This window comes from Adiantum capillus-veneris, chromosome 14, assembly GCF_014529385.1.
Source record: "Adiantum capillus-veneris isolate H3 chromosome 14, ASM1452938v2, whole genome shotgun sequence".
NCBI lineage: Eukaryota > Viridiplantae > Streptophyta > Polypodiopsida > Polypodiales > Pteridaceae > Adiantum > Adiantum capillus-veneris.
The window spans coordinates 63,941,065-64,085,243 of record NC_140944.1 but is presented as its reverse complement, the minus strand read 5'-3'; the positions used below and the strand labels follow the sequence as shown (position 1 = coordinate 64,085,243).

Below are 144,179 nucleotides of genomic sequence, written 5' to 3'. Positions count from 1 at the left end.
TGCACAAAATGACGAAATAGCCTGTGCAGTACTGTCTGTAGTGGAAACGGAGGCCGAAATGAGCCCAAATCAAAATTATGAGCAGACCAAACTCTTTGAGCTCACCCAAAATTTTTGTCGACCTACGAACGCTTGCCAAATCTCACTGAAATCGGAGACAGTGAGCAGGCGATTGCTAGAGCAACTGGCGACTAAGCCCGGGAGGACGTGACCTGCTATGATACCAATTGTTGGAATTAAGGTTGCAGAGAAACACACACAGCTTGGAGAAGACGAAGGAAGCTCAAGGCACACAATAGAGAGTGTGTTACTTAGTGTGCAATGGAAAGATAGATAGCCCTAGAGTGATGGACGTATATACAATGCACGGGGGGAAAAACCTCCTAAAGAGGGAAAAAATGCCCCGGCGGTCCTAGTGTGTTTACACACATCACTACCACATGTATATGGTAACATTTTGGATTGTCTTGCAAGATGTGGTAGCTTGGCAACGGAGGGCAAGAGTCTACAACGACAATGCGTCAACATTGAGAGAGATTACAAATTGTTTTTCTCACGTGTTCAACCGTAGCAGCGACTTTCTAGTAGTCTAGGGTTGACTCTTCATGTGGGTGAGGTATCACGTTCAACACAATCACAGCCATCTTCATTGCCTTTACCATGTCACCAGGAGTCGATTATAATGTCTTCTCCACCCTCAAGTAGACCTCCAGCTATAGTTCTAGGTTGGCCAAGCCATGATCAATCTTTCTACAGGCCACTATTTTCCACACTACCATGTGACCCCCACCTGCACACGCCCCAGTAGCACAATTGCCACAAGAATTGCATCCACCAGGAACCATTAGGGAAATTTTGGACTCTCAAATGGGCCCTATAAGGACTTTAGCTTTCTCCCTCTTGTCCAAAACGGGCGCACGGTAAAATTTTTACAAATGAGATCAAAACTTGTCAAAACTTCTAGATTTATAATGTTTGAGATCTATCCATTGATATATAGCATGCCATTAGAATCCTTATATTCTAAAAGATTCCATTTTTTAATGTGACAACTCCGTCTTATAAATGGAATCTCTCCCCACATTTCAGCTTCAATGGGGAGGCCATAACTTCTACAAATCAACTCCAAATTTGTCAGAGTTTGGGAATTTAGAACCTACTTTCTAAGATCTTTGCAATGATATGTTGGTTGATAGGGTTTTGACAAAGAGCTTATGTACTTCACCAGGTTGCCCACTTTGGACAAGAGAGGTGCAGTCAAACCTCCTTATAGGGCCCCTTTGAGAGTCCAAATTTTCCCTAATGTTAAATCCCAATTTGTAATGTTTACTTCATATGAACTTATTCTCTATGTAATGGCACATCAAAACTTGGTATTGGTTGTTCATACTATGTTTTATTTTTTTATGAGTATCGTGTACTATGTGCTTGCCACTATGTTTTAATTTTTGAAGGCAAGTTAATCAAAGGTGTTTAATCTTTTAGTGAGATTTATTTAAAATGTTTTTTGAAGGCAAGTTAATTGAAGGTGTTTAATCTTTTAGTGAGATTTATTTTAAATGTTTTATTTTATTTCAAAATCTTATGGAGGACATGGTGTGGATGATCTTGGAAGTAAAGTCACTCGGGGTTCTTTATAAATAGCCAAAAAATCACTAGCTTCATTCATTCATTCACTAGCAAGTTTCTCCAAGTTTTTTTCCCACAAGATTCTCTTTTAATATTCTCTCATTCACATATTTACCATGTCAAGGGAAAACTGCGAATAACGTAATCAATGTGGGCCACCCACACAACACGGGCATGGCCCTGAACGTGGTCCCCCCCTCCCCATGTGACCCCATCACATTCAGAACAATGTGTATGCAATGAATAATTTATGCACATCACAAAGTGCACGCAACTACACGGAGGCTTTCCATGCAGTCAATGATGCCACAAAATCCCTATTCAATGCAATGTATGCCCTTGATGTAAATGCACATCCAATTGAAGGGGATATTGATCAAGTTGCAGCTATTGCCAACAATGAAATCATGATTTGGGAGGAACATGGTTCTTGCACCTCACAAGAGTGTATAGCCTTTGAGCGACATTTGGATGCTGGGGTAGAAGTGTGGATGGCATACATTGCTACACAAGGATAAGCCAATGGAGCCAACAATGACACTAGCGATGAGGACAACTAGATTTCACCTTTGTTCACCAGTGTTAGAGAAATAAGCCCATGAAACCATATGAGTATATTGTAGTGTTTGTTTTGCTCAATATCTATCTTATTGTAGTTGTTGTTTTAAGATGTGTACTTTCAATCCTTTTAAGAGTCAAACTGGATTATTATGGGCTATAAACCATTGAAATTGGCTTGTTATTGCAAACGATTCGTGTGCATGTATCATTGTCCGATTGATAGCTAACCTTGTTGCACGGTGTATATCATGATGTTTGAAAAGAGTGTGTGTGCTCTGATCTAGGTATATTTTAGTGTTTATATACGAGTGTGAATGTGTATGAGTGCACACAGGTGGGACAAAATAGAGAGAGACTTATCACGACAAAAGTTGTTTTGCATTATTTTGAATTGTAAACCCTTAAAATTGAATTGTTGTGAATGAGTCGGATGTAAGCCTTAAAGCAAAAAAAAAGACAAAGATTTGTATGAGTGTACATGAAAGAGGCCAAAAAAGAGAGAGAGATTTGTAAATGATGGATGTTTGACCGAGGTGTGTTCACCAAGAGATAAATACAATGTGTGTGTGTGAGAGAGAGAGAGAGAGAGAGAGAGAGGGGGGGGGGGGGAGAGGGGAGAGAGAGAGAGAGAGAGAGAGAAAGAGAAGAAGAAGAGAGAGGATAATTTTAATGTCGTAAGAAACTATCACAAGAGACGTTAAGACGAGGAGAGTTGAACTCTAGAATGGTTATTCAAGAGGGAAATGGCGTAGCCAATCTACCACACTTGGGTGATATAAAGGTTATACCATTTTCCTCTTTTTTTTAGAACACATACATCCACTGGCACAACACACACACACACACCTGAGAGGAACACACACAGAGAGAGAGAGAGTATATATATATATATATATTATATATATATATATATATATATATATATATATATATATAGAGAGAGAGAGAGAGAGAGAGAGAGAGAGACAGGGAATATTTTTGAAATGTGCTCGCCAGATTCCAAAAAAGGGTTCGTTGAAAAATGCTCACCAAAAAATTACGTCCAACTTCAGCTAATTGTATTCAAATGTGCACCAAAATCTACTAGCACATGAATAGGTAACATGTTGCCTCCTAACTCTGTTGAGATGTAAGGACATAAACCATCTTTGTCCTCCTTGATGCTCGTTAGTTGGTAAATCCAAATAGCTTTTTGCTTTTTGAAGTCCTCCAGTATTTGTTTTCTCTTTGCAGCTTATTCTTTGGCTTCTTGCTATGCCTATTGAATGACTTTGTTATGCTTGTTGTTCTTAGCTGCATGTGCCCTTTCAAGCATTTTTTGAGTCAATGGCAAGTAATATTTTTTAAATCCACAACCACTAATCCAATCGGGCATTTCTTCTCCATCCAATGTAGCAAGTTTTATGGCCCCACGTAGTGATATAGAATGAATAAAAAATGGTCCCATACATCGCTTTCTCAAATTTCTTGGCTTTTGTTTAAGAGTATCTAACTCTCGTGTTACATCATCATCCATTTTCCCTTCATGATCGTCGGCTTATTCTTGAATCCCGTTTATCATGCAAAATGGAATCAAGTCCAAACCATTTTCGTACAAAATTTTGTTAGGGTAATGTCATTGACACACACATCTAAGGTGGCCAAAATTTGAATCCACTCCAAGGGTTCCATACTTTATTTTGGGAAAGGTTCAGGTATATAATCACAATCTTCAAATGACCTATCCCCTTTACACTCCTCTTTTACAAGGCTATCGTAGTCAAAAGCTCCACACATCCATAAGTGAGCTTTAGAATTTAGTCATGCTGGTATTTTAGATTCCGCAGCTGTAGCCAAATCAAATTCTTTTAGCGGAGTCTTACGTACATCTGTGCAGTTATGGTCCCTCAAGTTGATCCGTGTAGTGGTCTCCATGTGGTACAAGTAGATATAGTCATAGCCCCAGTCTTGAACCATTTTAATTGGTGCATGAATGGTCTTTCTAAAATAACATCTTAGTTATTCTCAATACCAAAATCTACTATTGCAAATGTATGTTCATACTCAATTCCACAAGAAGCCATTACCACCTACTCCAAAACTCCAATAGGCTTTGCAATGCTAATGGTAATTTCATCCGTGTTTGTCTAAGGGCAGGTTTTTCTCATTCTTTCCAAATGCATTTAGTTGTTATGGCAACACCTACACCACTCTTTAGACTAGCTATGGTTTTGTTTCCTTGGTATTCTAGGTTGGTGTTTCCATCTTCCCCTTCGCAATAATCACCAACTTTGTTTATGGGAATTGGCTCAATATCCTTTTTGAGTTTGTTGCACTTATCCAATCCACCGGTGAGTTCTCTCATTTGAATTGTAGGGGGGGATTTGTGTATCCCACCTTGTATTTGGGGTATTTTGTGTTCCGAACCCTACTTTATTCCAGGGAAGGTTTGTGTGCCTACACCCTATGTGGTGTCAAGGGAAGGGAAAATTGGAAATCTACCCCCTTGTGTGTTTTGAGGGGAGGAATGTGTGTGATCAATGCAACAAAACCCACACGGGGAGGGTTGTTGAGGTGTGGGGTTTGTTGCACTATAAGAACTCACCCTATCCATGTAGGATGCCATGTGTGTAGAACCATGTGACAACCCATGTGTTGACATGTGATGTCTCAAGAGTCATGTGAAGAGCCAAGTGGCATCTTTCCCTTTCAAGGAGAGTCAAGTGACCTTTAATGAGGTGTAAACATTATACGATATGCCTATATAATAAGCTTTGTAATTTATTAGTAGAATAATCAAGTTACTTTTGCCTATACTCTAGTTTATTGTGCATTGAGTTAATCTCTCTCTCTCTCTCTCTCTCTCTCTCTCTCTCTCTCTCTTACTTATCACATGTATTATCAATGAATGCTACATTACTCTATCCACCATAACCTTTTATTGTGCCTGATATTTATAGGCGAGTGGTTGTATGGGACCATAAAAGTCCATCGTCGAGCTGCACAATGATAATCATTTGCTCCCCATCAGTTGGTCCTGACCCCTCGGCAAATGGGCGTCGGCCCAGTAAACATCCATGGATATCACACTGTTTTGAGACAGGGATCGGGTTTGTCTGTCCTATAGGTACTTGGGTGATTGCCGATGAGAGGCGCATCACATATCTCATTTGATACTCTTTTTACTTTAACCAACCATTGTGGGCGCCCATGTGTGAATGGGTTACACTCTTATAAAAGGTCTATTTTGACCTAAAATCCTTATTCGGTAATGTGTAAGCTAAGAAGTGCTCTTGCTCCATCCCTGTCTCCTTCTCCCTCATCTGCTCATGGGTGTGTGTGTGTGTGCATGCACACGCTTGAGAGAGAGAGAGAGAGAGAGAGAGATAGAGAGAGAGAGAGAGAGAGAGAGAGTGAGTGATCGAGCATTGGGGTGGCATCGGCGGCTGTGAGGCGGTAGAGCGCGGGATTGGCGACAGCCCTTCTTCTTCGCAGCACAGGATCCTTCACGATGGAAGCATTGAGAGGTGAGTGACACACCATTGTTTCTTTGAGCTTGCTAGGACTCTTTAGTTGTGTGTTTGCAGCCTTTTGAGGCTTGCACATGGTGCACAGGCAAGTTCCCAGCCTTCGACACGTACGACAAAGCGTACATTTTTGGTGACGTTGCCGGGGAAGCCTTGCATTAAGCTTGAGGAGCACTCAGTGCTACCTCGGGAAGCCTCTCTTCCATCTGTTTCCTGTGTTTTGCTCTGTTGTGTTGACTGTCTATGAGTGTGCAGAGTACCGTGTTTGACAGAGTGTTAGCAAAGGTAGTTAGTGTTAATTAGTTGTATTTCGTTGTGTTAGTTGAAAAGAGGCTAGACAGAGTTCGTAGGAGGTGTTGTGTGCATGTGGGAGCTCGACGCCCACGCAGCCATATTATCCTCACAAAAGTTTTTTATGTTTAAAAAAAAAATAAATAAATAAATTCTTGGGATATTTGGGACTAAAAAGATATTCTCCATTGAGGAAAGTCGAAGAGCTAAGAATAGCTCGGGGTCTCCATATAGTTTGGACATGATGGTGGTTCTAACTTCTGAAGCCATGAAATCCATCAATTTGGAAATATTTAACGGCACCTTTTGGCTTCAGTCCCTTTACGTGGGGAAGATGGGATCTCCATTTCTTCAATAGGGTCAAGTAGTTCCTCTGTAAACATTCTTTCCAACGAGAAGGGAGTACACCCACTTTCCCATGACTTAAAGTCGCTTTCCTCTTGGATGACACTAGGTATGGCTAGTGGCTATGGACGTTGTGAGGTTGTTGTTGCGTAGGGAACATTGTGTCTGTAATCTGGATCTGCCTAGGTGATGGCTCTAGATCCCTTTGGGTATCTTCTATCAAACTCCTTAATTGCTTGACTCGCTCGATCTCCTGTGTAGGGTTTGGGTAAGTTCCTATCTTCTTCTTGGGTCCTGGCCATTGTGGCTCATGACGATCTTCCTTGTCGTTTGTTTCTTTTCTAATGGTCGTTTTGGTCTCCACGGTTTCACCTGAATCAGAATCCTCTTCAGCGTCGTTCATATATACAGGGTCATCACCAGTCCCTATGTTGGTCTTTGAACTGGGGTCTGACTTCGCTGCTTTCTACGATCTCTTCCTTCGTGTTTTCTTCTTTTTCTGAGATTGGGCAATTGATATCGTGTCTCTTTCTTCAAGAATATAATTTTGTTTTTGGAGCATTGATCGTGTGAGTACATTTATTGGTACCACATGTGTACTTTGTGATGGCTCCTTGGTAACCTCAATCAAGTTTAATGGCGTGATCTTCGGTGCATTTGGATTATTCGAACATTGGGCAATCAAATGATCTATGCCACATCGGTTACACATGAGTATCGGCATTGTAGATGTGCTTACTTGATTGGTTTGCATTAGTGTAGCATTCTTTTGTGGCCTAATAGGACACTCGGCTACACGATGTGGACCTCCACACTCATAGCATTGAAGAGGTGGTCTCTTGGCAATGTAATTGATCTTTTGGCCTCTTGTAGCAAGAGCAGCTACTTGATAGACAGGTTTGACTTGTCCCCAATAGTCCTCCATGTAATATTGTGGACTTTCTTCAAGTGCATCAATTCCATAGGCAATATTAGGGTCTATATCTTCCTAACAGCCTTCCAAACAAGCAATAGATTATTCACAACCCACTTGATTCATAGAAGTGATTCTCGGACGTAGTGGTTGTGGTCCTAGCACTAGAGGTGGTAAGGGTAATGTTTGAACAACATTTTGGGCCCTAGGGACCATGTGTTGTGACGTTTGTTCAAGAGGTGGGACTGGCATCAATGTAGGCACTCGAGATGTGTCTATCCATGCTAAGGTTGGTCTATTGGCCATCGCGCGCTTAAATACTATGCAATCCTTAGCTTGATGACCATACCTCCCACATACATTGCAATTCCCATTGAATTTTACTCTAAAAGTAGGGTATTCACCGGTACTATGCGGACCATACCATACTGAGCACCATTGTTGATCCCTTCTTGGATACATATGATTGTTTTGCGGAGCACAATTGTCTCTAAGACTCTCTTGAATGGCCTTGGTGAGATCTGCTAAAGTTATCTCATATATCTTTGGCTCCTTAGCAATAGGCTTTAGGGTCATTGGCTGATGCCCCAATGCTTGCGGGCTAGTAGATTTAGGCTCAACCGACACTCTTTCTCCTTGAATCATTAAATTATCCTCCAATTGGATCGCATTGGTGGTGACTGCTTTCCAAGTGGTGATATCTCTAATGACTAGGCCATTGTAGATATCCTCATGTCGTAATCCCCTAATGAATCTATCAAGCAATTGGTTATTATTGAAACACTCATTATTTGGATTACAACAAGAATTCAAATTCTTCAAGCGACTAATAAAGTCTTTCACTGACTCTCCTTCCTCTCGTTGGGCTTTCTGGAGTTGAGATGCTACACCCCAAAGTACTCCCTCTCATATGTATTCTTTCAAGAACAGTCTCCTAAGAGTATGGTAAATCATTTTTTTCCACCCTTAGGGTTCTATACCAATCCCAAGCCTTCCCACTTAAGGTTAGGCTTAAAGCATTACTCTTATGCAGGTCATTGTGTTCTCCTAGAGAATCGCATATTTGTTCAAACACTTCGATATACTTTCTCACATCCCTGTCTCCACTAAATTTTTGTGTGAGCTTGGCTATTTGTACTGCCTTACTTCTAGGCTCTCTATCCGGCGTGTTACGCATATTCTCAACAATAGATCGATCGATAGCTTGACAAATGTTGCCAAGTCACCTAAGTGAGCAGGCACCGTGGGTGAAGGCACTCCAGAGACTACGTGTGGAGTAGGTATTGGCATTGGGCTTGGCGCATAGGAAGCCCTTGGGTTCCAAGTTTGGTACAATGTTGTGCCATGTTGCGGCCCAAAGTTCATATATGTGGCCCTAGGCATAGCAGACGTCGGATGTGACATGCTAATGCTAGTCGGTATGGTCCCATTGAAATAAGAGCTTGGGTGTTGTGGTTGTGGAGCATAGGTTGTTGAAACAATGGGAGGGGTAGGAGCTACATGAGTATGAGGACCCATAGGTGTATACGATTGGTACACACTTGTAGGTACTGTTGCAGGTATTGAGCTACCATGTAGGGATGATTTACTAACAAATGAGGTCCATGGCGTGTTTCTTGGCATGCCCATCATTGGGGTAGGCATGGTAGTCGTGGTTTCATCAAGGGAAAGATGAGCTAGACTTGGAAAAGTAAATCTATCACTTGTGGGCTCAGATTGCATTGAGACCCATAGCAAAACAACATATGGAGGATCCATCTGACTTATCGAGGGAGTCTCCATTTGCAATAAGGTTGGTTGTTTAGCCTTCCTTGTATCCAAGAATCTCATGAGACTCGTTGAAGGCATGTGGATCCCCTTGTTCTCTCTCTGTAACTCAATAACCCTATGGATGACCTCACAAACTCTTTGTTGTTGATCCTCTACACTAGTGGCACCCGTTGTGGATTATAAGATATCTAATCAACCCACGTGATAGGTGTGACCTGTGTATAGGTCGGTTAAAGTCTCCGTTTGTAGTTCATACTCCCAGTTTTTGTTTAGGAACGCTCTATCTAGGATTGAGGTGCTAGGGGTATCCTTTGAACTAGAAGCAATATGACTCTCTATGGGTTGACCCTTAGTGGTCGCTAATTCAGGAGCACTCGATTGATCGCCTGGCATGGATGTTGACATAGGGGCTTTCACTTTTAACTCTCTCCTTTGCTCTGCCCTATGTAAGCTCTCGATTTTCTTTTCCCTAGTTGCAATGATATACTGCTCAACCTCTTGCTCTTCGGCAAGGCTTCTACCATCAGGTAATATAACCTCTGAGGGGAATAGCTTTGAAGAGTCAGGGGGTGCAGTGAAAGGAGTATTCACGTGCACATCCTCTAGGAGCATGAGATCCACGTTGGTCATGAATGGCGAATTTACTTCCCCACCCCCCTTATTTACATTGTTAGCTCCATGTTTGGAGCGAGTGGCTCTACTAAAGGTTTCCTTCAAGCAGCTAAAGCATGCTCGGCCCATACCATGGGCCCATGGCATGCATGTCTTGGCTTGAGCTATCGGGATTCGGCATTGGGTAACCCTCCATGACGTCGTCGTTAGAGGAAGAGTCACTAGACGCAATATGCAGATCCAGAGCGGTAATGCCTAGGGTTCCCGCTGAGGGCCTAGAGCCTATGGTAGAGGAATAATGAGTGCCCACGTAAACGAAAACACTCTCGATGTGCTCGTTCTCTAGCACACAACTAGAGCATAGGTGCATGTGACCTCAATACTCTAGAAGTGTTGGTGAGTGCCCATGAAGGCCACTTACCTAGTTTTTTATGTGTTTACAACCCAACTTTTTAATGGAAGCAATGGAGTATATGATGGTCCAACAATAGTTGAGGAAATAGAGTTAGCAGACCCAGGTGAGGAGTCCAAACCTGTCTTCATTGACCAAGATCTGACAGAGACTGAGGAGGATGTACTTAAAGAACTTCTCAAGGAATTCAGGGATATATTTGCTTGGACATATCATGATATGATTAGTGTTCCACCTTTCGTGGTGCAACACACAATCCCCATGAATAGCATGGCTAAACCAGTTCAGCAACGACCCTACCCAATGAATCCTAAGTATGCAAAGATCGTTCAAGAAGAGATTGAAAATCTTGTGAAATGTAGATTCATATACCCTATTGAGCACTTAGAATGGGTGTCTCCAATAGTGATTGTGCCAAAAAAGAATGGGAAACTCAGAGTGTGCATGGATCTCAAGAAGGTCAATGCCACCACTAGGAGGGATCATTACCCCTTGCCATATTCAGAACATGTGCTGGAAAGAGTTGCAGAAAAGAAAGTTTATAGCTTTTTAGATGGGTACTCTGGATACAATCAAATCACAATTGCACTAGAGGACCAAGCTAAAACGGCTTTTATAACCGAATTTGGAGTGTTCGCATTTCGTGTTATGGCTTTTGGCTTAGCCAATGGTCCCGCTACCTTCCAAAGATTAATAAACACCGCTTAGAGAATATTTGAGGGAGTTTTGTGAAGCTTCTTAGATAATCTTTGTGTTTACTGTTCTTGGAAAGCACATATATCATGCTTACGAAAAGTGTTTGAGAAATGCAGCTTGTATCACATCTCCTTAAACCTTTTCAAATGCCACTTTTGGATTAAACACGGAATCATTTTAGAGCATATAGTGTCCAAAAATGGGATTTCCACAGATTGAAGCCATTGCAAAATTTCCACCACCTAGAATATAAAGGAGTTCAAAGATTCATGGGCCATGTTGATTATTACTGGCAGTTTATTTTAAACTTTGCCGAGATAGCTCGTCCTTTGTACAAGCTTCTTATTGAGTTCCATTGGACCGCGGAGTGTGACCATGCTTATGAGTCATTAAAAAAGACCTTGACAAGCGCTCCCATTTTATGAGTGCCCGATTGGAATATAATTTTTCATGTGCATATTGATGCATCAAACTTTGCTATTGGGTGTGTTCTAGCTCAACCAGGAGAACATAAATTGGACTACCCCATTAGCTTTGCAAGTCATCAATTGAATGATGCTGAGAGAAACTACACCACTACAGAACGGGAAGCTTTAGCTATGATTTACGTAGTGAAGAAATTTCGCTACTACCTTCTTGCCAACAAGTTTGTTTTCTATGTCGATCATCAAGCATTGTTGTATGTAGTAAATAAACCATGTTTCACGGGAAGAATAACACGATGTTTGTTGATTCTTCTTGAGTTTGCTTTTACTATGGTGGTGAGACTTGGTAAAAGACATGTGATGGCGGATCATTTGTCTCGCATGCCCAATGGTGAAGCCCCTACTGGAGTCGATGATGAATTGCCCAATACTTCCTTATTTCTAGTCGAGACCATGCTTGAATGGAGAGAGAAGATTGTGAACTTTCTAGTTAATGGTTTTCTACCCAAAGAGCTTCGTAAGGACATAGCTCGAAAATTGTTAAATGAATGTGAACCTTATTCTCTCATTGTAGGAACTCTCTATGGGACGAGATTCTTAGACGTTGTGCCCATAAGGATGAGTATTTATACATCTGCAAGAAGCCCACATCGGTATAGCTTGAGAACATTTCTTAGGGGAACTATCTGCTAGGAAGGTGTTGCAATCAGGCTATTCTTGGCCTACCTTATTCAAGGATGCATCACTTTTTGCCAAAGGGTGTGATGAATGCCAACGTTACAAGATCACACAACGAAAGGATAAGATGCCCTTACATCCTGTTAAAGTGACTCAACCATTTGAAAAATGGGGTTTAGACTTTGTAGGCCCAATTAGTCCGGCAGCTCAGAGCACTCAATCTCGATATATTATCGTTGCCACTGACTATGTGACAAAGTGGACGGAAGCCAGGGCGACACGTAAGGCTGATGCAAGGTCAACTGTGCCAAGTTTCTCTTTGAGAACATTATTACAAGATTTGGTTGTCCCTTTGAGATTGTGAGTGACAATGGTACTCGTTTTATAAATGGAGTGATAAAGGAACTCATGACAAACTTCATGATAGCCCACTATAAGTCCAGACCTTATTATCCACAAGCAAATGGCCAAGCTGAGAGCACTAACAAGACCTTAATTTCTATCTTGACCAAAACAGTCGAAGCTCATCGCACAGATTGGGATTTGAAGCTGACATCAGCCCTATGGTCTTACTGTACTTCTTACAAAGTTGCTATAATTGTACACCATTCAAAATGGTATATGACCAAGAAGCAGTTATGCCATGGGAATTTGTAATTCCTAGTGTGCGTGTAGCTTCACAAGAAGGTTGGGATGGTAACCCTTTGGTTAAGCGTTTATATATCCTTGAAAGGTTAGACAAGGAAAGGCAATTGGCTATGAAAAACGCACTTGTGGAGCAAGATAGGAGGAAGAAATGGTTTGACCGTCATCTAAAGGACAAAGATATCAATGTTGGTGATAAAGTCCTTATGTATAGAGTGCGAAATGAGAAGAAAAAGTTGAAATATGCAAGAAAAGGACCATATAGAGTATGTGAAATCACCCCACAAGGTACCATTTGTGTGGAGACTCTTGATGGAGTTGAAACCATTGGATTCCTCAATGGGAGCAAATTTAAAAGATACTATGATCCCTTAAGCCAAGCGAAAGTACGTGCCATCCATAAAAAAAAGGCAGCCAAGGCACAAACAAAATTGAAGAAGATACAAGCACAAGCTAAGGCTAAGGAGCAACAACAACGTATAAGATGCCAACGAGAGGCCAACCTGGGAGTTACACATGCATTAAATAGAGGATGATTGGTACTCCGACACACCTCTACGATACCCTATTGAGCTAAATAGCGCCTATGGAAAAGTGCTATATAATGCCTTGTTAGACACGGGTGCTAAATATAATATGTTATCATATGGGGTGTGGTGTCAGTTAGGAAAACCATCTCTATCTGAGAGTATTATCCAAGTCAAGGGTGTCAATAAGAAAAAAACCACGGTTTTTGGAATCTGGCACACTTATGTCAGTTATGACAACGAGGTTGTAGCTCAAGACTTTTTGGTCATGCCTGCTAGAACTATGGAGGGTCATATAAACCTAGGACGCACGTGGATGATAGCGACCAAATGCACTATTGATTGGGGGACTGGGGGTGTCACAACACAGAACCAACTCTTAGCCCTGCCCCTCAAGCCATAGTCCCTGAGCTATTACCTCCCCAGGAAATAAAACCAAAAACATTGCATGTCCAGGAGGTTGAACCATATGTCCCTATAGCCCAACTCTCTAGAGCTTCAACTTTTGTAGTTGAAACAAAGCTTAAGACACACAAGACGCATCCTATATATAGCAAAGAAAACATACAAGTGGGTCCCTAAAGCTTCTTTAGCGACCATGGATGATGCTAAAAAACAGGAGCCTTTTAAGAAATGCCCCACTCGCTCCCGAAAATGTAGGAAAATGTTGCATTGGATTCCTAAACGACTATTGGAAGCCCAAGGCTACTATCAAAGAAATGATCAAATCTGGGTGCCAAAACATAAATTGTGCTCTTACCTATCACCTGACCCATGTGAGCCCAATCCTGTAGCTCCAAAACAAATTGAAGATCACGGAAAGGAAAATATCACGGAATGCTACACACCCGCTCCAGAGCTAGTTTGGGTACCAAAGAAAGAACGATTTGTTCCACCTAGCTCAAGAACAGGGAATTCAAATGAAGCTTCTTTCTCTTTATGTAGTTCTTATACGGAAATAGAAGCTTCGACACACCCTTCACCTACCATTGTACATATCCATACAAGCAAAAAAGAAGTTGTACCTCCCGTTGTAAGTTCACCACCTACAACAACGTTGCAAATAAAATCATGGGAGAGTACCTTACCACCCTTGCAACTAAATGAAACGCATAGGGCGGTCGAAAACTATTGGTTAAAGCTTTCACCCATAACAACTTGGAACAATTGGTTTCAAAGGGTGAAAACATCGTTCCAAAAGGTATGATCTACCCAAGGAAGGGGGGAGTGTTTGTTGACAGTCATCATTCACTCATTCCACTCTCAGCCTTCCTCCTTGACCTCTCAATCTCCCAATCTTAGGGAATGTATATGTAAAGCATTATACTCACAAAAAACAAAAAAAAAAAGTAAAAGGATAAGAGCCACCAAAAAAAAAATCTGGAAACCTACAAGTTCTCTACATAACACAAAATCATAAAAACACATTATGCACAAGGACACGACCTTTTGACACGACCCTTGTAATATTTGCACTCTAACCATCATCTATATGTAGTATAGATATGGCTAATACGATAGAGTCATCCACTCCTACCTTGGGTGAGAGGTACCCTCCTTACTTTGCACAAGTGTTTCACATAGTCTACCCGGTGCTTGCATATGAATGGGATTTGGTAGATACGCTAGCTTGTGAGAGGAATTTCGAGGAGTTAGAATAGCTGATACGTCTCTTAACCATGACTGATTCATACTTAGTAGAGGACGTCTCTCTGATTGCACAAACTTACCCTCTTGACCAAGCTGACTTTAGATGTCTAGTGATGTGGTCAAGATGACTATAGATGTCTAGTGATGTTCTCAGTAAACATTTGTGCCTCTAATGATGAGGAAGAGTTACATGATTACACGGATGGCAGATACGGTCTCACAAATGATGACTTTGTTTTTCTCGATGATGACGAGGATAGGGGTTTAGCCTTAGGGTTACCTCCCAATCTCTACAATATTCTATTCCCTCAACTCTCTAGGGGAGTGTAAATAATTAGATTAGGGTTCCTTATGTTGTTTGATTGTGTTCAATAAGAGTTGGTGCCTCTTCCCACTAATGTGCCTCCTAGAGGTATTCTTTGTGTTTCCTAGTGTGTACAGGAACGTGATGCTATTGTTAGGATTTGGACCTTCATAGAATCTTTCTCTCATTCACTCTTCAATCGAGCGCGATCATCAACATGAACAGGTGTTTCTTGTCCATTAGCATTAGCTCTTATTTGTTTTTGCATCCATGATTGTCTACTTTAAATGTGATTGGTAGCATAATCTTCAACGCATTTGCTTAGCTTAACCATTAGATTCTATATAATTTTTTGTCATAATCCCTTCTCTAGGTTTCAAAATCAAGAAGTATGACTAAGCTAGTTTGACCAAGTTAAGAGTTAGGGATCCTCTCTTAATACCATGGGGAATGCCTTCCTAATAATCAATGGTTACTTTAAGTTCTTAATCCGATTTAGGCAGCATTGTGTGCAATGTACTAGGGCTTTTTAGTGGGTTTAGTCCCTATTGACCTTTAGCTTAAGTATTGTAAAGGGAGTTTACTAGTGTGATGAGCCTGTCGAGGGTAACAATGTTATATGGCCCCCCCAAAGTTACAAAATTAAAATGCTGAAAATGAACAAACAAAAAAAATCAAAAGTGCCACAATGTAAAATCTTAAGCTGGAAGAGAAATCTCAGCTTGGTTTGGTACTTCATTCACATGTATCGTCTATGGTACTAGAGCCCTAAAGGTTCCCAGCTTGGGCGCTTTTCCTTGAAAATAAAAAAACCCAAGGCATACAAAAATAAGCACACACACATCAAAATTATATCAATGTGAAAACACCTTGGGGGGGTCAAAAAAAAAGGAAATAAGTCAGGCGATGATTTCATGCGAAATTCCTTTTATCGTAGCTTAACTACAAGGTCTTCTAGGTATAGCCTCTAGTCAGCCAACATGAAATACTTTGCTCTCGCAATTAAACAACTCAATTGACCAGAGAAAATTGAGAAGCTTGCACATGGTATTAATAGGTGACCTCGAGTGTCTTTCGACCGTTAAATTAGCATCCCCAGACTTGTTTAGTTTTTGACCTTTACAGCTGCTTATGCGTTTGATTATATTACAGTTTAATGTTTTACTGTAAACAAATTGTTTAATATTCTGTTACCAATCAATTTGTGTGCCTACAACTGCATATGCTATTTTTTTTAATATGAGAATGCGATTACTGTGCCAATTTTGGTTGATTTTACAGTGATGCTGAAGGCTAAGGACATTCAATCTCAAATGCTCTTCCACCTCAACGAACGGGCTTCATCTCAATAGCTTTTTTTTTAATACGAGAATGCAATTACTGTGCCAATTTTGGTTGATTTTACAGTGATGCTGAAGGCTAAGCACATTCAATCTCAAATGCTCTTCCACCTCAACAAACGGGCTTCATCTCAATAGCTTCTGAGGACGGAATCTACATCAGGAAGGGGGGCATGGTAACCGACAAGTCAGATAGTGGAGTCAATACTGGGCGAATAGGAAGCTTGGGGACTACCCAACACTCCCTATTGCCTTGACCTTGGTGTTAAATCCATTACAAGCGACAGTAAAAACCTTGGGACAATGGAGTCACTACTGGGCGAATAAGAAGCTTTGGGACTGCCCAACGCTCCGTATCACTTGGTGTTGACCTTGGTGTAACCGGCAATTGAGACCCTTTTGGTGATGAGATTACAAGTCATGTAGTGGAGTCAATATTGGGTGAATAGGAAGCTTGGGGACTACCCAACGCTCCCTATCGCTTGGTGCTGACCTTGGTGATAAAGTCATTACGTGCGACAGTGGAGTCAACACCGAGCAAATAGGTGGCTTGGTGACTACCCAATGCTCCCCATTGTTTGGTGCTTACCTTGGCAAATGGGCGTTGGCCCAGTAAACATCAACGTATATCACATTGTTTTGAGTCAGGGATTGGGCTTGTCGGTCCTATAGGTGCTTGGGTGATCGTCGATGAGAGGCGCACCACATATCTCAATTGATATTTTTTTTACTTTGACCAGCCATTGTGGGCACCCGTGTGTGAATGGGTTAAACTCTTATAAAAGGTCTATTTTGACCTAAAATTCTTATTCTGTAAGGTGCAATCTAAGAAGTGCTCTTGCTCCATCTCTGTCTCCTTCTACGTCGTGTGCTCACAAGAGTGTGTGTGTGTGTGTGTGTGTGTGTGTGTGTGTGTATGCTTGAGAGAGAGAGAGAGAGAGAGAAAGAGAGAGAGAGAGAGAGAGTGATCGAGCATTGCAACGATATCGGCGGCGGTGAGGCGGTTGAGCATGGGATCGGTGGCGGCTCCTTCTTCTTTGCATCACAGGATCCTTCACGATGGAAGCATTGAATGGTGAGTGACACACCATTGTTTCTTTGAGCTTGCTAGGAATCTCTACTTGTGTGCTTGCAGCCATTCGTGGCTCGCACACAATGCACAGGCAAGTCCCCAACCTTCGACACGTACGGCAAAGCGCACATTCAACCATGATAGTTTGTGGTTAATTATACCAATATTCCTCTACTATTACCACACTAGATGAACGAGCTTCATTGCATGGTGTAATTGGTACTATGGCTTGTTATTCCACTTATCCTTCATGATGCATATACTTGACTTCTATTGCATTGTTTCTTGGTAGTGATAGTTGTTACATACCTAAAATGGGTTGTGAGGTCCCCATAGCCACGAGTGGCTTTTGCATTTAGCCCATGTTAGATACATGTACATAGGTTGACCCTGCGGTCTCATTGGCATATAATGAAGATTTTAGTCATACTTTGGTTGATGATAACAATCGCTAGTCTCATGATTTGTCCACTTGTCCTCGATAGCACACCATGTAGATGGCCTCATTGGTCCCACGGGTTTCCCTCACGGTGGACCTTGTCCTGGCCTCACATTGGCATTCTTTGCATGTTGCTCATCATGTCATTCATTCGTTTCAGCATATCCTCTATGGAATTTAAAGGAGATACCATAGTCTCTCCTACTTGTGCTGGCAAAGTAGATGTAGTTCTCTCATCTTACAGTGCTCTCTTAGTTAAAGATTTTCCAATTTTTTCCCAAGTCTATTGCACCAAGAATGCATGCTTCCAAGGTTGTATGTTTCTTGCTATAAAGCATAGCATGCAATTCTTTATTAAGTAGACCTTCTAGAAATAGTTAAACAAGTCTTTCCTTAGGTGGAATTTTCAATTTTTGGCATCTGTTAATGTATTGTCTCATTCTACTCACACAATCTCTCACAAACTCTCCTTGTTTTTTATTAAAGTTATAAACTTATGCTACCGTACTATGCTTGATTCCCATTTTTGAACAAGCAACAACAAATCTCTTGAACAATGTGGTTATCTGTAATCAATCCAGGAGGTATGATTTGAAACCAAGTCAAAGCCTTACCCTCTAAGGTCATTCCAAATCCCTCCTTTTTGCCCTTAACTCTTTCGTCAAGCTTGCTACGTGGTCATATGGATCCCCAAATCCATTATATTTTTTGACCCATTTTTGAAAGTCTATTGATATGACTCTTTGATTATGATCCACACCTACTCTTCTAGACCATGGTCCTCCATCTAAGCCTTTGAAACATTTGCTTGGTAAAGGTGACTCATGCAGCCCTTTAATAGCTCTAGTGTCACCGGATTTTCCATTGTTTAAGGTGGTTTTTGTTCCTCTCACCCAGTTTGCATCCTTGAAGTGAGTTCCATGGCCATATCACCCATTGATTATCCATATTGCCAAAAGATCTTTTCATTGGCTCATTTTTTTAATCAGTTTCAGGCCCCATTCCCATGATCATATCCTTGATCGAATAGCCGTGTTGGCTTATCATAACAAACTTATTGTTAAGAGGTGTACACTAAGGTTTGATGTACCTTTCTCCCTAATCTTGAAAATATACATGATCTTCAAGGGTGTTAAGTGTCTTAATTTGGCATGACCTTTTATAGCAAGTCTCTAGCATTGTTTTCCTCCCAACAATACACTCCTAGTTGTAGGTTATTAGTTGATATACACTTTAGAGTCTTTATATCAAGCTCATCCTAACCTTCCAACTCAAGCATCAATGGTACATTCTTGGTGGTCATGTTTGGAATTAGTGTATCAACTACCAATCCCCATTTTTCTACCACAATGTCAGAATTCACAATTCTCAAGTATTGCATTTTGTTTTCATCTATGTAGAAGGTTTCTTGCTTATTGGCTCTAGTCTCCTCTTTGAGCTCCACGCTATGGTCATCAATTCTCACCACATACTCCTCATTAGGGTCCATATAAATATGAGCTCCATGAGTATTAGTTTTGTAAAAAGTCAATATGTGTTTAAATGGTAGTGAGGTTCCAACACACGAATGAGTGGAACAGGAATACCTATTTGAGGTTGAGTCATAGTAAGTGTCTTGCACTTCTTCAACTTTAATATCTAGTGGTCCCCCTTGGTTGACACTCTCTTCAGTTGACACTATGCACTGTTTCTCGATTAAAACCCTGATTTGCTAGTACACAACTTGATCTAAGCTACATAAAGACCGACAATGCTTAATGAAATTAAATACCTCATCATTTGAACTAGTATCAACTCGATTTAGTTGTCACAATTCTCCCGGTATCAACTACCTCTTAGTTTCATCTTGATTTCACCAAGTCCTATAAAATCAAAAGATCTACTAGTCAATCTATTAGTCGCAAGTATATACAGTGAATGATTGCAAAAAATTTCAATCCCAAATGGAAGAAATGGCCAAAGGAGCAACAATCCACAGCCTTCAATTTCTAAAACTCAGTTTCCAAATGACTCCAAATTTTTGAGTTGTTTGTGGGTTAGCCGCTTTACCCTTGGCAACCAAAAAAATTCAAAAATTCTCTCTCTATCTAACATGAGTTAATAAATCTACTGGTAATAAAAAATATTTATTTGCAATTTTGGTGATACCCATTGGTTAAGGATGTGGTCAAGGAGCTTTGAATCAATTTCAATAAATTTGGACAAGTGTTGCTCAAATTTTCACTAGTTTTAGTAGTTTACGGACTCTAATACCACTCACTCTCAATATTCAACTTTCCCAATCACTTGAAATTTGAAACATGCACTTTATTACCATCATAAATCAAAACCCCTTCGAGAAAAATTCAACAAATTTAGTTTTAGGATAGGAGATAATAAGCGTGATTATCATCTCTGGGTGTGAAATGAAGAATTTACAAGTTATTTATCAAAGTTTCCTGAGCCTTTTGGAACTATTTGAAGTTTCTAGCCCACTTTTTGTAACTACTATTGGACTTCAAAGAAAATCAGGTTTAACTAGAACTGTAAAGCTTCAAATGACTCCAAACTTGAATCATATGCTCAATACACTATGATCTAACTTGTGGTATGCTAAGTAGTTGAAAATTTTGCATTTTTGGGGGTCGGAGATAATAACCGCTATTAATTTCTATGTGCCTAGTTTTGCAAGATATTTGACTTTTGATGTTTCCCACAGTTAGTACATAGTATTTTAAGGCCTATCAAGAACAACAACTTTGGATCGGTTTTGATATACTTAACTTCACTTACCAGTTGATCAGAGATGGAAGTAGATCTCGTATGAATTTTCAAAACAAATGAATTCAAGACTTCGTAGGCCTTCACAAAAGTTCTTTTACGTCACCTTGATAAGACAACTCTTGACTCAAAGTCCATTTTTAGCCTTAGGCCAAAAACACGATTATTATCTATAAGCCTGGAATTGCACTTTTTTAGAATTTTGATGCCAATCGGGTCTTTCACATTGTATTGCAAGCACTATTGGGGGGGGGGGGGGGGGGGGGGGGGGGGAAGATTTGCATACATAAATCACACATGAGATAATAATCTCTTTTTGTTGCAAAACTTTGAAAAATTTCTCTTTTTTTTTTGTGACTTGAGGATCGACTCTAACATAGTTTAACTCATCAACCATTGAAAAACAACTTACTTTATGCCTAAAAGGTTCTCAATAAGTACAACTACTCCCAAGACACCTATACACAGCTGAAGATGATACTCCTCAATTGTGCAATTATTAAGAGATGATGTTTTTTTTCTACGTAAACCTAGAGGAAGTGATGGACAATGATATCCAAGAGTTGAGGTTTTCTCTAATTTAGGTCACTTAGTCCCCAACAACGACGCCAAATGTATGGTTGGACTGCCAAGCCTCACTCTATCTTATTGCAGACATAGCAAGAACCATGCATATAATTGTCAATCCGTGGACGTACCTGCATGACTAGTACATGGAAGCTACAAGAGGTTGACAATCTCTTGGAAAACACACTCAATCCCAAACTACTCAATGCAACACTCAATTGTATGTTAGACAACAAAAGCTAGTCATCACATTGACAAGCAAATCATGACAGTTCACCAAGCTACCGAGCTCCAAATTGTATGAAACTTATAGGACAAGTAGATAGAGCCTAATTGCACATGCCTAAGTCTCAAATCCAGTTTTTGGCCACTTGCAAAAAAACATTTATTATGAGAAAGGCAGATTTAACCTGGTTGATTTCGGTCCATAATGCACCTAAAAACTTAGCTTTGGTGTCCCAATACCCCTCCTATAGCTAAAATGAAGTTTCTATACTTAAATCTTGAGCTATGAGTTTATTAGCAAGAAGATTAGTGATAATAAATTCACAAAACCATTGCAAGAGACTTACATTGTTACGTAGAGCTTTCACATGTGAACACATAGAAGTAGGAGGCACTTCAAACAAACAATCCATGAGGAAGATATGGGCATCAAAAGAGAGAGGGAGAGTACACAATGTTCAAAGGTAGTGATGTACGATTTATTATCCAAAAACTTGAAAGGTTTTTACCTTCCAAGGTTTAAAAGTGACAATCCAACCTAGACTTGGGATAGAATGGGATTGGAGATCACCTTTGGGTAATAATTACTTTCAATCTGGAAGCTCTTGCACCAACTACCAACTATACATTTTCTTATGAATAAAAGAAGGTACAAGGTTTGGACTCAACAAGATTTGCATCCAATGATAGAGGGAAATTACAATCCTTGGGCTCAAAAATTGGTAGCTCTATTAGCTTGGTGTTAACATATGGACGCATGTGAGGGCCCTCCTTCCTTGTTGCTTGGATTTCATTACTGTACAAGGACAAGGTAGAACGGAAAAAAATAACCGTCTTGAAGTCCATTTACTAGAATGAATTTTCATGGTATAATGCAAAATCTACATAACAAAATAGGATTTTGTCCATCTATTTCCTTGTCATGGGTCAACGGTCTCCTAAATGTTAATTCTTTTTGTGATTATGTTAATTTTCTTAGACAACAACACATACAAGTCCCCGTCTATCTCAAACTAGTGTGCCATGATTACTTTGTAGGGAATAGTATGATTTCACACTCATGAAGTAAATCACCATTGAATGTACTCCGATGGAAGCGTAGGTACATACCTATATTTTGGGTCAAAACTTGGTTTCAAAGCACGTGTACACAAGTTATGAATCCTCCAAACCTTGCAAGGATGGAAAATTAGAAGTTAATAGATGTCCATGGCAACAAAAAATTTATAGACCTCGGTTGCAAATACATAAGTATGGTAGGGAGGTGGCATTATCCTCACCCAGTTATTATAAAGCATAGGGAATGTGCCCTTCCCCATTATACTTGTTTCCTCCTGCTATATTGAAGGGTTATGATATGCTTCTCCTCCAGTGTTGAAGGGTCATGTTTACTTCTCCTCTAGTATAGGAGGGTCATCTTTTGTTTGGGATTTGCAATGCATCGGGAGGAATTCATTACCTTCAATTTTTTGGAATGTCAATCGTGATTGCAATCTCCATCATCATCTTCTACCATCGGGTTGATTTTCATGCTCACTTTTGTACCAGCTCTCTACTTTTATACCTTCTTTTATGCCGATCGCGATCTCCACAACTTTCCACATGTAACAATCTCATTTATATTGACCCCTATATACGGGATTCTCCATTGTAAAAGCTACCTTTTTGCCAACATATCCCTTCTTTAATGTCGATCATTTTTTATAGGAATTCCATCATCATCTCTTTTGCAAATTTTTCCATCGTACCCATTGTTGCATATCCCTAAGTCTACCATCTCCATCATCATGTCAATCGTCTACTGTGTTCTTCATCATCATCTCTTCTACAATTTTTTCCATCGTGCCCGTTGTCGTGTATCCCTATGAATACCATCATCATGTTGATAATGTCTATTGCAATCTCCATCAACATCTCTTATGCGACTTTTGTCATTATGTCGACTATCGTGTATCCTTGTGGCTATCATCCCTTATATATTCCTCCTCTCTATTGTGGTCTCTTTGTACTTTATACCTTCTCTCATGTCAATCATGTTTACCATGATTGTGCAATGGTCTCTTTGTCTATCATAGCTTCTTTCATGTCAATCATGTCTATTGCAATCTCCATCATCACATCGATCATGTCTACCATGATCTACATTATCATTGCTTCTGCGACTTCTACCAGCATGCCAATTATCACATTCACTTCGGCTGTCATGTCTACCATTACCACTACTTTTGTGTTGTTCCTTACTACTTGGATCTACATCATCTTGTCATGGTATGTTTGTTTTTCATACCTTCTCTCATGTCAATCATGTCTACAATGATCTCCATAATCGTGTTGATCGTGTCTATTGTGATGTCATCATTGTTGCTTCTGCGACTTCTACCATTGTACTGGTTGTCTCCTCATTCACTTCGGCTATCATTTCTACCATCACCATTGCTTCTGTGTTGTTCCTCTTCTTTCGACTTAATTCATCTTGTCATCTCTTTTGCAACTTTTGCCATCGTGCCGGTTGTCGTGTATCCCAGTGGATACCATCTCCATCATTGTGTCAATAATCTTTACTGCGACCTCCATCAATTTCTCTTCTATAACTTCTGCCATCGTGTTGATTTCCATGTATCCCTATGGCTATGATCCCTTCTATATGCATCGTCTTTGTCATGGTATCTATGCCTTTTATACCCCCTCTCATATTGATCATGTCTACCACAATCTCCATCATTGTGTGATGGTCTCTTTGTCTTTCATACCTTCTCTTATGTCGATCATGTCTCTCAATCTCCCATCGTCATGTTGATCATGTCTATATGATCTCCATTATCATTACTTCTACAACTTTTGTGATTGTGCTAATTATTGAGTTCTCTTCGGCTATCATGTCTACCATTACCACTGCTTTTGTGTTGTTCCTCTCTATTGCTATCTCCATCATTTTGTCATGGTCTCTTCTTCTTTCATGCCTTCTCTCATGTCGTATCTACAACAGTGCCGCATGAAGCTTGATATTTTCCTTTTTTCAATATTTAAAGTACTCTCTGCAAGCACAAATTTCTCGCATGCATGTTGGTCAGAGTAGTGGACCTAAGGTCTTCATGCAGGCTGCATGAGCTCGAAACCTACAGGAACTCAAGTTTTACTCCTCCAGCAAGGCCTAAGAGGTGGAGGAATCCCCATAGATTCTAGGCAATAAAATTTGAACCTGCTAGTAGGTGGAATTGTTGTCCGTGCATGAGGACTTACCAAGAAGGAACTGTGTGTGTGTGTGTGTGTGTGTGTGTGTGTGTGAGAGAGAGAGAGAGAGAGAGAGAGGAACTGTGTGTGTGTGTGTGTGTGTGTGTGTGTGTGTGAGAGAGAGAGAGAGAGAGAGTCATAAAATCTAATATCTAACCACCCCAAATGATTTTCTCATATTAAACTGATCATTTAATGTGGGAGAATAAACGGTAACAAGGGTTAGGATACAGACATGTGCTTATAGATCTATCTCAACATGAGGCCAATGGTAAAGAGGCCCAAATGAGAGATGATCTACCAAAGAGCAAGTTAACTAATGGAGCTTAAAAACCTTAGGGTTAGCCTCATTAAAGACCTCCAAAGGTTAGTGTAAAAGTCCTTTGACCTTAGGTAAGCTAGGGTTCAGCTTGAGGTGGGAACCCAGCCTAAGCTTAAGGTGCTTGAGGCGCTTGATGACTAAGGTGCTTGAGGTGCTTGCCGTGCTTGCTGACTAAGGTGCTTGAGGTGCTTGTCATGCTTGCCGACTAGGGAGCTTGAGGTGCTTGTGGGAACACCACCCAAGCTTGAGGTGCTTTGTCATGCTTGTTGACTAAGGTGCTCGAGGGTAAGGAGGTGTTCAAAAGTCAACATCAATCCCTACAAGGAGGGGGCGAGCCCTGCAAGAGGGGGGATGAGAGAGAACACACACTCACACAAAGCATGCTTAGTACAAAAAGAAAGCAAAAGGGACACTTGTCAAGTTCCTCCTCATGCTACCCTCATGGTGTGCTTAAAGCCTATTGGTTGGCCTCCCAAGGGGTCCAATGATAAATTAGTTAATTTGATTAATTTTTTTAGCATTTATCAAGTCCTCTCTCTCAAAGGGGAAAGGGGGACACTTGTCCCAAGACTAGTATGCCTGCTTGGTATGACTCTTGCTTATGATTGGCTAGGCCAAAGGGGTCCAATGAGCTTCAAGCATGAGCTACAAGGAGGGGTCGACCAAAGCAAGCAGGTGACATGCTTGAGGGGTATACTCTCCCACACACACACATTCTCATTGTGTGAAGTGCAAAGTGCAAGAGCTCCCTCTCCTTCTCCAAGAAAATAGAGAGGTTGAGAACCTACACCAACACTCTTGGCTATGGAGTGCAAATCCAACCAAGAGCCATGCTTCAATGCTTAAGCTTGTCATCTCCTCCATCTTCATTACTATGCTATTATGTATGCTAGAAAGAAGAGTGATGATCAGTGAGGAACTAATTCTTTCTCCTATGAAATGTTTCTTCTTCCTCTTCCCTACCCTCATTCCTTGCTAGCTCTCTCCACCTTCGGAGGTGTTTGAGGTCTTGGGATAGTCATGCTTTCCACAAAGTTTACGTTATGATCGTGATGCATGAAGCTTTCCATATTCATTGCATCACCTAGGTCATAAGGAACACAAAGATTCTATTGTAACAAGTCTCTCTTGATGGGGAAAACTATAATACAAATGCTTATTGGAAGGGGGACTGGCTCCACATAAATCCGGTCCTCAACTGTTGTCACGTTCTCTAAATTCCCTCTCTTGCAAAAGTATTGTTCATGCCAAGTTAACTAATGCTATGTTTATGTTGCTACCATCAATTATGTTCACCCGCTATGCTCACAAAGTAATTTCACAAAAGTACTCTCTCTAATTTTCGCTACTCTCAAAGTTAATAGGCCAATTCCATTACATTGGTATCAGAGCATTTGTTTTCTATTTTCTTGCTTAAGAAGAGAGGTCTTTAAGTAGACTATAAATGGTTGATTTTGTTAATTATATTAGGGTTAGTGGGACTAGGATCTATTATCGGTTTTGTTGAGCCCAGTATGTGGGATATGGTGTACACCTCGAGAGATTTGGACTTAATAATGGGGTCTTTTCAGACTTGTGTATGGCTTTACCATTATTGAGCCATAAGAAGTCTAAAAGGAGCTAGCTCTTGGCAATTCTACAATATTAGACCCACTCTACTACTCTCTATAATTAATCACTTCGAGCTGTGGGTGTAGATACTTAAGAGCCGATTTTCAAAGGCTAAGAGGAGTGGCAACTAAGGTTTTGAATTCCCAAAGCATACACTAAGTACGTACACAAATTTTGTTAACATGGATGACAATAACCAAGAGAGTAGAATGAACATTGATAGCTTTGATTTTGCACATGAAGGTGCTAATGATGATGCCCCCATGTTTGTCAATTATCTCGTTACTAGGTTGCAGCAAGCTATGGTCAACCCTACTTTGCAGGCCAAAGTTACTCAACAACTTCGTGCTTATGGGATTTCCCTTCCGCTCCAAGAGGAGAGAGAGCTTAGGAGGCCTCTTGAAGAGACCTTTAAAAGAAGACTCTCTCTCTCATACGAGACGAGGAATCCAAAGAGCAAGAACAACAATGAAACTTTAAGTTCCTCTAAAGATGTGGCTCCACAAAGACGACGGTCTAGACGATCACCAACTCCTCCCAAGAGGAAAAGATCAACACATAGTCCTCCTCCTCGCCATTTCAAAAGGGAAGAGAGGAAACAAAGGAAGAAAAGGGCAAGAAAGTGGTCACCCTTTTCTCCTTCTTCTTCACCTTCCTCCTCTTTCGACGAAAGCTATGGCTACAAGAGGGGAGGACATCATAAATCATACCCTGCATGGCGAAGGTCACAAAAGCTCAAGAAGTTCAAGGAGAGAGGAAAGAGTATCTCTTTTCTCACCTATGATGGCACCTTTGGTGCTACTGACAAAGTGTTGGCCTTCATCCAGCAATTTGATGCGGCCTTTGGACATGAGGGATTCACATAGTCCTCCAAGCTATGCCATGTAGCTATGCACTTCCATAAATCGACTCGTCAATGGTGGGCTAGCCTTCGTGGCAACGATGAAGCCCCAAAGACATGGAAAACTCTATGAGTTTCCATCATGAAGCAATTCCTTACAAGCAATGCAAAGGACAAAGTGCTCACTGAATGACGCAGTTTGAAGCTTCTCTCTCATGAGTCTATCCACAAATATGAAGAAAAGTTTCGGGATTTACATCTCAGGGCTACTGTCTTCCAAAAGATAGACTTTGCCGAGCAAAAGCAACAATTCTGTTCTGGATTACTTGAAGAGATAGCTGAATATGTCAACTCTCAATGGCCTACTTCTATCACCAAAGTAATCCATCACACCATGGTTACTTCACGCATCAATTTCCAACAGGGGGATAGATGGAATGTCAAGCCCATGGAAAACAAAGATAAAAATGATGCAAAGGGAAAAACCAATACCCAAAATTCTTCCCAAGGCACTTCCAACAACAACAATCGGTCCAAGGAGAAGGGAGTTTACAAAGGCAGAAGCAAACTCTCTACTAAAGAGCTTGAAGCTTTTCGCAAGGACCATAAGTGTTTTAAGTGTGGGGAGCAAGGACATGGCTATCGTTCTTGCCCCAAGAAAAATGTTCGCAATGAGACTCCTAGGGCTTCTACTATAGAATCTCTAAAAGAGGATGCTCATTGCAAAGGATCATCACTCTCCTATGCTTAGGGAGGTATGGGAGCATGATGCCTTTATCATGTTTGACCCTGGCTCTACTCACAACTTCATATCAACGGAGTTGGCCACCAAGTTGGGCATTCAAGATTTCGAGATGGGAGATATTGTAACGGCTGACATAGCTTTCAAGGGACAGCAATCCTACGTTACTCCCTTGATTGGGAAGTTGAGGCTTCATGTCCAAAGCTATGTCGACTAAGAAGACTTTTTCAGCTCTCCTCTCCAACATGAGGATGCTATCCTAGGGGCGCCATGGTTTGATCGCATGGCTACCAACATGAAGTTCCCTGAAAGGAGAATCTACTTCACCTACTACATGGGAAAGAACATGTATATAGAGGCTGGTACATATCGTATGTGTGTGGACTATTGAGCACTAAACCATATCACTATCAAAAACTGATTTCTCATGCCTCGGGTAGAAGATCTGCTTGATAAGCTACAAGGCTCTATCTACTTCAGTAGGATTAACCTTAAAAGTCGATATCATCAAATAAGGATAGTGGATGAAGATATCCTAAAGACCGCGTTTCGCACAACGTTTGGTCTTTATGAATATCTAGTCATGCCTTTTGGCTTGACTAATGCACCAGCCACGTTCAATCGTCTAATGGAGAAAAAATTTAGACCCTACTGTAAATTCACTGGAGTGTTCTTTGATGATATCATCATCTACTCCAAGTCTTTGGAGGAACATAAGCAAGAGTGCTTTATTTTTGGGAGCTTCTAATTTAGAGCTTTTGTAAAAAGATTTTGGTCTTTTCAAGTTGTGGGTAGGATTTTGCAAAATCTTGTAGTTGTACAAAGTCCTTCGACTTCCCAATGTCATGAGACTTTTCATTTGTTACTGTCAACATTAAGTTACTCATGTTCAACCTTCCAATTTTCCTATAAGCTTCCAATTTTCAATTTCCCATCCCACCTCTCAATGTTTTAGCCTAAAGTAACAAATACTTTTTTCCTTTTACAAATTGTGGAGACTTATTGAACTCTTGGAAACAAACAATCTACTCCCCTTATTTCATATGATAGATTTTCAAGTCAAGGGAAACCAATGATAAGTGCAACATGCTTAAAATCTACATAAAAGATTTCAGTCAAGGGGTCCACCTTTTAGAAATACCTAGTGTGTGCATTCAAGAGGTACTTATAAAGCCCCTCTACACACACACTTCAACATGAATTAAAACACTTCTCTTCTTCATAAATCTGTAACTTTCTTTAAGTTTTCTATTTTTAAACGCCTCTTGTAAATATAACTTTGTAACTACTTAATATATTAAAACCCCCTTCAAGGTGACTCCCATGCTACGCTTACATATATTGAATATGCACTAAAGTTGGTAGTGGGACTTTGAATACAAATGTCCAAAGAATCCATGATTTGATAATAACTTTGATTACAAAGCATAAAAATGTGAGGAATATATTGAGTACATGGATGTTGACCTTCATCTACTAACACAACCATATTCTTAGGCACTCCTTGTTTAAAGGGGAAACATAATCACTAAGGTTAGAGTCATCATGATTAATTTATTTAGTCTTTTGGCAATAATATATAACATAAGGTGGTTACAGAGTAGTTTTGTCACCTCCGAAGGCACCAAATTTTGGTTGCTAAAGGGATAAATTCTTTGTATAAGTAAGCAAATCATCTTAAATGGATATATAGTGTGTGAAGGTTGCAAACAAGGGGTAAGAAATTTCCAGAGAATTCCACAAAAATCCATTTGAAAAGATAGATATGGTGCAAAATTTGCATGCATGCTATTTTCAAAATTTACCACCTAATTAGATCACTATGGGATGGATGCCAACATGAGTTTGATCTCTTAGAGATACAAACATTTTGAGATTTTCAAATCTGCTTTAGATAGACATATCTGGCTATTTGAGTGCATAAAATAACTACTTGGTGTTGAAAATTTCTCCCTCCTTGAACCATGTCATTCCTTAGGAAGAATATCTTCCACATCCTCACTAACCATTTGTAAATATTGACAATCAGAACCCATAAGAAGGGGTAGTCTTACATATGCAAGGGATCCTCCAAAGTTGCCTTGCACCCAAAGCAGGTGTTTGTGCCAACCATTTGGCATATATACTATTCTAAGTAAAGATAGGTCGCCGCCACACCTTTCAAGTGATTCTCTTCATTGAGATTGGCCATTTCGCTTCCCAAGTGTCTTTTATATTTTTTAGCCACACTTATTTCATAATTTGATGAGCATAGTGAGGCTATGTGCCTTGTAAATTCTACAAGACTTCAAAGAATGTACTGGTTAATAGTGCACCTTTTATTTAGATTCAAACTATGTTGCACCACCAACGAGTCCACATCCTTCCAACAACAATTGTCATCATCAAAGAAGTGTGCCAACTTGGAGATTACTTTGTTATTCACCTAGAAATGTTCCAACTTGGAGATTTCTTCATAAGTCAGAGTACCACTTTGTTGCTCTTCCTTACTTGCAAAACAATGTTTGTGTCAAGATCCCAATGCGGCCTAGGTCCTTTGGTATCACCACCCATTCTCATTTCCCCCACTACCATGTGTTATTTTTTTGTAGGAATCCTTTGATGGAATTTAGAAATTCTTTCCAATTGCATGTTGCCATTTTCAATGTACGGAGTGATTAAGAAGTTAATCATATACACTTTTCTACGGAAGGGGAGCAATATATATTCCACTAGTGCTACATTGAGGTATCTCAACACTTAAAATTTTGAAATAATTCCCCTCCACCATTTGGCAAAGTCAAACGAGTCAGTTTCAATGAATGAAATCAATCTTGATTTTTTGATGTTGCACTTACGGGCTGATGCAATTGCAACCATTTGGAGGATCATGTGTGTTCTTCTTAACATGTGGGAGTTAGATTTTTTGAAGAGTAGAGAATTGGCAGTAACAATTTCACTAGCAATTGTTTGCCCCCTATAGTGAGAGTCCACTAATCTCCCCTTTTGTAGCATTGTCCTTGAGCCAACAACTTAAACATGTAGGTACCAAGAGCAAATCAACTTGTGAGAAAGTAGTTTTATCAAACAAGAAAAAAATAGTTCTCGTGCATATGAGACAATCTCATCCTCATTGCAAGGAAAAAGGGTTGTTGACCTACCTTTTTACTTGGATCAAAGCTTATCCTTTATCATGCATGTGCATGTAATCTTGTTTGATTCGCTTGGTGGGTTTCATCTCTCTCTCTCTCTCTCTCTCTCTCTCTCTCTCTCTATATATATATATATATATATATATATATATATATATATATATATATATATATATATATATATATATATATATATATATATATATATATATATATATATATTATATACACACACACACCATAGAAAAACTGATGTGTGGTGTTTCTGTGTGCCACAATCCCCAAGTGGATGATCTTGAGCGTCATGTTGTATCTCATCCATCCAATGGTTTGTGCCACCTATAACTCCCTGCCAATGGTCTCAATTGTGTAAAAAACATAAATTTTTTTGTACAATCACTTATTGTGCAAGGCACATAAAGCATTTTCTACAATCACTAGAAGAAAAAATTAGGACAGTGAGCACGCAGTTTGCCTGTGCATGCATTGACGCAAATTTCCTCTTGCCGGATTTTGCAAGAAAATAGTACGAATATGATGAAATGTAGTTTATATTCAAGAAATAGAAAGCTTTTTTAAGAGATAAAAATAGCCACGTTGGCAAATGAGCACACAGTTCGTCCGCGTACGCGCGGACGGACAGTGTGCTCATTCGCCAATGTTTTTTTTTGTGTCTTGAAACTATACTACATTTCTAGCACATTCGTACTATATTTCTTGTGATATCCAAGAGGAAATTTGCATTTGGCTTCCCTCTCAACTGATTCTCGTGAATTTCCAACCGGCTCAAGGTGAGAGCATTTTCCCCACCCCATGTGAATCTACGCTAAGATCGTTAGAGTGCTTCCATCTTGAAGATTGCCCATTGTTAACTACTGCCACGATTAAACGTGTTAATCCTGAGCATGAGCTCACTAACCGTCCGCGCGCGCAAGCGAATAGCGTGCTCATAACTCCTCGTATGCCCAGGCATGGTGCCGTTGTTTGGTTTTGCTGCAAGGCTTTTTATCAAGTTGAGCACAACACTCCTCGTGCGTGCTACACCTCCACGGCCCTGGCCTACCTCTTCCCTAACTGCAACTCCCGACACTTCTATACCATATGCGCATGCATGGTGCCTGGGGAATTTTCTTGGCATTTTGAGCAAATGTTGGCGAGCTCATTAGTGCTCTTCCCGTTGCAACCCATGAATGCCGCTACTACCAACAGATGATCGACCACTGTGCTCTCAGCCAATCGGTGCGTCCAGCTCCTGGTGACTGCGTGCTCTTGAAACCCTTGCTTAACCCTAGGAGACCGTCAACAGCATGCCTTGAGGGCTCATGTGTGATGATTAGGTTTGCTTCATGGAGAGGGAGCGGCTGGCTGAGAGAGAGAGAGAGAGAGAGAGAGAGAGAGAGAGAGAGAGAGAGAGAGAGAGAGAGAGAGAGAGAGAGAGAGAGAGAGAGAACTCTTATTCGATTTCACCAACATAGCTAACACCGGATTGTCATATGGCATGAGAAAACATAGCACATAAGACTTGAATTTTGGACGCTATGGGGCACGTTAATAGACACAATATGCAGAAAAAGGAGAACGGTTGTAGCTAAATAAACATTAATTTCTAAAATGCCTTGTCAGCATCGTTTAGCAGAGATGTCAACACAGTTTTTGCAATCTCCTGCATCAACAAAACTGGGAGCTCATGGGACATCACTATGTGGTGCCATTGTTGGTCTCAGGATATATGTGGATACTTTGCTAGACTGCATTTTTGTGGTTGGAGCTGGATGCAGAACATAACAAGATTGTCATATACTGAGGTACATGAGGCACATCAGTGCATGGAGCACCATAGTTAGAAAAACAATTCATGGTAGTGTTTCTATAGAGGCTTAATAAAGGTGCAGCCTTAAGCAAAAGCATATTGAAATTGTTTTATTTGGGTTTTGGGTGCCTATCATGCAATGCCTTGCAAGCATGAGCAGAAACATCTAGCGAATTGACTACATTACTAGGCACTTGCCTTAGTAATGCATTACATATCTGGTATTGGTAGTAGAATTGACCTGTTTAATTCTGTTACAAACTTTGAACCTGTCAAGTTCGTAACTTTGATTTACAGGTATGAGCTTTACAAGTTTACTGCCACTTGCACTAAGTGATGATGAGAGTGTATCATAGTACCTTAGTAAGAGCCTCGATATGTGGCCTTTTTCCCAGAAAGGAGCTTGGAAATTTGAAGGCCACGACTGATCAAGGCCTGATTGAAGAGGATGCGGGTTTGCATGTTTTGAAAGCCAGGCAACCAAGATAGGACAACAACAGGAGCAAGCACAATGAGCCCAATAATCAACTCACACCACAAGAAGTTTTGGACAAATTCTCACAATAATTCCCACATTGTGACTTACCTCAACATCATGAGCTTCTGTGAGGGAGGCACCGCATACCTAGCTAGGTATGATCGGGGGCAGGGGACTGGCGGTCCCCTGCCCCCGATCGTACCTAGCTAGGTATGCGGTGCCTCTCGAACAGAAGCTCATGATGTTATTCATTGTATGGAAACACTGGAAAAGACTCCGTTTTCCTACATGAGAAAATTTCTAAATCTTCTTATAATACAGGCGGGCTACCTCTACGACCACCTCCCACACAGGAGTTTCTTCCAAAATGAACTTAAATGCAGCTGCCATGCAGAGTAGTCCCCACCCTGTAGGTAAAAACCCAACATGCTAACAAACAAATCCGCGAATTGGAAATCTGTTAGTTCTACACACCATGATGGCCACCACCACACACGTCCATGACACCAAATACACCAGTATGCAATCTTGAGCCTGTACACCATTCCATACTGTATCAAAAAGAACCTAACACTCATTAGAATCTCAGTAATTCTCGCCCAAAATCCTGTGTCGTTCAAGTGGTCCTACTGCTCATTCCACCAAACTTCCCAGCTTTCCTCTGCCCTTGTTGAAACCCCTTGTCTCCGCCATAGCCACTCTTGGAAGTGCTTGTAGTCATACACTGTTTGCAACCAATCGAACCCTGATGGATTGAATAGAAATGGTGCCAGTAGCCATGCAAGTGCCAAGAACCAGTATGACACTGTCATCAGCGTGTATACTTTGCTATTTTGAGCAATTTCGCTGTATTTTGCATAGATAAGGAGGAGGAATTTTTACCAGGGAGTAATTGAAGCAATGGAAGGGGACGGTCCAGGAAAGCTGTTTTCGAATCAGCAAGGTTGGAGGGATCTCTTAAACTTCTACTAATGGGATTTTGTGGAGTTCTTGCAGATAGTCCTCAGACGGAGAAAGATCTTATCTTGGAATCTATAGATTTGAAGAGCTTCTTTGTGTAGAGCTCTAAGGTATTTAATAGTGGAGTTTGGTGCAATGTCTGCTACCTGAGGTGAGACACTCCACTTGCCATAACAGATTGCCATACGTGCACGCACACACACACACACACCTTAGCCGTTTCTTAAATAGCACATCTTGAGTTAAAAACTCATAAAGAGCTTCTTTTTGTGTGTAAGTGCGCTAGAGAGAGAAATCCTAAGTCCATTGTACTTCACTAGCAGATGAATGGGAAGGGAGAGCCTGGGGGGCCGCGCAAGGGGTGGGGGGGCTAGTCAATACTCCAGTTGGCATGCTTCTACACTTTTTGAGAGAGAGTGGGAGGGAGAGCGAGGGTGAGAGAAAATTGTTGTGATTCACGATTATAAAATTTATTTTCTACCATCCAAAAATTACAGTGTCTACCACCTTTCTCAATCCTCTAACAAGGCCACCTCTCCATTATATATGTATACACAAATGGAAAGGTTAAGCTCAACTTGTATGCACTTGTAGTGTACATAATGCATAGTAGGAAGATGATCGTTTCTTGTGTGGTCATTAAAAATATATGAGCATGCAAGGAGTTACAAACATAGGGGCTAGAGCACTTACAAGCTCTAGTTTTTTTCTACAAAATTAGAACAAGTGCTTCTCTCCCAATATGGCCATCCATGCTTGCATATGAAGACATGGCATTGTGTAAGTTACCCATGTTGGAAAAACAAATTCATGATGAGAGACTTGGAGCTATTGAAATAAGTATTGTCCTTCGTAGTGTTCTGGCTGACATGGATGTCAACTCTAGTATGGGATTGGATGGTAGAAGGATATGTCAACAAGGGTTGGCAAAGAAATCTTTGGAATCTATTTGGAGCTACGAAAAATTATAAATAAGCATCTCCCCAAGTATAGTTATATTTGTCAATGTGCTCAAAGCATGCAATCCATGCTAGCATAATATATCATTCTCCTAATGTGGTTCAATACTACACTCCATGAGCTGTGTCTACCCCATTTCAGTAGCTACTTTAGCATCATCTATGAGAAAGGTAGAACAACTGGGATGATGATCAATTTTCTATGCAAGATACAGATAAACAATAATTTTTTAGAAACAGTTTTCATTATGTAGTGCATTAAATCTAGCATTGATACACATTCAAATACCCTTTGACACTACAAATTGGCTTGATCTAGATTAGTGGAGCAATAAAGTCTCACCTTTCTTTTGTGAGGAGAAAGGATACATTGTGTCATTAGTAACCTTAAAGTTAACCATTATCAAGCAAGAGAAAAGACGCACATCTTTGTAGAAGAAGTATGTGAACACTGTTTTTGTGGGGTAGAATGGGTATGAATTTCTCATATGTGTTATGTATTAGCTTAAAGAATCCAAAAAATATTCTTGTTGTATATAACTTTGTACAAAACATAATATTTAAATATGAACTCTTAAATAAATAGCTATAAAATTATGTCAGAAAGTTTTACGTTTGGGAGCATTCTCATTTGATTGTCTATTTGAGATCATAATTAAAAAAGATCCAAATTTATGCCAAAAGCTCTAAGTTAAAAGTTTGCAAAATTATTATCCCCCATAAGCAACATCTCCAAGTGATTTTTCAAGCATTAAGGGAGAACAAGCTTTCCTCAACCAAAAGGAAAGCGAATTTTTCCTTCAAGAGATTCAATACTTAGGTCATATTATCTCTCAAGATGGTATCCGTATGGATCCATCAAAGTTAGAGGTAATAAAAGCATTGCCTAATCCAAGGAATCTAAGAAGCTTTATTGGTATGTGTGCATAATATAGACGCTTCATAGAAATATTCTCTCAAATAGCAAGACCATTACATGACTTAACAAAGAAGAACGTTAAGTATTTATGGATTGCTAAGGAGAAAAATGCTTTTGACAAGCTCAAAGAGAAGCTTACCTCCCAACCAGTCCTCATGCTTCCAGATCTCTCAAAGCCATTTGAGGTCCAATGTGATGCTTGTGGTGATTGCCTTGGAGCAGTTTTGCTTCAAGAAGGGAATGCCATAGCATATGACAGGCCGAAGGCTCAATACGGATAAACGCGTCTTGGGCATTTATGAGAAAGAGCTTTTAGCTGCTCTACATGTCCTAGACACATGGAAGCACTATTTATTGGGGACTCCATTTATTCTACGAACCTGCCACCAAAGTCTCAAGTACTTCATGACGCAAACCAAGCTTTCCGACAAACAAATGAGGTGGGCAAATTTTCTTTGGTAATTTAATTTCCATATTGCTCACATTGCTGGTAAGCACAATCAAGTGGCTGATGCACTTTGATGACAACCAAAAGTTAATGCGGTGTCTATAGCTGCTCACAATGATCTATCTTCTATGATAGATGAGTATGCTACTGACCTTGACTATAGAGACATAATGTTTGTCCTTGCTTTGGGAAAGAAAGAGAAACCGTTCACCTTGCAGGATGGTTATTTTCTCCACGGAAATAGGCTATGTGTTACCCACTCCCTTCGTGAGAAAGTCATGTATGAATCCCATGCTCCTCCCTATGCGGAGCATACCTACTCTCCAAGGAGTAGAAACGTACTTCTATTGGCCTACCATGAAAGTGGACATACAAGAGTATGTTTCAAAATGTGTAGTATGCCAAAAAACCAAGTATGACAGAGGGAAGCAACCTGGATTACTCCAGCCATTTCCTATCCCAAATTCACCATGGGAGAGTATATCCATGGATTTTATCTTTGGATAACCCAAGTCTATCCATGGAAATACGGAAATATGGACAATAGTCGACAGGTTTAACAAGCAAGCACACTTCATTCCTGTCAAAAAGACTATTAAGGCACACCAAATGGAAACTCTCTTCATATCACAGATTTTCAAACACCATGGATTGCCAACATCCATCGTGTCTGATAGAGATCTTAGAATGACCAGTAATTTCTGGAAAGGTCTCTTTGAAAATCTAAGCACAAGATTGAATTTCTCTTCGGCCTATCACCCACAAACGGATGGCCAAAGTGAGATAGCCAATCTTACGATACTCGATTTACTAAAGACTTATGTTACCGAAGTAGATCAACCCTGACAATGGGAAAAGTACTTACCTCTTGTAGAGTATGCCTACAATAATATTGTACATACTTTTACGAGAAAAGCACCTTTTGAGATCATTGAGGGAAGACCTAAAAGTCCCTTGCTACTCAAAGTACATGGGAAGATCTTCGCTGCCGATGAGTATAGCCGTGACCTACAAGAATATTTTCAAAGGATTAAGGAGGCTATATCCATCTCTCAACAAGGGCAAAAATTTGTTGCTGACAAGCACAAAAGGGCTGTAACCTTCAAAGAAAATGATTGGGTCTTACTTAAGTTTCCTAAGCCTCGATTGAGGCAAACAACGGGCAAAAATCCTACGGGCCATCAAAAGTATTATGCTAAGCTAGCAAAAAGATACTATGGTCCTTTCCAGATCTTGAAGCCCATCAATGAGATGGCTTACCAACTCAAGTTGCCCAACCATTGGCTCATACACAATGCTTTTCATGTGAGCCTACTTAAGCCCTACAAAGGAGAGCTACCAAGTGAACCAATCATCGAAGACCCTCCCGAAGTTGAAGACCAAGAAGAGGTGCCACAACCCGAAGCTATCCTTAAGCATGAAGACAAGGTACTATGACATGGTAAGATTATCCGACGGTATCTTATTAAGTTTAAAAATTATTCTTTTGAAGATGCTAAATGGATGCAAGGAATACAACTTAAGGGATAGTATGAGTCTTGTCAATGCTTACAATGCTACATTAGAGTAAGCAAATGTACAAATTTCTTTTAAATGACCAATTTTTTTGTCTTATAAGACTAGTTCTCTTTTTATTGTGCAGAAATTTAAATAGTTTGCATGCTTAGAACCATGTTTGTGATGACAACGTCTCTCAAACACCAAGTAGAATTTGTCACTCTACTTGGGAGAATGAAATGGACTAAAGAGCAGACATGCTTGCGGCAACTATGTCTCCCAAGCACCAAATGGATTAGTCATCCATCTTGGAAAGATGTCGTAGGGTAAAAAGGGATCCTCTACCCGCTATAGGAAAGATTGACTAATGACTAAGGCTTTATCTCTTCTACCTCATAGTCGAGGACGACTATGATTTCAAGAGAGAGGTAATGTCGTAAAATCTAATATCTAACCACCGCAAATGATTTTCTCATATTAAACTGATCATTTAATGTGGGAGAATAAACGGGAACAAGGGTTAGGATACAGCCATGTGCTTATAGATCTATCTCAACACGGGGCCAATGGTAAAGGGGCCCAAATGAGAGATGATCTGTCAAAGAGCAAGCTAACTAATGGAGCTTAAAGACCTTAGGGTTAGCTTCATTAAAGACCTCCAAAGGTTAGTGTAAAAGTCCTTTGACCTTAGGTAAGCTAGGGTAGAGCTTGAGGTGGGAACCCGGCCCAAGCTTAAGGTGCTTGTCCTGCTTGATGGCTAAGGTGCTTGTCGTGCTTGCTGACTAAGGTGCTTGAGGTGCTTGCCAACTAGGGAGCTTGAGGTGCTTGTGGGAACACCACCCAAGCTTGAGGCACTTTGTCATGCTTGCTGACTAAGGTGCTTGAGGGTAAGGAGGTGTTCAAAAGTGAACATCAATCCCTACAAGGAGGCGGCGAGCCCTACAAGAGGGGGGATGAGAGAGAACACACACACACACACTCACACAAGGCATGTTTAGTACAAAGAAAGCAAAAGGGACACTTGTCAAGTTCCTCCTCATGCTGCCCTCATGGTGTGCCTAAAGCCTATTGGTTGGCCTCCCAAGGGGTCCAATGATAAATTAGTAATTTGATTAATTGTTTTAGCATTTATCAAGTCCTTTCTCTCAAAGGGGAAAGGGGGACACTTGTCCCAAGACTAGTATGCCTGCTTGGTATGACTCTGGCTTATGATTGGCTAGGCCAGCGGGGTCCAATGAGCTTCAAGCATGAGCTACAAGGAGGGGTCGACCAAAGCAAGCAGGTGACATGCTTGAGGGGTATACTCTCCCACACACGCACATTCTCATTGTGTGAAGTGCGAAGTGCAAGAGCTCCCTCTCCTTCTCCAAGCAAGTAGAGAGGTTGAGAGCCTACACCAAGACTCTTGGCTATGGAGTGCAAATCCAACCAAGAGCCATGCTTCAATGCTTAAGCTTGTCATCTCCTCCATCTTCATTACTATGCTATTATGTATGCTAGCAAGAAGAATGATGATCAGTGAGGAACTAATTCTTTCTCCTATGAAATGTTTCTTCTTCCTCTTCCCTACCCTCATTCCTTGCTAGCTCTCTCCACCTTCGAAGGTGTTTGAGGTCTTGGGATTGAGGCTTGGGATAGTCATGCTTTCCACAAAGTTTATGTTATGCTCGTGATGTATGAAGCTTTCCATCTTCATTTCATCACCTAGGTCACAAGGAACACAAAGATTATATTGTAACAAGTCTCTCTTGATGGGAGAAACTATAATACAAATGTCGATTGGAGGGCAGACCCGACTCCACATAAATCCGGTCCTCAACTGTTGTCACATTCTTTAAATTCCCTCTCTTGCAAAAGAATTGTTCATGCCAAGTTAACTAAATGCTATGTTTATGTTACTACCATAAATTATGTTCACCCACTATGGTCACAAAGTAATTTCACAAAAGTACTTTCTCTAATTTTCGCTACTCTCAAAGTTAATAGGCCAATTCCATTACAGAGGGAGAGAGAGAGAGAGAGAGAGAGAGAGATCGTATTTGCTATGTAGAAGAGGTGATACCGTTTTTGAAAATGAATTTGTTAGCAATTTTTTGGAAGATACAATTTACGTTTTTGTTTAGCATGCACAATGTGCCATGTGTGTGTGTGTGTGTGGGGGGGGGGGGGGGGGGGGGGGGCATGCTTGCATGTAGCTCGCGACTCTGTCTCTCTCTCTCTCATCTTTTACCATACTGTGTTTGGCATGCATGACACCAAGTCAGTTGTAAGGCCAAGGGTAACCTAGGGGGTGACCGACCTAGGCCAAGGGCCTGAACGGCTTAGATGTGGAATGGGTATCCGTACTAGGCTAGGGCTAAGAGCCACAGAGCCTATATGTATATATGTGTGTGTGTGTGTGTGTGGAAAATGAAGATGCTCTTCTTGATTTCATTGAACCTCATAATGAACCGTGCTCCAGTCCAAAGGATAACTGCACCCATGAGGGATGCCACTACCCAAAACACTAGTGTTCTTTATGACGCTATCACCACTTTTGTTTTCGAGGACAAAAACACTTCTCCAAGGGGGGAGTAATGTAAGGCCAAGGGCAACTCAGGGGTTCATGTACCTAGGCCAAGGGCTTGGACGGCTTAGATGTGGACTGGGGATCCGTACTAGGCTAGGACTAAGAGCCACAAAGCCTATATATATATATATGGAAAGTCAAGATGCTCTTCTTGATTTCATTGAACGTCCTACTGAATCGTGCTCCAGTCCAAAGGAGAGTTGCATCCATGAGGGATGCCACTGCTAAAAACATTAGTGTTCTTTATGTCGCTATCACCACTTTTGTTTTCGAGGATGAAAACGCTTCTCCAAGGGGGGAGTAATGTAAGGCCAAGGGCAACTCAGGGGGGCACGAACCTAGGCCAAGGGCTTGGACGGCTTAGATGTGGACTAGGGAGTTGTACTAGGCTAGGGCTAAGATCCACATAGCCTATATATATGGTGGTAGGGAGGTGGATCTCTCAAGCCAGTCTCCTGGGTCCTTTCACAGCCCACCACCCCATCTTTCAGTGGTGTTGGGTTTACCCCTTCCCGAGATCACACCTTCTTCATCTCTAGCACTATCTAGTTTGCCTTGTTGCCCTCTTATGACACACAAGACAAAGTGCACATGGGGGACAACCGGCTTGTGAGCTATTGAACAAACATACCCAACGTAGCCTTCACAAAAGCATAGAAAGGGGGACCTGATTGGGAGAGAGGGCAGGCGGGATATACCTAGGTGGAGGGAAGGGCAGAAGGTAGAGGGGTAGAGGAGGGTTTTTTGTAGAGAAGGGAAGCAAGATAAGTGGTGGTTCGAGCTAGGAAGGGCGCTTGCAAGCAAAGCCAAGAAGGCATATGCAAAATTTTTGGGGGCGGCACTTGCAGGCATAGATGAGAATATTCAATAGAAATGATTTTTTACAAAGTAGAGCTATTATGTGAAACATCTGTAGATGCGATTTCTAGATTGAATAGGAAAGGGGAAAGGTGGTGGGACAGGGAGGTTGGAAACACAAGTTTGACGAGGGAGGTTGGAAACATTGGATGGAAATGTGGGCGAACTGGTTTGATGAGGGGAAGTGCTTGGGAATACTGGAATATATGAATGCTAATTTTCTTATTGTAAAGGTGTCGTGCTCGACCAACTTGTAGCGCTTGCTGGTTGGCATATGCGTCTTATCTATACTCTTGCACACCAAGGTTCAAGTCCCTTGACATCATGGCAATTTTTGGTTTATGGGTTTGATGTTGGGAGAATGTGTAGAGGAATCCGCGAAGACTCCAGCATTGACAGGTGCAATACTGAGGCGCAGGTGGCAACCAGTTAATGCTGGAGGGGCAGTGAGGCGAGGGAGCAGATGTTATGTGTTGGGCGAGGAAGGGAGCAGAGCTCGGACGAGCAGCAAGGGAGGGGAGAATCAAAATATCTTTTTATGTAGAGAGAGAGAGTCGTAAGGTTTGCAACTAGTTGTGCATGGTTGAGTGGTTAGCACAACAACTACCTCTTGCCACACGCGGTTGTATGCTCGATTCACACACCTGACTACAAGTTTTTGGAGTGCATCGAAGCCTCAAACTTCACCTTTTGAGGAATCTGAGGAGATTCGAAGCAATATGAACTGGAAGCTAATATGTCTGCACGATTTGCGAAAAGTTCCCATTAAGGGGAATCTTGCAAGATCCCGTGGGTAGTAGGTGCCCATTGGGGTTTAAGACTAACTCTTTTCTGGAGAGCTAGAAAATTTTAAATTTGACATCAGAGTGATGGTGCCTTCATAAACCATCTAGTTGGAAAAGCGCTTGCCACGGAGCTCAAACGCTTGGAAAGGAGTTCACTGAGTCACTGCTATCATTTAGAAAGCTAATGTCGGGCATGGCTACATTCAAAGCGAGAAGCGCGCAGGTGGGCTATCATTCGTCTCTCAATCCTTTTCGCATTATCAGAACAAATGCTCGTTTGCATCTATATTACGTCAAAGTACCATGCAAGCCACACACCCCTGACAGACATCTTCTCTTTTCGTTCTCCATCATTGACGGCAGCTCTTCAACTTTCGTCAGAGATGATCTTTAAGTGGGTTTTGCCTGTGCCAGTCGAAGTTTCATGCATGTCAGTTCAATTGCATAAAAGCTGGAAACCTCCTTAACAGCATCTTCATCATCCTCTCCAGCATTGAATGCATCTTTAGAATTCATGAAGTGATCTTTAAGGGTTCTTTTGTAGTGGCCCCTCCATTTTTGAGGACACTCAGCTGCCCTTCACATTTGTAGCAGCTTCTCAGCTATGGCTATCCATGTTAACATTGACCTGTTCTCACTTTTCATCCTTTTTGTATTCTTTGGCTCTTCGTTGACATGTGAAGGGAGAAGCACTGCCTTGTTTGTATTTGGGGACTCACTATTGGACCCTGGAAATGATGAGAAACTCATCACATTGGCACGAGCTGATAGGCCACCCTATGGAAGGGATCTCATAGACCATCATCCCTCCGGAAGGTTCTGCAATGGATTGCTCAGCTCAGATATTCTCGGTGAGTATGTTGACATCTTATATCAGAAATTTATCCGAATACATAATGTATCATGGAAGTATAAGCCTTACCTCACCTATTGTACTTGTGGGTCACCGAAGACGCATGTAAACAATTCACTAAGCAGAGGCTTGGTTTTTAAGATCAACTCATTTCAATTTATGATCGTTATATGCCCATTTGCTTGCTAGCATTCACTGTGTTCCTTGGGTTTTGCATAGGTTTTTGGTCACCACCCACTTATATACGAGTCACTATCCACTTATATATGTTTGGTGATTACTTTTGTTGATGATTGCTGATTGGTTTCCATTAGAAAAAAGGAAGAATAACAAAGTCAGATGGAATGTATCTCAACTTGTATGCTTACTGTATTGTTGAGTATCTTAACGAAGGCCCTAGCTTGATGGGGATGGAAAGAAAAATCCCCGGAATGGCTGTTATGTCTAGCTGCACCTAAAGTACATCTATCACTGGTTGCCATGTATTTTCTTTTTGCAATCAGACCTTACTTTTCTTTTTGGTTTTTGTTTTGCATGTAGCGTCCTTAGCAGGTTTGCCGTACCCACCTGCCTACCTGCTTGATAAGGAGAACATAATGAGTGGGACTAGCTTTGCATCTTCAGGTGCAGGGATTATGAACCTCACAGGCTATCAACTGGTAATGCTTGTACTTAAAGTGGGGTCCTTGTCAAATAGAATATTAAACTCTGAGTGGTTCAAAAAATGCAATGTTTTGGCTTAGAAAAAGAGATCTAGTCAGGAACATGAGTGAACGGTCATTGGAGTATGCAAAAAGAAACTGATTGAAGTTATAAATCTTGTTTCAAAGTGTAGTGTATGAATGCCATCTTTTGGTTGTTGATGGCCACCATTCTTTGGACTCCCGGCTATTTTCTCCTCTGGCTTTCTTGCTTGTGTAGCAATGTTTGAACAAGCTACATTTGTAATGCGGAAAAGGCTTGTGCCTGTGTTCAGTCAAGAAAGCAAGCAATCAATCAATCTTGGTGACGAAAGTTGGTGAACATAGTGAGGAGAGTCCAAACCTCTGATCTATTGCAATGGATAGGTCGTCTCTGAGGTTTAATCTGCTCTTTCCAGCCCTGTCCATGTCATCATGGGCTGCAAACAGAGGTAAAACAGCAAGTCTATGGATGGGAAAAACAGTAGGTCTACAATGGATAGGTATTAGGTTGTCTCTAAGGTCTATTCTGTTCTATACAGCCTCATCCATGTCATCTGTGGAATGTAAACACAGAAAGACAACAAGTCTACGGATGGAAATGATCCAAACTTGCAGTGATTTGTGATGGAGTGTTTCTTTGCAGTGCTCCTTGGGTGGTGCTCCCACATCCATGAGCTCTATTGGGAATTCCGGTCGCTGACTACTTGTGGATCAATAATACATATTTTTGGCTCCAACCAAGCACTATAATTATGAGAGAAAATTGCTATGTTGATGAAAAGTCAACTAAAATTCAGGGGCCATTATGGAAATCAAACCACCATAACCTGCAAATTATGCACTGCCAAAACTGACAAAACAGCTTCATCATCCCTGACCATCATCTAATAGCTAGACTGCTCACCATGATAAAGTGAAATCCAATAAATAGAACCGCGGCTTGAATTTGAACAATGCAAATAATTACATATTTGGAGTTGTCAACCTGAAGTGCCAACGATTGATATACAAACAACCAGGTCGACTGGTCTATGCAATGGCCTGGTTGACATGCATTGAACGTCTCATTCTTTTGCAAAATTACTTGAGAGAAAAATGTTGATCACCTGATGACAGTTGTTCCCTTTCAGCACTAGAAATACTATAGAAAGGCTCTTCAATCTGTCATAAGCCAAGGGTGGTCATCCTGACATCAAAGGATGTTAATGGGAGGCTCTCTTCGTATAATGCTAGCATCCTCGGTCTGCCTAGCTCCATTGTTCTTTTGGTACTTATATGGCACTTACCTGTCTTGCATACTTGCAAGTTATTTGGCGTATTGTATGTGTATGATATGATGAAGCATACTTACCATGATTAATGTACATGGAAAATTGAAGAATCAGCTATGTTTGACTTTGATCAATAGCTAGTGGCATGAATAAGTTTTTTAAGCAGTGGCTATTAAGGTTTGGAAATGCAAAGTACGTATAGTTGGCACATGTAGCATGTTTTGTTTAGTTCAGTACGGTGTGCCATGTATAGACTTTCTTTGGAACCAGAACCACACTTTTTTAATAGTTCCTTACCCGTAGGTGTTTGCCATATGGAAGTACTATGCCTGGCTTTTCTTAGCTTCCCTCCACCTTGTCTTCTATACCTCTTTCCTTCGCTTGCCTGAGGCCGTGTATAGATTCTCTCTGAGTTCTCTTGCACTTCTGCCTCTGTAACCGGCTTGGCACTGAGAAGGTGGTAATCTTACAGCAACACACGAACATAACTGAACAATTTCACACTTGAACTTGAAAACTGGCAGTAGTCGCGAAACAAAGTGGCGGAGTTCCACTCCTAGATGCCCTGGCCCCAAAGTCTGGTGCCCCTTTGGGACTCTTTTAATATTGATGATTCACAGAGTACAATTGCTGGGGAGTCACTCTACGATCTTGCATCCTAGCTGATCTGACAAAAGTGACCCCCTAGGCACCCTTATAAAAGCCCGAGGCCTAAAAGCATTAGATACAAAAAGCTGTTGCTAGTCAAAAGCAAGTGCTAATGATAATGGGCGCCCAAAAGCCCTGTTCACACTGCCTAGGACATGCTGCCCTAAAAATTTTGACGTAAAACGTGGGTGCCATTTGAGCCCTAAAAATTCACTATAATTCACAAATACCACCACATCAGCAGTCCGTATGGGTTGGCCACGTCATCACTCTCTCCTCTCTTCTGCCAGCATGTGATTGCCACGTCATCACTTTGTGACATATCCTCCCCCCCCCCCGTCAGAGTTCAGGCATCTCTGTGGATTCGTCCGGTTGGTCCTAGTTTCTCTCATGGACAGGTTAGGGAGTGAGGGCTGTTTTGTGGTTGTGCCTGCCAGTGTGCGGTAGGTTTCTCATGTCGGGTTGTGCCTAGCCATGTTTAGCCTTGGGGTTTAGGCGTGGTTCCATGTCCACTTGGCTTCTAGAGGCCTGGTATATTTTATTCCAGTCTCCCCCTATTTTTCCCCAGGCATCTGGTGCCCCTCCCCTATTTCTCTCCCTATTTTCTAGGTCGTGGAGCTTGGAGGCTGGGTCGGGCAGCGAGAGGCAGGGAGTATATATGCTGTATGGGGGGTCACCTCCTGTGGCATGCGCCCTCTCATGGGCACCCCGGGGGCAGCACGTGGAGGTCAACTGCAGATAGCACTAGCGTTTTCCTGAGCATGCAGGCCCAGCGTTTTCACCAGCGGCCGAGTGTTTTTTGCCTGGCAGCCCTCAGAGCGTTTTTGGTGGGCAGCCAGGGCGGGGTTTGCTGACAATGACGGGCTTCTTGTGGAGGCAATCCCTTGCTAGGAGAGATGGGCAGCAGACCTTCCCCTTTGAGTTATTCTCTCAGGGCAGCCCATCCCGTGGGCATTTCAGTCAGAGGCTTAGCACTATTCTTGTGTGCCGGCCTAGGAGAGCAGAGATCCAGTTCTCTCTCTCTCTCTCTCTCTCTCTCTCTCTCTCTCTCTCTCTCTCTCTCTCTCGCTCCAGTTCTTCCTTGATGCAAGGAGGTGGATCAATGTTGGGGTCGTCGCCCATGTTGTCATCATGTCAGTGGTCTCATGTGCAAGAGTAGTTGGCAGTGTCAGTAGCAGTCGCAATTGTGTGCACCTCGGCGCTCACCAGATCAGTCTCCTTCATAAACCGCACATGGGAGACAGATATGCTCGCATTGCACTTGAGTCCTCTCGACAGTTAGCCAATCAAGGAGATACAACATGCTGGTATGGGGAGATGGCATCATGGTTTCAGGCGCATGGGGTCAGCATAGACAGGCTGCCACCATTCCAGTACTCATTGGATGCACCCATCTCTCACTCTTACACAGTCAGATCACCAAGCTCATCCGCCAAGACCTGACCCAACTAGACACCAGGAGGATATGGATACAGCCAGCACAGGAATTGGGCACGAAGATGGCTTTCTACAGAGACCACCTTCTCCAGCTTACGGAGGATGGTTTTGTGACGAGACCCAGATACATGGACACCCACTTGTCTCATGGGATACAATGTGCTATTGGCCAGTTACGCACATCTTCTCACCAGCTGCGGATTGAGACTGGGAGATACAGCGGAATACCAGCAGAGTCCAGGACATGCCCCTTGTGTGACATGGAGCCTGAGACAGAGTTGAATTATACATGCCGCTGCCCCGCCTACTACGAGATACGAGGCCGCTTCCATTGCTTGTTCAGAGAGGGTTTTGGACCACTCTCACGAGTCATGGGATACGAGGATCAGAGATGCCTGGGTTTGTTCTTGCTCGAGCTGCGCAGACACAGAGATAGCCTGATGAGTGGCGAGGCTAGCCAGTCTCAAAGACGGATCACAGACTTCTTCAGAGTAGACACGGGACAGCCGCAAGAGCCACTCCCACAGCAGAGCTCCCCTCGTCTCACACCAGAGGCACACTGATCGACCGAGTGACTGAACTGGGGAAATCCAGGCGCCCACGATTGCGGAGGACTACACAACATCGACGGAGGCTACGTCAGAAGATTCGGGGCACTTTGGCTAGGCATACACGACGCCCGGTCAGACTACTAACCATGGAGGAGATTGATGAGATCCGCCAACGACCGATGCTAGATCTCCTGTGATTCAACTATCCCAGCAATCCGCCCATTTTTGCTTAGTTCACATCGACCAGTCTAGGATCCCATAGTATATATCTTTGTTTTGTATTGTTGTTATTTTGTTACTCCGACCTTGTATCAGATCCACCACCTTGTAACTTTCTGGTCTCATAGGTCACTATGACCTTTTGAAGACGTTAATATAACATTTCATTTCATTCCATTTCTCTCTCTCTCTCTCTCTCTCTCTCTCAGATGTCCCGTCTCTTTCTACCTTAGTTATCTCTCTTCTCCACAGGTGTGCCTTGTTCATGTGTTTGGCGTTGCAGGTGTTCTAGATCGAAGTTGAGGTGCCCACCGGATCACGAGCCAGTTCTTGTCTTCATTGCATCTTCCATTGCCACCTTTGACATGGTATCAGAGCCTTAGGTGTCACGACCACCATGGAGGCTCATATATGGCTATCCGGTACCGTTTTGGACATGATTGAGAGAAGAAGCTTGTTATTTTTTTCCTGTTTTTCTCGAAGTTTGGGGTAGATTTTGGTATGTGGAGGCCTTGGATCCTCGTCTACGACTTCCCCTCTTTATCCTTGATTACCCCGACCTCTCTTCACCTGACACGTGTATGAAAAGATGGAAGAACTTCTCCAGAGACCCGAAAGTTGCGAAACACCTGAAGAATGATCCGATTGATGAGATTCACTTGAGATGGCGTGAGGCCATTGATTCTCCTCTCAGGTCGAGAAGAAAACTGAAAGGACAGAGGAGTGCAGAAAAGAAAAATGTACTCGCAGAAAGAGCTAGGTAGAGCTCTTGATAAGAAGATGACCAGATAATGAAAGGCTCGAAGCACTCTCGGAAGAAGAGAAAATTGGTGGATTTCCTCGATTAATTGGGCCGGAAGTTGAGTTTTGAGGTGGAAAGCAGATCCAAGAAGCGTGCTCGTTTCGAGGACGACTCAAATTTTTCTTCATCTTCAGAGAGTTCCGACAGTTCGTTGTCCTCTAGTTCCACAGAGGATGAGAAAAGATGGAAGAAGCAAGAAAAGTAGATTTCAAGAAAAGTCTAGAAGGCATGGGAGGCTATCTAGCAATTCAAAGGAGGAGAGCTCGTCCTCTTCTGATAGTCAACATATGAGCAAGAAGACCAAGGAGTTCAAGGAAGGGGAGTCAGGCCGTCAGGTTTGAGACGTCTTCAGGTTATGAGGACACCCATCGAGCCCTTAAGTTTGTGCAGCAGTTTGGCGTCGCCTTCTCTGAAGGTTGGTTCACAGAACACTCCAAGGTGCGAAGGGCAGCAGTCTACTTGAAAGGAATTGCACATGCATGGTGGTCTACTTTGTTGTTACGGAGAGAAGCACCTGCAACGTTAAAATTCAAGAAAATTTTCACGTCAACTTGGATATCAGAGGAATATGAAAGAGATTTCATCACGGTTTGGCATCACTTGAAGAATGACTAAGAAAGATACATTGGATGACTATTGCCAGAGGTTGTGGGATGCTAATTTGCCATTGTCTTCCTTTCGGAAGATTACTTTGAGAAACCAGATTGAGCGGTTTTGCCTAGGTTTGCCAAAAAGAGATTCGAGAGTATTCTCGAGAAGAGAAGTCTGACTCTATCTAGAGACTTATGGGACAGACTAAGCAAGGATTTGCAATGCATGCCGGCTCATTGACTTATCCTATGGACAGGATAGTATCCATTCTGGACGTCTTTTGAATTGTACGAGTATTTGGTGATGCCTTTTTGTCTCACGGATGCTCCTACAACGTTTAACAGGATGATGGACATGTTTTTCAGAGAGTCTAGGTCATTTGTGGGCACAAGAATGAGGTAGAACATCGACACCACCTCCTACAGGTCCTCTAGGCGCTGAGGCAACATTGGTTGGTGGTGAATGGGAAGAAGAGTGAGTTTTTCTTACCCGAGATTCACTTTTTGGGACACATCGTCTTTGTGGAGGGTGTCGAAATGGATCCGGCCAAGGTTGATACCATTAGAGATTGGCCCGATTTGAAGAATGTTCATGAGGCTCGAAGATTTTTGGGTTTGTATTCTTACTATCGGCGGTTCATTGGAAAATTTGCGGACATTGTTTCTCCTTTGACACAGAAAGGGGTTCCTTTTACTTAGGGACCATTTGAGATGGTAGCCTTCAAGAATCTCAAGGAGAAGTTGACGACTGGCTCAATATTGGTTTCGCCAGACTTGCAAAAGCCATTTGAGGTATACTATGACGCCTGAGGCCGCAGTCTGGGAGCGGTCTTAATGCAAGAAGGCCATGTTGTAGCCTATGAGAGCAGAATGTTTTCTAGATCTGAACGGGTTGCACAGATCTACGAGGAGCTGTTGGCAGTTATCCATGCTGTTACTTAGTGGCGACACTTTCTACTTGGAGTCGATTTTACAGTGTTCACGGATCATCAAAGTTTACGATATTTCTTGTCTCAGAAACAGCTTTCGGACAAGCAGATGCGGTGGGCAAACATTTTGTCACAATTTCACTTTCAGATTGTGCATGTTCAAGGACAGAAGAATGTGATGGCGGATGCACTGTCTCGTAAGCCTTTGGTTTTGGCTATTTCGGCAATTCATCATCACTACTTCGAGGATATGGTGGATTAGTACGTCACAGATCCCGATTTTGCAGACATCTTTGACCAGGCAGAGTGGGAAGTAGTTACGGGCTATTCACTCAAGGAAGGCTATTTGATGCGGAAGAATTTGCTGTGTGTTACACAAGCATCGAGGAATAGGGTTTTGACAGCGTGCAACTGTCCACCTTTTTTGGGCCACCGCGGCATAGAGACCACCTTGAAAGGTGTGGAACGGTTTTTCTATTGGCCGAGGCTCAAAAAGGATGTGGATGAGTTTGTTCGTAGTTGTTTGATATGCCAAAAGGTCAAGTTCGACAGACATAATTAATCTCAATTGAAGAATCCTCATGCTCGATCGCTGCTCGCTGCTGCTCCCGCGTGCCCCCCCCCTCTTCCACCCCCCCCCCCCTCCCTCCCGCCTGCTCCTGCCTCCCCCCCTTGCCATCGCTCCCCTCTCCCCCCCCCCTTGCCCTTGCGCTGCGTGCTGCCCCTGCCGCGCACTGCCCCCGCTTTCTCCCCTGCTTGCGTGCTGTCTGCCCCGCGAGCGTTGTTGAGCTTGCACTCAGCCAGCACGCAGCCTAGCCAGCGTGCAGTCCCGCCCGCTGCCCTCTCTCGTTCGCTGCCCGCTGCCCACGCCATTCCAGTCGTCCTTATCCTCTCGCCCCCCCCCTCCCCCCCCCCCCCCCCACCCCCACCCTTTGCGCAGTTTCGCCCCCCCCCCCCCCCCCCCCCGGCTGCCCCGAAGGCCTTGCCTGAATTGCCTTGCAGTGGATTCATCGTTGGATTCTTCTTGCCGAGTTCTCAAGCGATAGCCTTCTCGCCCTCCCTTTTCCTTCAGAGCTGCAGACACTAATGGAGGCTCATGCTCCGCTCCAGAGGGACTCCTCCGAAGCCCCCTCGCTCGACTCCGCTGAGCCCACCATTCGACTTGCTCTTTCGCCGACAGAGCAAGCGAGCCTAGCCGCAGAGGTAGAGCGTTTGCAGGCGACTTCGGTCATCTGCAAGATTCTCGGCACCCGACCTAGCAAAGGAGAGCTGCGTGGCCTTCTCCAGGCCCGCCTTCTCACAGAGGTGGGCAAGATTTTGGACGTACAGAGTCTCGGACGAGGTTACTATCAGATCGAGTTTGAGACCTCCGAGATGGCGTCCAAGGTCATCGCCATGAGTCCATTGACCATCCGAGCAGCACGTGCCCACTTTCGACAGTGGAGACATGGTTTCGACCCTGCTTCGGATGTTCTAGTAGAGGAGGCATACATCCCTATCTCGGTGTGCTTTCCGGGTTTGCGGAGGGAGTACTTACCACTTTTGTCCAGGATTGACTCAGCCATTGGGACTGTCCTGGAGACACCTCGCACAGCAGCCTCAGTAGCTGCCAAGGCGGCTGGCATTCCCTCAATTCGTGTTTTGGTCAGAGACACCCACACGCTCCCGAAGGTTATCCTTCTGCCTCGGGTGAGTGGGGGTTGGTTTAGACAGAGTGTGGAGTATTCGGGCCTCCCGAACTAGTGCTTCATTTGTCGACAGATGGGCCATCAAGCGAAGGCTTGTCCACGGAGGAGGCCTCGACCTACACCACAGCCTCAGCCCTAGCCTACAAGGGCTGGCCAGCAGACACAGACAGAGACACCGCGCACATGCAGAGCCACCCTCTGAGCTTGGGGCTCTAGCGGAGGAGGGATGGCAGCAGGCCCGTGGTAGACGACGATAGGGGCCACAACGTCAGCCTGGTACTCAGAGTGGTCCTCAGGCGCCTACTCAGCAGCAGTGGGTTCCCACGGGGAACTGTTTTGGTCCTCTTGAGCAGGAGGAGGTCCCTGCTCCAGCCCCCACCCCAGCTTCACCCTCGACAGCCCCTCCCCCCCAGAGTTCCCCCCCTCTTCCTCATCCTTCCCCTCGCCTCCTGCTCCCCGCCCCTCTTCTCCGCCGCTCCCCCCAGCTCCATCTACCCCTCTTCCTGCTCCAGTTCCACAGTCGACCCAGGGGGTAGGGCCATCTCCGGCGGCTAGGAGATCTCTTGGCAACACCTTTGCCATGAGTTGCCTAGCAAGAGAGGGACAACCTTTCTTACGCCCCCCTCTGCAGGTACAAACATCTTGCCTTGCAGCTATCCCTCGTGGTCTGACGAGCATTGACATCCGGCGCCGATGGGACTTCTTCGACTATGGCTTCACTCGTTTTCTTGGTGACCCCTCAGCAGACCATGAGGCAGCCTGCTTCAGGGTCCATTCTCTGTTCCTTGCCGCTAGGGGGACAGAGGCCTTGGACTCGGCAGTTGGTTTCTCCTTCCTCCTTTGCGGCAGGGCCCAGACAGAGTGGACTCTGGACTCAATGTTGGGATGGTTGCACACACAGGTCCTAGAGTTCTCTCACCACATGGGAGAACTAGGAGTTATAGACATGCTCCAGACTTTGTGGCCATTGGCCAAGTTTGCGATGACACCTCCAGACTCAGCAGGATGTAGGCACATTGTGGTCTACTTCTTTGCTGATACATAGTGCTTGCCATGCTATGTATACATTCATGAGGACTCTTGGACAGAGGAGGTTGCTTTACGTACGGCTCGCTCTGCTTGGGCTTGGGCCAGGCACTCATTGCAGTCACGCCTTTCTAGAGGACGCTCGGATGCGGATTACTCCCCATCCAAGCAAGCCTCGAAGATAGCCCGTCTAGCTGCTGCGGCAGCATCTGTTCTCTCTGGCTCCCCATGAGAATCGTCTCATGGAACGTGCAGGGACTAGGTGGGCCCCAGTTTTAGCGTCAGCGGGGCCGACTGCGTCAGGAGCTTCAACGTTGCCTTGTGGGAGGAGAGAGATCAGAGATTGATCTCCTTATGCTTCAAGAGCACCATCTGTGTGAGAGCCGCATTAGACGCTGTGGTCAACTCTTGCGTGAACGATATGATACTTTTTGGCAGCTGCTTTTGGACCTAGAGGCATCCAGGGTGGGGTATGTATGACTATTGCGGACTCTTTGCAGCAGGCCATTGTGGGCAGAGGGATTATTGTGCCAGGCAGGGCTTAGTGGATTACTATGTAGGTTCAGGGTGGCCTAGTGGGTTTCCTGAATATCTATGCGCCCAATGTGGCCAGTGCTCGTGTAGAGTTTTGGTCACAGATAGTTGAGTCTCTGCCGCAGGCAGAACATTGGTGCATAGGAGGGGACTTCAACATGTTGGAGGACCCTTCTGACAGGATTGGTGGTAGCCATGCTACTGTGCATGGAGTTGAGTTGGCAGCTTGGGAGAGGTTTTGTATGACTCTGAGGGTCTCGGATGCGTGGCAGCACTCTGGTTTTGTGAGGCCCCCAGACAGTCTTGCCTTCTCTCGATCGGACCGCAAAGTGGAAGGAGTGAATCTATCGCGGATAGATCACTTCTACACTAGTGACCACTTCAGTGACTTGGGAGGGTCAGTGGGCATCCTGGCAGGGACCTCCTTCTCGGACCATGCACCAGTGATCCTCACAGTGCCAGACAGACAGAGGAGTGGGAGCACGATGCTAAGCATCCCAGAGAGGGTCTTGTTGGACTCAGCACTCAGAGAGAGGGTAGAGGCTCTTTGGACAGAGGGCTTGGACAGGCAGGATTCTCCTGCTGACAGAGTGGCCTCAGGCCTAGCTCAGGTTAGCCTTTTTTTTTCTCCAGGAGTATCTGGCTCGCCGGGCTGCAGCGAGAGAGGCGGACCAGCGTCTCAGACGGGGCATTGCTTTGTTACAGAGGATGCAAGAGCAGCATCCAGACAGTCCTTGGTTGGAGGAGCAGTTACAACAGGCTCGACAGGAGCTTGCTAGCACAGAGGAGAGGCGACATGAGTTTGCTTTCCACCGACAGGAATCTCAGTGGACCTAGGTGGGCGACAGAGTGACTGGTGATTTCTTTGAGGCAGTGGGACCTCGGCACTCGCATGCCAAGGTCAGTCAGTTGAGGAGGCCCGACGGGTCAGTTGCTTCTGAGCCCGAGGATATGCGTGCAGTTGCTACTGACTTTTACCGTGAGTTACTGTCTGCAGAGCCCCAGTCAGAGTGTCAGGATGCATGCAGGGAGCAGGTTTGGGCACAGATGCCTTGTCTTGTGACTGAGGAGATGCGTCAGAGGCTTGAGCTGCCACTTCAGCTTGAGGAGCTGCACACGGCTCTTAGGGCCCTCCCCCGTGGTAGCTGTTCAGGTGAGGATGGGTTGACTCCCAGTTTTTTCTTGGAGTACTGGGACTTGCTTGGTCCATATCTCTGTAGTGCTTTTCAGTACATTTTACACACAGGAGTGATGCCTGATAGCATGAGTGAGGGCTTGATCTACCTCATTCCCAAGGAGGGTGGCTCCTTGGATGAGATTCGACAGTGGCGCCCCATCACCATCCTCAACTCAGTCTACAAAATTCTTGCCAAGGCTCTGAGTTTGAGGATTCAGCCACTTCTAGAGAGCCTTATACATGGGAGCCAAACAGGTTTTGTCAAGGAACGCAGTATCCTTAACAACATCTTTACTTTTTGGGAGGCTTCTGCCCTGGCACGGCTCCGAGGTGAGGACCTCGTGATTCTTCTTCTCGATTTTGAGAAGGCATACGACAGAGTTGACTGGGACTTTCTAGAGGGCACTCTACGCAGGATGGGCTTCTCAGATGCGTGGATTGGAGGGGTGTCAGCCTTGTACAGACAGGCTCATAGTTAGGTACTTTTGGTAGGAGGTAGAGGTGATCGCTTCATGCTTACACGCTCGGTCAAGCAGGGCTGTCCTCTTGCCCCCTTCCTCTTTCTGTTCTATGCGGAGGCGATGAGCAGGTTTTTGGTGTCGCAGCAGGTTGGTCTACAGGGCTTAGCACTCCCTATTCAGGGAGATGAGCTACTAGACGCTGAGTTTGCCGACGACTCAGCCTTGTACTTAGATGGCCAGGAGGCCAACCTTCACAAGTGTGAGCAGGCTCTGGGGACCTGTTGTGCATCGGGCGCACTGATCAACTGGAGAAAGACAGTGGCTTTCTCGGTTGGTAGTGCTCCTGTGTCAGATTGGATGCCAAGAGAGGGTTTTAGGTGGATTCCCCCAGGGACTGCAGTTCGGTACCTGGGCTGTCAGGTTGGTTTGGACTTGTCTCCCGAGCAGCAGATTACTCCCCTTCTCGTGTCTATCAGGAGAAAGTTGCTACATTGGAGCTCAGCACGACTTTCTTTGGCTGGCAGAGTAATAGTTGCCAACCTGGTGTTGTTGGCGACTATGTGGTACATCGCTTCTTGCTGGATCTTCTGGAGTTCTTGTATCAGCCAGGTAGAGAGGCTGATCAAGAACTTCCTTTGGTCAGGACGTGACACTTGGATAGCCCGAGCCAAGGTGGCTTGTTGGCAGGTCATCACTCTTCCTTGTTCACAGGGAGGGCTTGGGATCATTGATCCAGCACAGCAGAGCAGAGCCCTTCTTGGGAGGTTCATCGTCAGAAGACTTCTTCCAGGTGAGGAGCCTTGGAAGGAGTTCTTGCTACAGAGGCTTCGTGCTAGGGTGCCTCAGGCAGGAGGCCCTTGGCAACCCTCGACCAGATGGATCTTTACAGAGATGCGTAGAGTTGGTTTGAGCAAGAGACTGGAGGACCGCTTCGCTGTGAGTTTGCTTCGATCTTGGGAGCTCTTCTGGCGTGGCCTGGAGCTGAGACAACCTACGTGCACGGAGGAGCGCCTACGGCAGCCCCTCGTCTGGAACCCCATGGTTAGCACTTAGAGAGGCCACTTGGTTGGTAGTCGGCCTCATGTTTCCTGGGGTCCCATGGCAGCAGGTCCAACGCGCTCTTTAGGTGACTGGCTAGAGTTCACAGGTTTGTCAGAGGAGGTGCAGGATCTCTAGCTACAGGGCATGAGAGGGGTGTAGAGCATGTGTCGGGACATCTGAGAGTCAGTTTCAGCTGAGTGGCTCACTCCTCTCGAGCCAGTAGCACCCCGGTGGATGGGAGCCTTCACACGACTGGAGGTTCTCATCTCAGTCAGGGCCTGCTGAGAGACTGTCCCAGCCCTTTTCTACGAGCTTCAGGGTGGGGGACGCCTACAACGAGTTACAGTAGAGGCCCCGCAGGTAGCAAAGTGCTGTTTTCAGAGGATCTGAGTAGTGGGAATCTATGGGAGGACTTGTGTCATAGACCCTGACCCAACAGCTCTTGAGACTGGACATTGGAGGCTGTGGGCTTGGGAGTGTTGTCCACTGGCACGAGTACAGTGGGATCCTGGTGAGTGGCTATGGAGGGACCCCTTCTCTTCTGCAGACCACCCAGGAGTCCCTTTCTTTCAGTACACTGTTCGAGTGGGACGTCATATACTAGGAGCACAGAGAGAGGCCCGCCCCGCTGCAGCACCTCATTGGCAGGAGGAGGGTCTCACAGTTGAGTTCTTGGTAGCCTTTTGGGAGAGGTTGCGGGACTCCAGACAGCCAAGGCGAGTCACCTTGTTTCAGTGGCTGGTCGCACACAGAGCTACAGCAGTTGGGAGCTGGCTAGTGCATAGTGGTCTCTCGGCCGCATGTGCAGCTTGTGACCATTTGGTGGAGAGTCAGCGTCACTGTCTTTAGGACTGTCCCTCGGCCCAGCAGGTGTGGCTACGAGTTCTTCGGCTGATGCTTGCTCTCTCCACGGCTCGACAGTACACTTGGGGAGCAGCGGCTTGGTCCACCCTCACTGGCCGGCACTTCAGTTTGAGCTATCTTCCACCAGCAGGATGATAGTGATGCAGGAGGGGCGACCTACACTCCAGCCTGCTGCAAAGCTTACTCCATAGGAGTGCTGCAAAACTTACTTCACAGGAGTGGTGCAGTGAGAGAGAGGAGTGTTGGGAGCTCATCAGTGGCCTGACACTCTGGTTCATTTGGCGGGCCCGTTGCTTCCGCATCTTTGAGGCTCGCCCTGTGCCACCAGCAGAGACTGTTCGCGATTTTTGGCTAGAGCTGATCCATACTCTCAAAGGACAGCTCGAGGGACTCCAGGGCAGCTCCGGCTGCATGCGGGAGTGCCGAGAGGCTTTCCTTCGACTCTGGCGTCCTGGGCCTTTTTACACCATGGTCTAGGGTGTACTTCGATGGCATTACCGACCACTTGTGTGGCTCTTCCCTCCCCCCATTTCTTGATTTAGCCCCATTGTACATATATTGGTTTTTTCATTGGGAGAGTCTCCCATCATGGTTGTTGTAGCCCTCTCTTGAAGAGGTGGTTGTAGCCCTATGGGCAGTTTCAGTAACTAATAGAAGGATCTTAAAAGTTTGACAGACATAAGGCACCAGTTTTTTCGCAACTTTTATCTATACCTAGCCGACCTTGGGAAAGTATAGCAATGGATTTTATTTTTGATCTTCCCAACTCAGAGTGGGCACGATGGCATCTGGACAGTCATCGACAGATTTAGCAAGCAGGCTCACTTTATTCTAGTCAAGAAGACGGTTAAGCCAGATCATTTGGCTAGACTGTTAGTCTCGTAGATATTTCGACTACATGGCATGCCTCAATCTATAGTTTCAGATAGAGATTCCCGTTTTACTAGTTTGTTTGGGAGGGCAATCTGGGAGAATATTGGTAATCCGCTACAATTCTTGTCCTCTTTCCACCCACAGACAGATGGGCAATCGGAGATAGCAAATTGAGTGGTTCTGGACTTGTTGAAGTCATACCTCTTTGATCAAAAGGCTCAGTGGGAGAACTATTTGCCCTTGGTGGAGTTTGCCTACAACAACACAATACATACATCTACGGGAAAGGTGCCATTTGAGACTGTGGAGGGTGCAAGAAGGTTCCACCTACTCTAAGCACCAAGGATAAGATTTTTGAAGTAGATTAGTATATTCAAGATTTGGAGACTGCTTTTGCAAAGGTGCAAGAGGCTCTTGACAAGTCATAAGCAAGGCATAAGAAGGCAGCGGACAAGCATCGATGTGATTTGCAGTAAAGGAAGATGATTGGGTGCTTCTACGGTTTGAGAAGGCACGCCTACGAAAACGAAACGAGGAGCGACTTTGTCCATAGTTGATTATGTGATACTATGGCTCTTTCCAGATTCAAGAAAAGATAACTGATGTATCCTTCATACTGAAGTTACCAGATACTTGGAAGATTCACAATGCATTTCATGTGAGTCTGTTGAAACCTTTCAAAGGTGAGGTGTCAGTGGACAGGAAGCTAGAGGGGATGATCATAATTCTCATCTAAGATCTCGACGGGGATAGTGATGTGAATGTCATGTGAATGTTCAGTGACTGTCATCTTTGTGCAAGTACTGGATGTGTGTTGTCTAGTGCGTCGATACTTAAGAGTCAGTGTCTATTGAATTGGTTTCTAGCTTATGCTAGTTTTGCAGGTGTAATTGAGGGCGATTACATTTCTTCGGGGGATATGTCACAAAGTGATGACGTGGCATGACCCAGACTCCAGACAGAGAGGGGTCAGAACCCTACAAAGATGGAGAAGAAGTTGTATCAACTTGCAGAATCAATTCAAGAGGCCAGAAATGAAAGGACATCAATTTTTAAAAATTGTACCAACTTATGGAATCTTGTCGGATGGGGCCCAAGGGACAAAAGGCTAAACGACGAGAAGGGCTGATGACGTGGCAGCAGTACGGAACCTGCGAATTATGCTGTTGACGTGGCAGACCGTATGGACCTCCGCGATTTGCGCTGCTGACGTGGCACCTAGACAGATTTCCGCAAAAAACGCACTGATAGCCCCTAGCGCTAGCTTTTGGGCCAAGATGCTGTTCAACCTGATGCTTTTGGGGCTCCGCTTTTGGGCATCCCTTGTAATGTTTATAAGGACCCTTGGGGCCTCACTCTATAGAGCATATGGACGCAGAGTCTGAGAGCAGAGGACCCTCGGGAGTTGAACCTTGATGTGATCAATAATAAAGAAATTACCGAAATGGGCGCCAGTCTTTGAGGCCAGTGCTTCTGGGTGCGGAACTCCGCCGTGCCGTGACTCTCTCTCTCTCTCTATTAAAGTTCAACGATTTTGAAGTTTCTGTTCGTGTGTTGCTATTGATTTCTCGCTTGGAGTGTCCAAGCCTGTGATAGGGAACCCCATGGAGGCTTCAAGATGTGTAGCACTGATTGCTTTGGTTTTCCGAGATGGAGTCATGTTCCTGCAAGGGGAGCAAGCATGCGGTTGTTGGATCCAGAGGAGTTATTCATTTCCAGCTTCTTCTTCAGAGAGAAGTGTTTGGACAGCAGTAGGATCTTCTTCATCACTTTTGGAGCAAGTTTCTATGGCTGTGTTTTCTCCGAGGAGATGGATTGGCAGATTTGCTGTGCCTTTTGCAAATGTACGTCTTTCTTGGAATTGTCGACGGAGCTACCTATCCGATGGGTAGCAGGTTGATGATTCGGTTGCACTTTTGTATTAGATTGTGGATTATGGATGACAGAGGGGATCTCTTTCCTTCTTGAAGCAGAGAATGTTGAAACCGGCCTGTTCAATCCAGAAAGGGCGGTAGACTTTACTTTAAACCTTGATTTAGCTTTCACCCATTATTAGTCGTCTATTTTACCTGTATTATCAAGACACAACAAAGGGGAGAGGGATACAGGCTGCTAGATTGCACCTGTATGAGTGGACAGACACCAGATTGGCCCCTAACTTAGGCGCCCCTTTCGGTATTTCTTTATTGTTCAAAAGAGGGAATAAACGCTGTGGTTCCTACAAGCTGCCCCGCACAAACTCGGCTGAATTTCCACTGTTCCAGCCCGATTTCGGCAGCATAACTGTACTAGAACCCTTCACGGTCAGTATTCCCACGCATTGACTGACTTTCCCGACGCATACGGGCACTTTGCAAAACCTGGCGAGAATCTGCAGCACGCTGAATTCTCTGTTTTCAGCCCTGAAAATGCGCCAGATCGCCTGTACAACGGTCCCCTTGCGTCCCCGAACCTCCTGGGGGTATTAGGGTCCGTTTAGGGCCAAAACCCTAAACCTGCAAAAATACACAGCAGGCTGTAATTCACTGTTTCGGGCTCCGTTTCGCGTGCCGGTCGCATCCCTAGCAAGTCCTCGAGCTCCCGCACCTGTAGGGCTACTTGCCCTTTGAATCGGACGAGATTTCTGGCGTGAAACCTCTCCGAATTCACCTGTACCTGCGGGGGGATTAGCCGCTAGCTAATCCAGTACCTGTGCAAGAGGCTCTTGCCTCGGCAATCGCGCATGAACCCACACAACTGTACATTGGTCAAATGAAAAGCCCACTAGAGGGGCATAACATACTGCCAAAGGGGAGAGAGAGGGCAGTGCGTAGCGTGCAGGGCATCACTCCTGGCACCGCACTGTGCATAAGAGGGAAAGCAAGCACTCCATAGCTCTTAACCTGTGACAAAATCAGCAAATGAGCCTCTCCCAGCTTAAAATTCAGCGCCAACTCTCTCTTGCATTAGAAACTGCACCAGAATGTGCCACTTGGCACATTTACAAGCATTTTCCCGTTTCGGGGTTGCCGCCTAAAAATATCCCAACCGGTTGCCCAGTTGACTTCACGGCAGAGTAAGAAAATGTTCCCTTTGTCATTCCGGAGGTAATGACGTCAACACATTTTCAGGTCCCAAAATAGCAGTTCCCTAAATTTTAGGAGATGCTGCCATTGTATCTTTCTAGGTCATCCGACCCTCTTTGTACACTGCGGCCACATCCAGAACTGAAATGTAGCCTCTGTAGCAAAGGATTCCACTTTGGCTAGTCAATGACCCCACTTGGCTAACCATAGTCCTTGTCCAACCTTAGTGCTCTCTTGCCCTCAGGCCTGGACTCCCTCTGGACAGTTCCACACTAGCTATGCAATGCAGGGCAGTTAGATTTCCCGAGGGGTGTTTCCAAAAAGTGAAAGTAAATAGATAATAAGAAAGAAATCAACAAAAAGGATAGATAGTAGTCACACGCTGGTGACATACCCCCCTCTTGAAATCTCAAACGTCCTCGTTTGCATCTATCTCGTACATGCTTACTGTCAACACTGATGTATTCAACACCTGTCAACACATATACGACACATACATGCTCATTGTCAACCCTCGTGTATTCAACACCTCGTCGACTCATGTATTGCTTGCGTGTGAACCCTGTCCCAATGACATAGTGGTAGCTTCGCACTCTGCCATTGCTTTGAGTCACTAACGTTCCAATGACAAAATGGTAGCTGCACATTTTGCCACTGTCTTATAGTACACGTTGGATCCCGTAACACTTTCGAGCATACCCAAACCGACAGTTTAAGAATGCAGTTACACATGTACTCTTTAATAGAAGCAATCACTGTATCCTTGACAAACTGACAAGAAATACTCACTTCTATAGCACTAACCAAACTTTTGGACATTCCATAAGAGCAATTGCCAAACTGACAATCTGTACAGCTCTAACATTCATGTAACAGGTATTTGATTTGAGCTCACTTTAAATACCATGTACATCATTTGTTTCAAAAGCCATTGTCACACTGACAATCCATGTAGCTTTGAAACTCAAGGGGTCAAGGTAGGTTGCAAATCGAAGGCTTCCAGGTAAAGTGATAACACAGTTGGTGAGTGTGCAAGTTCACCTTCTTCCATCCACTTAGCATCCATTGGTGGATAGTTTCTGAACTTTACCAAGTAACGCCTAGCAACCTTGCCTTTCACTTTCCTTTCTTTGTGTGCCAAAATCTGTTCAGGGACCAAGATCTCGTCAAGTTCCTCGACTTCCGGCTGATCTTCAGCTGGCATATGTTCTGGCACATCACCCACATAGGGTCTGAGAAGACTCACATGAAACGCATTGTGAATCTTCCAACTGTCAGGCAATTTCAGCCTATATGCAACATCACTGATTATGTCGCATACTTGAAAAGGCCCATAGTAACGCATGCTGAGCTTTGGAAAGAGTCTTTCCTTGCCCTTCATCTTCTTTAACCTTGCCTTTTCAAAGCGTAAAAGCACCCAATCACCAAGTGAATATAGCACTTCACGACGGTGACGATCAGCTGCTTTCTTTTGCTTTGCCTGAGTCCTTTCTAAGGCCACTTTGACCTTCTTGTACATTTCATCCATGTCTTGAACATACTTATTTGCTTCAAATATCTTGTCCTTTGTATGCAGTATGGGAGGAACTTTCTTGCCACCTTCAACTATCTCAAAAGGTGCCTTGCCAGTTGATGAATGCACTGTATTATTGTATGCATACTCCACCAATGGCAAATACTGCTCCCACTTTCCTTTATGCTCTGACACATAGCACTTCAGCAGATCTAGGACAGTAGAATTTGCCTCTTCTGACTGCCCATCTGTTTGAGGATGAAATGACGAAGAGAATTTGAGCGTGGTACCCATATTCTCAAACAAGCCTTTCCAGAACAAACTAGTCATGCGTGGATCACGGTCGCTAATAATCGACTGTGGCATGCCATGATACTTGAAAATATTGCTCATAAACAAGCGTGCCATCTGATCTGGCTTTATCTTCTTCCTGACAGGAATAAAATGAGCCTGTTTGCTGAATCTGCAAATAATGGTCCAAATACCATCATTTCCTGTCTGCGTTCTCGGAAGATCAAAGATAAAATCCATAGCAATACTTTCCCATGGTTTATCTGGAATAGGTAGTGGTTGCAATAACCTTGGTGCTTTTTGCCTGTCAAACTTGACCTTTTGGCATATTAGGCATTCTCGCACAAAGGCATCCACATCCCTTCTCAATGTAGGCCAATAGAAGAATGTCTCTACCGCTTTAACTGTAGCATCGATACCACGATGCCCTGCATACGGTGGGACATGACTCTCTTCCATAACTTTGCGTCGCAATGGCTTTGTGACACACAATCTGCCATGCATCATCATGAACCCATCTTTAAGAAGATAGTGTTCATGATGTTGTCCATCCATTAGTTGCTCGAAGACCCTTGCAAAATCTTCATCATTTGCATACTGTTCTCTCATATCATCAAGTTCATGATGATAAGGAATCGACACAGCTGAAATTTGTGGCTTCCTTGACAAGGCATCAGCCACAACGTTCTTCTTGCCTTCCACATGCACAATCTGAAAATGGAACATGGACAAGATATTTGCCCATCGCATATGCTTCTCAGATAACTTTGTCTGTGTCAAGAAGTATCGCAAGGTCTGATGGTCCGTTTGGACAACAAAGTCTGCACCTAGCAGGTAGTGTTTCCAACTTAAGAGCGCATGAATCACAGCCAGTAACTCTTTCTCATAGACCTGCATGGTCATCTCTGGCCCTTGCAAAATTCTGCTCTCATAGGCTACTACCCTGCCATCTTGCATTAGCACAGCACCAATGCTACTACCGCAGGCATCACATTGGACCACAAATGACTTCCTAAGATCTGGCAACACAATGACTGGATCCGAAGTCATCTTTTCCTTTAAGAGATTAAAAGCTGAAATCTCTTTTTGTGTCCATCTAAAGGTGACTGCCTTCTTTTGAAGAGCATGTAAAGGTGAAGCAATCTCAGCGAAATTTCGGATAAACCTTCTGTAATAGGAGCATAGTCCCAAAAAGCTTCGGACATCATGCACCGTCTTCAAATTTGGCCATGACTTGATCGCTTCAACTTTTGCAGGATCCATTCTGACACCATCCTTTGAGACAATGTGTCCCAGAAAGTGAATCTCTTCCAGAAAAAACTCACTTTTCTTTGCATTGATGAGCAACCTATGACTGCGTAGCTCTTTGAACACAATGGCCAAGTGATGCCTATGCTCCTCTTCATTCTTTGAGTAGACTATCATGTCATCAAAGAATGTACCAACAAACTGCTGGTGTGGACGGAAAATTCTGTCCATCATCCTATTGAACGTAGCAGGAGCATTTGTGAGACCAAAGGGCATCACTAAAAATTCGTAAAGGCCAAACGTTGTTCTAAAAGCAGTCTTGTGCACATCCTCTGATCTAATGCGGATCTGATGATACCCACTCTTTAGATCTATCTTGCTAAACATAGCTGCTCCTTCTAATTTGTCCATAATATCATCAATTCTAGGTATAGGAAACCTATTCTTGATGGTATTCTTGTTCAGTGCACGGTAGTCGATGCACATACGCCATGAGCCATCCTTTTTCTGCACCAACAACACTGGAGAACAGAATGGAGATGAACTGGGCTGAATCAGCCCCTTTTCTAACAGCTCCTGTACTTGGCCCATTATCTCTTTCTGCTGAGCCGCACTAACCCTGTACGGAGGCTTGTTTGGTGGGCTAGAGCCTGGCACCAAATCTATCGCATGGTCCTCGGGTCTCTCTGGCGGTAATTGAGACGGTAATGAATCGGAAAAACAGTCACTATACTGTTGTAAAAACATTGACCTTTCTTTATCTAGCACAGATAAATTTGATTCATCACAATCTGACACTTCACGTGCAAAAACCAAGTACGCAGAAAGATGCTTTTTCATTACAGAAGTAATAGCAGAAGCTGATACAGTAGGAATAGACTCCCCTTTAAGCTTTACATCCAGAATGTGAGTCTTTCCCCTGCTCTGTACAGTGATCTTTTTGTTGTAGGCATCCATGATTCCCTGTACACGAAACAACCAAGGAATACCTAACAACACATCACATCCGTCCAGTGGCATGATGTAAAATTCTTCAGCATCTACATAGGACTGGATATGTAGACGCAACTTTCCAATGATGGGTGTCACAGCCTCTGTATGGCCAGGACATGCCAAACCTGCCTCTGCTGTATACCCCATCTCTTCAGGTCTGATTCCCAACTTTGAAGCCAATTCTGGGGAAATAAAGTTGGCTTTGGCACCTGGATCAAAGAAGATAAGCACTGTTTGATCCCTAACCTTTCCCCATGCTCTGCAAAGCTCACTTGCATCTGAATTTGGCTTGTCGCCCACCATATCTGGCACTAGACCAGCCATGGGCTTCTTTCCCTTCCTGTCCTCCTTGTCTTCAGAATCAGCTGGCCTTTTCTTTGTAGGACAGTTGTAAGCAATGTGGCCAGGCTGCTCACATATAAAGCATTTGTTCTCTGTCCTTAGGACCTTCTTTTGCTCTTCTGACTTGCGAGGAAAACGTCTTTTCCATTTCTTTGCTGGTCCTTTTTCTGATTCAGCCGTAGCTTTGTCTTTCCCTGCGTTGGCCGACTCCTGAGTCCCTTTAGGAGCCTCATTGGGAACGTGCTTCTTGGCTGAATTTTTCTTGCCTGATCCTGCCTTGACGCCAGTGTTAAATTCACAATCTTCTCCCTTGAGCAAACCATTGCCAGTGTTTGCTACCTCGATAAGCTGCGTCAAAGTAGTGACTTTTGTCTTCGTGCAGTATTTTCTCAATCCTTTGGGTAGGCCACAACAGTATTTTTCAATCTGTTCTGTCAATGGCACAAACCTATAGGAAGTTACTGGAAGTAGAGCTTTCCAAAACTTCCGATTGTAATCATCCAGATTTCTGCAAGTGGCAGCATTAAGCTGGTGCCATTCTGTCATGACATCTGCTTCGAAATCATCAGATAACCATGCTGCTGCAAAAATCTGCTTGAAGTAAATCCATGTGGACGGAGCTTGCCCTTGAAGCAATAAAGTTGTCCACCATTGTCCCGCATTCCCTGTCAAGAAAGTGGCTGCCTTGCGGACCTTTGAAGCCTCTGTAAAGTTTCCCCCTGCATAGGCCTTATCAAACTGCTGGAGGAATGAAAGAGCCTTCTTCCTGTCATCAAACCCTGTAAAGGTCGTGAATGACACACCTTTGCCACCTTCTTTGTATGGAGTTGGCCTCTCCAGCGGCGTTAAATTGTCATATGGAAGTGACTGAAACATGGGAACACTATTAGGGTTCATCTGTGTTCCTTGGCCGCTATTAACTTGACCTGGAAATGCCATATTTGGCTGCTGATTTGTAATTCCAGCCATACCAAAATTTGCTTGTGGCATCCCAAATTGTCCCTGAGTGCTTTGAAACCCTGGTTGCATACCCATGACACTGTACATGGGGTTAGGCATCATCGTTTGAGCACCCGCAAACACTGTTCCTGGCGTATAAAACTGATTTCCAGGTGCATGACCAGCCATGCTCTGAAATACCGATCCACCTCCAAAATAGCCAGGGTGTACTGAAGGTGGTGGGAAGACCTGTTGCATAGCCTGTAGGTTGCTTCCCTGCCCATTAGAACCAGCTATAGGTTGCTGAAAGGTGGCGGGCTGAATTGGTACAGCTTGAAAAACTGGCATCTCAGCCACCTGTTCTTGCACCGTAAGCATACGTTGTGGAGACTGCATGTTCTCCGTCAAGTGTACAGGTGTTTCCATCGACTGTGCGGTATGAATCACCTGTGCTCGAGCCTTAACAGGCTTTTGAATATGATCCAGTGACCCAACTTGCTGAGACGGAACAGGAGGTTGCAGAAAGGCTAAAAACCTCGGATTCTGCATTACTTGTGTAAACATAGCCACAGCAGTAACCAACTGGGTCCTGAATATATCATCATCAGTCTGTGGTGGTCTTGAGGACTCACCCACTTCATGTGTCTGTTGACCCTGTGAAGAGGAAACCTCTTCAGTCACATCATCTGGTCTGTCAGCCATAATTGCAATTCCCTGTGTCTGGTCTATGATCCCCTGTGTCTTCAAGCCCAAAAACTGACCAAGGCTCACTTCTATGGGAAAAAGTGATCAAATCCCGTCGATGGAACCATGAAACCGGCCTGTTCAATCCAAAAAGGGCGGTAGACTTTACTTTAAACCTTGATTTAGCTTTCACCCATTATTAGTCGTCTATTTTACCTGTATTATCAAGACACAACAAAGGGGAGAGGGATACAGGCTGCTAGATTGCACCTGTATGAGTGGACAGACACCAGATTGGCCCCTAACTTAGGCGCCCCTTTCGGTATTTCTTTATTGTTCAAAAGAGGGAATAAACGCTGTGGTTCCTACAAGCTGCCCCGCACAAACTCGGCTGAATTTCCACTGTTCCAGCCCGATTTCGGCAGCATAACTGTACTAGAACCCTTCACGGTCAGTATTCCCACGCATTGACTGACTTTCCCGACGCATACGGGCACTTTGCAAAACCTGGCGAGAATCTGCAGCACGCTGAATTCTCTGTTTTCAGCCCTGAAAATGCGCCAGATCGCCTGTACAACGGTCCCCTTGCGTCCCCGAACCTCCTGGGGGTATTAGGGTCCGTTTAGGGCCAAAACCCTAAACCTGCAAAAATACACAGCAGGCTGTAATTCACTGTTTCGGGCTCCGTTTCGCGTGCCGGTCGCATCCCTAGCAAGTCCTCGAGCTCCCGCACCTGTAGGGCTACTTGCCCTTTGAATCGGACGAGATTTCTGGCGTGAAACCTCTCCGAATTCACCTGTACCTGCGGGGGGATTAGCCGCTAGCTAATCCAGTACCTGTGCAAGAGGCTCTTGCCTCGGCAATCGCGCATGAACCCACACAACTGTACATTGGTCAAATGAAAAGCCCACTAGAGGGGCATAACATACTGCCAAAGGGGAGAGAGAGGGCAGTGCGTAGCGTGCAGGGCATCACTCCTGGCACCGCACTGTGCATAAGAGGGAAAGCAAGCACTCCATAGCTCTTAACCTGTGACAAAATCAGCAAATGAGCCTCTCCCAGCTTAAAATTCAGCGCCAACTCTCTCTTGCATTAGAAACTGCACCAGAATGTGCCACTTGGCACATTTACAAGCATTTTCCCGTTTCGGGGTTGCCGCCTAAAAATATCCCAACCGGTTGCCCAGTTGACTTCACGGCAGAGTAAGAAAATGTTCCCTTTGTCATTCCGGAGGTAATGACGTCAACACATTTTCAGGTCCCAAAATAGCAGTTCCCTAAATTTTAGGAGATGCTGCCATTGTATCTTTCTAGGTCATCCGACCCTCTTTGTACACTGCGGCCACATCCAGAACTGAAATGTAGCCTCTGTAGCAAAGGATTCCACTTTGGCTAGTCAATGACCCCACTTGGCTAACCATAGTCCTTGTCCAACCTTAGTGCTCTCTTGCCCTCAGGCCTGGACTCCCTCTGGACAGTTCCACACTAGCTATGCAATGCAGGGCAGTTAGATTTCCCGAGGGGTGTTTCCAAAAAGTGAAAGTAAATAGATAATAAGAAAGAAATCAACAAAAAGGATAGATAGTAGTCACACGCTGGTGACAATGTTCTCTTTCCCTTGTCCATCTAAGGATAGAAGTTCTAGTTCTGGCTTCAAGAGACCCTTGTTCATCCGGTATGTAGCAGTTACGGTGCATGTGTTGAAGTTGGCTTTGACAGGTAGAGGGGGATACTTCTATCTCCTGAACCACTTCTTGTTTGATCATCCGACTTCCTTGGATGAGGTTTAGAGGTGGAGTATGTGGTGCTAGACCCTTAGCCAACAATGACAACAATTCGAGGAGGTTTTGTTGGAGTGCCGATTTCTCCTATCTCCATGTTCTCTTCTTTTCCAGTGGTAGTGTGACCCTACAACTTTGGTCATTTCTTTGCCCTTTTGTGAGCTTGTCAATATCAATTGTGGGACAATTTACTTGTGAGCTAGTCTACACGAGTTTTGGGACAGGTTTACATGTACCAAACTGTTGACGTGTCAAAGCCCTGAAAAATGGAGTCAACTTGCAGATGCGGACCGAGGGGCCTAAACCCTAAGAAGAACAAGTAAGAGAAGAAGAAGTTCTACCAACTTATGGGGACCCCGTCCGATGGGGCCCCAAGTGACATAAAGGAAATAAAGCAGGACCCACACACACACACACACACACACACACACACACAAGAAATTGCGTAGCTGCTGATGACGTGGAAAATTTTCGAAAATTACGTTGGCTGATGACGTGCTGGCTGTACAGATTTTCGTAAATTACGTTGGCAGCTTTTGGGACCAAAAGCTTTTGAGTTTGAAGGCTTTTCATGTAAACTGCTTTTCATAGGCCAAGGGCCTTTAAATATGTGTTAAGGGCTCTGGCATGCTTCCTGGAGAAGGTGCAGAGTCTGGAGTACCGGCTTGTACAGTGTTGATGCAATATAAATAAATACCGAAAGGGGCGCCAAGGTTTGGGGCCAATACTCTCTGGGGTGGAATTCCGCCACTCCATGTCGCGTGTCGTCTCTCTCTCTCTCTCTCTCTCTCTCTCACTCTCAGTTCAGTTGTTATTGAAGTGCTAAAAGTCTGTTCAGTCTGTTCTTTCCTATTGGCACGTGGTGCTAGTCTTGTGACAGTGGTATCAGAGCATCAGGTGTGTGCTTTTCTGAAAGCATACCGGTCCTTCCAAAGACCAGACAGAACAAGATCGCACTTTCAAAGCTTATTGGAAATTTTATCTTCGTGCTCCGACCCCGAACTTATTAGCCACCCCGAACTTATTAGCCACTCCCATATCACACATCGGGCGCGCTCTCGTCTTCACCGCTCATGTCTTACAAGGCATAAGCCATAAAGATCACTTGCAACAGAAGGATCCAAGATTTGTTTCGAGTCACTGTTTTTCTCAAAAGCAGTGCCATGCAGATGTTGATGTCTATAGCTACCAAGCAGCATACTCCAAGTACTTGGCAAGCTTTCAAGAAAAAAAAATAAAATTTGCTCAAAGTTATATGGTTTCTGACATCTTCCTTCGGAGTGAAACTTCTGGCAGAGTGGGGTATCCTGAAATTTTTGCCGTGGAAACCCTAGCGGATTATATCTTGAAATTTCTCGACATCTCTCAGTCTATGTCTCTTCTCGAGTTGATAACCTTGGAGGTTCGGTGCGATTGCTATCTTGGGACTACCATCGCCGCCAAAGAAACACTGTTTGTCCAAGAGCTGACGGACAATGCTGTGCTCGGCCACGACCCTATGGAATGAACCTAACCCTAATTTTTTTGGTGTAGGTTTCAGGATGGAAAGTCAGTCGACTTTTCGAGCTCGATTGATGTCGAGATTGCTTTTTAATTTTGAAATCTATTTGAGAACTTGTTTGGTGATCCTGTTTGGAATTTGTTTGAAATGGATGGTATCTGTTTTGAACCTGTCTTGGTGCCGATTTGAATTGTTTGACTCTGGTTTTTAATACTGGTTTCATTGATTGATGATTTTACTCCTGGGTGGAGAAGTGAGAAATACTGTTTTGGTATTGTTTGAACCTCGGAACGACGCAGGCCAATGCCTGGGGAGCGTTTCGTTGTATGTTTGAAAACCTCGGAACGGCGCAGGCCGATGCCTGGGAAGCGTTCCGTTGTATGCTAGAAAACCTCTGAACGACGCAGGCCAATGCCTGGGGAGCGTTTGGTTGTATGCTTGAACCTCCAAGCGACGCAGACTGCGGTCTGGGGAATGTTTGGTTGTACAGTCCTCTGAGCTCATGGCCCAAACCTTTTTAGGTTATTTGGGGGGGGGAGTGACGAGGTAGTCGTTGAGTAGCTTCATACCACAGACCGTTTGTCTCGGGGGAGTGCTCAGCAGGGCGCTGTTTGTTGTGTCTTGTAACATGCATATGTGAGCATTTGTGTTGCATTGTGATGTGCCAACCATTGAATATTCCTAATTGGATGAGAGTGCCTGGGTATGTAATTTTAGTGCATCAAGACACCCATGGGAGATCAATGCGGTCTAAGTGTGATGGCTAATTTTACTATGCCGGAATATCAAGAGTTCCGATCTGGATGAAAGGAGAAGCTATCTCCTTGATCAAAAGAGCTGAAAGGAGAAGCTAACTCCTTGATCAAAAGAGCCAAAAGGAGAAGCTAACTCCTCAACAAAAAGAGCAAACTGATTGCCCCTCGGAAATTTTTGAGCTAACTTGAGTTGTTTTGCAGATATGCTGTAATCGTGGACGATTACTCTCTTTCAAGAAGGGGAGATGTAACAAACTGCTGACGTGTCAAAGCCCTGAAGAATGGAGTCAACTTGCAGATGTCGGCCGAGGGGCCTAAACCCTAAGAAGAACAAGTAATAGAAGAAGAAGTCCTACCAACTTATGGGGACCCCGTCCGATGGGTCCTCAAGTGACATAAAGGAAATAAAGCAGGACCCACACACACACACACACACACACAAAAGAAATTGAGTAGTTGCTGATGAGGTGGCAAATTTTCGAAATTTACGCTGGCTGATGACGTGGTAGGCTGTATGGATTTTCGTAAATTACTCTTGCAGCTTTTGGCATTGCTTTTGGGACAAGAAGCTTTTGAGTTTGAAGGCTTTTCATGTAAACTGCTTTTCATAGGCCAAGGGCCTTCAAATATGTGCTAAGGGCTCATTCTCTGGCATGCTTCCTGGAGAAGGTGCAGAGTCTGGAGTACCGGCTTGTACAATGTTGATGCAATATAAAGAAATACCGAAAGGGGCGCCAAGGTTTGGGGCCAATACTCTCTGGGGTGGAATTCCTCCACTCCGTGTCACGTGTTGTCTCTCTCTCTCTCTCTCTCTCTCTCTCTCTCAGTTCAGTTGTTATTGAAGTGCTAAAAGTCTTTTCAATCTATTCTTTTCTATTGGCACGTGGTGCCCGTCTTGTGACATTACAATTATTCTTGGGCAGTTTTCTTGATGATCAATAGCAAACCTGTCGAGAATCTTTGGATGACAGGCTTGCATGTAGTGTTGACAGTTGGTGGAAACATCTAGTTCCTACTCCCGTAGTCAGTAACTTTCAGATGCTTCTTCCATGCATCCCTTTGGAGGGCTTCAACCTTAGGGGCAACTCTTTTGGTGCAGATTTGGCCATGGGTGGCTTGTCTAGCAGGTTCTTTTCCCTTGCAGTTTTTTACCCAGCTTCGTGGCATGTTACAGATCAGCCCCATCGTTCTACATGGGCTTGTTCTCCGAGCCGGTTCCTTTACTCTCCCTTTGCGTATTGGATATTGATTGCACAGTTTAGTTGTGGGTATGTTCTCTTCAGCACAAGTACAAAGGGATAGTTTTTGATGTTTTAAGGAAGCAAGTTACAACAGTGGGAGTATATGTGCTCTTCCGAGTTTGTATGGAGTTTGGCATATTGTATTTGGATTGAACCTACAGGGTTGATCTTGGTAGATGCAGAGAAGTGGTGGGGATTTGGTTTGATCTCAGGGAGTTTGCTTGAGTAGCTAGGTTCTTGTTGGACGCTGATGGCTTCTTTGGCAAACATGATCCTCAGGTGACGACTTTTTAGGTCTTCCTATTCTTCGCAGTCTGAGTTTACCGATGGTATAATTTATTTTGAGCCTCGAGTTCAATGAGATTGAGGTTTTGCTATTCAGTTGAGGAAGCAATTTTACTCCAGGTTGTCTCAGATTTCATTCTAGTGGTACTCGTTCTCTTTTCCCAGGATTGAGCGGGAGGGGGACTTCCTATCTTGGGGGGAGTTCTCAGCTTTGGCTCTGGAGCTTTTAGTGACAATGTTTGCTCTGTTTCTATGTGGGATTGCACCTATCAATGCTGCATTCAGTGGAGTACCATGCATGGTGTCTACTAATCCTTGATTTCCTTGCCCATTTCTTGTGGCTTTGGATGGTGTGCTTCAGCCCACACTGCAATTAGTATCTCGGCGGATGTTTTTCTTTAGCTATTTTGGCGGTTGCCTTGTCTTCGGATTTGTGGGGTGACGGTTAGTCTTCCGAGTGCATCCGAGCAGTAGTTCGTATGCCTCGTCTTCGAGATTGATCCCTAGAGGCTGTACCACTCACCCAGAGTGCCCCCCTCCCCCCCCCCCGCGAGAACCTTATAAAGAGCAAGGGATGCCCAAAAGCAAAGCCTTGAAAAGCATGAGCTCTAAAAGCTTCTGGTCCCAAAAGCAAGCCCAAAAAATGGTGCCCATGTTGCTCAAAATCAGCGCTGCCACATCAACAAGTAGGCCTGTTGCAACGTCGTCAATTTTCAGTCAATTTCTGGGCCAGCCCCTACGGTCCGTCTTTTCAGGGTTTATGTTAGGTGCAGCGGAAGGGTTTAAGCATTTGAACTTGGATCTAATGCTTTGCACAAACACAAGGTCACTTTACTTCACTTGAAAGAAACTGAACAAAATGAAAGAGAGAGGCAGAGAGAGGGAGAAGAGAGATGTAACCGCATGGTGTCCCAACCACCCTCAAGGGCCGCCTTGCTATGTTGCCAGAGCAAGTACTTGCTTTAAATTACTTTTACAAATGCTGAAATGCTGAATACTGAATACTTCGTGCTGATGCTAGTCTGATGCAAAACACTGAGGCTGATATGGTGCAAAAACGTTGGGCTGAACTGATGCAAAAACGCTCGGCTGAGCTGGTGCAAAAACGTTGGGCTGAACTGGTGCAAAAAGGTTGGGCTGAACTGATGCAAAACTGCTGGGTTGGCTGCCCATACGGTATTGTTGGTACTTGACTTGTGCTTGAGAAGTGACCCCAAGGTTCACTTACATATGCAAAAGAAGCTTGTGTCGAGCATGCAACTAGAGAGCCCCACGACTTCATAAAAATGCCCTTATTAATAAGTTAAAAACTCATTTTTAAGAGGTGCTTTGTATGCAGATATCTACCTAGGCCAAGTACCGTAAACTGTAATGGGAACACTTCCCAGTGCCTACACCTAGCAAACACTGGCTGTGCTCATGTGCAATCAGAGGGTATGTAACTATTCCAAAGTGCTTGCACATGCAGGTCTTGTGTATAGGCTCACAAGGGTGCATGTGACAATTTAGGCTTCTCGATCAGTGTTCTCCAAGTTTGTAGAGGTTAGGCTTTTAAACACCTAACTGGCCCCTCGGCCACATCTTCTCTGATCCTCTCGGTCGTATCCTTTAAGTTGGGCATTCCATGTCACAAACTTGAGACTCCCATCTTTCCCAATCTCTCTCTCTCTCTCTCTCTCTCTCTCTCTCTCTCTCTCTCTCTCTCTCTCTACTAATCATCTTGTCGATTCTCTTTATTATCTGTGGGCTGATCTCTAGTTTTATGAACATTAGTACAAGTTGAAAATTTTGTTTTTGTTGTCCATCATTGCCTGGGTAGTAGGCGAGCTCGTTATAGCTGTGGCCAATAGAAGAATCTCTGAACACCCTTAAGTGTCTCCCCTATGCCTTTGTGCCCAACAAAAGGAGGATTGTGACACTCTGGCAACACCTTCTGCCTTGAACCACGAATCGCACACACCATGGTCTTTCGCATGAAAAACCCTTCTGTGAGAGAATACCCTCAAACTCTCTCCCCATTCTATACTATGTTGAAGATCTCACCAAAATCCGGGTTTGTATCGTACTGCTTGTGTATTTCATCAAAGTCCTGATGATGTGTTGAAACAACAATGGATATTTGTGGCTTGTGAGACAAAGCATGAATGACTGCTAAGAGTTCCTTTTTGTAAATTTGGGCAACCCTCTGAGGCTTTGCAAAGTGTTGCTCTTAGTAACCTCCTACAGGTTTGTGCCACTAATAGAGCACATCCAGAAGTAATGTTGTGGGTTGCCTAAAGGGCTTCGAGATTACTGTACAAAGAACAGAGTGGCTACTCTCACTCAACTTATGGAAGTTGCCAACATCGGTCTTGCCTTGTTGAAGGGAGAGGACAGTGGGTTTTCGGGCAACGTGAAAGGGGGGTATCAAAAGAAAAATTCAGCGAAGAAGTCCTTTGTGAAAATGGCTTCTGAATCGTCACAAGGGTCAGAAAAGGTCAACAAGGATAAGGACTCAGCCGGGACTTCTGGAGTGTAGGCAAAGAAACAAAAAAGAAAGCCTTTTGTGCGTAAGTCGCTCGAGGAAAAGAAGGTCTTGATGGCTTAGAATAAATGCTTTATATGCGAGTAGCTTGGTCACTTTGCTGCAGATTGTCCACAAAGGAAAAGACCAGCTGACTCAAATGATAAAGAGGACAAGAAAGGAAAGAAGCCTAAGCCTACGGCAGGCTTGGTGCCAAATATGGTGGGTGAGAGGCAAAGTACAGATGCCAACGAGTTATGCAGAGCATGGGGTAAAGTGAGAGGTCAGAGGTCACTCATCTTCTTTGATCCAGGTGCCAAAGCAACCTTTATCTCACCAGAGTTAGCTCTGAAGCTGGGCATCAGAGCTGAAGAGATGGGGTACACGACGGAGGTAGGGTTGGCATGTCCTGGCCACTCAGAGTGTGTTACTCCCATTATTGGAAAACTGCGTCTGCATATTCAGTCGTATGTGGACATTGAAGAGTTCTATATCATGCCATTAGAAGGGTGTGATGCACTAGTGGGAATCCCGTGGATGTTTAGAGTAGATGGTGTGCTGGATGTCTTTGGCAAAATGATCACCCTTCAACATAGTGGCAAAACTCATGTTTTGGATGTAAAGCTCAAAGGGGAGTCTCTTCCTATTGTATCTGCTTCGGCTGTCATTTCTGTAATTAAAAATCATCTTTCTACGTACTTGGATTTTGCACGTGAAGTTTCAGATAATTGTCAGTCAAATTTATCTATGTTAGATAAAGAAAGGTCAGCATTTTTGCGAGAGTTTAATGACTGTTTTTCTGATTCATTACCGTCACAGCTGCCACCGGAGAGGCTTGAGGACCATGCGATAGATTTGGTGCCAGGGTGTAGCCCACCGAACAGACCTCCCTACAGGGTAAGTGTGGCGCAGCAGAAAGAGATTATGGGCCAGTTAGAGGAGCTTTTAGAGATGAAGACGGGAGCGCGCCCGATGCGCGATGAAGTAAGGATGGGAGTGGCTGATGAGTTCGGGAACGGAGGCTGAAGATACCTCAAATAAAAGAGTCCGGGAACGGAGGCCAAAGATACCTCAAATAAAATTTCAATAGCTCTGTTTGCTCTTTGGTAGGACCGGTATGCTTTCAGAAAAGCACACGCCAGATGCTCTGATACCACTGTCATAAGACGGGCACACATGCCAATAGAAAAGAACAGACTGAAACAGACTTTTAGCACTTTAATAACAACTGAACTGAGAGAGAGAGAGAGAGAGAGAGAGAGAGAGAGAGAGAGAGAGAGAGAGAGAGAGAGAGAGAGAGATGAAATGAAATGAAATGTTATATTAACGTCTTCAAAAGGCCAAAGTGACCTATGAGATCAGAAAGTTACAATGTGGTGGATCTGATATAAAGTCAAAGTAACAAGATGACAAAATAAAATACTATGGAATCCTAAACTGCTAGGTGTGAACTAAGCAACTAGTTGGGATAGCTAGATCACAAGAGATCCAGCATCGGTCTCGCTGGCGGATCTCATTGTTAGGTGCAGCGGAATGAATGTTGTATTTTCTCAAGATTAGTGATCTTTATTGCTCAAGGTTCCTTTTGGTTCTTTAGGCAAAGAGAGAGCTTTCCGTCTTTATGGAGAGTGCTATGATCATGAACAAAGTGAGTGGATATTGTGCGTGCAAGTGAATGAGACTGAGAGAAGGAGAGAGAAGAGATACGACACCGAGAGGTTGTAAAACCCTCCTCCGAAGGCCCCACTCTCGTCGGCAAGAGTGGTCTATTCTTTGATTGCACAAAGGTGTACAATGCGTATGCAATGGACTATGCAACTTGGTCTATGCCGACGACGACGACGACGACGACGATGGCTGAAATCTGAGATCTTCTAATCGCTGAATTTCGGGACTGTTTCGGTGGCTGAAAATGACTGGTTTGGCTGCGTTTTCTTGGCTGAAAAATGAGGTTTCTTAGGGCTGAAAACTGATGGTCTTTACGGGCTGAATCTGCTACACTTTAGGTGAATAATGCCGGTCTTAATTTGCTGCTGAAATCCAAAAACGCCAAGGGCTGAAATTGGTCCTTCTGTCACCGAGGTTCTGCAAATGCAAAAACGCTAGGCTGATCTGCTGTGTCGTGATGACGCCGGGGCTAATCTACTGTGCACAAATCGCCAAGGCTGATCTGATGCAAAAACGCTAAGTCTTCTGTGGAGAAAACGCCAGAGTAGTCGCGGGAGTTGGTCTTGCTGAGAAGTTGCCTGTTGAGCAAGGTGCTCTTGCTGCCTCTTTTGCCATTTAGTGCTAACTTGGGTTTGCTTATATAGAAACTTAGCAAAATTGCCCTACCTACTTTTGTTGGAAAGTCACTTAAAAATAATAAGTGAAAATCCCAATAAATAGAAAAATAAGCTAAATGCGCTGGAAAATTCCCCTAACTGATGCTAATGGATTCTGATGGGAATTCCGATGATCATGCTGTGTGCAACCGGAGGATATGCATCTATGCTAAGTGACTGGCATGCACGGTCTACGAATAGAATCACAAAAAAGTGCCAAATCACTGCTAATGTAACTTGATCGGACTGACTGAACCCTGCTATGGTGTAGCTTGTCCACGGACACATAGGGTTGGGATGTGTCATGTGACATCCCCTCCTTTTCAAAGTGAGGTACTGGTACCGAACTGTATGGCGTCGAGGGAGATCGCCAACAGCATCCGGAATCCTGGAAGGGACTCTTCGCCGGCCCACTCTGCTATGTGGATCGAGCGGTACTTGAACTTCATAAAGGTATGCAACGCTTGCTTCTTTGGGCCGCGCCGAAAGCGACACAAAGTCTTCTGTGGCTCCTTCAATGCTTCAACTTCGTCTAGAGTCCTGCTTCTTCCGTCTTCAAGAATCTCCATGGCTGAAAATTCCTGAAACCATCTCCAACACAAAACCATGAACATACCCATTCCATGTAAAGTGAAGGAAAAAAATCTTGTCTTCTCTAAAGACTGTGTATGCAATGTAGAGGAACATAGAGACGGAGTGACAACCCGTTCATCAAACACATGCAAACAATGTGCTCGAATCTTTGCGGTTTGATCAAAATAAATCAACTGTGGCAAATCACAATGGAAATGGCCATGCTTGGTGCTCATACTATCATGTGCTCTTTCAAAAACTGTGTCATGCCAAGGAAGAGACATGGAATGTGACTTTATTACATACAAACTTTTCAGCTTTTCATGAACAATCCGCATACATTCGTGCTCATCCATGAGAGAAACGTGCTCAACATACAATATGTCATGCCTAGGAAAAGGGATCACATAACGATGCTAACCAAAATACAGGAAACCTTCACGAATGAAACATTCGAACAATGCGTGCGTATCAATCATGCGAACACATAATACTTCCTGTGATGGTTCTTTGGACCAAGGCTTGAGAGCCAAGATCGCTTCTTTGGGATCTATCGGATCTTCTTGTGGGGGATCTGTGGACCTCGACTCGAAAGCCAAGATCGATTCTTGGTGATTGATCGAATCTACAACGAGGTTAGCTTCGCTAGAAAAAGCATCAACTAACACATCATCCTTGTGAACAATCACATCATCTTCATGCAACGCATCATGCTTGTGAGAAATCACATCTTGATCATGCAAATCATCATGCTGGTCATTGTCATCCAAATCATTATGCAAATCATTGGCATCTAAATCATCATGCTTATCATTGTGCTTCAAATCATCATGCAAATCATTGTCATTCAATTCCTCATGCTTCTCATCATGCAAGTCATTGTCAATTAAATCATCATCATGCTTCACACAATCATGCAAATCCTGTGTGTCATGCTTTGGAGAAGAAGAGACTGAGAGAGTCTTCTTTTCCCGATCTTGTTGCATCTGTACTTGTATTCGAGAAAAGAGTCGCAACATCTCTTGCATTCTTGCTTTGGTCTCGCGATCAAATCTTCCTTGACTTTCTCTTTCTTCCAAGTCGAACTGACGCTCTATGGCTGCCATTTCTTCTTCGTAGGCCTTTCTGTCTGCTTCTCTTGCTTGGTCCAACTCCTCCATAGGAGTTAGTGCAATCTTTGTCGTAGATGGGGAAGGGTCGGAAAAACCTCCTAGCGGGGAAAATTCTTCTTCGTCTCTCTCATGCTCATCACCTCCAGGCGAAGTATCCATTCCGCTTCGAGTGATGACCATTTTGCAATCGTGGGTTCTTGGGGTCTTGGGTTCTTAAGTCCACGAGGAACTTGGGTTCTTGCGGGGTCTTGGGTTCTTGAGGTTCTTGAGTTCTTGAGGTCCTTGATTCGTGAGAATCTAGGGTTCTTGAGGTGTTCTTCCGCTTGCAAATCGCGTTGGAGAAGGATCTTCTCTTCACTCGAGTTCTACCCTTTTCTGCGGGCGCACCCCTTGGCGGCCTTGCGCTCACACCAAGGTTGCTTTTTCCCACCTCACGTCGATTGGCCGGTCGCTAAGTGCACGGTCCACTCTCAATGAGTGAAAAGAGACACAAGGGGAGGCTGGACAAGCCCTTCTTTCTTGGGATTCCTGTCACTCTTCAACAAAACACGATTAGGAATCGCCACGCCCAAGTAAACTTGGGTTTGTGCGATCGCAACAAGCAAAAAAATTCTTGCGGTTCTTGTGGTTCTTTCCTTGAGTAATGCAGAACACTTCCAAAGCTCTGATACCAATATTAGGTGCAACGGAATGAATGTTGTATTTTCTCAAGATTAGTGATCTTTATTGCTCAAGGTTCCTTTTGGTTCTTTAGGGAAAGCGAGAGCTTTCCGTCTTTATGGAGAGTGCTATGATCACGAACAAAGTGAGTGGATATTGTGCGTGCAAGTGAATTAGATTGAGAGAAGGAGAGAGAAGAGATACGACACCCGAGAGGTTGTAAAACCCTCCTCCGAAGGCCCCACTCTCGTCGGCGAGAGTGGTCTATTCTTTGATTGCACAAAGGTGTACAATGCGTATGCAATGGACTATGCAACTTGGTCTATGCCGACGACGACGACGATGGCTGAAATCTGAGATCTTCTAATCGCTGAATTTCGGGACTGTTTCGGTGGCTGAAAATGACTGGTTTGGCTGCGTTTTCTTGGCTGAGAAATGAGGTTTCTTAGGGCTGAAAACTGATGGTCTTTACGGGCTGAATCTGCTACACTTTAGGTGAATAATGCCGGTCTTAATTTGCTGTTGAAATCCGAAAACGCCAGGGGCTGAATTTGGTCCTTCTGTCGCCGAGGTTCTGCAAATGCAAAAACGCTAGGCTGATTTGCTGTGTCGTGATGACGCCGGGGCTAATCTGCTGTGCAAAAATCGCCAAGGCTGACCTGATGCAAAAACGCTAGGTCTTCCGTGGAGAAAACGTCAGAGTAGTCGCGGGAGTTGGTCTTGCTGAGAAGTTGCCTGTTGAGCAAGGTGCTCCTGCTGCCTCTTTTGCCATTTAATGCTAACTTGGGTTTGCTTATATAGAAACTTAGCAAAATTTCCCTACCTACTTTTGTTGGAAAGTCACTTAAAAATAATAAGTGAAAATCCCAATAAATAGGAAAATAGGCTAAATGCACTGGAAAATTCCCCTAACTGATGCTAATGGATTCTGATGGGAATTCTGATGATCATGCTGTGTGCAATCGGAGGATATGCATCTATGCTAAGTGACTGGCATGCACGGTCTACGAATAGACTCACAAAAAAGGTGCCAAATCATTGCTAATCTAACTTGATCGGACTGACTGAACCCTGCTGTGGTGTAGCTTGTCCATGGACACATAGGGTTGGGATGTGTCACGTGACACTCATCAATCTCCTCCATGGTCTTAGTCTGATCGGGTGTCGTGCATGTCGGGCCAAAGTGATCCGAATCCTTTGATGCAGCCTCCGTCGATGCTGTGTAGTCCTCTGCAGTCGTGGGCGTCTGGATCTCCCCAGCTTAGTTATCGTCGATCAGTGTGCGTCTGGTGTGAGGCGCTAGCCTCTCCTCTCATCAGGCTCTCTCTGTGTCTGTGCAGCTTGAGCAAAAACAAACCCAAGCATCTCTGATCCTCGTACCGCATGACTCTGGAGAATGGTACAAAGCCCTCTCTGAACAAGCAATGGAAGCTGCCTCGTATCTCGTAGTAGACGGGGCAGTGGCATGTGTAGTCCAACTCTGTCTTAGGCTCGATGTCACTCAGTGGGCATGTTTTGGCCTCTGCTGGTACTCCTCTGTATCTCCCAGTCTCGATCCACAGCTAGTGTCAAAATGTGCGTATCTGGCCAATAGCACATCGTATCCCATGAGACAAGTGGGTGTCCATGTATTTGGGCCTCGTCACAAAACCATCTACCGTAAGCTGGAGGAGATGCTCTCTGTAGAAAGCCATCTTCATGCCTAGCTCCTGTGCTGGCTATATCCATGTCCTCCTGGTGTCTAGCTGAGTCAAGTCCTGGCGGATGAGCCTGGTGATCTCGAATTGTGTAAGAGTCAGAGAGGGTGCATCCAGTGAGTACTGGAAGGGAGGCAATCTGTCTATGCTGAACCCATGCGCCTGAAACCATGATGTCATCTCCCCATACCAGCATGCTGTATCACCCTGCAAGGCTAACTGTCGAGAGGACTCAAGTGCAAGGCGGACATATCTGTCTCTGGGAAGTTCCCACATGCGGTGTATGAAGGAGACAGATTTGGTGAGCGCCTCAACCACTAGTGGGGGGGCAGCTAGCTTTGCTCAGACAATAGCACCTGGTACTGAAGCCTTGGCTCTAATGAGCCGCGAGATCATAGAGACCAGAGGCTTCTCTAGGTCCCCCCATCCATCACTGCGGCCTGTCCTCCCGTGATGATCCAATGAAGGTTCCCAAATCTCAGCTACATAAAGCAATGCAGAAGCCACCAAAGTGTCAAAGAGCCAGAGCTTCGTCCGAGGCTCCTGAAACTGAACCTGTGAACACATCCTTTCCAATCTACCCAATGCTGCATAGGCTCTGGTCAATCTAGTCTCTATTGCCCTCCTCAATGAAAATGCTGGCCCACTAAAAACCACTCCAAGGTAAGTGTAAGCATCTGTATACTCCACTGTCTCTTGGCCGTATGTGAATGCTGGCGCTGACCTCCTGATCCACTGTGGGGTGATATTAAATACCATGACCTTGGTTTTACCAAGGTTGATGGACAAACCACTTTACTGAGCAAACCTATGCAAAGCATCCAAGTGACGTTGCATCCCCTCCGGAGAGTCGGAGATCAACACAATATCATCAGCATATAACAATATTGGAATCCATGTCCCTGCCAGCTGTGCACCTCTATCACCATCTCTCTCAATGTAGTCAGAAACCTCATCCACATACATACCAAATAGAGTAGGAGAGAGCGGGCAGCCCTGCTTCATCCCAATAGTGGAGTGAATCGGTGTGGATAGACCCTCTGAGGTGCGTACATGCCCCACTACTGACCTGTATAATGCCATGACCCCCCAAATGAGCTGTGTGGGTACTCCCATCTGTTGTAATCTACGCATCAATCTAGCTCTGGGCACTGTGTCAAATGCTTTGCGGAAATCCACAAAGCTACAATAGATGGGTCTCCCAAGTGATCTGCCCTCCTCAATGATGGCTCTGAGTGTCAAGATATGGTCAAGAGTAGAAAAACCCCTCCTGAACCCTGCCTGCCCGGCTGCACGTATCCCCTCCCTCTCTGCCCACAAGAGAGAGAGAGAGAGAGAGAGAGAGAGAGAGAGAGAGAGAGAGAGAGAGAGAGAGAGAGAGAGAGAGAGAGACGACACGCGACACAGAGTGGCGGAATTCCACCCGAGAGAGTATTGGCCCCAAACCTTGGCGCCCCTTTCGGTATTTCTTTATATTGCATCAACACAGTACAAGCCGGTACTCCGGACTCTACACCTTCTCCAGGAAGCATCCTAGAGAAGGAGCTGTTGCCTCCTATTTAAAGGCCCTTGGCCTAAAAAGCAATTATAGTGAAAAGCCTTCAAAACTCAAAAGCTTCTGGTCCAAAAGCAATGCCAAAAAGCTGCCAGCGTAAATCACAAAAATCCGTACAGCCTGCCACATCATCAGCCAACGCAAAACACGGAAATCCGTATAGCCTGCCACATCATCAGCCAACGTAATTTTCGGAAATCTGCCACGTCATCAGCAGCTACGCAATTTCTTGTGTGTGTGTGTGTGTGTGTATGGGTCCTGTTTTATTTCCTTTATGTCACATGGGGCCCCATCGGACGGGGTCCCCATAAGTTGGTAGGACTTATTCTTCTGTTACTTGTTCTTCTTAGGGTTTAGGCCCCTTGGCCGACATCACGGGAGAGGTCCAGTACGACTATTTACAAAGGCAGACATTGACGATGATCTTCAGTGAGACTGATGCAATACCTTCTCGAACAGCGCCCAAGGCCGGGCATCCTTGGGCATTGATGATGATGATGATTTTAGTTTTTTACTTTACTTCATTTTTTTTGTGTACCCAGACACTATTAGATCTACCAAGATTGTATCATTTTGGTATCATAGGTCATTTTGGCCTTATGAAGACGTTTAATATAACATTTCATTTCATTAATCTCTCTCTCTCTCTCTCTCTCTCTCTCTCTCTCTCTTCGAATAGATCTTTGAGGTCTCTTGGGATAGTTTCCTACGACGTTAAAATCCTCTTCTTCTCCTCTCTCTCTCTCTCTCTCTCTCTCTCTCTCTCTCTCAGTTCAGTTGTTTTGAAGTGCTAAAAACCTGTTCCAGCCTGTTCTTTTCAGTCGGCACGTGGTGCCCTCCCGTTACAGTGGTATCAGAGCTTCAGGATACCGGTTAACTTGAAAGCATATTAGTCCCTTCAAGAACAGACAGAGCAAGATGGCGCTTCTTGATAATACATGGTATCTACAGTCCTCCTTGAAGAATTTCGAGACATACTTTCGAGGCACCCCCCACAGAACCTCTTGATTCTGCAGAGTTTCAACAATTTCTGAACTATATGTTGCCGTCTCTGTTGTCTCAGGTTCTTCCTCCTTCGGCACCAAAAAGCACCAAGGCTTCTTCTCGACAACCCATCTATTCCGATAGGGGAAGTTTTCAGGAACATGGTGCAACCATCTGATTTCTACCCGATGCAACCACCATTGCCACCACCACCCGGATACAACGATTGGTCCGTATGCCTTTTCCTACTATCCACATCCTGGATTTGCACAGCATTGACCCAAGGACTTTAAGGATGGTAGATCTATAGTGAAATTTTTCACCTTGTCGGGAGTGAGATAGCAAGAAAGCTTCACAATTCGTGCAACAGTTTGACAATACACGGAAGAATCAAAGATCTCTCGAGCCGCTAGTTTTCTCAAAGATAATGATATGCAATGGTGGAGTTCTATAGCTACGAGGCCATACGCTCCAAGGACTTGGCAAGCTTTCAAGGCTATTTTTGCTCGGAGCCACATGACGTCCCTATTTGAAGCACAACTTTTGGTAGAATGGGGTAACCTGAAATGCTTGCCATGGAAACCATGGAAGACTACAACCAGAGGTTCCAAGATGTCTTCCTTACGAGGTCTTTCTTCAAGCTGATAGGACTAGTGCGAACCCTTTACCAATGGACTGTCATCACCTCTATAGAAATATTGTTTGTCCAACCAAGTTGCTACTATTCAAGAGCTTATGGACCATGTTGTAGTCATCTACAAGCTTATGAAAGGAAGATTGGAATTTTTCATGGAGGATCAACCGATCAACAACTAGAATCCTCAACAACAACGTACAAATTCTTTGGATTCTCGCAACAATTTAACTCAACCAGCAAGACCTCGTTTAACACTAAGCCAACGAGAGACTCTACGACAAGAAGGCCGATGTTTCGAATGTTTCCAAACGGGACACACCTCTTATGTATACCCCAATAAAGGAGAAGACTCCAGAACAACCTCCTGCTAAGAAAGCCAAAACTGCTACAAAATATTTTAGGCATCTCTGGGTTTTAAAGAATTGTACAGAGCATATGGAAAGATTAGTGGCTTCAAGGCACTTATCTTCTTCAACCCAAGAGCCATCGAGAATTTCATCCATCCAAAGTTCCTCAAGCAGATGGACTTTTAATATGATCATTTTGTTGGAGAACTTGGGGTCGAGTTAGCCACAGGGCAAACTCAAAAAGTTGTACCACTTATTTGTGCTCTTCCATTCACCATCCAAGGGAACCATGGTAAGGCAGATTTTCACATCATGAACTAAGGGCATTGCGACGCTCTTTTGGGCATGCCTTTGCACAACAAGAACAATGCTACCAATCAAATCTGGAACCGAACCATCACTTTGGTACAGAATGGAAAGCTAGTCGTACTTCGAGTTCGATTGACTGAGTCAAACCCAGAATGATTTTAAAATTGCTTTGTATTTAGAGACTTTTTTACCTTGTTTGTAATTTGTTTGAAATAGAATTCGTTTGTTTTGAACTTGTCTTGGTGCCGATTGAAATTGCTTGATTTTCGTTTTGATGCTGAATTCAAACCTATTTTGGAAAACCTCGGGATGACACAGGCTGCAGTCTGGGGATCATTCAGTCGTATTTAACCTGTGGATAACTCATGGCCCATACTTCGGTCATGGGGAGAGTATGAAACCTCTAAACCATGCAGGCTGTAGTCTTGGGAGCATTTAGCTGAACATGGAAACCTCCAATCGACACAGAATATGGTATGGTTGTACATGGCCTTTCAATTTCTCATGGCCCGGACTTCAGTTCTTGAGGGGGGGGTGGAGGGGGGGAGTTTATGTCTTTATGTCTTGTGATTGCATCTCTAATCATATGTGTTGCATTATGAAACATATACTTCCAAGTAAGGTGAGATTTCCCGGGTATGTGATTTTAGTGCACCGAGACACCCCTGTAAAGATGGCTAACTTTGCTACACCAGAATATCAAAAACTCCAATACGGAAAGAGAGAAATAAATGACCCTGGGATTGACCCTCGGATTTTTGACATAACGATCTAGTCGAGTTTTGCATGTGGAATTGCAGACGGTTACTCTTCTTTCAAGAGGGGGTATGTCATAAGTTGGTGGCGTGGCAGAACTAACCAACTTACACAAGACGACCGAGGGGCCTAAAACCTCAAACTGAAGACAAAGATGGTTAGGATTAAAATCTTGACCTTGTAGATCGTGGCCCAGGGGCCTAAAACCCTAAAGAAAAACAGTCAATTTGCATAAACTAATGACATGGCAGGCTGACGTGGAATTTGGGAAATCTGCTAACGTGGCACACTGTACGAACAGCCCATGTTTTGCGTTGACAGTCCCCCTAGCAATTGACGTTTGGACACCAATGCTTTTGAACGCATAACTTTTCATGTGAGATGCTTTTGGTGGCCAAGGGCCTTTAATATGTACACAGGGGTCTCTCTCTCGATTCTATCTTGTGGAGAAGCATAGCAAAGCCCCAGATTTTGTAACCAGTTTCCCTCTCTCTCTGTGTGTGTGTATGTGTGTGTGTGTGTGTGTGTGTGTGTGTGTGTAGCAGGGCGCAGCAAAAACAGCAGCAGATCGCGAAAGGTGGCTCGAGAGGCAGCCGGCAAGGCAGCACGCAAGCCTGTAGGTCAGCGCGTAGAGAACAGAAAACCCTAATCCCGCTGCAGTATGCTGCTCGAAACCCTAATTCGCGTGTCAGATTCCAGCTCCCGAAACCCTAAAAAGGTTGCATGAAAGTGGTTGCTGCAAGCAGCTCGCAAAACCAGACCTGGTGCAGGCGCAGATTAGGGCTTATGCTGTCGCAGCCTGCAGGTAGAGAAGGAACACAGAACAGGTTAAGCATTCGCTGAAAACAAAGCTTTAAAAAATAGTAGGCATGTTGGAATACAGATTAACATTTCTGAGAGACAAATGTATGCATTATTGAGGGAAAAATGTATGCATAATTGAGGAACAAACAGGGATGCTTATGTATGGAAAAACAGGTTTTCAGCTTTATTTTCATGTCATCCCGAACATCACCTATGGCAAGCAAACTCAAATATATTCTTCACTCCAAACGAATTTCCGCCATTGAATCGGAAATGAAGGCATGGAGAAAAGAGATGGAGGATTGGAGGAATGCGAAGATTATTTTCCTCCAAGAGAATGAAGAAAGGAGAAGAGGTGGAAGGATGAGAAGGATCACTTCCTTAACAAGATTGCCACATTGGAGAGTAGCGTTTTGGATCTCTACAAAGAGGTGGCGGAAACACGGTCGGACTTGAAGAGGGAGAATTCCAGCCGTCTTCGAGGGAAGAAATTGACAACATCAAAGAGCAGGTAAAGATGATTAAAACCGAGGAAGAACATAACAAGTCGGCAACGTCCTCATGGGCGCAAGTAGTCACGAAAACACAAAAGAAGGTAGATGAGGCGGAGAAATGGATTGAGGTAGCAAAGAAAGGGAAAGATGTGGCATCGACACCCACACCCACTCTCATAAACATGACCTTGGAAGAGGAACAATAAAGGAGGACGAGAGCCATGCATGTTAGAGTATCCGGTCTTAAAGATCAAGACAATGTGGATGAGGATGTGGCAAAGCTCATGGGTATGATGGGGATTATATCTCCCAACACATACAAGAGCTTGGAGAGTGGGAAAAAAGAAAATAGAATGTGGTGCATCCTCATCTAAAGAACATGCGCTCATATTATGCTTTCCCTCAATGAAAACCGAGAAAGAATTTTTGAAAGGGAGACCTACTCTAAAGAAGACGGGAGTTTTCTTAGGTGATGACCTCACCTTGACACAACTAGCACATATGAAATAGGTCATGCCAGAAATCCAAGCAGCAAGGGAAAAGGGAAGCTTGCTTTTTATAGGGATGGGAGAGTGGTGATCACCTATGGGACTAAAATCAAGATTTCCACATGGAATTGCAATGGGTCTATGAGATTAGATGTAGGAGCCTTTGAGGACACTTTCAATGGAAGGGACATTGTTTTTTACTCAGAGACACACCACGCATCCGGACAAGCGCTACCGCATGTTAGTGGAGCATATGCGATGGGCAAACATTCTTTCTATGTTCCACTTCTAGATTATGCATGGGGAAAGGCAAGAAGAATGTGGTGGCTGAGGCGTTATCAAGGAAGTTGTCACAAGACGGGCACCACGTGCCAATAGAAAAGAACAGACTGAACAGACTTTTAGCACTTCAATAACAACTGAATTGAGAGAGAGAGACGACACGGGACACGGAGTGGCGAAATTCCACCCCAGAGAGCATTGGCCCCAAACCTTGGCGCCCCTTTCGGTATTTCTTTATATTGCATCATCAAAGTACAAGCCGGTACTCCGGACTCTGCACCTTCTCTAGGAAGCATGCCACAGAATGAGCCCTAACCTCATATTTAAAGGCCCTTGGCCTGAAAAGCAATTACAGTGAAAAGCCTTCAAACTTAAAAGCATCTGGTCCAAAAGCAAAGCCAAAAAGCTATTAGCGTAAATCACGAAAATCCGTACAGCCTGCCACGTCATCAGTCAGTGAAATTTTCGGAAATCTCCTTGCTGTCCTTAGGGTTAGGGCTAGGGTTTCAAGTTTTAGGATTTTTGGCAGCAAAATTAGGATTTGTAGGTTTTAGGGTTAGGGTTTCCAGGATTAGGGCTTTAGTAGTTAGGGTTTCTGGCAAAAATTAGGGTTTAGGCCCCTCGGCCACATCTGTAAGTTGACTCCATTCTTTAGGCTTTGACATGTCAGCAGTTTGTTACATCTCCAGAGAGTAATCGTCCGCGATTACAGCATATATGCAAAACAACTCAAGTTAGCTCAAAAATTTCCGAGGGTCATTCTGGGGGACATTCCGAGGGACAATCAATTTGCTGTTTGTATTAAGGAGTTAGCTTCTTCATTCTGCTCTTTTGATCAAGGAGTTAGCTTCTCCTTTCGGCTGTTTTGATTGAGGCGTTAGCTTCTCCTTTCTGCTCTTTTGATCAAGGAGTTAGCTTCTCCTTTCGGCTGTTTTGATTAAGGAGTTAGCTTCTCGTTTCGTCCAGATCGGAACTCTTGATATTCTGGCGTAGTAAAATTAGCCATCACTCCTAGACCGTACTGATCTTCCACGGGTGTCTTGATGCACTAAAATTACATACCTAGGCAATCTCATCCAATCAGGAATATTCAGTAATTGGCACATCACAATGCAACACAAATGCATATGCATGTTACAAGACACAACAAACAGCGCCGCTGAGCACTCCCCCGAGACAAACGGTCTGCGGTATGAAGCTACTCAACGACTACCTCTTCACTCCCCTCGCAAATAACCTAAAAAGGTCCGGGCCATGACCTTAGAGGACTGTACAACCAAACGCTCCCTAGACCGTAGTCTGCGTCGCTTGGAGGTTCAAGCATACAACCAAACGCCCCCCAGGCATCGGCTTGCGTCGTTCGGAGGTTTTCTAGCATACAATGGAACGCTCCCCAGGCATCGGCCTGCGTCTTCCGAGGTTTTCAAACATACAATGAAACGCTCCCCAGGCATCGGCCTGCGTCGTTTTGAGGTTCAAACAATACCAAAACAGTATTTCTCACTTCTCCACCCGGGAGTAAAATCACCAATCATTGAAACCAGTATCAAACCAGAGTCAAACAATTCAAGTTGGCACCGAAACAGGTTCAAAACAGCTACCATCCATTTCAAACAAATTTCAAACAAGATTACCAAACAAGTTCTTAAACAAAAGTCAAACTTAAAAAGCAATCTCGACATCAGTCGAGCTCAAAAAGTCGATTGACTTTCCATCCTGGAACCTGCACCAAAAATTAGGGTTAGGTTCATTTCGTAAGCTCTTAGCCGAGCACAGCATGGTCCATTAGCTCTTGGACAGACAGTGTTTCTTTGGTGGCGATGGTAGTCCCAAGAGATATCAATCACACCGAACCTCCAAGGTTATCAACTCGAGAAGAGACATCTACTGAGAGATGTCGAGAAATTTCAAGATATAATTTGCTAGGGTTTCCATGGCAAGCATTTCAGGATACCCCACTTTGCTAGAAGTTGCACTCCGAAGGAAGATGTCAGAAACCATATAACTTCGGGCAAAAATTTTCTTGAAAGCTTGCCAAGTCCTTGGAAGTGTGCGACTTGGTAGCTCGAGACAACAACATCTGCATGGCACTGTCTCTGAAAAAACAGGAGCTCGAAACAAATCTTGGATCATTCTCTTGCAAGTGATCTTAATGGCTTATGCCCTATAAGACATGAGCGCGCCCGATGCGCGATGCAGTAAGGGTGGGAGTGGGATACCTCAAATAATAATTCCAATAGCTCTGTCTGCTCTTTTGAAGGACCGGTATGCTTTCAGAAAAGCACACGCATGATGCTATGATACCATCGTCACAAGACGGGCACCACGTGCCAATAGAAAAGAACAGACTGAACAGACTTTTAGCACTTCAATAACAACTGAATTGAGAGAGAGAGACGACACGCGACACGGAGTGGCAAAATTCCACCCCAGAGAGTATTGGCCCCAAACCTTGGCGCCCCTTTCGGTATTTCTTTATATTGCATCATCAAAGTACAAGCCGGTACTCTAGACTCTGCACCTTCTCTAGGAAGCATGCCAGAGAATGAGTCCTAGCCTCATATTTAAAGGCCCTTGGCCTGAAAAGCAATTACAGTGAAAAGCCTAACTTAAAAGCATCTGGTCCAAAAGCAAAGCCAAAAAGTTGCCAGCGTAAATCACGGAAATCCGTACAGCTTGCCACCTCATCAGCCAACACAATTTTCGGAAATCTCCCTGCTGCCCTTAGGGTTAGGGTTAGGGTTTTTGCAGTTTTAGGGTTTCTGGCAGCATAATTAGGGTTTGCAGGTTTTAGGGTTAGGGTTTCCAGAATTAGGGTTTCAGCAGTTAGGGTTTCTGGCAGAAATTAGGGTTTAGGTCCCTCGGCCACATCTGTAAGTTGGCTTCATTCTTTAGGCTTTGACACGTTAGCAGTTTGTTACAGAAGCCACAAATTTCAACTGTGTCAATTCCTTATCATCATGAGCTTGATGACATGAAGGACAATCTGTTACTGATGAAGATTTTGCAAGGATCTTTGAATAGTTGCAAGGTGGACAACGCCATGAGCACTACCTCCTCAGAGACGGTTGCATGATGATGCATGGCAGACTTTGTGTCACTAGGCCATTGCGACATAAGGTCATGGTAGAAAGTCATGTCTTATCGTATGCAGGGCATTGTGGAATTGATGCGACAATTAAAGCGGTAGAGACATTCTCTTATTGGCTTACTTTGAGGAGAGATGTGGATGTCTTTTTGCGAGCATGCTTGATCTCCCAAAAGGTCAAGTTTGACAGGCAAAAGGCACCAGGGTTATTACAGCCACTGCCGATTCCGGATAAGCCATGGGAAAGCATTGCTATGGATTTTATCTTTGATCTTCCAAGAACGCCGACAAAGAATGATGGTATATGGACCATTATTTGCAGGTTCAGCAAGCAGGCCCATTTTATTCCTCTCAGGAAGAAGATAAAATCTGACCAGATGGCGCGATTGTTCATCTACAATGTGTTTAAGTACCATGGTATGCCACAATCGATTTTCAGTGATCGTGATCCTCGCATGACGAGTTTGTTTTGGAGAGGATTGTTAGAGAACATGGGCACTACGCTCAAGTTCTCGTCTTCGTTTCATCCACAAACTAACGGACAGTCAGCAGGGGCTAATTCTACTGTCTTATCTGCTGAAATGTCATGTGTCAAATAATAAGGGCAAGTGGGAACAGTATTTGCCTATGCTTGAGTGCGCGTACAACAGTACGGTGCATTCATCAACTGGCAAGGCACCTTTTGGGATTGTTGAAGGTGGCAAAAAGGTTCCTCCCATTTTGCATACAAAGGACAAGATCTTTGAGGCAGATCGATATGTTGAGAACATGGATGAAATGTATAAGAAAATCAAAGTTGCCTTGGAGAAGACTTGGGCAAAACAGAAAAGGGCTGCTAATCATCACCATCGTGAATTGTTGTTTTCACCTGGTGATTGGGTACTCTTGTGGTTTGAAAAGACAAGGTTAAAGAAAATGAGGGGCAAGGAATGGCTGTTTCCTAAGCTCAGCATGCGTTACTATGGGCCTTTTCAAGTGCTTGATAAGATCAACGATGTTGCTTATAGGCTGAAATAGCGTGACACCTTGAAGATTCATAATGCGTTTCACGTGAGTCTTCTACCCTTCGTGGGTGATGTGCCAGAAGATATGCCACAGGAGGATCAACCACAAGTTGAGGAACTTGATGAGATTTGGGTACTTGAGCAAATTTTGACACATAAGGAAAGAAAAGTTAAGGGACAAGTTGCAAGACGCTATTTGGTGAAGTTCAAGAACTATCCACCTATGGATGCAAAGTGGATGGAAGAGCATGAACTGTCAGAGTCACCAATTGTATTGCAGCTTTATCTTGAGGCCTTTGTGTTACAGCCTACGTATGCCCCAACTCAACGTATTCAAAGGAGAGGTAATGATAGAGCTAGCACGTCAACTGTACATATGGATTCAATGTAATAAAGTGTGCATTGCTCTTCAAGTGTTAATGGTATAATAAACACTTCTATCATAGATGGAAATGACAAAAGTATGAAGGTCTCATTAAGTCATTTGTATCTATGTGTTATGACCTTTCTTGCGGGTACATGCGATGATAAAAGCGTGCTAACAACACAAGATCATCAATGGCATGTATATATGGCATGCAATCGAGGATGTTTGTGATTTCAAGAGTGGGGTATGTCACGAGGACATGGCAACTGCTAACTTTAGTTGTTGGTTTCTTTGCAATGATTTTTATTTAATTTTTGGGACCCTCTTTTTGAAGTTGCAAATGGCCAGACATTGTGTTGCCAGTGTGAAACGGCCGATGGCCGAGAGTTCACCCGCAGACAGGAAGGCCTTGTCGCCACGAGTTGGTCGGGCCAATCGGCACTGGAATCCGAGCAGTAGAAGGGTTTAAAGTCATTTAGGCCCTCTTGCTACACTTATAAGTCGGTGGGTACTAGGAAATTAACTCAAAAGAGGCAAAGTGGACACATGGCAGCTCTGCAGCAAATTGCCAGCTCCATCAGTTGAAGTGGGCGCCCATTTTTGAGAGGGGCTGATTTTGCACTTGAATGTGACTACATTGTGTGTGTGAGTAGTGGGTGCAGGTGATCATAGCTTTAATGGAAAGCTTGCCTTCTCCCTTGCTCTATGTAGCGCGACGATTTGCTCTCGCGCATCTCTCTCTCCCCTTTGGCACATATGGTAATGCCCCACTAGATGGGCTACTCAGTTGATCATGTACAGTTTTGAGGGTTTATGCGTGTTTGCCAAGGCAAGAGCCTTTTGAACAGGAACCGGATTAGCTAGTTGCTAATCCCCCACAAGTATGCACAGATCCATCGCAAAGGATTGTGAAAACGGAGAGTTTTCTCGCGTGGAAACTTGTCCGTTTCAAAGGGGAATTGTTCCATTGCGTGCGGGAGCAGCGTAGGCGTGCTCGCTCCGCCCAAAACGATCCAAAACAGAGAATTACAGCCTGTTGTGTTTTTCTGCAAGTTTAGGGTTTTTGTCACGTGACACATCCAACCCTATGTGTTCGTGGACAAGCTACAACACGACAAGGGTTCAGTCAGTAGATTTAGAAGTGATCTGGCACTTTTGTGAGTCTATTCGTAGACCGTGCATGCCCAGTCACTTGGTATAGATGCATATCCTCTGGTTGCACACAGGATGATCATCAGTATTCCCATCAGAATCCCTCAGATTTCATCAAGGGAATTTTCCAGTGTATTTAGCCTATTTTACCTATTTTTGACATTTTTCACTTATTATTTTTAAGTGACTTTTGTTGGAAGTAGGTAGGGCAAATTGAGTAAGTTTGTATATAAGCAAACCTAGACTAGCACTAAATGACAGAAGAAGCAACAGGAGCCAAGCTCAGCAGGCAACTTCTCAACAAGACCATGGCGGTTTCCCCCACCAAGCAAGAAGAACCTCCCCTTGCGTTTTCTCATCAACAGATCACCGCGATGAAAGCAAGCCCAGTGCATAGCGTTTTTGCGTCAGCATGATCGCCAGCAGAACCTAGCAAGCTATCGTTTTTGAAGACCATAGACCTAGCGTTTCTGACCCGAAGCAGCATCGCTAGGCAGCCCCAATAGCTAGCGTTTTTCCAAAAGTTACATCGACAAGCAAATATGCAGCCCTAGCGTTTTGGTCATTCCTAGCGTTTGCAGATTTCAGCCTTTGACAGATTTAGGCAGCGTTTTCAGCAATGAAGCATTTGCCTGCTCAGCCCCTCAAAGAGTAGCAGATTCGGCCCGGAAAGACCATCAGTTTCCAACCTTAAGAAACCTCAGTTTTCAGCCCTAAACCTGCAGCTTTTCAGCGACAAAGACCATGAGAAAACAGCCCCAAAATCAGCATTTTTGGACTAATCGCAGATTTCAGCCCATAGCGTTTTTGGACAGCAGATAAAAGATTGCAGATTTCAGCCCTTAGGTCGGTGTCATCATCCACGTCGTCATCGCCGACATAGCCTAGACTTGCATGAGTCACATGCATTCAGTTTGTACCAGTTTGTGCAATCATAAGTAGACCACTCTCGCTGACGAGAGTGGGGCCTTCAGAGGAGGGTGTTACAACGTCTCTGGTGTCGTACCTCTCTTCTCTCTCTATCTCTGAGTCTCATACACTTGCACGCACAGTGTCCATTCACTTTGTTTGTGATCATAACACTCTCTCAATAAGAACGGAAGGCTCTCCCTTCCATAAGAACAAAAGGAACCTTGAGCACAATTCGGAGCACTCATCTTGAGCAAAGCGCAAACATTCATTCCGCTGCACCTAACATTGGTATCAGAGCTTTGACAGTGTTCTGTATCACTCAAGGAAAGAACCACAAGAATCACAAGAATTTCTTTTGCTTGTTACGGTCGCACGAACCTAAGTTCGCTTGGGCGTGTCGATTCCAAATGGTGTTTTTGAAGAGTGACAGGAATCGCAAGAAAGAAGGGCTTGTCCAGCCTCCCCTTGTGTCTCTTTTCACTCATTGAGAGCGGACCGTGCACTTAGCGGCCGGCCAATCGACGTAGGTGGGAAAAAGAAACCTTGGTGTGAGCGCAAGGCCGCCAAGGGGTGCGCCCGTAGAAAGGAGTAGAACTCGGGTGAAGAGAAGATCTATCTTAAACACAAATTGCAAGCCAAAGAAAACCTCAAGAGCCTCAAGAACCTCTTGACCCTCAAGAACCCCCAAGAATCCAAGTTCCTTGTGAACCCAAGACCCCAAGAACCCACAAGAACCCATGACTTTAGCGGATGGCCATCACTCGAAGCGGAATGGATACTTCGCTTGGAGGTGATGAGCATGAGAGAGGAGAAGAAGAATTTTCCTCACCAGGAGGTTTTTCCGACCCTCCCCCTTCCCCATCTACGTCAAGGATTGCACTAACTCCTATGGAGGCTTTGGACCAGATATTTATGGAAAGGACGTTAGAACGCGAAGCAAGACATGCAGAAAGAATGGCAGAAATGGAACGCAGACACGTAGAAAGAAGAGCAGAAATGGAGCGCAGGCACCAAGAAAGAATGGCAGCCGCTGTCAAACGAAAGAGCGACCAACACATTAGTTCTTGCGACTCTTTTCTGAAGCTCAGGCACAGATGCAAGAGATTCGGGAAAAGGAGACTCTCTCAGTCTCTTCTTCTTCAAAGCATGACACGCAGGATTTGCATGATTGTGAGAAGCATGATGATTTGAATGACAATGATAAGCATGCTGATTTGAATGATAATGATGAGCATGATGATTTGCATGATCAAGATGTGATTTCTCACAAGCATGATGAGTTGCATGAAGATGATGTGATTGTTCACAAGGATGATGTGTTAGTGGATACTTTTGCTAGCGAAGCTAACATTGTTACAGATTCAATCAATCATGAAGAATCGATCTTGGCTTTCGAGGCGAGGTCCACAGATCCCCCACAAGAAGATTCGATAGATCCCGAAGAACCGATCTTGGCTCTCGAGACTAGGTCCCAAGAACCATTACAGGAAGTACTGTGTGTTCGTACGATTGGTCAATACGCATTGTACGAGTGTTTCATTTGTGATCGTTTCTTGTATTTTAGTCAGCGTCTCTATCTGATCCCTGTTCCTAGGCATGACATATTGTACGTTGAGCACGTTTCACTCATGAATGAGCATGAATGTATACGGATTGTTCGTGAAAAGCTGAAAAGTATGTATGTAAGGAAGTCACATTCCATGTCTCTTCCTTGGCATGACACATTCGTAGAACGAGCACATGAAAGTATGAGCACCAAGCATAGGCATTTCCGTTGTGAATTGCCGCAGTTGATTGATTTAGATCAGAGAGAAAATATTCGATCTCATTGTTTGCATGTGTTTGATGAACGGTTTGTCACTCGGTCTCTATGTTCATCTACATTGCATACAGAGTCTTTAGAGAAGACAAGATTTTTTCCACTCACTTAACATGGAATGGGTATGTTCATGGTTTTGTGTTGAAAATGGTTTCAGGAATTTTCAGCTTCGGAGATTCTTGAAGAAGGAAGAAGCATGACTCTCGACGAAGTAGAAGCATTGAAGGAGCCACAGAAGACTTTGTGTCGCTTTCAGCGCGGCCCAAAGAAGCAAGCGTTGCAGACCTTTATGAAGTTCAAATACCGCACGACCCACACACCAGAGTGGGCCAGCGAAGAGTCCCTTCCAGGATTCCGGATGCTATTGGCGATCTTCCTTGACGCCATACAGTTCGGTACCAGTACCTCACTTTGAAAAGGAGGGGATGTCACGTGACACATCCAACCCTATGTGTCCGTGGACAAGCTACAGCACGACAAGGGTTCAGTCAGTCCAGTCAGTAGATTTAGAAGTGATCTGACACTTTTGTGAGTCTATTCGTAGACTGTGCAAGCCTAGTCACTTAGTATTGATGCATATCCTTTGGTTGCACACAACATGATCATGGGTATTCCCATCAGAATCCATCAGATTCCATCAGGGGAATTTTCCAGTGCATTTAGCCTATTTTACCTATTTTTGACATTTTTCACTTATTATTTTTAAGTGACTTGTGTTGGAAGTAGGTAGGACAAATTGAGTAAGTTTGTATATAAGCAAACCTAGACTAGCACTAAATGGCAGAAGAGGCAACAGGAGCCAAGCTCAGTAGGCAACTTCTCAACAAGACCTTAGCGGTTTCTCCCACCAAGGAAGAAGAACCTCCCCTAGCGTTTTCTCATCAGCAAATCACCGCGACGGAAGCAAGCCCAGTGCATAGTGTTTTTGCATCAGCATCAGCGCCAGTAGAACCGAGCAAGCTAGCGTTTTTGAAAACCATAGACCTAGCGTTTTTGACCCCAAGCAGCATCGCCAGGCAACCCCAACAGCTAGCGGTTTTGCAACAGTTACATCGACAAGCAGATATGCAGCCCTAGCGTTTTGGTCATTCCTAGCGTTTGCAGATTTCAGCCTTTGACAGATTTAGGCAGCGTTTTCAACAATGAAGCATCTGCCTGCTCAGCCCCTCAAAGAGTAGCAGATTTAGCCCGGAAAGACCATCAGTTTCTAGCCTTAAGAAACCTCAGTTTTCAGCCCTAAACCTGCTGCTTTTCAGCGACAAAGACCATCAGAAAACAGCCCCAAAATCAGCGTTTTTGGACTAATCGCAGATTTCAGCCCATAGCTTTTTTGGACAGCAGATAAAAGATTGCAGATTTCAGCCCTTATGTCATGAGGACGTGGCAACTCCTAACCTTAGTTGTTGGTTTCTTGGGACCCTCTTTTTGAAGTTTAATTTTTGAGACCCTCTTTTTGAAGTTGCAAATGGTCGGGCATTGTATGGCCAATGTAAACGATAGTTTCACCCGCAGACGGGAAGTGGGTCGGCACTGGAATTCGTATAGTAAGAGGATGTCTAGGCTCAGTACAACCGTAGGTCCCCCCGTCGCACTTAGCAAGTTGGTGATTACTAGGAAGTGAACTCAATAAAGGCATAAAGTCAAGGTGGGATCACCAACAGAAAGTAGTTGACAGTTGGGCCACATTGCACTATTAGATGCGGTCCCAATGAGGATAGATGGTCAGATGACCAGTGGGAGCCCAACAGAACCATCTCCTAAAAATTAGGGAACTGCTATTTTGGGCCGTGAAATGTGTTCACGTCATTACCTTCGATATGACCAGGGCAACATTTTATTACTCTGCTGCAAAGTCAACTGATGCACCAGTTGAGAGATTTTTAAGCCGGAAGCCCAATGCAGGAAAATTGCATATATGAGTGCCAAGTGGCACTTTTTGGTCAATTTACCAAGTCTGGGAGAAGAGAACTCGTAATTGACTCTTTGGAGCAGTTTTGGAGGTTGTTAATGTTGATTTTCAGCCATTTCTCTCCATTTTTGAGCTTCCCATGACTTTGCCTAGGTCTAAGGAGCTCATTTTCAGCATTGGAAGGCATCAAATGCGTGTTTGTAGAGCTGTTTTGCTTCGTTTTCAGCGATACGTAGGTTTTGGCAGCCATGGAAATCTTTCCCTTTTTGCATCTATTTGTTCACAGATGCATTACAAGTTAAGGGTAGAAGAGGGGGGTGCTCGATTTATGCTGGGGGGATGCTTCATTGAGAACCTGTCACAGGTTAAGAGCTATGGAGTGCTTGCTTTCCTCTCTATGTACAGTGTGGTGCTCGGAGTGATGACCTGCACACTACACACTGCTCTCTCTCTCCCCTACGTGCAGTTATGTGATGCGCCACAAGAGGGCTCTTCATTTGATTGATGTACAGCTGTGTGGGTTCATGCTTTTGTACTGAGGCAAGAGCCTCCTTGAGCAGGAACAGGGGTAGCTAACTGCTACTCCAAAGCAGGCACTGGTGAGGGTCATAACCTCACCGTACAGGTGCGTTTTCAGCGCTATGTATGCGCTGTAAATTGACTGTTTTTCAGCCATATGGATGCCAGAACCATTGGGAATAGTGCCCCACTGGCAGAGGACAATTAGGGGCTGAAAACAGGGCAAAAACCAGTAAATACAGCGTGATGAATTTACTGTTTTTGGGCAAGAATTAGAGGGTTTATGCCAATGGAAGTGAGTTCCAACAGGGGAATTTGGTTTCGTGCAAGTTTTGGGGTTGTTATGCTGCCGAAATTTGGCCAAATCAAGTGGTATCGAGTTGGATATGGACAAAGGATTCCCAGGACTCTACTTTGTAAATTTACCCTCTCAAAGTATAAAGAAATACCGAAAGGGGCGCCAATATTGGGGCCTACAGGTTGTCGGCGTCTGCTCGGGGCATTCTAGCTTCCGAGCCGTGTGTGTATTCAAGTGTTAATTCCTGTCGCAGGTTCTTTTTGCAAAGTGCTCTCTGTGTGTGTCTATAGTAAAGAATTTCGGGTGAAAGCCAACGCCTACGGGCCTGTTTCACCTTAGGTCGGTGTCGTCATCCCCGTCGTCATCGCCCACATAGCCTAGACTTGCATTAGTCACATGCATTCAATTTGTACCAGTTTGTGCAATCATAAGTAGACCACTCTCGTCGACGACAGTGGGGCCTTCGGAGGAGGGTTTTACGTCTCTCTCTTCTCTCTCTATCTCTCAATCTCATACACTTGCACGCACAGTCTCCATTACTTTGTTTGTGCTATGATGGAAGGCTCTCCCTTCCATAAGAACAAAAGGAACCTTGAGCATAGTTCGGAGCACTCATCTTGAGCAAAGCGCAAACATTCATTCCGCTATACCTAACATTGGTATCAGAGCTTTGACAGTGTTCTGTATCACTCAAGGAAAGAACCACAAGAATCACAAGAATTTTTTTTGCTTGTTGCGGTCGCACGAACCCAAGTTCTCTTGGGCATGTCGATTCCTAATCGTGTTTTTGAAGAGTGACAGGAATCCCAAGAACGAATCGCTTGTCCAGTCTCCCCGTGTGTCTGTTTTCAGTCATTGAGAGCGGACCGTACACTTAGTAGCCGGCCAATCGACGTGAGGTGGGAAAAAGCAACCTTGGTGTGAGCGCAAGGCCGCCAAGGGGTGCGCCCGCAGAAAGGAGTAGAACTTGGGTGAAGACAAGATCTTTCTCAAACACAGATTGCAAGCAAAAGGAAACCTCAAGAACCTCAAGAACCCCCAAGAACCCAAGTTCCTTGTGAACCCAAGACCCCAAAAACCCACAAGAACCCACGACGTCAGTGGATGGTCATCACTCGAAGCGGAATGGATACTTCGCTTGGAGCTCATGAGCATGAGAGAGGCGAAGAAGAATTTTCCTCGCCAGGAGGTTTTTCCGACCCTCCCCCTTCCCCATCTACGTCAAGGATTGCACTAACTCCTATGGAGGCGTTGGACCAGATGTTTATGGAAAGGAAGTTAGAACGCGACGGAAGACATGCGAAAAGAATGGCAGAAATGAAACGTAGACACGCAGAAAGAAGAGCAGAAAGAAAAGTAGAAATGGAGCGTAGACACTAAGAAAGAATGGCAGCCGCTGTCAAACGAAAGAGCGACCAACACATGAAAGAGTTCTTGCAACTCTTTTCTGAAGCTCAGGCACAAATGCAAGAGATTCGGGAAAAGGAGACTCTCTCAGTCTCTTCTTCTTCAAAGCATGACACGCAGGATTTGCATGATTGTGAGAAGCATGATGATTTGAATGACAACGCTAAGCATGATGATTTGAATGATAATGATGAGCATGATGATTTGCATGATCAAGATGTGATTTCTCACAAGCATGATGAGTTGCATGAAGATGATGTGATTGTTCACAAGGATATTGTGTTAGTGGATACTTTTGCTAGCGAAGCTAACATTGTTACAGATTCGATCAATCATGAAGAATCGATCTTGGCTTTTGAGGCGAGGTTCACAGATCCCCCACAAGAAGATTCGATAGATCTCGAAGAACCGATCTTGGCTCTCGAGATTAGGTCCCAAGAACCATTACAGGAAGTACCGTGTGTTCGTACGATTGGTCAATACGCATTGTACGAGTGTTTCATTTGTGATCGTTTCTTGTATTTTAGTCAGCGTCTCTATCTCATCCCTTTTCCTAGGCATGACATATTGTACGTTGAGCACGTCTCACTCGTGAATGAGTACGAATGTATGCGGATTGTTCGTGAAAAGCTGAAAAGTATGTATGTAAGGAAGTCACATTCCATGTCTCTTCCTTGGCATGACACATTCTTAGAACGAGCACATGAAAGTATGAGCACCAAGCATAGGCATTTCCGTTGTGTCCGTTGTGAATTGCCGCAGTTGATTGATTTAGATCAGAGAGAAAAGATTCGATCTCATTGTTTGCATGTGTTTGATGAACGGTTTTTCACTCGGTCTCTATGTTCATGTACATTGCATACAGAGTCTTTAGAGAAGACAAGATTTTTTCCACTCATGGAATGGGTATGTTCATGGTTTTGTGTTAGAAATGGTTTTAGGAATTTTCAGCTTCGGAGATTCTTGAAGAAGGAAGAAGCATGACTCTCGACGAAGTAGAAGCATTGAAGGAGCCACAGAAGACTTTGTGTCGCTTTCAGCGCGGCCCAAAGAAGCAAGCGTCGCAGACTTTTATGAAGTTCAAGTACCACACGACCCACACATCAGAGTGCGCCGGCGAAGAGTCCCTTCCAGGATTCCGGATGCTATTGGCGATCTCCCTCGACGCCATACAGTTCGGTACCAGTACCTCACTTTGAAAAGGAGGGGATGCCACGTGACACATCCAACCCTATGTGTCCGTGGACAAGCTACAGCACGCTTAGGTTTCAATCAGTCTAGTCAATAGATTTAGAAGTGATCTGGCACGTTTGTGAGTCTATTCGTAGACCGTGCATGCCCAGTGACTTAGTATTGATGCATATCCTTTGGTTGCACACAACATTTTCATCGGTATTCCCATCAGATTCCATCAGGGGAATTTTCCAGTGCATTTAGCGTATTTTACCTATTTTTGATATTTTTCACTTATTATTTTTAAGTGACTTTTGTTGGAAGTAGGTAGGGCAAATTGAGTAAGTTTGTATATAAGCAAACCTAGACTAGCACTAAATGGCAGAAGAGGCAAGAGGAGCCAAGCTCAGCAGGCAACTTCTCAACAAGACCTTGGCGGTTTCCCCCACCAAGCAAGAAGAACCTCCCCTAGCGTTTTCTCATCAGCAGATCACCACAACGGATGCAAGCCCAGTGCATAGCGTTTTTGCATTAGCATCATCGCTAGCAGAACCCAGCAAGCTAGCGTTTTTGAAGACCATAGACCTAGCGTTTTTGACCCGAAGCAGCATCGCTAGGCAGCCCCAACAGCTAGCGGTTTTGCAACAGTTACATCGACAAGCAGATATGCAGCCCTAGCGTTTTGGTCATTCCTAGCGTTTGTAGATTTCAGCCTTTGACAGATTTAGGTTGCGTTTTAAGCAATGAAGCATCTGGCTATTCAGCCCCTCAAAGAGTAGCAGATTCAGCCCGAAAAGACCATCAGTTTCCAGCCCTAAACGTGCAACTTTTTAGCGACAAAGACCATGAGAAAACACCCCCAAAATGAGCGTTTTTGGAATAATCGTAGATTTGAGCCCATAGCGTTTTTGGTAAACAGATAAAAGATTGCAGATTTCAGCCCTTAGGTCGGTGTCGTCATCCCCGTCGTCATCGCCGACATAGCCTAGACTTGCATCAGTCACATGCATTCAGTTTGTACCAATTTGTGCAATCATAAGTAGACCACTCTTGCCGATGAGAGTGGGGCCTTCGGAGGAGGGTTTTACAACGTCTTTGGTGTCGTATCTCTCTTCTCTCTCTATCTCTCAGTCTTATACACTTACACGCACAGTGTCCATTCACTTTGTTTGTGATCATAGCACTCTCTCATTAAGAACGGAAGGGTCTCCCTGCCATAAGAACAAAAGTAACCTTGAGGACAGTTCGGAGCACTCATCTTGAGCAAAGCGCAAACATTCATTCCGCTGCACCTAGCATTGGTATCAGTTCTTTGGCAGTGTTCTGTATCACTCAAGGAAAGAACCACAAGAATCACAAGAATTTCTTTTGCTTGTTGTGGTCGCACGAACCCAAGTTCGCTTGGGCGTATCGATTCCTAATCGTTTTTTTGAAGAGTGACAGGAATCCCAAGAAAGAAGGGCTTGTCCAGCCTTCCCCTTGTGTCTCTTTTCACTCATTGAGAGTGGATCGTGCACTTAGCGGCCGGCCAATCGATGTGAGGTGGGAAAATGCAACCTTGGTGTGAGCGCAAGCCGCCAAGGGGTGCGCCCGCAGAAAGGAGTAGAACTCGGGTGAAGAGAAGATCCTTCTCAAACACAGATTGCAAGCGAAAGAAAACCTCAAGAACCTCAAGAACCTCAAGACTCTCAAGAACCTCCAAGAACCCAAGTTCCTTGTGAACCCAAGACCGCAAGAACCCACAAGGACCCACGACTTCAGTGGATGGTCATCACTCGAAGCGGAATGGATACTTCGCTTGGAGGTGATGAGCATGAGAGGCGAAGAAGAATTTTCCCCACCAGGAGGTTTTTCCGACCCTCCCCCTTCCCCATCTACGTCAAGGATTGCACTAACTTCTATGGAGGCTTTGGTTTCGCACCTAAAGTGCAGGACAACGTCGGGGGAGCCTTGGAATGCTTAAACATGGCTTTGGACACTTGACAGTGTTAAAACAGGGAATTACAGCACGCTGAAATTGACCTGCAGCTTACTACAAAGCTTCCTAACCTCATGGGAAAGTGTCCTTGACATGTAGTTTTGACCTGCAGAGGGTGTTGCATTGTTATGCTGGCGAAATTGGGTCAAAAACCTGGAATTACAGCCATGGGCAGGTTTGGACAGCCTGGTGAGAGATAGGTGCAAGTGTTTGGGTCGTCTATTTGCAATAACAATTAAGAATTACCTAAAGGGGCGCCAGTCTTTGGGGCTAACACGTGTCGGCGTCTACTTGGTAGCGCTCTAGCTTCCAAGCCGTGTGTGTTTGGAAGTATCAATTCCCGTTACAGGTTGTTATTTGCAAAGTTTCTCTTTGTGCTAAAGTCTAAAGTAAAGTTTCGGGTGAAAGCCTACGACTAGCGCCCTACGGGCCGGTTTCACCTTGACATAGTCTATTGTACTCGCTCGATGCCGATGGGAAAAGCAAGTAAAGCCACTGGACTGAGGGAAACTATGTATATCATTCAATAGCCAGCCCAATAACTTTGACTGTGTCAAGAAGTATCGCAGGGTCTGATGATCTGTCTGGACAACAAAATCAGCACCTAATAGGTAGTGCTTATAGCTAGAGAGCGCATGCATCACGGCCAATAACATTTTCTCATAGATTTGCATAGTCTTTTCTAGCCCTTGTAGGATTCTGCTCTCATAAGCTACTACCTGACCATCTTGCATTAGCACTGCTCCGATGCTATTGCCACAGACGTCACAGTGGACCACAAATGATTTCCTGAGATCTGGTAAAACAATCACGGAATCTGAAGTCAACTTTTCTTTAAGAGACTGAAAGGTGAAATCTCTCTATGGGTCCATCTGAAAGTGACCTTTTTCTTTTGCAAAGCGTGAAGAGGTGAAGCTATCTCAACAAAATTCCCGATAAACCTTCTATAGTATGAGCACAATCCCAAGAAGCTTCGAACATCATGCACAGTCTTTAAGTTTGGCCATGTCTTAGTAGCTTCAACCTTTGCGGGATCCATTCGGACACCATCCTTTGACACAGTGTGGCCAAGAAAGTGAATCTCTTCCAGGAAGAATTCACTTTTCTTAGGATTGACAAGTAACCTGTGACTGCATAACTCTTTGAACACAATGGTCAAGTGACGCCTATGCTCCTCTTCATTCCTCGAATAGACTATCATGTCATCAAAGAATGCGCCAACAAACTTTTGATGCGAGCGTAAAATCCGGTCCATCATTCTATTGAACGTGTGTAACAAATTGCTGACGTGTCGACCTATTGAAGAACGGAGCTACCGGCCGAGGGGCCTAAACCCTAGGAAGAAAAGTAACTGAAGACGTGTCACAAAGTGATGACGTGGTTGCCCGAGAGTAGAAACCCTAACCCTAATTACTGAAACCCTAATTCTGGAAATCCTAACCCTAAAACTTGCAAACCCTAATTCTTCTGCCAAAAACCCTAAAACTGTAGAAACCCTAACCCTAACCCTAACCCTAACCCTAAGGGCAGATTTGCGCGTTTTGCGTTGGTTGATGACGTGGCAAGCTGTACGGATTTTCGTGATTTACGTTGGCAGCTTTTGGCTTTGCTTTTGGACTAGAAGCTTTTGAGTTTTGAAGGCTTTCCACTGTAGTTGTTTTTTAGGCCAAGGGCCTTTAAATCTGAGGTTAGGGCTCATTCTTTGGCATGCTTTCTGGAGAAGGTGCAGAGTGTGGAGTACCGGCTTGTATTGTGTTGATGTAACATAAAGAAATACTGAAAGGGGCGCCAAGGTTTGGGACCAATACTCTTTGGGGTGGAATTCTGCCACTCCGTGTCGCGTGTCGTCTCTCTCTCTTTCAGTTTAGTTGTTATTGAAGTGCTAAAGGTCTGTTCAGTCTGTTCTTTTCTATTGGCACATGGTGCCCGTCTTGTGACAGTGGTATTAGAGCATCAGGCGTGTGCTTTTCTGAAAGCATACCGGTCCTACAAAAGAGCAGACAAAGCTATTGGAATTTTATTTGAGGGATCTTGTTAGCCACTCCCACCCTTACTTCATCGCGCATCGGGCGTGCTCCCGTCTTCACCGCTCATGTCTTACAGGGCATAAGCCATTAAGATCACTTGCACCAAGATTTGTTTGGAGTCACCGTTTTTCTAAAAGGCAGTGCCATATAGATGTTGATAGCTACCAAGCAGCATACTCAAAGTACTTGGCAAGCTTTCAAGGAAAATTTTGTCCGAAGTTATATGGTTTCTGACATCTTCCTTCGGAGTGCAACTTCTAGCAGAGTGGGGTATCCTGAAATGCTTGCCATGGAAACCCTAGCAGATTATAACTTGAAATTTCTCGACATCTCTCAATAGATGTCTCTTCTCGAGTTGATAACCTTGGAGGTTCGGTGTGATTGCTATCTCTTGGGACTACCATCGCCGCCAAAAAAACAATGTTTGCCCAAGAGCTGATGGACCATGCTGTGCTCGGCTACGACCTTATGGAAAGAAACCTAACCCTAATTTTTGGTGCAAGTTTCAGGATGGAAAGTCAATCGACTTTTCGAGCTCGACTGATGTCGAGATAGCTTTTTAAGTTTGAGTTCTGCTTGATCTTTTTTGGTGATCGTGTTTGGAATTTGTTTGAAATGGATGGTATCTGTTTTGAACATGTTTTGGTGCCGATTTGAAATGTTTGACTTTGGTTTTAACACTGGTTTCATTGATTGGTTATTTTACTTCCCTGGTGGAGAAGTGAGAAATATTGTTTTGTTATTGTTTGAACCTCGGAACGATGCAAACCGATGCCATGGGAGCGTTTCGTTGTATGCTAGAAAACCTCCGAACGACGCAGGCCGATGCCTGGGGAGCGTTTGGTTGTATGCTTGAACCTCCAAGCGACGTAGACTGCGGTCTGCGGAGCGTTTGGTTGTACAGTCCTCCGAGCTCATGGCCCGGACCTTTTCAGGTTATTTGCGGGGGGAGTGACGAGGTAGTCGTTGAGTAGCTTCATATCCCAGACTGTTTGTCTCGGGGGAGTGCTCAGCGGCGCTGTTTGTCGTGTCTTGTAACATGCATATGTAAGCATTCGTGTTGCATTGTGATGTGCCAACTATTGAATATTCCTAATTGGATGAGATTGCCTGGATATGTAATTTTAGTGCATCAAGACACCCGTGGAAGATCAGTACGATCTGGGTGTGATGGCTAATTTTACTACGCCGGAATATCAAGAGTTCCGATCTGGACGAAAGGAGAAGCTAATTCCTTGATCAAAAGAGCAGAAAGGAGAAGCTAACTCCTTAATAAAAAGAGCAAACTGATTGTTCCTCGGAATGTCTCTCGGAAATTTTTGAGCTAATTTGAGTTGTTTTGCAGATATGCTTTAATCGAGAACGATTACTCTCTTTCAAGAAGGGGAGATGTAACAAACTGTTGACGTGTCGACCTACTGAAGAATGGAGCTACCGGCCGAGGGGCCTAAACCCTAAGAAGAACAAGTAACAGAAGAAGTGTCACAAAGTGATAACGTGGTGGCCCGAGAGCAAAAACCCTAACCCTAATTTTTGCCAGAAACCCTAACTGTTGAAACCCTAATTTTGGAAACCCTAACCCTAAAACCTGCAAAACCCTAATTCTGCAAACCCGAATTCTAAAACTGCAGAAATCCTAACCCTAATCCTAACCCTAAGGGCAGATTTTCGCGTTTTGCGCTAGTTGATGACGTGGCAAGCTGTACAGATTTCCGTGATTTACGTTGGCAGCTTTTGGCTTTGCTTTTGGACTAGAAGCTTTTGAGTTTTGAAGGCTTTCCACTGTAGTTGCTTTTTAGACCAAGGGCCTTTAAATATGAGGTTAGGGCTCATTCTTTGGCATGCTTCCTGGAGAAGGTGCAGAGTGTGGAGTACCGGCTTGTATTGTGTTGATGCAATATAAAGAAATACCGAAAGGGGCGCCAAGGTTTGGGACCAATACTCTTTGGGGTGGAATTCCGCCACTCCGTGTTGCGTGTCGTCTCTCTCTGTTTCAGTTTAGTTGTTATTGAAGTGCTAAAGGTTTGTTCAGTCTGTTCTTTTGTATTGGCACGTGGTGCCCGTCTCGTGACAACGTGACAGGAGCATTTGTAAGACCAAATGGCATCACTAAGAACTCATAAAGACCGAATGTCGTTCTAAACGTGGTCTTGTGCAAAACTTCTGGCCTTATACAAATGTGATGATACCCAAACTCTTAAGGTCTATCCTGCTAAAAATTGCAACACCCTCTAAACGGTCAAGAATATCATCAATCTTTGGGATAGGAAACTTGTTCTTGATGGTATTCTTGTTCAGCGCACGGTAATCCTTACAGGGCATAAGCCAAAAAGATCACTTGCAAAGAAGAATCCAAGATTTGTTTCGAGTCACTGTTTTTCTTAGAGGCAGTGCCATGCAGATGTTGATGTCTATAGCTACCAAGCCGTACACTTCCAAGGACTTGGCAAGCTTTCAAGAAAAATTTTGCCCGAAGTTATATGGTTTCTGACATCTTCCTTTGGAGTGCAAATTCTGGCAGAGTGGGGTATCTTGAAATGCTTGCCATGGAAACCCTAGCAGATTATAACTTGAAATTTCTCGACATCTCTCAGTAGATGTCTCTTCACGAGCAGATGACCTTGGAGGTCCAGTGCGATTGCTATCTTGGGACTACCATCGTCGCCAAAGAAACACTGTCTATCCAAGAGCTGATGGACCATGCTGTGCTAAGCTATGACCTTATGGAATGAACCTAACGCTAATTTTTGCTGCAGGTTTCAGGATGAAAAGTCAGTCGACTTTTCGAGCTCGGCTAATGTTGAGATTGCTTTCTAGGTTTGAATTTTGTTTGAACTTGTTTGGTGATCTTGTTTGAAATTTGTTTGAAATGGATGGTATTTGTTTTGAACCTGTCTTGGTGCCGATTTGAATTGTTTGACTCTGGTTTTAATATTGGTTTCAATAATTGGTGATTTTACTCTCGGGTGGAGAAGTGAGAAATACTGTTTTGGTATTGTTTGAACCTCGGAATGACGCAGGCCAATGCCTGGGGAGCGTTCTGTTGTATGCTAGAAAACCTCTGAACGACGCAGACCGATGCCTGGGGAGTGTTTGGTTGTATGCTTGAGCCTCCAAGCGACGCAAATTGTGGTCTGGGGAGCGTTTGGTTGTATAGTCCTCTGAGCTCATGGCTCGGACCTTTTTAGGTTATTTGCGGGGGGAGTGACGAGGTAGTCGTTGAGTAGCTTCTTACCGCAGATTGTTTGTCTCGGGGGAGTGCTCAGCGGCGCTGTTTGTTGTGTCTTGTAACATGCATATGTGAGCATTTGTGCTGCATTGTGATGTGCCAACCATTGAATATTCCTAATTGGATGAGATTGCCTGGGTATGTAATTTTAGTGCATCAATCAAGACACCCATGGAAGATTAGTGCGGTTTGGGTGTGATGGCTAATTCTTTTACGCCGGAATATCAAGAGTTCCGATTTGGACGAAAGGAGAAGCTAACTCCTTGATCAAAAGAGCTGAAAGGAGAAGCTAACTCCTTGATCAAAAGAGCCGAAAGGAGAAGCTAACTCCTTAACAAAAAGAGCGAACTGATTGTCCCTCGGAATGACCCTCGGAAAGCTAACTTGAGTTGTTTTGCAGATATGCTGTAATCGCGGACGATTACTGTCTTTCATGAAGGGGAGATGTCACAAACTGCTGACGTGTCAAAGCCCTGAAGAAGGGAGTCAACTTGCAGATGCCGGTCGAGGGGCCTAAACCCTTAAGAAGAACAAGTAACAGAAGAATAAGGTCTACCAACTTAGGGGGACCCCGTCTGATGGGGCCGCAAGTGATATAAAGGAAATAAAGCAAGACCCACACACACACACACACAAGAAATTGCGTAGCTGTTGATGACGTGGCAGATTTTTGAGAATTACGCTGGCTGATGATGTGGCAAGTTGTACGGATTTCCGTGATTTACGTTGATAGCTTTTTGGCATTGCTTTTGGACCAGAAGCTTTTGAGTTTTGAAGGCTTTTCACTGTAATTGCTTTTTAGGCCAAGGGCCTTTAAATAGGAGGCAAGAGCTCATTCTCTTGGATGCTTCTTGGAGAAGGTGCAGAGTCTGGAGTACCGGCTTGTACTGTGTTGATGCAATATAAAGAAATACTAAAAGGGGCGCGAAGGTTTGGGGCCAATACTCTCTCGGGTGGAATTCCGCCACTCTGTGTCGCGTCTCGTCCCTCTCTCTCTCTCTCTCTCTCTCTCTCTCTCTCTCTCTCTCTCAGTTCAGCTGTTATTGAAGTGCTAAAAGTCTGTTTCAGTCTGTTCTTTTCTATTGGCACGTGGTACCCGTCTTGTGACAGAGCCTCCGTCGATGTCGTGGTCGCTCTCGTAGATGTGGGCATCTAGCTCTCCCGAGCTCAATGGCTCTGTCAACTAATGCACCTCTGGTATAGGTGGGCTCTGAACTCTGCTGTGAAGCTTGCTCATCTTACTGCCGAGTCCCTGCTCTAGAGAAGTCAATGATCTCCCTCTGTGGATGTCTCTCACTGCCTGAACTCCTCAAGCGACTCTTCCTGTGTCTTCGCAGCTCTAAGCTCTACATTGAGGGTACTTGGGTAGACAATGCCATCATATTGTACCTTGCTTATTAATCATAATGATCTCTTAAATTCTCTGAACTGTGCGTTTTGCGAAATTTCTCCACTCTCGTTTCTGCCTAGATTTTACTCTTTGCTCTTAATACTTAATGTGACATGTCCTTTCTGTCTTTGGATTGGGAGGCTTTTCATCATCATTGGATTGATCGTGTTTCTTCTGGTCTGATCCTGGAAACTTTGTCCAGTCAAGCCTTGAGCCGAAATCTCCACCCACTAATGCCAATAAGCTGCCTTCCTGAATAGTAAAATAAACCACGTCTAAGTAACTCCTCTGTTTGATTCAATAGCATAATAGCGATGTCCTCTGATGAGGTTGCTTTAAAAGCCTAATGAGTCTCTTGTTTTTCGGCTTGGAATCAGGAGGCGTTTCACCACCATAAATTGATCTTGTTTTTAGGGGGTCTCTCACTCTGGTCCTCCTCAGCCAAACTTCACAAACACTCTTTTCCCAAGTAATGTTCTTCATACAGATGTTGAAGTAGCGTTTCTCTTGTAAACATTTCTAATTGCTGTGGAATTAGATTTTTGTTAAACACTTTTATATTGCATATTGTCTCATAATCATGTGGTAAGAATTTTGTTGGTCCTTCCTAGCACTATGTTTGAACTTTTCGTAGTAAAAAATGGAAATGTAACTAAGGCAAATGTATTCTGATGATTGAAGGACACAAGAGACATGTTATAATGTCGCAGTGCTATGATATATGACTATTCTCTTTGGAATACAGCTGCAGAGAATAAACTTCGTTGAACAAGTAGGGTTCTTTTCAGAGGTTAGGAAAAAGCTGATGGACAGAGTGGGTCGGCAGAAGGCACAAGAAATCGTATCAAAAGCTGTGTTCTTGGTTTGTCTAGGAAACAATGACTACTTAACAAATTATTTTGGCAACCCTTGGGGCCTCAGCTCTGAACAGCGCAAACTTCCACCCGATGAGTTTCGTACCCTTCTTATTTCCATATATGAGAGCAACTTGCTGGTATGCACTTATGATATGCTGATAGCACATTATTTGAGTTTTCTGTTTCTTAGACAAGGTTCTGGTTGTTAATGAGGTTTCTGTGTTTTGGTTAACAAGTTCAAATTCAAATTCACAATACTGGGAAGAGTTTGACTAGCACTGTGTTTGGAAAACCTTAAGAGCATTTTTGTAAACAGTAGATAGAGGTTTACTTTTCATTGAAGTCGTGCAAGATTATCTGCACCGCAAGGTTTTTTTGTGTCCCCTAAATTTTCAACCTTGAGCTGACCCATGTGTTAGCATATTATGTATGTGTTGAATTATGTGTGTTTTATGTTAGGATCGAATTTGCACTTCAGTTGTGGAAAAATATAGGTGAAAAGACATCTCTTGCCATTTAGTTCCTGAAGAAAATGTCTTGTTGGTGATTTCTGTCTTACAATGGGAAACTTGCACCTTAATTTTGCTCCTGACTCTAGTTTGAACTTGTACTTACAGGAGTTATATGGCTTGGGGGCCCGGAAGTTTGCGCTTGTGTCCCTTTCAGTTATAGGGTGTATCCCTTTAGAGCTGTTATTATCCCGTAGTCATGATGGTAGCTGCAACATGGTCATCAATCAGGAGGTTCGAAGATTTAATTCAGATCTTTTAGCTCTTGCATTGAAGCTTCAGGCTGCTCACCGTGATGCACACTTTACCTTTGTGAACTCATATAACATTGTTTCCAAAGTCATCAAAAATCCTTTTGAGTATGGTAAGTCATATAAGTCTGTACAGTTTTGTTTTCTTTTGAATGTCTCCGTTTCAAAAACGATGGGATTATGTTTTTATATGTATTTTAAGCATTCGTGCAATAAAACTTGCAACACATCAGCTTCTGATTTCTATTGTGTTAAATAAATAAATAAATAAATAAATAAATAAATAAATATATATGAGAGAGAGAGAGAGAGAGAGAGAGAGAGAGAGAGAGAGAGAGAGAGAGAGAGGCGGAGTTCTTCTTCCAAATGCATTGGCCCCCAAAGAGTGGCGCCCCTTTTGGTATTTCTTTTTTATTGATGATTCACAAAGTACAACTGTGGTGAAGAGGGGCATGTCATTGCGAAATGCTCAAAGAAAAAACTGGGGAAAAATTGATATTCATCAAAAAGTTTTGACAATTCAGAATGATGTGTTGGAGGACAGAGGGACAGAGCAGAAACCTATAGGTCCGTGGGCACAAGAAAAAGAACATAAGGGTAAGATAGGTCCAGCAATAATTTGGTCAAGAGCAAGCTGTTCCACCTCTGAATGCAAAGTGGATGGGGGAGGAGAACTTTGATCTATACCTTTAGGCTTTTAGATTTTTAACAGTGTCTTTTCCCTAAGTGCATGTCGAATCAGCGGGTTGAATCTAGTGCAGTGTGTGCTACACAAAAGGGGAGCCAGTCCACTCCCTTGTCACAAGTTGCCTAGATTGACTAAAGTCATTAATTTCTCCGAGATTTTAGGGATATTGATGGTTTGACATTATTATGTAGAATGACTTTATGAAAATTTATACATTGAATTGAAAATTTCCTAGATTGAACAGATTATGTGTGCTCTTTCATGTATGTATTGTCAGAGTAATGTAAAGAAAGATGAAATGTCTGCAGCATTTTGTCCATTGAATGATATAATCAATTAAGTGTACCTAGACATTTGCTAGAGATCAGCGAGATCTGGATGTGATGGCTAAGTGAATGTGATTCTAGTGCATCAAGATTCCTATTTGGATGAGATGATTGGATACTGTTGTGAGTGCATCAAGAGTTCTGGAAGGATGAGATGGCTAAACAAAGATCTAGGTGCATAAAGAGTTCTAGACTAGATAAGATGACTAGATTGAGTGTTTGCACTACAATGTTCTGTGTGAACTAAGTGTTTGATTGGTAAAATACATGCTCTGTTCTGTAGGGATGGTCATGGGCATGGTTTGCTTGAAATGCGAGAAAGGATATGAATCTGATAATGACAAGATTTAGTGGATCAAGACACCCGTGAAAAGATCAACACGGTTTGGATGTGATTGCTAAATACATTACAATGATCGTGATTTGTATATGGGGCCCTCGATGGAAATGTGATTGATCTGTGACTGATGTCTTTGTGCAAGTGCTAGATCTGTGCAGTCGAGTGTATGGGTACATAGAGTCAGTGTCTACTGAGCTAGTTTTTGTCTTGTGTCTGTTTGTAGGTGTAATCGAGGGCAATTACAATTCTTTCAAGAGGGGGGTACGTCACAGGTTGGTGATGTGGCATACAGATAGAGGGTTAGGGTTGTAATGGCCTGACTCAGACAAACTTATGAAGTATGGCCAAGAGGCTTAACAGAAGGGTTACGGATTTAAACAAAACCTAACCTTACCCAACTTATGGAGCACCGGTTGAGGGGCCTAAAACCTTAAAGAATCAGAGATCCCCAAAGATTGCGTAAGATGCTAGTAGAGGCTACAATGCAAATAGTGATGATGGCCTCAAAATGTTGTCGTGCCATGCCACGTGCATAATGTGAAACTAAAATATCTACTTCATTCTCAATGCTTTTGTTATGTGGGGCCAAATACTATGGTGTATATAGTGTGATATATGCGAAAACAGATGCCACGGTTGCAACTCCGTATATACCTTGCCGAGACAGTGAGGCCCTAGACGTGGCACTATGGCATGTTTTGTCACATAAACATATGCCTAGTTTGCTTTAGATGTACAAATGTCAAGTGTTTCGAAGTGGCACGCTTGTTTTGCCTAGAAAGTTCAATGCAGGCGATCTCGGCAAAAAATAGCAGGTTTTATGCGCGGGCCTAAAAGATTAATCCAGATTGCTTGCCAAGTGGAAAAATGAGGTTCAAGATGAAATTTAAGCCCAATGGGATGTTTTTCACAATTTTAGGGATTTTTCCTAGCTCGATTGGGGGTTTTACGAGCAAAAAAGGCTATTTTTGGGCTAAAAAATGACAAGAAATGGCTCAAAATGGCACATCACTCACGGTGCCATGACTATGAGAGCTGAAGGAACATTTTGGAAGAACAATATCAACACTCCGAGCTCTCTTGTGAAGGGATACAAAGCCTACACCTATGGTCTGCTAGTGCAGTCCTGTGCTGTTTAAACCCTGTATTCGAGGTTGTGAGGCCACCGATTAGGGTTTCCCCTCATCAAATAGTTACTTGGGATTGTCTAATGAAGTTCTGAAGCTTCCATGAAATGTCTACGACAGAGAAGTGAAGCGTTGTTTAGGGTTTTTTATCAGGGCGAAAGAGCACTGCAATTGTGCAATTGGCAACGAGGCTACACCAAATCATCACATACACAAGATTTTTGAGTTGATCTTGGCTCTTTTTCAAAGAAGCTTTCATGGCTGAAGTTTTGTTCTTTTTGAATGTGTTTTTAGCTTCAAATCTTCTACGACTTGCTTGATTTTGTTGCGAACTCTCACAATCAGAGACCTGACGCTTTCCTAGCGGCATTGCGCACTTCTTAACACAAGTTTGGTGAACCGGACGCGAGATAGGCTGGGGTGAGGGTTCCAAAGCTTCATTGAAGGTCTCAAATCAAAACTCTAAAGCTATGGAGCAACAAGAGCAACAAGGGGTTCAGTTTGATCCATATGCAACAACAACAAGCTGTCCACCAACGCGCTTCAATTTGTGGTAAACAAAATGGGCCAATTCAATCGTAAAAGATGTAACAAAGTATCTTTGTGGGTATGTAAAGGAGATGGAGCTGCATCGAGTGCTTGAAGGCTGAAGCAAAAATGGTTCAAAGTTTTGAGCTGGCTGTGGTTCTTGAGATCAGAGAGCATATAAGGGGAATTAGAAATGAGCATGGGGCAACGTGGGAAGCATTCAAGTTAGCCTTAAAAGAAGAGTATTTCATGGAGGACTCCGAAAGGGTAACAAAGAGGAATTTTTAGAGTGGTAGCTCGGCCAAAAGAGGGGCTTTCGCTCACCGAACTGCTAAGGGAATTTGAATGCCGCTATGATCAATATCAAGGACTGCAAAGGCTACCCTAAACTCAGAGAAGAGAGAGCTCTTTTAACGGACAGCAGGCAAAGAAATTCAAGAGAAATTAGAGTTACTACTTGAGGACAAGGATGTTGAACAGGATTAAAGACCGATTGGAACAAGGTCGAAGATGCCATTTCACTGCTAGCTAAGCGACAACGACGAAGAGACAAAATGATAGTCAACCCTACTCAAGCGCCAAGTGTTCATGAGAATCCCATAAAGCTTGTGATTATGGTTCCAAAGAGTGACAAGTCTATCTTAGATGACATTGTCAAGGGAATGCAAGAATTGAAGTTAAAGCTTACAAGGCTAGAAGGAAAGGGGCAACCATCAGGTCAATCTATAGGGCAACGAACTCAAAACAGAGAAGGCTTTGTAAATAGATGCATATTGTGTGATAGTATTGACCATGGAAGGAGGGATTATGAAATTTTCAAAGATGCTTTGATAAAGGAGCTTGTTTTTTTAAGATGGCAAAATTTACTCAAGCGAACAGGTAAGCTCTTGGCGACGAGCTTTGGCAAAGGTGGGATGAAGAAGCTAGTTGAGGACATGGCTACTAACCATGCCATCTCAATGGTTGAGGTAACCGCCTATGGGTTGAAGGTAGAACCTATCAATAAAAAAGGAGTCAGGTTTGGAGAAGAAGCATCTAATGGGATTAGAGAGCTGTGACCTTGTGCAATAGAGTCTGCTGTGAAGGGTAAAATAATGAAAGAGGTTTTGCATGAAGCTGGAGATTGCATTCGGCTAGAGACAAGTTGGAATGACCCTGCGGACTCTTTGTAGTGCATGCGTACATTGCCAAATGTCAATTGTTGAAGAGAAACGTAGGCGTGAGAATGGGGATGAAGGGCCTTCAAAAAGGGCCACGGGGAGTGAAGGCAAAAATGACACAATGCCTCCTAGATCAGCCTCCTTGCAACAGATGCCTGTCCTCGAAGTGCCTATGCAAGAAGCCTCTAAAGAAAAGAAGAAGGATGCAACGAAAGTTAAAGAAAAGGGTCCGGCCTACAAACTCCAATCTGATATAGAGGTAGCAACTGATCTCAAAAAGGTTTTGGAAGAGAGGATTTTGAACAGTAAGGTGGAATATACCTTGGGTGAGGTCCTTGGCGTAGCGAAGAGCGAGTTCCATGAGGAAATAATTGATATTATCAAGAGAAAGTCGCAGTCTCTTATTGAATCTATCCATGTACAGGGTGAATAAGAGACTTTTAAATGCACATGGAGTACAAGTCTATGGCGAGCTAGGTGATGAAACTATTGTTGGATGCTACAAGTCTAGGGGAGGAGTAAAACAGGTTCGCTTCTTGGATGATAAAGATGACAACTCAGAAGAGTTATTACTCCAAGAGTCATTGGGCAAGAGCAACTACTGAGACCCTGGTAAAGGTGGGAGACTTGGAAGAGCCATACATTGCACTAATAGATCATGGGATTAGTGGATTGCGATTTGTGCGTTGGAAATGAGGTTGAGAAAGTATGCTCCATAGAGATGTACAAAGTTATTGAGGATTTTGAAAATGCTCAAGGTGTTGATGTGCGAGTGGATACTAAGTATAAGTCTGTGGCAAAGAAAATGAAACCAGTGGCATTATCTCTACCAAAAGACTGCAAAAATAAGATGAATGTAACAAACTGCTGACGTGTCAAAGCCTAAAGAATGGAGCCAACTTGCTTAATTTACGTGTGATAAAATTGCGTTAAAAGCATGGGCTGCAACAGCTATTAGATCCCTTATTGATCAGCGATTGACACTAGGCCAAGTGGCTCACCCCACATTTGAGAAAGTGAAAAATCACGTTAGGCTTACCAAGTAATGACGGCAAAGCCACAACCACAACTATGTATGCACATTATTACCATAGCTGATGAAGGAAAAATATGGGTAAAGTAATTCATGAGATAACCTAATGAAGTGAATGACCTTGTATAACCATAGAGAGAAACTTTGGATTGATGGATTGTACTCTCCATGGCTTTGCAGGCGCTTAAGGCAGATGAAACTTGGCCATGCACATAGTGAGTGAGACAAATATCCAATTAGGTTTTTAGATAGAAATCTACAATTTATAAAGCGAGTCTTCAGAGTGAGACTGATCATGAGTTCAAGGGACTTTTGCACTCAATAGAGAGAACTTGGATGAATTGTTAAATTTGTTGGGGTCAGCCCAACTTGGGCAGTCATATTTGGTGTGAACTCTTTGTAATGCTTTTAAAAGGCCCAACCCCTAAATGAAAACTCTCTTTTTGTATGCACACTCATCTCATTTCTTGCTCATCTCTACTGTATTAAAGCCATGTCGATTAGAGAGGCTGTCGCAGTCCCCACATCTGGTATCAGAACCATGGTGGAGGAGACGGGCTCGCCAACACACAAAGCCGCCACAACTACCTCTCAAAATGCTATCGCAAGGGGCTCTACCATTGTTGCTTTGTCGCAAGCTCCATAGGTCGGCATCTCAACCGGTAGCGTTGCATATCAACACGCCATCGGTGCCTCTCTGCCTCACCATGCTGCCCTAGTACGTAGGCTTCGCATGCTTGCAAGTTTTACATCTCAAGATGCCACTGGTTAGTGCTAACACATTCCAACTCAAGCTTCTGCAGGGTAGCATTTCAAAAGGTGTCGCCTACTGTAACTTTGCTTGCATCTCAAAACACTGCTGTTGTTGCAAACCTACCTGCCTACTGCAGATTTGCTTGCATCTCAAAACGCTGCTGTTTTTGCTAACCGATTTGCACATGGCATCTCAAAACGCCATCTAGAATGGTGAATAATCTGATGCCGGTTTTTTCTCCCCAACACCACATCACTTCAAGCAAGCCAACAAGCATATTGAAACGCCCTCAACACTTGTCTTCATCAGCTGTTGCCTTGCAGGTTGTGCATCTCAAAACACAGATGGAGAGGAGCTATGGTGCTTTGAGCAGTTATTGAGCACAAGGTTGATTATCCTCTTTGCAAACCAATTGTGTTTGATTTTTATCTTCTCCAAAACCCTCCATTTGCATCAAGCAGTGTATGTGATGATATGTATGTTGAACAAAGTTTGGCGAAAACCCCACTTTCGTCCCATGTTTATATAAGTGTTTAACAAGATAAGTCCATGCTCTCAATTTTTTTGTAATGGATTAGACACTACCTCAGCTAAGGAAAAAATAGGCCGGAGGTAAGACCCATAGTTACACGGAACGAGAACGGGGCCCCCCGAAACGTTTCCGGAACGAGGGGGCCCCGGAATAGTGGAACGGGAATGGGGGCCGGAACGATAAACCTAAACTATGCCGGGGGGGGGGGCCTGTTTTTGACTCTTGAGAGCTCGAGGCTTGAGGGAGAGGGTTTGGATTATCTAGGAGAGGATGGAAAGCCCCCCAAGCATTCAAATAGCAATGCCAAATGTCTTTTAAAAAAAAGGACTAGATTTTTCAAATTTTAAAAATCTATTGTTCCGGATCCACATTCCGCGTTTCGTCCGTTCCGGTTTTACTTGGTTCCGTTCCCGTTTTCGTTTCAAGGGAGCCCGAGGCTTGGGAACGCATTCCGGGAACGGGAGGGCCCCGTTTTGCCCATTTCCTGTTACATTGGTAAGACCTTCCCAATGTGAAACCTTATCTCTGTTGCCACCTCATGAGGTTACTGAGTAAACCTTAACCCAAGGTTTGAGAGTAAACCAAAAACCCCAACTGTGATGGTAGCTATGTTGACCTATACTGTATGTGTTTAGGGGAGGTTTTTCGTGGTAGCGCCAGATTATGGGTCTACAGTTGAAACCATTGGTTATGAGAAAACCTAAAACTCACGGTTTTGAGTACACCAAAAACTCCATGTGTCATGAGTGTGGCGAGTTTAATTCAAGGGGACGAATGATGACAATAGTTCTAAAAATGCCAATTTTGGCTGAAGGGGGCGATTGTTGGGGTCAGCCCAACTTGGGCGGTCACATTTGGTGGGAACTCTTTTGTAATTGCCTTTAAAATGCCCAAACCCTAAATGAAAACTCTCTCTTTTTGTGTGCACACTCATCTCATTTCTTGCTCATCTCTGCTGTGTCGAAGCCATGTCGATTAGGGAGGCTGTCAGCCTGTCGGAGTCCCCACAAAACTATGGATGAAGTGCATTGAGAAAGTGAGCCTTTTTTATAGCGTTTTATAGCAGGTGGAATACTTCCCTTGCTGTAGGAGTGAGCCTCCTACCATCACATCGTTCTCAACACCTGTGTGGGCCACAACCTTATCGATTGCTGTGTCTTGTGCACACTGCCTGTGTGTGCCATGTGGACATGGGACTGACCTACAACCGAAACTTGGACTAGATGGTATCATATCCACAGAAATTGCACAGCATGCGAGCATGTGCATGCCTAATCTGAGTGTGTTTCTGTTGGTACCTCTGTTTTACGTGAAAAAGATCCATCCGTTAGTTTTTTGAAACTGCCCAATGGGGCTGCATCACCCCTAACAAGAGGTACAGGGTACAAGAGAAAGGAAAAAAGGGGGGGGGGGGGGGGGGGGGGACGAGACCATGCTGAACAAATAAGTATACGAAGACCAAATCACAAAATGAGAGGGGAGAAAAGCCAGGCAGGTGGCCGATTGTGCCACTGGAAATTGTGGCCCACCATGAAGAAAGGCCAAGGCCGCACAGTTGTATGAAAGCTTGGGGCTGTCTCTCTGCTCTGTCGGAGAACCAAGTATCTTGTCATACTAGCTGCGGGGTGTGTGTGTGAGCTCCAAGCAGAAGGCACGTACTGTCACTAACGGAGATTCAAGTCTGCTCTCAAAAACTTTATAGCAGCGGGCCGGCCAGACAAACCACTGGCCCAAGCTACTGTTCAGCTCCCATCAGTGGTCTCTCTTTATGTCCATGCAGCAGTCCAGAATGAGGCATCGGGCACTGCTGAGGATGACCTGCGAGAAGTCCAATTTCGAAATTGTGATGCTTTGTCTCATATTTAAGTGTTGATCCTTAACATGCTGATCACGCTACTGCCCCCAAAGTGAAGGCCATCTATGGCAGAATGGACGCCATCACCCAAAGAATCCTGAGCCAAATCTGCTTGGCTTGTGGGCAATCCCAGAGGCAGTCTCTCTTAGCAAAGCGAGGCCCAGACAGTCCCTCTATGTGCAATCAACCACTGAAAGACACTTATCCATCGAGCCTGGTGGCCAGCCCAAAGTCAACAAGTCCAAAAATCCATCAAGAACTCATCCGTGATCCCCTGTTGGTGCCAATGTTGTAAGGCTGCTAGAGTGGTCTGCCGCCTGGACATCATTTATGCTTCCAAGAAATGGTTGATCTGGTTGAGGACCCATGTTCCGTTTCCTAGGCATCCAGTGTCTGATAGAATAGCCTCTATAGGTTCAGACACCATTTTAAATCCGTCGTTGTACTTGTCTCTGAAGTTGTAATGAGGTAGCAGATCTGCCCCATCCCCTCTAAAGACATACATGATCTTGCTATCTTGGAGTGTTACTGGTTTATCTATAGTCCATAGAAGGTCATTTGGATTCCCATTTTTCCAGTTAAAAGGTATGTTTGGCAAGCAGGGCCATGTACTAAAAGAAGAGGGTGCTGAGGTGGGTGGGGAAGGCAAAAGGATCTTGCCAAAGCCACTCGCCATGGTCCACTGTAGCTGAGCTAGAGGCCAAGCTCCAATAGCCCATAACTGCCAGTCCCATCTGACTGCCACCTTTGGGTCTTGGTCAAGCAACCACTGTCGTCCAAATGTGGCAAGCACTCTAATGTGCACTCTGAGACCACAACTGCCTCGTAGTGAACGTGATAAAACTGACCCTCCTGCATCTTAAAAGAAGAAGCACTCCCCCTCGTGTGCAAGCTCTGATTGCAATCAGAATCTTTAGCTATGTAAAAGCACACATCCAGATTGGGATCTGCAACTCAAAAGGCACATGCGAGTCAGCCGAGACCGCCGAGTCTACATCCTGCTGCGTAGTCAAGCCCTCCCGTACGAGGCTCAATCTGTCTGTCTTCACAACCTTAGGCATGCTACAAAACTGCATCTAGTTTCCAAAACTCTGAGCCGGTTCAGCTGCCATGGGTGCCCCCATGCTACATAGATCCAGTAACCAACATATGTGCATGCTGTGGGAAGCAAGGGGCTAAAAATGAAAGGCTGTCAAGGACGCTCTTCCATGCAAGCCGGTTGACTTTGACTCAGGCATGTGCGCAACATCTCCTGGGCCTTTGAGTAGACTCATGGCGAAGCTATCCTCCCATCGCCGACTCAATCCAACTCTAGCAGGGCTCTGGAGGGGATCTGCATGCTACCTTGGTGTATCACATAGAGATTTAATGGGCTGGATGTAGATGATGTTTGAGGCACAGCATAGGGGTTTTTACAGCAGATACTTGAGATCTTTTTTGCTATGTGGTTGCTACACTGCCAGAGTGGACAGAGTTTTTGGCAGATTCGTGTAGGCCTCACGCAGCCAGTGGCTTCTACACCATTCTTGATGATTGATTGTATCTTATCACTGATGTATCTTGTGGTTTATGGTGTTCTATCCTTATGATGTCATTGTATATTTCTTAGGTTTTTTTCCATTTCCAGGGCGATTTTTATGCAATTCAAAGGGTACAAGGCCCACCTTTTTTTTTTTGGGGGGGGGGGGGGGGGGGAGAAGAAGAAGAAGGAGAGTATTTTAACGTCGTGGGAAACTATTCCAAGAGACCTTAAAGATCTATCCGACGAGGAGAGTTGAACTCAAGACCTGTTATGTGAGAGAGAGAGAGAGAGAGAGAGAGAGAGAAAGAGAGAGAGAGAGAGAGAGAGAGAGAGAGAGAGAGAGAGAGAGAGAGAGAGAGAGAGAGAGAGAGAGAGAGAGAGAGAGATGAAATGAAATGTTATATTAACGTCTTCAAAAGGCCAGAATGACCTATGAGACCAAACTGATACAAAGTGGTGAATCTGTTACAATGTCTGGGTACCTTAGTACTAAAGTACTAGGTATGAAAAGTGTGAAAGTGAATGTGAAAAACTAAATACAAAGTATTAAATAAACTTCTTAGGAGAATTCTGGGTGTCTGGCTAGAATGCTTTTAATCCTTTGTTGTAGTCTCCTCCGGTGAAGTGTGCTTCTGCCTCTTGGTCTTGGTCGTCTCGATTTCCTAAGCTCAATCGCTCTGTCAATTAGGGTGCCTTTGGTATGAATGTGGGTACTCCTTTGCGTTGGCTGCTGGCCTCCTGCTTCCCCTTCCACTCCTGCTTCACTCGATCCGAAGAAATCTATGATCTGCCTCTGAGGCTGTAGTGCTCTTTGTCTTCTCATTAGATTATCCCTGTGCCGATGTAGTTCCAGTAGGTACAAGCCTAAGCATCTTTGATCTTGGTATTGCATGATTCTATCTAGTGGTCCAAAGCCTTCTTTAAAGAGGCAATGAAAACGCCCACGTATCTCGTAGTATACTGTCCATGACGCTGCAAGTTGAGCACCTCTGTCACCTTCTCTCTCAATGTAATCTGATACCTCATTGATGTACATACCAAATAAAGTAGGGGACAGTGGGCATCCCTGCTTTACTCCAACGGTGGAATAAACAACGTCGGAATCCCCTTCTGGAGTACGTACATAACCAGTTATTGATCCGTATAAGGCCATGATCCCCCAAATAATCTCTTTGGGGACCCCTAACTCTTGCATCCTACGCATCAGTCTGGCCCTTGGTACTGTATCAAAAGCTTTCGGAAAATCCACAAAGCAACAATACATCCTTCTCCCGTTTGCTCTTCCTTCCTCAATAATGGCTTTGAGCGTAAGAATATGATCTAAAGTGGAATAACCCCTTCTGAATCCAGCTTGTCCTGTTGCCCTTATGCCCTCATTCTCTGCCCATCAACTCAATTTTTGTTCAAGAATGGATGCGTACAGTCGGGTCAAAGTGTGACCTACCATAATGGAATGGTAGTTCCCGGGTATCATAGGATCCCCTGACTTGAAAATAGGTACGATAGTAGATAATTTCCAAGATTCAGGGAATCCTTCACACATGACCCGATTAAACAGACGAGCAAGGACTTCTGAAAGTAGATCCCTGGCATGGATCAGATGTTCTGCTACCAAACCCTCATGATCATATGCTCTTCTTGTCTTCATCTTATCAATGGCTTTTTCCACCATTTCTGTAGTAAAGAAAGTACTAGTAGCAGGGCATGGCTCTAGCGGATTTGGTAATGGAGGCTGTCGAGATACCATATATAATGATGTTACATATTGATCCCAGATCTCAGGAGAAGTGATTGTCGGATGCGGTGAGTGCTCGCGAAATAAGCGCCAGGCCTCATGTGAGTCCTTACTCAAGAAGAGCTGATATAAATCCTTCTCCAGTTTGGCTAAAAATGCCCTTTTCTTGCGACGTACTATACGCCGAAGAGCAATCCGAGACTGCTTATATGTGATGATCCCAAGTGTAAGCTCTTTCTGGACTTGGGTTCTCGTCTCTCTGCATTCCTCATCATACCAACTGTTTTGAGGCGTGTTCCCAGATCCTCTCTTCTGAACAAGTTGAGTATGTGGGTATGCCTCTTGTGCTGCTCCATGTAGTATCTCTGTTAATTGAGAAGTAATCTCCTCTACAGTATATACTGGCTCGGCTGCCCACATCCTATTATAGATCTTTTCCACATAGACTGAATCAGTTTCACGCGTGAAAGTATATCTTGTGTGTGTCTTCTTCCTTTGTACTTGAGAGGCATTGTATTGGAAGGAGATTGATAAGGTCAATAGAGCATGATCCACTGCAATCCCAACCGGCCTGGGTCCCACAATAAAGTCCTGGATACTAGAAATAAAGCTTGGTGAAGTCATGACATAATCCACTGTACTGGCCCCATGCCTGTGCGGGAAGCATGTGAATCCCCCAGATAACAGGAAATTCTCTATACCATTAAGTATGGCCAAACCATGTATAGTTGCCGTCTCCATGAGATGTCTCCCATATTCAGTGTGTTCTTTATCTTGTGAGTTTCTAGTAAGCCCTCTCTGTGATAAATCCACTTCTCTGAGCATTTCCTCAGAAGTATCATAGAATACTGCTTGAGAGTTGGCCGTTCTGGCATTAAAGTCTCCTAAGAGAACGATGTCTCCATCTCTAGAGAACTCCCATATTTCATTATTCAATATGGAGAAAGGGGATTGTCCTTTAGGTGAGGAGTAGACTGAGGTACTCGGAGGGAAGTAGCATATAGCGATATATAGAAATCTACCTGTCTCGGCTCTCATTCTCACCCACATATACCTTGCTTGCTCATCTTTCTTGATAATCTATAGTAGTGGTTTCAACTCCTCTTTAAATAAGACTGCTACTCCTCCTGAACCCCGGCTACCCTGTAGAGATCTCTTGTTTGGTCGACCAGCTGTTTCCCATAAATAACCCTTCACATGTGGCATACGTTGTCTCGGTATCTGGTGTGTCTCCGAGTAGAAAACTATGTCTCTGTCCCTAAAGCTGTCTTCAAAGGCACCTACATCAAGCCTATATGATCCATTACAATTCCACGCCGCTATCCGGAGCGTTGCCCCATACATCTCGCACCGTCATGATGAGCTCTTTTCCAGAACCACTACCTTCCCTCCTCTATAAAAGGCGATTTTCCCCTTTTCTCTTGCTGCCCTGATCTCTGGCATCAACTCTTGCATGTGTGCCACTTGTGCCAATGTAAGGTCATCTCCCAGGAAAATACCGGTTTTCTTAAGAGTTGGCCTCTTCTTTAGAAATTCTTTCCTTATTTCTATATTCGGGAAGCGGAGAATAAGTGCCCTATCCTTTACGTTTCCCTTCTCATCGGTTCCTTTCTTGCCCACTCTCCATGCACTTGTGTGAGTGGGTTCTGTGATGCCCATGCGTTGTATCAGTTCCTTCACTTCTTCATCTACATTCTCGTTGTCTTTGACTCCTGTGACCCGCACATGCAGAGCCCGAGTCTTCCTTTTCTGCTCTTCCTCAATGGTCATATTAATGATGGTGGAGGTAGGTGTGGTCTCGGGCATCTGGGCCTTCCCTTTCTTCGCATCCTCAATCCATTTCTCTGCTTCATTAACCTTTTCTTGTGTCTTAAAAAGACGTTCCGCCCATGAGGATGCCGTTTTCGATTTCTATTCATCTCCTTCTCGTAGAGCTTTCATTTGATCCTTCATGTCCTCGAGCTCCTTCAGCACCGAAGGTTGGTCGTCTCCCTTCTCCTTAGTTGCAGATTTGCAAGCCGCCAGTTCTCCTTTTAGCTCCTCGATTATTGCATCTTTTTCCCCCATTTGCTTTTCCATATTTGTTCTCCATGCTTCAAAACTTGCTGATGCCTCATCGATTTTCTTTTGCATAACGCATTCTGTTACATTTACTTCGGCCTTGATTAGGTTTCGTAATTCCGTTTTCAAGATCTGACTCTCCTCATTTTGTATCCCCCGGATCTCTCTCCTTAGTTCTCTCATCATGTCTCCATACATGGAGTTCCTGTAGCTCTCAGCGCTCGCGTGCATTTCCTTCCTGATGTCATCTCTCATGTAGTTTAGCTCTGATTTGAGCATCACCTGGACCTTCTCCATCATTAGTTCATCATGTATCTTGGACGTTTTCCCCACTCGTAATGATCCTGGTGATAGTACAGTATCTCTGTTTCTCCGCTTGAAAGTAGCCGTTGTTTTTTTTGGGGTGTTGTAGCTATCTACACCCGGCCCTTCCTCTTCGGCAGGCGGATCCATCGAACCTGGGCCCCAAATGTGGGGTAAGGTACTAGGGTGGGGGACTGAGAATAGGGCTTGCTCGCTCGACGCATAGGAGGACCAGCTCGCGTATGGGAGAGAGAGAGAGAGAGAGAGAGAGAGACACGTGTGAACCCACTTCCCGGGCAATGAGCCAAATTTACCTTAGGCTTAAGAGTTTCTTTAAAACTTGAGCTATTGACTTCCTACGCGTAGATGAAGGGACTTGCTACGCGTAGGATGTCGGGACCTGCTACGCGTAGTACTGCCGAGCACCCTGCAGCCCTGCGCGTGCTCTGCTGCCTCTGTTGTTCTGCGCGCCACCTTTGGTCTACTCTGCGCCACCTACTGTGCGCGATACAGCTCCAATGCCGTGTCCTGATTCCCTTGCAATCTGCACGAACTGTGTTCAGCCCCCGCTGGTCTGCCGCGCCCCCTACTTGTACCTATGCCCTGCATCAGAACTCCCTTGCCCCCTCTGCTGCTGGTTCCCCATCAGTGCCATCGCCGAGCCCCCTGCTGCCGTGTAGGAGATGCCCGCCAAGCCCCCTGCTGCCGCGTAGAGAGAATGAAATGTTATATGAAACGTCTGAGAGAGAGAGAGAGAGAGAGAGAGAGAGAGAGAGAGAGAGAGAGAGAGAGGACTGAAAAGGTCAATTTTGGAAAGGATTTTTTTTTTAAATTTTTTCCAATTCAAGGATTTAAATATGCTGCGGAAGCTTGCTGCGGAGCGGGGCCATACAAAGGATTGCCATGCTACAAAGCCATTAGTTCTGTTTGTGCAAATGCATCAGAGTATTTATTTTGGGACTTTGCCCACCCCACTGAAGCACTCAATGCACTACTTGCCAATAGATATTGGGCAGGAACTTTTCCGGATGTGTCGTCCATGAATCTTCAAGAGATGTTTGCCTTGTGATAAGAGCCATCAAGGATAGATGCAACATTATGGGACAACTATGGCATAGGGGATATCTTCTGGTTTCATATCTCTCTATTCTCATAATGGATTCTATCTATAGACTTTCAGTCTGTTATAGTTTGGAAAAGGAGAAGATCAATGATCACAATGAATTGAGGACTTTTTAGAGCTCTAATTTTTTAATGGCTGAAAGAAATAAAAATTCAAAGGATGAGAAACAGTGATACCCCTAATGAGATGGGAAAAGGGAGCAGATTTCTTGGTTGCTGGTTATCTTTGTGTATAGATTAATGGTGTTCATTTTGAAATTGAGCCAGGAAGCCTAAAATAGTCACCATAGTAAAAAGGATGATCTTTTAAGTAAGCAAGCTGATGCTTTGTGGTAGCTACTCTATTGAGTACATTTGTGTAAACGATATTGGATCTATCATGGTAGCTACTCTGTTATCTGTGTTAGGATTTATCATGGTATTGCTAATGAGTAAATACTAATATTCTTAGGCAACGGATCCGCAACGCCTCCAATCTACCACTGTGCAGTAGAGTGGAAGTGAGGCATTTGATTCTGCAATTTTCTATCGTGGTAAGCAAGTTGCATTATTTTTGGTTCCCCTCTCTCTCTCTCTCTCTCTCTCTCTCTCACACACACACACACACACACACACACACACACACACACACACACACACACACACACACACACAAACACAATTTTTTTGTAAATCGATTTGATTAATTTACCAATGGGAAACCTCAAAGTGAGGAAAACCCACCGAAAGGGTAATGTACAAGGGGAAGAACACAGAACTACTCAGCTGTACAAAGTAGCTAGAGACATTCATAGAAGAAGAAGAAGAGAGTTTTAACGTCGTAGGAAACTATTCCAAGAGACATTCATAGAAAAGCCGATGTATCTCTACAGTGATATCACCAACTTCCAAAGCAAACCGTAACGATTGCTTAAGGGAACGCTTGAAGAATGGGAACGAGTCTGCATGAGTACGATGGAACATGTAAGCATTACGTTGACGCCACAGGGTCCAATAAGCACAGTATCTGACCCACATGAAGAAGACCGCAAAACGTTGTAGTGTCGGTGAGAAAATGCCAAATACCCATAACCTTTTGTAAAAGACAACCCTAGGAAAGCCGAGCCGCATACAGGCCGATACACGTCGAAGGAAGTCTCTAGTAATGCAGCAATCCCACAAGTAGCAAATATCCTCTTCTGCAGTGGAGCAACGGATGCAAGAGGAGGGGTGAATATGACGCGCCCTAAGAAAAGTTCTAACAAGCACTCCAAGCAAACAACGTCAAAGAAACAGCCGCTCCTTCAAAGGCAAATGGCTTTTCCACAAGGCAGAGAGAAGCTTCCTCCACCAGAGATTAGATTTGTGCATGTGCCAAAGGGCATTACAAAGATCAACAAACCATGATTGTGGTAGAAGAAGAGCATAGATTCGACTGGCAGAAATATCTCGAAAAGGTGTTTCTCGAAGATCCCAATCAGACATGTGATCACCATCAGGTAAAGGTGACTTGCAAAAAGTCAAGCAAAATGCTTTGAAGTTCTCTTGAAAACTAGGTAATGCATGCCCAATCCAGAACGGTGAGCGGCGAAGGGGAAACTCAAAAGTATATCCGGCCTCATTGACTACATCCTCAACCACACGAATGCCACGTCCAGAGAGAAATGCCACATGAATGCCACGACCAAAGAGAAAGTAAGCCTACCGAGGGGAGCGGTCAACCAAAGTAAGAGAAAATACCCGGCTCCAATCGAGACTCTCCAAGCGAAGCGAATCACCTTCCTACCGAGGATTCCATGAAAGATGAATCGTAACCTCTTTTCAGGCAGACACCAAAGTGGAATCAAAAGGACATCCAAGAATGTGCCCTTCTATCTTGCCAAAACCACCTCCCAGATAGATGGTTGCCAATGGCCAAAAGAGGAAGTAACTATCACAAGACGGGCACCACGTGCCAATAGGAAAGAACAGACTGAACAGACTTTTAGCACTTCAATAACAACTGAACAGAGAGAGAGAGAGAGAGAGAGAGAGAGAGAGAGAGAGAGAGAGAGAGAGAGAGAGAGAGAGAGATGACAGGCGACACGGAGTGGCAGAATTCCACCCTAGAGAGTATTGGCCCCAACCTTGGTGCCCCTTTCGGTATTTCTTTATATTGCATCAACAGAGTACAAGCCGCTACTCCAGACTCTGCACCTTCTTCAGGAAGCATGCCAGAGAATGAGCCCTTAGCACATATTGAAAGGTCCGTGGCCTATGAAAAGCACTTTACATGAAAAGCCTTCAAACTCAAAAGCTTCTGGTCCAAAAGCAATGCCAAAAAGTTACCAGCGTAAATCATGGAATTCCGTACAACTGCCATGTCAGTAGTGTCAGCGCGTTTTGCGAAAATCTGCTATGTTAGCACTGTCACATCATCAGTTGCTACGCATGTGTGCGGGTCTTGCTTTATTTTAATCCTTTATGTCACTTGGGGTCCCATCGGACGGGGTCTCCATAAGATGGTAGGACTTCTTCTATTACTTGTTCTTCTTAGGGTTTAGGCCCCTCGGTCGGCATTTGCAAGTTGGCTCCATTCTCTAGAGCTATGACACGTCGGCAGTTTGTGACATCTCCCCTTCTATTACTTGTTCTTCCTAGGGTTTAGGCCCCTCGATCGGCATCTGCAAGTTGGCTCCATTCTTTAGAGCTTTGACACGTTGGCAGCTTGTGACATCTCCCCTTCTTGAAAGAGAGTAATCGTCCGCGAGTATATTGCAAAACAACTCAAGTTAGCTCAATTTTTTTTTGAGGGACATTCCGAGGGACAGTCAGTTTGCTCTTTTTGTTAAGGAGTTAGCTTCTCTTTTCGGCTCTTTTGATCAAAGAGTTGGCTTCTCCTTTCGTCCAGATTGGAACTCTTGATATTTCGGCATAGTAAAATTAGCCATCACACCCAGATCGCGCTGATCTTCCACGTGTGTGTTGATGCACTAAAATTACATACCCTGGCAATCTCATCCAATCAGGAATATTCAGTGGTTGGCACATCACAATGCAACACAAATGCTCACATATGCATGTTACAAGACATAGAAACATAAAGCCACCGATGAATACCCCCCCGCAAATAGCCATCCAGGTCCGGGCCATGAGCTGTTCAACAACTCCCTCATCGCTCCTCCCGCAAAAGGTCCAAGCCATGAGCTATAGAGGCCTTTTACAACCAAACGCCTCCCATACCGTAGCCTGCGTCGTTTGAAGGTGCTGAGAGTAACCATTGCTGAGACATCTTAATACTCCTCTCGTAAATAACCATGCAGGTCCGGGCGATGAGTAAAAACAACACTTTTCAATCATTCAATACTCCCCCCGCAAATAACCACAAGGGTCAGGGCCATGAGTATGAACAAGCATTCTCAAACATCATTTCTCACCCTCCACCCGAGAGTAAAATCACCAATCATTGAAACCAGTATTAAAACCAGAGTCAAACATTTCAAATCGGCACCAAGACAGGTTCAAAACAGATACCATCCATTTTAAACAAATTTCAAACAAAGTTTCAAACAATACTATCTCAAACAAACTTCAAAAGTATAGAGAGTTCATTCAGGGTTTTGTTCAGACAATCAAACTTTGAGGACTACTGGCTTGCCCTTCTGCATCACGGTGATGGTTCGGTTTCGAACCTAAAGAGTCACATCATTCTTGTCATGCCAAGACATGCCTAATGGAACATCGCAATTGCCCAACTTCATAATGTGGAAATCGGCTTTTCCATGATAATCTTGGATAGTCACTAGAAGAGCACCAATGAGTGGTACCACTTTCTGAGTTTGCTTTGTGGCTAGCTTAGCTTCAATTTCTCCACCCTCTGCATCATAATCAAAGTCCATCTGCTTCAAGAATTCTGGATGGATGAAGTTCTTTGTAGCTCCTAGGTCAAAGAAAATTAGGGATTTCAAACCATTGACTTTGCCATCTGCTCGACACAATTCATTTGTACTTTCAAGGCGTATGCCATAGATGTCAGGTACTAATGCAATGGCCGGTTTAGATCGTTTAGTTGGAGATGATCTTGGGTTTCTGTCGACTGTCGACGCGGGAGATGGCTCCGCGGGTTTGTCAATGCGTTGGGGACAACCAAAATAGTTTTGTCCTGTTTGAAAGCATCCAAAACAATTGAACTGAGAGAGAGAGAGAGAGAGAGAGAGAGAGAGAGAGAGAGAGAGAGAGAGAGAGAGAGAGAGAGAGAGAGAGACGACACGCGACACGGAGTGGTAGAATTCCACCCCAGAGTGTATTGGCCCCAAACCTTGGCGCCCCTTTCGGTATTTCTTTATATTGCATCAAACAGTACAAGCCGGTACTCTAGACTCTGCACCTTCTCTAGGAAGCATGCCAGAGAATGAGCCGTTAGCACATATTTAAAGGCCCTTGGCCTATGAAAAGCAATTTACATGTCCAAAAGCAATGCCAAAAAGCTGCCAACGTAAGTCACGGAATTCTTACAACTGCCACGTCAGCATTGTCAGCGCTTTATGCGAAAATCCGCCACGTCAGCACTGTCAGCTCAAAATCCAAAAATTGCCACATCATCAGTTGCTACGCATGTGTGCAGGTCCTGCTTTATTTTAATCCTTTATGTCACTTGGGACCCCATCCGATGGGGTCCCCACAAGTTGGTAGGATTTCTTCTTCTGTTACTTGTTCTTCTTAGGGTTTAGGCCCCTCCGTCGGTATGTGCAAGTTGGCTCCATTTTTCAGGGCTTTGACACGTCAACAGTTTGTGATAGTAACGACATGCTGACCAAGGTGTGCAAACATGAGAGTCCAAGACTGAATTTGTTGCGCAAGTATAGGCAACAACATAACTTTCCTAGCAAGAACATGCTTGCACAAATCCAAGATATTAAGGTCGCCTAGGTGTTTAGGAGTCAAAGCTTCTCCATTGATAGCAAGCGTAAGCCTTTTTTCTGAGCATGGGTCCGCCACAAATGGGACAAACTATCTGACATAAGAGAATCAAGACAACGACGAGGCCAATGCATCAGTGGCAAAAAGAACTGAACATATGCCAACACGATACTCTGAACAATTCGCAGACGAACATGTAATGCCCAAGTGGATAACTTCTGGTAGTGCAATTTGACATTCAAACGTTGCATAACCCAATCCACTTTCTGAGAATGAGTGACATTCCATCCAATTGGATAACCCAAATGCCTAGTGATCACGTTTGGAGAAACAATCTCACCTGGCCAGAATATACTATGCCAATCACAAGAACGAAGAGGCAGAAGCTTCGATTTACAAAAGTTGACTCTAAATTCAGCCGCAATGCCAAATAGTTCCAAGGCTTCCATAATCACTTCAACATCAGCATTCTGATTAGGAGGCATAAACAACGAATCATCGGCATAAGCCTAGCCAACGAAGGTACGACCCGAGGGTAACCGCAAACCAACGAAGGTCAAGTGATTAAGATAAATCAACAACGGGTGAGTTGCAATAGCATACAACAGAGCACTAAGGGGGCAACCCTGCTTGATCGAACTACCAAGAGGTCAAGATTCTGTTATTTCACCTTCCAAGATCCTCGAAGACGTGCTACATGCATACAAGAAATAAACCACATTGGCAAATTTACGATCAAACCCTAGGCACCTCATCGTGGTAGCAATGAAGTCCCACTGTACAGTGTCAAAGGCCTTTTCAATATCAACTTGCATAACCAGCACATCCTGTTGAGTGTACTTAGCATACTCCATGCCAAGCATAACATTAGCCAAATTGTCCATAATTTGGCGAAGTGGAATGAAACCAGATTGAGCCTGATGGAGTCCTGCAAAAAGATGGCCCTTAATGCGGTGCACCAACATCTTAGCCAATATCTTGTAAACCACCGGCATCAAAGTAATCGGGCGCCAGTGAGAGAATCGCTCGCAAAGTGCTTGCTTAGGTAGCAATTTAAGTAAACCTTCTTTCCAGGATAGAGGCAAATCCTGTTTCTGCCATGTTGCATTTATCATGAAAAGCAATGGTTGTTCAAGAGCCTGCCAGAAGGAGAGGAAGAATTCCACAGTAAGCCTATCCCAACCGGGAGACCGCCAACAGCCCAAAGCAAGCAACACACACTATGCAATTCTGAGGTAGTGAACGGGTCCTCAAGGCAACATGTATCTTGTGGGGATATGATCGGGCGAACAAAGGAAAACATCAATTGACGCGCATGTAGAGCAACCGAGGATGCCTGAGAGGGAGCAACAAACACCTGTCGATAATGCAAAACCATGGCATCAACAAGTTCTTGTTTTGAAGAAGTCCAAACACCTGTGGAAAGCATTACCAGCTTGATTGCTTGCGACACTCGTATGATGCAAATGCTTTAAAAATTTCTTTGAAGCACAACCTTTATCCATGAAAGCCTGTTGACGGGCACACGTATGCCATTTAGCAAGTTTACACTTGTCATTATGCTGAATACAAACACAAGCTTTGCACAACTCCATCTCAGAGTCAGACAAAGGCCGCAAATCAACCAACACTTGCAGCCGTTGACAAGCTTGCTTCGCATCCTTAACATCCCCCCAAGTGCACTGCATGTAATGCGTGCCATAGTCATAATTAACACTTTGCACCGTCATAACAAAGCGATACCAAGCAGCATCAAGATCAAGATGCATGTGAGCAAGCAGAGGGGGAATAATATCAAAAATCATGTCACGAAAAACCTCATGAGTGAGATAAGCATTGTTAATATGTAGCAGACGTTTCCTAGGAAGAGGTCGATCACAAAGAGACTGCCCAAAACTCACATTCAACAAAACATGGTAATGATCCGATAACTGTAAGGTGTAATCAATGCTGGCCTCACATACAACATCCTCATATTGTTGCAGATTAAGCAAATACCATCGATCCAACCGCGCTCAATAAGAAGAGTGAGCAACATACTGAAAAGTAAATTCAGAGGCATTTGGATGCAAATGCCACCATAAATCAATCATCGGAGTAGAAGCAAAAAAATTATCCCATTCTTACTGTTCCACAAATAACATGTGTGAATTACCCGTGGTACTATCATCCATCCCAGGGGTATTATTAAAATCACCACAAAGGAATGCATTTGAAGTCCATGAGCGAGAAGAGATGTCTCGCCATAGAGCAGCCCTTTGCCCAGATGCTGTATGTGCATAAACACCTCCAAATTCATAAACATTATTGTTCCAACAAGCATTGAACCACCATCTAGTGGCCATACAGATCATTGTACAAGAGAGTTGGTTGAAGCTCATGCCGAACCAGCATCAATAAACCTGAATAGTCTTGCAAATTAGCATATGCAATCCAATAACCAACAAAATAAGAACACTGAACAGCAAAGTCATGTTGATTGTGTTCTCGCAAAACAACTATATTTGCCCTACATGTATGTACATAGTGCCAGGTCAGTCACCATTTGTGAAGGTTACATAGCTCACGCACATTGTATGTAATGCATTTAATACGACTGTGCATCAGAAATGGTATGTACAACGGCAAGAAACACATGGATCAAATCAAGATGCCCATATGGATATCTATATCAGAACCCATCTGCTGAATGAAAGCAAGAGAATTGTCCATAGAATCTTCCTGAGAGGTGGAAGCTTCACCCAAAAGTACATCCTTATAAGAGTGTATCACTTTTTCCTAGGCATCATCAACGTGCGATTGTCATTGTAGGGAAGCTGCTTAAACGATACATTCTTATTGGCGTTAACCAGAGGAACATAATTAAGGAGGAAGGTGGAGTACGAATTTTCACTGTCTTTTTAGGCACCACCCATGAGCTAACATCACTTGACCCAACATTTTTGCCTTTCCCTGCATTTACATTTCCAACATGAACAGAGTGCGGATTTTTGTTTCTCCCTTTATCTACATTGGGAATCACCTTCATAATAGAAACTCCATTCAATTTAGCTTCACCAACAGATTTTCCTATAGGGGCAGGGGCAAAAGAAGGAACACCGAAAGAGGGGGCTGTAAAATTGGTTTAGGACATTCATATTGCATGTGACCGAATCTACCACATCGAAAACAGGAATTTGCAAATTTGCCCCATTTGAGTTTAAAAGGACGCTTGCCAACCCATGGATCCTATGAATCCACCATAATTCCATCCGGGGTATGCTTGTCCGTATCCCACAAAGAATGCAAAACCTATTGGTATTTGCATCCAATTTCGGGGAGAAAATTACCTTGCCAAGCTGAGCAACCAGCAATGGAAGAAAATGCCTCGGGAAATCAACAATTTCCATCCACACAGGACATTTGTTACGAATAAGGCTTTGATATTCCTTCGTAAGTGCCCACGGCAAAATATGAGTCATCTGTGTGCCAAAAAAGAGCGGAGACGTCTCCAGCAAAAGGTTTCTAGCTTCAGTGTCTGCCAGCAAAACCTCATAGAAACCCCGAGTACCAAAATAAACGCCTCGGACAGTCTGGCGTTTGAGAAGGAAATCAACCCATTGTCTGACATCTTACGCAATTGGCATTTTACCCGGTAAAAACAAGATGACCGCATTCATGGCATATTGCATTACCAGATCCATAAGGTCTTGTACTGGAATTTGTACCTGAAGGGCAGGTGCCTGACCATTCCAAGATTTTTGGGCCTCTTTGAAGTCTTCATACATACATCTTTTGATTTCAGAAGCACTCTCCAAAACATTGTCCATGGCTTTACGATGCTTGAAAACACACTGAAACTCTGACATACACCAACCGCGGACCACGACCAAAAACCAAAACAAAAGACTTTGTTTGTATTTTGTGTTATTTTATCTATTCACAAAGACCTCATAAATATATACATCTGCCACAGAAGACATACATCTTGCAAAATAACAGAGCTTGGAAAACTGTAAACTGTCACGAGCTGAAAATTGCATGGCATTGTGATGGAGCAGGTTGCACAGAAGGTTGACAAGGGGCGAGCAGGCTTAGGGTAGCGAGGGTGGAACATCTGCAAGGGTTGGGACAGTCGCGCAGAACAACTAGAAGACTTGCATATGCAGACGCAAGCTTCGGCGCGTTGAATAGGGGATGTGCGGGCCAGAACCGCTCGATCGAAGGCTCAATAGTGTTCGTAACTACACACACACACACACACACACACACACGCTCTCTCTCTCTCTCTCTCTCTCTCTCTCTCTCTCTCTCTCTTACACACACATACACGCACACGTGCGCGCGCGCACACACACACACACACACACACACACACACACACACACACACACACACACACACACACACACACACACACACACACACACACACACACACACACACATCCACTGGCACAGGCGCATAGAACTGCAGCAGCACGCAGGAATCTAGGTGACAGAGGAGCATAAATTCTTCGTGCACCTCCCACCACTCATACTCCCCCCCCCCCCCCCCCCCCACACACACACACACACACACAACTCTAATACCCTTTTCATCAACATTGCCTTGAAATGATAGAGCCTAAAGCCCCCTTCTGCAGTAAAAGTCCTATTAGTAAGCTAATGACTTTAAAGACATGTGACCAAGGCACCTAGCATGTTGTAATCATGTTGAGTAGACGAAGTAGGGCCTCAACACTAAAGGGCACGGGTAGAGAGAGATGGGATCCGCGGTGGAGGTCGAAAGGGGGAATCTCGAGGCGAATTGAGGGTGGTAAAAAATAGACGTCCAGCGCAGGCACGGGGACTTGAACTCTCGCCATCGCCATGAGAGCCCAATGCACTAACCGCTACGCCGGCGACGGGCAAGCTGACATGTGGGCAAACCATAAAATGATAAATAAACTTGGACAGGCTCCCTGCTTGTCCAAGTTTACTTTTTCGTGTCCTACTTTACCCAGGCCATCCTACGGCTGTGCGCGTCCCGATCCCCCTGTCCTAGCTTAGCTGTCGTGGATCCCACCACTTGGGCTTCATTAAATTGCCCATGCCCTTTAGTGCTGAGGGAAGTAGGGAGGCTCGTTCATTTGACATTACACAAAAAGACATTGAGCATTTCAATTAGTAGATTCAATTGTACCAATGCACGATCTTTGTGTTTGGTACCAAATGAATTGGGAAAATTCTAGCACCACCTCACTTGGCAATTCTACTATTTGTAGATTATTACCATTCTTTTCTTTTCTCACTTTTATTTTTTCCAAGTAAAATATGAAGAGAAAATCGAAAAGAACTGTAAGCCAAAACAATCTCTTGATGTTAAAGCTAGGCTATTATGATTTGAAAATGCAAAAAATCATTGTGGGTTGTGTAGTACAGGGTTTATGCTAGATGGTTTAGCCAGTTTAACGAGAGATCTTCAATAAAAATTGTTCATAACTTGGTTATCCAAAGGAGGACACAAGTTACTACAAGAGATTCTTCTAGTTGAATTGTACCTTGCCTCGATTACAAGGGGCCGACACTAAAACACCCACATCCAATTGGTGTGTGCTCTGGGCGTAACCGCATGAGTGTGGTCTAGCACTTGAGGTTTTATTTGATTGTTAAATAGGATGTAATTACCTCAATCCAATTAACACCTGATTTAATTCCACATCTATAGTATAATAACCACAATCCATTCTCTTTCAAAAGGAGAGGGAAGAAGTTTCATGCAGGGAGCACGAGTTTTGAATGGATTAAAAATTTGAATGGATTAAAACTTTGAGTCATTTTTGCCACTTATATAGACATGTTAGTCTAGAATATTTTTCAAAGGAAAGTTAAGTTGTGCTAATTAATCTTGTGCTAATTAATTCAAACCAAATTGTTTTTAAATGGTGTGTATATAGGAAAGAAGGTTCTTGAGAGTTTCTTTCAATTAGACATAGTGTATTCTATACAAAGTGGTGGGCAATTGTCCTAATTTCATGGATGAAAATTGAAAATTATAGAGATCAAAAGCTACTGGTTACAAGCATTTGGAAACCTACAAATCTCACATATTGCATTGTAGTGAAGATTGTAGAAATAGTTGCGTTCATTTATGGTAGGGACGCCATCATTGAATAAAGTCTTAGTGCCTCTCGTGGCCATTTAAGGTCCGTGATCCAGAGATTGAGACAATTTTGATAGTTAGGCCTTCCTTTCTTCTTGGGCTCCATTGGTGACACCTCACTTCAATTTAGAGAAGCAAGAATAAGACAAGAGAAGTGAGTGAGGGCTCTATTCTTCATGGTCCTAGATGTAAGGGTTCTACACCACAAGCGAGGTTTATAACCTAAAGGTTATTTTAGGAGTTGAACATCCTATTACAACTAGAATAAAATCTCAATATACGTAGGATCTATAGATGACGCTTGTCCTCCCACATTTAAGAACCACAATTTTCTAGATAGGATATGAGACTTACGCTTAACATGCATAGGAAATATAGATGAGGCCTTTCCCCACATATTCAAGAATCATAATATCTAGGGTATGAGACTTACCCTTACCTAATAGTTAGTTTTGTGAAAAGTATCCAATTAATCGGGGCCATCTGTTCGTAAACATAGTTCCAATTGGATACAACTTATCCTTCACTAATAGCTAGTCTTGTGAAAAGTACCCCAACTAATCAAGTCCACCAATCTGATAGGTAGATATAGTCTCCCACTTTCTACACTATACATTCCTCTTATTTTTTAATTACTACCACACTATTTTACATATGAAATCGAAGTTCCCTTATTAATTTCTACCATGGTTTCTTTCATAAAGCCCTTCAAGCATCACCCAAAAAATTCTTTCTCACAAAGTCTAATGTAAACATGTCTATCTTTTAACAAAATGAACTATTCAATATTACACGTTTGCCACTACCCGTAGACTTTCTTTACCAATAGAACTTTGTAGATTGCTGATCACGCAAAGTTATCAAATTCTTCCTTTTTTGCTACTTTCTAGAAATACTCAGTGACCGCGAGATATAAGAGCTGCTACCTATAGTTTATTCTCCGCTAACTATGATATTTTCTTGCTAGCCATGGAATCCTCTTACTAAGTGCGAGTTCATCTAGAAAGAAGATGTCCTATCAATAACTTCCTTCTTAATGAATGTCTTTCAATAGGGATCAACCAAGTTTACCTTAAAACAAGACAATACTTTCATTAAACAACTCTTCAACTTAACTTAGAAAATACATGCTTGTCTCTCGTGATAATCGCATTGTTGGTAAATCTGGGATATCCTAGGCTTACCATACTAAAATCAACTTATGTGCAAACAATTTTTTTTTTGACAATTTGACTTATGAGTTGAAGTGTAGGTTCCTAGTGGTTGAGAATGGCCATCAATAGCTTTGTTCACCTACATCACGGGTTGAGAGTTCGCAGAAGCTACATGCATGACATTGACACTTTGCAAGTGTAGTAATACTATAAGTAATCAAAATAGATGTTAGGTGCAAATAAAGGAATATATTAGCTAAACAAATAGGAAAACAAGGTAAGGATATAAACCTAGTGTATGGGGATTATGCATCTATATACTTAGAAACGCACCCATGCAACCATAAGTGGAAAAAACACATGCTTCACATACCACATCCAAGTGATTAAGAAAAGGGAAATTTGGGACAAGTGAGAACAATGGGGAATACAATCTAGATAAATAGAATAAAAGATTCTATTGCCAAATTACTCATGCATGCGTCCATAACATGCCCACCTACATGCATAACAAGACATATATATTCTTTTATATGTATATTCAACACATGGTTTAGTTTAAGTAGACAAAAATTTCAAACTTAAACCCACATTCTTTTGAAAATATAGACAACAAAGAGGTTTAGCTCAATGGTTGGTAACCTTGTAATTAAGCGTGCTCTAGTCAGAACACTATTCGTGTGGATACAATTTTCCCTTGCATGTAGCTAATGGTGCCAATAGAACCCTCGCAGCCTCATTGCAAAGGACTATGCTTTTGTCATCGCCTTGGTGGAAAAGGTGGCGAGATTGTAGGCTCGAGGTGCTCTCATCATACTTCGAAGAAGTTTTGTTGTAGAGTTCGCTTGCCCTCTACTCTATGGTTTCCCTCCGCTCCTTCATATAGTTCCTCAAAATGCATTATTTTTGGTGCATGATTTTTTACTCTGTTCCTTTTGCATCGCTTATTCCAAAGGCGTGACTACTATGAACTATTACTATCCATTGCTTTTCATCTCATATATGTGTCGTCCTATCTTTTCCTGAGTTCTCTTTTGGATTTTTGAGGATCATAGAAATATTCAGCTTAAACTTTCCTAAAAGTAGGGGTTCTCAAAGTCTTCCTATTTTATTAAGGTCTAGAACATAAAATTAGCATAACTTCTACACATGAAGTACCATTTTAAAACGATTCTCGTTGGATAGAGTCCTAACATTAATACACTTTATTTTTTTGCAAAACTCACAATTGTGAGTGAAACATATTTATCAACCAAAATAATTACAAGGTCTTGTCATGCTCGTGTTGAGCCATGAAGTCATCCAGGGACCACAATTAATAATATTCCCCCTAAACTTTGAAAAATACTCGAGTGGATGCAAAAGTTATTTAAAAAATTCGAGTACATTACAGGCTACCCTTGCTATTGCTCAGCACCCACTTTAAATTTATATTAACCATGATTCAATTCTTTTCTCAACAACACAAAAATAGCCCATCTTTACTCGTAGGCTGTAGGAAGATCAATGTACTTGTTCTTCTCTTTCTTGTGTCTAAGGATAGAGCTTTGGATCTTACAATAACTTAGCTTGTTCCCTCATAACATCCCTAGATAGCTTTTGTAGCTCACAATATCCTTGGATAGTCCTGACTTATTGGCTCATACCATCCCTATTGTGGGTTCCCCCCATTAATTACCTACATACATTTAGTGTTAAGATAACGGCCAAGTGGCAAGTTGGACAACACACTAACCCATACCATCCCTATTGTGGGTTCCCCCCATAATTACCTACATACATTTAGTGTTAAGATAACGGCCAAGTGGCAAGTTGGACAACACACTAACCCATCACTAACCTTATTCATATAATCCTAATAGAACAAGGAGTGCAATATACTACTACAAGATTCACTCAATATCTTTGTCATCTCCACAACACGCTCTCATGCTTATAATCTTCAACTGGTATCAGAGCAAAGGGGAGCGGCATCATCTACACTGTCTTTGCACATGCACAAAGTCTGAGGCAACCTAAGGCTTGCACCTTAGTAGCAAGAAATCAATTTTGGTTTCTGATGCTGTTCTATAGCCTCTCACAGTACATAGTACCTTACTGTGAACTTTAGAGCCTTGTGAGATTTGGATAGCGTTGAAAGTTCTAACGCTTGCAAGATAACCAATACTATTGAAATTTTGAAATGTTGAAGCCACAAGCAGGTAGCACTGAGTCCCAATATTGGTTCACAAAAAATTGGCTTTTAGTGTAATTTTTCTTGACATAAATCATAAAATCGGAGCTAAGTTCCGAGTTTGCATTGAAGAAAATTGATAAAATTTTATAAGTTTTAGTGTTAAAAATCGAAAAATACTTTGACAAAGAAACCGGAAGAGTTTTAAGTATGCCCTTTTTCTCTTGGGTTGGGAAAAAAGTTTCTGGTGAGCCTGGCGGTGACATCCCCCCCCCCCCCCCCCCCCCCCCCCCTCCGGTCACCCCTCGCCTACCCCTTGGCACTCTTTGGTTTACAAAAAGCAAAATTTTAACGCTTGCAGATATGTAATAGCGCAAGAAGGCTTCGATGCTAGGCAATGTTTTTTGGAATTGTTAGCATTATGTGACAATGAAGGAATCATTGGCAACTCGTAGCCACAAGTGGCCACATATAGACATCATACAACACAAAAAAGGGGATGGGGGGGACACTCCCAAGGACAACTATCAAAGAGAGATTCGACATCGACATGTCAAGATAAGAACTTCACAAGGGGGCTACACATCTAGCCCCCATGGACATGTGCATATATACACACAGAGGCATATAGACACACAAATTGCTACAAAATTTGTGTTTTTCTTGGATTGTTAGCGACTCTTCTATAGCCATATCAATTTTGGCTTGATGTATAATTTCTCATATGGTTTATGAGACCAAGTCCTCTACGTTTGTGCATAGCCATAAATTGGCTTATTGGATTGCTTCTATAGGCTTGCATGTACTGTTTCACGGGCTTACATGTACAGATTATAGATTCTGTACTTGGATGCTTTAGAGTTTTGCAATATATTGTACCTACTATGGGATGCATATGAGTATCGATTTCTCTATGGTTTACACATATCTCTATCCATAAGTAGTTTTGACTGCAATTGAGAGCTCTTTTGAGAATAGTTTTTCCCAAAATGGGTTGGTTTCTGAGATCGAGTCTCTAACTTTGTGCATAGCCATAGATTGCCTCCTACATGTTTTCATGTACTGCTTGGATACAAGTTTCACAGGCTTACAAGTACACGTTACATATTTTGTACTGGAATATTTTAGAGTTTTGCAATATATTGTACCTACTATGGGATGTGTATGAGCATGGATTGCTCTATGGTTTATGTGTATCTCCTCGCCTGAGAAGTTTTGACTTCAGTTGAACTCTTTTGAGAGAAATTTATTCCCAAAAGGGGTTGGTTTATGCTTGCATCTATATTAGTGCTTGTTTATGCATAAATCTTGCTACATCTAGTAGCGAATATTTCCTTTCTGTGTACTTTGAGTTGTGGATATTGATTCTTACATCAATTGTGGAGCCATATTGGTATTTATGGTAGTCCTGATCATTTTTGAGACTTGGTTAGTAGATGATCATTGTTGAGTTTGACCATAGTCCTAAGTCTTTGTTGAGCCTTTAGAGAGATGTGGTGAGATTTTATCCAGCTAGGGGATTTTTGCATGTGATCACTTTGGTGATATAGATTGCTAGAGTACTCATTTTTACAAAGCCTCACCATAGGATATGTATAAAGAGGACCAAGTGCTCTTGAGCTGTGTTGGCATTCTTTTATGATAAGAGATTAATCAATGTTTTATGCGCCTATAGTCAGTTGATACCCTATATGCATATGTTCAATGTTTTGATTGCTTTTATGCTCATTTCAGTTTGAGATTTTCCTCATTTTACTGAAAAAACTCTGTCGAACTCTTTTTCAAGATTTTGCCATAAACTTAAAACTTAGTTATTATGTCTTCTAGTTTTGAGAAAGACTTTTATAACATTCAAAAGTTTAATAGCACAGACTTTAGTAGCTATAAATAGTAGATTCAAGATGTTTTGATCTAGGAAGCTCAATTAAAGCCATTGTTTGAACATCAAGAGGGTGATGGTTACATAGATGCCTCGTGGAAATTTCTTGATGCTAAAGCTAGATCCACTATTTTTTACATATTGCAGAGTTGATGTATTTCACTATTGTTGGTGAAGTTACCTATAGTGCCTTATGGGAAAAGTTGTGCATTACATATGAGAGCAAGAGTGCAAGTGATAGGGTTTACTATGAAATTGATTGAGCTTCATAAGCAACATTTTTTGACACTTGAATGAGTTCAATGTTAGTTAGTTGACATCCCAAAAACTAAATTTTGAGTAAGAATTTTAGTTTAACTTCTTGTTATGCTCTCTAGCTTCCTTATAGGATACCTTTTGCTTAGTCTTAAGTAACTCTACGCTAGAAGGCAAGTTAGCTTATACTAATGTAGTTAATAGTTTGCTCACTGAAGAGATTCATAGAAAATCTCTTGATCCTACCAAGAGTAGTGATGCTTATATTGCACAATCTCCCAAAGAGAGAGGTTACAATCATGATTGTACCAAGTCTAAGGACCATTAGAAATCTTGTAGTAAATCTCATGGTTCCATGCATAACGTTGAGACTGCCTGCTGAGTGCTACTATTGCCACAAAAAAG

General features: G+C 43.8%; 1 protein-coding gene across 4 annotated transcripts; it reads left to right on the top strand.

Moving 5' to 3' along the window:
• Nucleotides 1-42,622: 42,622 nt before the first annotated feature.
• Nucleotides 42,623-127,527, top strand: LOC147442498 (GDSL esterase/lipase At5g18430-like). 4 transcript variants are annotated; one of them, XM_086528661.1, is made up of 6 exons: nucleotides 42,623-42,751; nucleotides 43,212-43,379; nucleotides 43,922-44,040; nucleotides 111,355-111,603; nucleotides 112,084-112,339; nucleotides 127,039-127,527. In XM_086528661.1, exons 3-6 carry the CDS (start codon nucleotides 43,978-43,980, stop codon nucleotides 127,257-127,259), a joined length of 789 nt encoding a protein of 262 aa, XP_086384787.1. In that variant the 5' UTR covers nucleotides 42,623-42,751; nucleotides 43,212-43,379; nucleotides 43,922-43,977; the 3' UTR covers nucleotides 127,260-127,527. The 4 variants fall into 4 exon arrangements, with proteins under 4 accessions (XP_086384787.1, XP_086384788.1, XP_086384786.1 ...); XM_086528660.1 differs by lacking the exon at nucleotides 42,623-42,751 and adding an exon at nucleotides 118,506-118,569 and having other exon boundaries at nucleotides 42,758-43,379; nucleotides 127,039-127,181; XM_086528662.1 differs by lacking the exon at nucleotides 43,212-43,379 and having other exon boundaries at nucleotides 42,646-42,751.
• Nucleotides 127,528-144,179: the final 16,652 nt, after the last annotated feature.

Bases quoted from the DNA above. Each gene is read 5' to 3' on its own strand.
- LOC147442498 (XM_086528659.1), top strand. From the start codon at position 43,133: ATGGCTATCCATGTTAACATTGACCTGTTCTCACTTTTCATCCTTTTT. The intron at 111,604-112,083 runs GTATGCACTTAT...TTGTACTTACAG, and splicing joins TATATGAGAGCAACTTGCTG to GAGTTATATGGCTTGGGGGC. The intron at 112,340-127,038 runs GTAAGTCATATA...TTCCAATTCAAG, and splicing joins CAAAAATCCTTTTGAGTATG to GATTTAAATATGCTGCGGAA.